This window comes from Pectinophora gossypiella, chromosome Z (genome assembly GCF_024362695.1).
Source record: "Pectinophora gossypiella chromosome Z, ilPecGoss1.1, whole genome shotgun sequence".
Taxonomy (NCBI): Eukaryota; Metazoa; Arthropoda; class Insecta; order Lepidoptera; family Gelechiidae; genus Pectinophora; species Pectinophora gossypiella.
In genome coordinates, this window is record NC_065433.1 from 8,226,247 (window position 1) to 8,343,581 (window position 117,335).

Consider the following 117,335-nt stretch of genomic DNA (forward strand, 5'->3'; position numbering starts at 1 on the left):
ACACACACATAGTGTTGAATGTAATGAACGTTCACTAGTTATTCATATTGGTTTGATAGCTCTGGGCTCTGACCCAGTATATTTAACTACCTTTTGCCCACGGCTTCGCTCGCGTTAAATTCGGGGTAACACGGGTCCTCCTTCCTAATGTACTTACCGATTTTATTGTTAGTCACAAATAGTCCGCATAATTTTTAGCTTTCTATCTTGCGGAATGCTCCATACAAACTTCCACCCCCCATTTTAGGGAAGTAGGGAGGGGGCTGGGTTTTGCCGTGAATGCAGACAGACACATATACACTTTCGCATTTATAATATTAGCACACATTTCAACTTCAACGTGTTCTGTTTCCATTGATTTCAAACATTGGTTTGCCTCCGGCGGATCGGAAATTTCGATTCAATGTGGGACTTTCCAGGCTACGTTCCCCAAAAATAATACAGATGGCGCTGTCGATATTTAACGTGTTAAGTACCTATTTTCTCATTACTCGAGTACTTACTTACATAATTATTCAAAAATAAATTGTATTGGCAGAAGCATATATAAAAATAATTACTGCTTGATATTTGGATCACATTATATTGTATAGAATTATGTTGCTAGCTATATTGCTTCTCTTTATTTTGATCTGAATAATAATGCGTGGAAGATGTAATTGTGCCTGGGTGTAAAAAAGGGTAATCATTTATACACAAAAACAAAGATAAAAGATGCATAAAATATGTCTGTTATCCAAGGAAAATCTTTACAGCGCCATCTATATTGTTTGTAAGGAACGTAGTCTGGAAAGTCCCTCATTTAATACGAGTCAAAAGAGAAACAAGATTGCTAGATTTTTTACAAATTAATTTATTATTGAAAATTATATTCTAACAAAATCTTACGACTACAAAAATTATTTAACTAAATTATCCATAAAGAAAATAATCAATTATTTATAATTAACATCTAAAAAGTAAAGAAAATCACAGATTTTTGTGCAAATGATAAAATTTGAATAATAAAATTTAAAATAGATCAGGTAGATTAATTATTTGGAACACGTTGCAGTCGGCAATACATTTCCTCCATAGCTATAAATAAAACGGATATTTTCACTATTATTTATGTAAGTTCCTCCAAAATGTTCCATTATACCGATATTGATTTTAGAAATACCGTTTGAATTGCTTAGTTCCAAAATCTATTAAACCCTGATTATTAATCGGATGTCACCCGCAGATTTCGTTCATTTAGAACATTGGAAATGGGAATCATTCCACCACATTTCTATAGGAGCCTATTAATTGAAAGTCAGAGGTAAGTACCTAATGGAAGTTTAGACGTACGTAACGTTGAAATTACTGGATCCATCATTATTTTTTTTTATAATTATTGTTTTTCTTTTTTCAGAAAACGTGCAGAAATTTGCTTTTCAAAGCAAATCACACCGCTCGAGCGCTCGTTCGCCAGTAAGTACTTACTTAGAATCCAGTTTGTCATTTCGATAAAGCACTGGACATACTTCCAGAAATATGATCTATGATGTATATTGGCACAGTTCTATTATAGCAGTGAGCTAATATTGGTTATATTAGGGTCGCTTCTTTAGCAGGCTGCGAATTATGTACTTAAACGTATTTTAGATAAAGTAAGTATTAGCTTTGTAAGCTAGCTTTTGTGGTGACACATATCTCAGCTCATGCATGAACTATTGCGTTTCTCTGGTAAAAACAAATAGGAATGGGTAAATGTGAAAATTGGAATATTGGTTTTTGGACCCTTTGCAATACGGTGACGTCCCGAGACGAGCGGACAACAGTAGTTGTGGGTGTCATTCCTGAGCCAGCGTGGTGGCACGTCGTTCCTCGGTGCTGGGCGTGGCGAGGTGGACGCACGCCCGTTGCGGCCAGGCGGCCGTCCTGGCTCGCTCCATCAGGCCCAGGCAGGACGCACCGCTGTCCACCACGCTGCCGCTGCACAGGCGAGTGCTCGTGGCCGTCAGCGAATGCACTGATATCACCTGCGCAGGCGCACGTCATTAACCCTTCAAGGAAGTTCACGAGTATTATGCGATTTATGTGATAATGTGTGAGTAAGGAAGCGGAATATAATATCAATAAACTTCTAGTATTTTTTTATCTTAGGACCCCGAGACCGACCCCGCCGGCGTGGTCGAAGATTTTCCTCAATTAACGCTTATTGCTATCGCCCGATTAATTCTTTCAAATATTTTTCCTCTCAGACGACGCCCTGAGCCGAGCGCTCCCCATTTGTCCGGCCAAGTAGATAATGCCAACTACTGAAAGAAATGTTGGTGGCAGAGTCCTCTCAAATCAGACGTGGCAAATTTTACACGTTTCAATGAATTTATTCACTAACGTGCATTGAGAGGTGTAATTAAAAATAAGTTTCCTATTTAGTATTTTGCTTTTTCAAGAACAAATTAATTACCATATTTTCATAAAATAAATTTCGTTGTTCATGTTTCATTAATACCTAATCATAATCCAGAGTGTGGAATAATAATCCAAATAAAACATCCTGTCTTCGAGCCAATGTGATAATGATGATGACGATGGTGGCATGGCTTTCTGGGTCAATTTTTAAAATATCTCTATAAGTAGGTAATGCAAAAATATGTTTCTCTTCTTTTGTTGATCGCATCTGTGAGTCCCTACCTGTAACCAATACTTTCGAATTCAATACTCCCCCCAAATTTACATATATACAGGGGGAAAATACACGTACTTACAACAAAATGAGTATTAAGGTAATCAATCGCATTATTTACTTTCGTTATTGAATGAAAGCGGTCTTACTCCGTTTACCTTGGACCTGTGGTGCAGCAGCGGCCGGCTCTCCGATGAGGAGGCGTCGCCTTCCATGCTGCGAGTCTGGTAGCCCCAAGACATGCGCAGAAAAAGCAGCATCGACAGCGCCAGCACCAACGCATACACGAAGAACTCCATTGCCTGAGTGCCATGGAAAAGACATTTTAATAACTAAAACCCGACTATTGAAATCGCGACCTAAAGTGTATGAAACCACGGAACGGTCTTCGAATAAAGACACACGCATAGGCGTGACAGACCTAGGCTCGTATTTTTTTATCGTTCGTCCCCAACTCACGTGCGAAAATAAACCAGACTGTTCTTGCTAATCACAAGTCCTGATATGCTATTTGAAACAGCTATGGGTATTTTCGCACGCGAATCGAAAACGAACGATTGCAAAATACGGGTCCTAGGCGGCCATAGCGCGATGAACTGGACTGGAGAGTCCTGGTTGATATGGAGGAAGGCATTTTCCCAGTAGTGGGACACTTCAGACTACATAAGACAAGTAATTATGTGACTCACACGGGACTCGAATATCTTAGTCTGCGCCACCAGGATGACAATCAAGTTTCCGAACGCAACGGACACGTACCACGCGGCGATTGTGATCGTTTTCATGCTCTTTGGTGCCTGAAGAAGAATAAGCCATCATCATTATCATTGTTGTCAGCCTCTAGCATTTCCACTGAAGCGGAGCGGTGAAGAGCGTGAGAAGTGCGAAATTGGCCAATCACAGCGGGCGAGTGAGCGAGATGGAAGACTTTCTATCACGTTTTGGCTCGTTGTGATTCTTGCACGTTTCCATTGCGCTCGTTTCCACTAACCTAACCTAACATAAAGGCTAGCCTAAAGAATAATCTGGGTTACAATAAGCAATTTTTATAGTACGTATTATGTTTATTCAGTCCGAAATCCCCTTGAAAAATATCAGTCAGGTATACAGAAATCCTGAATGCATTTGCACCGCCGCGCCAATAACATTTTAACAATATCCAATTTGAATACCTATCTACAGAAAAACGTATTTCGATGTCAGAGTTTAAAAATACCACAATATTCACTACACGTGCTAATAACCCAGTCAAATTTTATATAAAACAGAAATCGTGATCTAAAACTGCATTTTCGGTATGTTGTTTGCCTCTTTTGGAGTAGCTAAGGTAACTTTTCAGGCAAAAGAGTTTGGTACCTGCGTAATACGTGAAAAACTGCATAATTTTCGGTAATATTTAAATTTTCGATCTTTCTTACTACCAAGGAATTATTTTACAATAAAAAACACTGTACTTATTAATAGACTACAATATTTGAAACAAATTTAGAATAATTCGATCTTCATAGACCTAATAGATTCTTTCTAAGAATACAACTTCAAAAAAGGAGGCTAACAATTCGCTAATACCTGTGGTACCTCCTACTTACCAAACGAAATCTACACAGACAGGTCAAGGGAACAGCAAATACTCATCGTCGCCGTGAAAACCACGTAATTAAGGGCCTTTTCGAAAAATCACAATCAAAATCACAATGACATTCACAAAACCTCGCAATAAACAAGCTAACTTCAATCTAGGTAATTTTTGGGCTCAATTTCTAACAGGATTTAAATGAATAGGAATATGTTTCCAACTAACAAATCAGTTACTTTTTACTAAACGTCGACACGAAATTACTATGGAATTTGTATGAAAAAGTAACCTGTGACCCTACGAATAAATAATAATGTGACCTCATAGATAAATGTGACAAAATGTCGCACTTATTATAATATTTTTCTTTATTAAAATTAATAAACAAGTTAAACAAAAAAAAGGAAACGTTTATCGTCTCCTCAAAATAGATACATCTGTCTTTATTCAGAATTATATAATGAATTAATGACCTGGGAAACTACCCAATTGTAAAAAAACGGGGTTTTATCGAAAAAAATCACATTAGAATGTGATTTTTCATAAAGGCGTTTTCGTGGTTTTCCCTATAAGGCGACGTTATACAGGGTGTTAGTGACACCGTAACAAATACTGACGGGGATGGTTCAGACCATGATTCTGAGTTGATATCAAGTGGAATGTCCTGTCAGAAAATCCATACTTTTGCGACGGAAAATTCCACTTGACATCAACTCAGAATCATGGTCTGAACCATCCTTCAAAGCTTTCGTTACCATTTCACTAAGACCCTGTATACGTAATGTTTACCTGTGTAAAGGCAAACTCCAGCCCGGAGACAGCAAACATGATCTCAGCGACGGAGACCAGCAGGTACTGCGGCACGATCCAGGCCAAGTGAAGCTCGTTGGGAGGGTTGGGGGCGTGCAGTACGGCCGCGTCCAGCCTGCCCAGCCTCTCGCGGAGACAGAGCACGTACACGCCGCCCATGCGCAGGTTAGCCTCGCCTGACCCATCCACTTCCCCGTTTGCGCTCTGTGCGCGCCATTTGAACCTAAATAAAAATCATCCCCCTAACATTATCCCGTTTTTCACAGGGTCCGCTTACCTAACCTGAAGATTTAACAAGTCCGGTAAACCTAAATCAAATAAAAAAATAAAATTTATTAATTCTTGAAAAATAACAATACGTCACAAATACAAACATAAAAACTAGTCATTAAATAACCCGCCCCTCACTGTTCCCTGAGCAAAGGTGCCCACATCACTAGCCGCATTACCGCGCTGAATGGCAATGGCCAGCCTTTTGCAGCGGGAGTCACCTCTTTGAAATAGGTAAAATAAAATAGGTAAGTACATAGTTTATTATCAATATAGTATCAGAGAACTTTGAAACATAACTTTCTAGTTTAGTACTAGTATCCAATAATATTATAATCTTCCACCACACTGTAATGTGTTAATATGGCTAAGAAGAAGCGGCGCAAGAAACTTTCGCAACATAATTTACATCTTGTGATCACGCTTATGTCCCACCGGGGTAGGCAGATAAAATAGTTACTCAGGCAGAGATCACGGAATTTCAATTAATACAATATAGTCACTATGGACATATACATATATTGGTGCTGAATCTTGTACACACCATCTAATTTTATTTTGTTATAGCTGTCATTTTCTTCTCCGCTGAAAAAGAAAAGGACGGGTAATCGGCAGGCATAAAATGTACGTTACACACGTTAATTTTACGCAGAAATTAAAAAAAATAAGTGGACAGCACACGCCAATCGGGTTACATATTAAGCGAGATGCCTATTTTATTCCCCCGAGCTATTCATTCATTTTAAAATTAACTGTAGTCAATCATCCATTTTCACTCACGAAAAAGAAAATGACAGGTATTAAAATAAAATTAAGATGTATCTGCACGGGGCCATTGACTACTAAGATCAATGTAAGTACTGTGTTCATGCAAATAAATTGTATATCTACTTTTCTATTTTGTTTACCAACAAAGCAGTCTTACGGGAACAAGCTCGTTATAAAAATGATTTTCCTTAACGAGGCAACAAAGGCTACAATGCATTAATCGAAGTAAACATCAACTCTTTGAATACAAACATCTTATTAGTTAGTTGTGATCATTAGTGAGCGTAGTAATTCTATACAAACGCTAATAGAAGCTATACATTGTGCCTTATGGCCTGCGTAGACGTCTCCAATAACGTAGGTAAATACACAAATATTCTACATAGCATCAATGTACTTAATGTCTTATTTATCTTGAGGTCTGGGTTCGATACCCTATGGGGACATTTCCAAAATAAAAAGTAATATATATTCTTCCTTTACAAAATTATGCTCTTAAAGCTGCCTGTTCCAGGAGACCCCGCTATTCTATATAAAGGTGGTAAATTATATTTAATTTATTTTTTTCTAATTATATCTAATCTAATTTACATGCCCAATAAACAGTAACCATAACTAAAACAAAAGAAATTGTGTAGATTTTTGAGTAGATGTATGACATGTGTAAATGTAAGTGTGTGTATGTGTGTGCGCGTGTGTACGTCAAGAAGGGTAATACTAATAATTGAGTGATTTTGTAGAATGTGTAGTTATGTGCAGTTAAAAATCACCTTGTTTGGTTAGAACATCGCCCACAGGACGCGCCTGTACCTAAATGTTTCTCTCCCTCTTGTTCTCGCCTTCAGCGGGTTTGAGAACATACCTATTTTGCGCCTACATAATAGTGGGTAATCTAAATATTTTGTGTTTTAAGTTATGACAGCCTCCGTGGTCTAGTGGTTAGAGCGTTAGGCTCACAATCTGGAGGTCCGGGTTCGATTCCCGATGGGGACATTGTCGAAATCACTTTGTGAGACTGTCCTTTGTTTGGTAAGGACTTTTCAGGCTTGAATCACCTGATTGTCCGAAAAAGTAAGATGATTCCGTGCTTCGGAGGGCACGTTAAACCGTTGGTCCCGGCTATTAGCCGTAAAAACACCTCCACCGACCCGCAGTGGAGCAGCGTGGTGGAGTATGCTCCATACCCCCTCTGGTTGATTGAGGGGAGGCCTGTGCCCAGCAGTGGGACGTATATAGGCAGTTTATGTTTATTAAGTTACGATAGAATTATCCGTTGGGCTTACCTCCCAGGCTGCAGGCACATGTACGCCGACTCCCCAATGTGGTCTATTGGCGCGTCGGACACGTAGTAGATATCGCTCAGCCGTTTATCTGTCTCTATCACTATGGACACGTTCTTGTTGGGTCCCGTCTCGCCAAGGTACACCACTCTAACAGGAAAAATTGAATACAATCACCCCGGGCAGCAAACAGAAGTAGTAAAGAAGCGACAGTTGGTCCTTATAGGTACAGTCCTATGAAAAACAGAACATCTAGGTAGGTAGAAAGATTTTTATTTGATTTCTTTTTCTTTTTTTTTTGGGTGAGAAGGAATATATACAGGGTGTTAGTGACATCGTTACGAAAATTTTGAGGGATGATTCATAGCCATGATTCTGAGCTAATATCAAGTGGATTTTTTTTCACTTAATATCAACTCAGAATCATCGTCTGAATCATCCCTCAAAATTTTCGTAACGATGTCACTAACATCCTGTATAATAGACTTTTCCACACAGGTAGTTAATTTTTAGTTAAATCTTTCTGAGTAAGTATTCGAAGTAAAAATTAAAAAAACTACCGCTGGCAATCAAACCGGCGGTGTAACTAGGTAACTCGTAATAACTTGATTCAACTCAACTCAACTTGACTTGTTCAACTCAAACAAACATACTTATCAAACGAAAATTTCACGCCGCTACACAAATCTAGGGGGAAAAGTGTAGGTAGTTATAAACTCACTTCAGCTTCGGCTTTCCAGTTAGCGATTTGGTGAACGTGTTTGGGTCCATGAAGTAAAACGATATCTGGTCGTCGGAGTTCTGTCCAACTATGACCGGCATGAACTGTGGATGAATAAATATCCACATTAAAAATAAAATAAATAAATAACAAAAAACATAGAATAAATATTGCATAAAATTGCGACGGAAAATTCTACTTGATATGAAATCAGAATCATGGTCAGAACCACCCCTCAAAGTTTTCGTTACGATGACACTAACATCCTGTATAGAATAAACATAGCAATAATTTATTAATCATTTTATCTAAGGTTAGGATAGGTATAATTACCTACCGCCTTACCAACAAATAAACAAGCGGTGAACGTGTGAATAAGTATTTGACATACAAGCAAAATTGAATCCAATGATGAAATAATTCGATTGAACATTGTTTGTCAAATACTTAGGTATAAGTACTCATCAAATGTTCACTGTAAATGGCTGTAAGTAGTCAGTGTAAATTGTGAGTTATTTATATATTTTATATCTTATTACTTTCATAATAAGGTAAGTAAGTGAGTTTATGTAAAACTAGCTTTTGCCCGCGACTTCGTCCGCGTAGCGTGTTATAAAAGAGAGATCTTTGTGTGTGTGGGAGAACAAATCAAATTTCAAGCATCTAACTTATGCAGTTTAGATTTATTCATACAATTTTTTTTTCCCGCTAACTCCCGTTTCCGTGGGAATTTTGCAATATCCTGTTGCAACTAAGCTTTAAGTTAACTAAGGTACCTGCATGCCAAATTTCAAGCGTCTAACTTAAGCGGTTTATATTTTTCATACAAAAGGATTTTCCCGATAATTTCCGTTCCCGTGGGAATTTCGGGAATTCCTTTCTTAGTGCACCTCTACGATACCTAAGCTACGTCCCATCCAAATTTCAAGTGCCTACGTTTAGCCGATTAGGGTGTGCGTTGATATGTCAGTCAGTCAGTTTCTCCTTTTATATATTTAGATATCTTATTACTTTCATAATAAGGTAAGTAATTGAGTTTATGTAAAATGACAATGACCAAAGTGTTCCTATTTATGTTTTATTAAAAGCTTTAGTATGAAATTAATTTTCCTCTAAGATAATTGCCAGTGGATTAATGCGTTGATATCGGGCAGGTATTGCCTGCAGCTAACTCAGGTTAATTAATTAAATAATCTGCGGTGGCGCTTGTTAAACTGTCGAGAGCCATTGAAGTCTCGTCTGAACACTGCCCCATAATACCTAGACAATAGGATATAATATTCCAAACCTGATTTAATTTCCCCACCTCGCTTTCAAAGGTATTGACATCCACGCCAGTAATCCCTAATTGGGCTAGACAGACATAAGACGTGAAAGCCACAAGACAGTAATTGACGTCAGACGATATAGGTTTACTAGCCCATTACCCACAATAGCCTAGTTTACAACTAATCCAATCGCTTACTTTTTACTAAACGTCAAAACACGAAATTCTTATGGAATTTAAGTAAGAAAAAGCACACTGTGACGTCATAGAAAAACGTGATAAAATGTCGGACTTATTACGTTTTTCTTTATTCAAATTCATAAATAAGTTAAATAGAAAAAAGAAAATGTTTTTCGTTAGTTTTAGATATGTCTTTATTTTTCGTGAACCTAGTACTGGACCCAATTAGTTCGTTATGTTAGAAAACATAATTTGTGATGATCTGTTAATAAGAGGAATCGGAGAATACTTACCTACATAGAAGAAACACTCCATACATGCATAGGAACATTCAAAAATTTTGCTGAGCTGATGTCCTTTTTAGAGAGATGTAAGGTTTAAATTAATTATCACTACTTTGTGCTTTGTACCTACAGGTAAGTATACTTATGTCTAAATTCAACGATTTCCCTTCTTTCATTCATTATAAGTCCGTATTAATTTGCAAGTAAGAAGAAGGGCAAACATCTCTCAGTCTTCTTTTTTCCATTGGAATAAAAAAGAGTGTCTGCTCAATCTATTTACTCACCGAGTTGGCTTTGGACGTGAATGTAGCTAGCAGTTATATTTAGATGTAACTACTTCTTCTATCGTGTGGGTTGTGAGGTGAATTACCAATCTCATTAACCCTGGTGTCAGGGTTATTATTGAGCCGCCAAAGGCCCCTGACATGGCTCATGTAACGACTACTTACATCAGTAAGTAGTAACCGGGACCAACGGCTTAACGTGCCTTCCGAAGCACGGATCATCTTACTTTTTGGACAATCAGGTGATCAGCCTGTAATGCCCTAACCAAACTAGGGATCACAAAGTTATTTCTGTTATATGTCCCCACCGGGATTCGAACCCGGGACCTCCGGATCGTGAGCCCAACGCTCAACCACTGGACCACGGAGGTCGTTACTGTAACTGTACCACAGTTTTCTACTATCACGCAACGTAACTTGTCAAACAAATACAGAACTTGGTGAAATTTTAATGTGACTTCGTGACTACTACCGTTCGTTTGAGTTCTTCAAGACCTTACGTCAACACAAATTAACTTAGTTTACAAAAAACAAACAACTGCAAAATCCAATTAAATCAACAAAATTACGGCTTTTCGACGTAGTAGGTACGTGTGGGCATGGTCTGTAGGAGTTTTCAAACACTTTAGACAGTTTCGTAAGTGCTTTTGTAAGCGTCAGTACCGTACTGATGTCGTGCAGCATTTTTACCCCTATTGTTTGTACTTGAGTTGAAAAATGATTAACAATCAATACACAGCGCCGCGCTGGTTTGAACCCCGGCACCAGATTTACCTTAGCAGTATTGTAACACAGTTGACTCGACCATTATAGACGGCGATACGGCCCACCACCTATCACTTTGGCCTAATTGAAAACTCGGCGAGGTGGGGGTAGTTCATCTTACGATGGACGTACCTCTGACTACCTCGTGAGCTTATGTTGTGTGTCCCAATACAGCAGAGAGAAAAAAAAGAAAAAAATGTTGAAAAACACTTCTCTGCTGCATTGGGAAAAGAGAAACAACTAAAAAAATGCTGTCAGCTGGTTATTACCCAGCTTCTTATTATTTCATACGTCGAAGAGTCGATTATTGTGTCTGCGTCAACATGATAAACTATTGTAGGGCGAAAATCATCTGTGACCATAAGTTTTTGAGATTTCCGATTACTGGTCGTAGGAAAAAAGAAAACTTTCTAAAACCAGACGTCTCCTAGATCTAATATACCTACTTATACTTACTATCTCTCTTTCTCTCTTGGTATTCAGGAAGAGATATACTTACTTAGTATGGAAAAAACTACTTCTTTATTAATATTCGTGTTTCGTTTTCATATCTTGGGCCTATGAAGTCTTGGACTTTTGGAAGGAGTGCGTAGGGCCAAATATTTGTTTTTTTTTGTATTTCCTATGTAGCAGAAGCAGAAGCTGTCGTCTTTTATTTGTGTGCAATAAAGTTTTTATTATTATTAATACCTTACCTGCGTGTAAACTGTCAAATAAATAAATAGATATTACCATGCCATCGACGGTCCGGAGTTCATGTTTGAGCGTGTGCCGGTTCATGATCCTGCCGGCGCAGTTGACGGGGCATCGCGCGGTGATAGTGTACGGGCGGTGCGGCAGCGGCGTCATCAGCACCGTACCGTACATGTCCACGAGCGCCAGGCCTTCGCCCCCCACGCCCACCTCGATGCCGCACCCCAATGTGTTCAGAAGAACAAGACCCGTCTGATGGTGGCGAGGTAATTGCAGTGTCGATCGCTGTGTACAGTCGACTACGTCATTAGCTTTAAGAACTTAATAAATTAACAAGCTCTTATCCCCCAACTTAGTTCGCGTCAAACCCTACTAATAAAACTATAGAAGATTCATAAAAATACTGCCACCCCTATTTACGCCTTTAGGAGTGGAATTTCTCAAAATCCCTTCTGAGTGAGTGTCTACGTCCTAAAAGGAACCTCCATGCAAAATTTGAGACTCCTAGCATTTATAGTTTCTAAGATTTCGTGATAAGTGAGTCAGTCATTGCTTGAGTGACCTTTCGCTTTTATATATAAGTATATAGATAAAACCGATAGATATATTCTTTACTTAAAGTTAAGTTGTTAACCTTAAAGAACGAAAATCATTGGAGAAGTAAAATTGGCATCATGACACATGAGAGCCACACATAATGAAATATGTTAATTAAAGTTTACTAATAAAAATATAATGTTAGATAGGCTATAGAGAAGGGCGGAAGGCAAGAGGGAAACCACTGCCCTATTTTTCCCTAAAAAAGCAGCATGGAAAATGCTTCACCGACAAGACCGTAGTTCTTAAATTGATGATGATGATGAGGCTATAGGGAATCGCTAGCAATTCTATATATAGTCTCTACTCTACGCAATTTTATTACGCCTAAACCAAGACACGCGTTAGCAAGCTAGACATAGCTTTCTGCATTCTAAAGCCATTATTTCTAGTCCTTTGACGTTCTCTTCTGTATCAGACTTCTTAACAAGATTGTCGGACAATCTCATATTGCAACTTATAAAACACGTTAAGACGTTTCTTACAAAGTAAAAAGGTCGTAAAATGAGGAAAACATTGTAGACTTCATGTTTAAAATTGCACGGGGCGCACGGGCTGCGGCGAGGTCGGCGTATTGTCAGCGGGCCTGGTAAAATGCTAGAATATGCAGCAGAATCCACGCCTCAAAGACGTATCGCATAAAACCCACCCTCGGGAACAATGATAAACTTTGTTACACAATCCTTCGCAGTTTACGCTAAAGCTCGCTGATGCTACACGAAGGACGAATTTCAAATTTCGAATTCATGTTTGGATAATAAATGATTATCACGTGTTCAGCGGTGAAGGAAAATATCGTGAGGAAACCCACATTCCCGAGAAATGCATTTTCGGAGGTATGTAACCTAACTTGTATAGGGCTGGCTTTCCCTTCGCGGGTTGGAAAGTCAGACAGGCAGTCGCTTCTGTAAAAAACCGGACCTGTCAAATCTTCAGGTTAGGTAATCGGATCCTGTAAAAAACAAGATTGTGCTAGGGAGATGATGGTGATGACAGAAAACATACAATACACACACACATACATATTTTAAGTAATATCTAGGTAAGTACCTATTTTAATACATTTAGAAATGACTTCGGTGTAGTATATATTATGGAACAGCTAATCTGAACGGATCATACTCGACTCGACTGCTCCACTGCGTTTTGTGCTAGCCAACCCATTCACCACAATTCAATTAACCATAAATACCTATTATGGGGTAAGATTTTACCTCGATGCCAATTTGTAGGATTCCAGCAGATACAAATGCCATGGAGGCGAGCATGCCACCGATGAACATCTTCTGCAGCGGGGGGAGGTCGGGCAGAAGTGGCCACGCGCCGCCGGGGCACAGTGGGATCATCAGCAGCACCATTGCCGGGTTCATTACCTGCAAGCATAGCCTTATTCAGGTCCTAGCCAACATCAACCCACAATACGTCCCACTGCGGGTCACAGGCCCTATGTCAATCAACCGGAGGAAATATAGAGAGCATACAACACGCTGGTCCACTGTATAACACGCCCGAATTTAAACACGTTACGTCAAGGACGACGCGTAAGTACCTCTGAGGCGTCTCGATCGAATCTCGATTCGCACGAGTTATATCTACGTTATGTCAGTGAGTCGCAAAATAGGAGCATTTCCAACTTGGCTAGGTGTAATGGCTACAGTGTTCGGCTCACAATCTGGAGGACAGGGTTTGATTCCTGAAGGATTGACGGTTTTGTAAGACTGTTCTTTGTTTGGTTAGGACATTGCAGGTTTGGGCAGATGATTATCCGAAGGTCCGAGAAGTATGAGCCCGAAGCGCAAGGGTACATCGGCCGATAGGAGAGTGAAGGCGTTGATCGGTACTATTTATTTACTTACAGTAAGTACTAATCGTTACATGACTCATGTCAAGTTTCCTCGGTGGCTCAATAACAAAGAACCCTGGCACCAGAGTAATGAGGTCGATAGATCTTAAAAACCAGTATATCACCTGCAGCTGGTCCGGTAGGAGGGTCACGCCGAACACTTCACTGCGCAGGCGCGACGCTTGGAAAGTCCAACGCGAACCCTTGGTGGATGATCAAAAGACAACACTTAGAAGACTGATCTTTCGTTTTGTAATATAATACAAGTGTATTGTAATGACCAATTTTCACGCGTTTTATAATTATTATGTTTTCAACACATTTGGGAAGAAAAATTCAATACTATTTCCAAAGTTTTATGTACCTAAAAGCGATGCAATAAGAGCCATGTCAGGGGCATTTGGCGGCTCAATAGACGGCTGACACCAGGGTTGATGGGGTTTATAATCCACCTCTCAATCCACACGATACAAGAAGAAGAGGTACTTTACGAGCTAGTGTGTTGAAAAATTATATTAGTACACGCACTTACCTGTTGATCGAAGAGCGACCAGAATATAGGCACGGGCAGGTACATGTAGAGGATGGAGCACACGACCTTCATGTCGGAGACCAGCTTCTCGCCGTACTGCTCCGTGGAGTAGTCCAGCCAGTGCTCCCGCGGCGCGCCTTCCACCGCCGGGTCGTACCGCATCTTCCTCTTCAGCGCAGACTGGCGACCAACGAGTTATTACAAGTTGAAACCTTGATGGTTTTCTGAGTGAACAGAACGTACCCCTTCCCTGTACGACATACAGGGTATTAGTGACTTCGTAACGAATACTCAGGAGAGTGATTCAGACCATGATTCTGGGTTAATATCAAGTGGTATTTTCCGTCGCAAAATTCATGATTTTTTTTGTTACGATGGTGACATCGTAAGGGTGTAAGTGATTACACCCCGTACAAGTAGCTATACAAGTAGGTATGGGTGTTAGTGATACCGTAACGAATACTGAGAGAGATTATTCAGACCATGATTCACTTGATATCAACTCAGAATTATGGTCTGAATCATCCCTCAAAGTTTTCGTTACGATGTCACTAACACCCTGTATAGTACTGCCGACTTAGTCATAAGTTTGAATGAGTGTCCTTTTGCTAGTATTTAACCGACTTCAAAAAAGAGGTTATTTCATTGACTGATTTTTAGGCTTCCGTGACCAAACGGTAAAAAAATGGTCTCTATTACTAAGACTCCGCTGTCCGTCCTTCCGTCCGTCTGTCACCCGGCTGTATCTCATGAACCGTGATAGTCAGATAGTTGAAATGTTCACAGATGATGTTTTTCTGTTGCCGCTATAACAACAAATACTAAATAACAGAATAAAATAAATCTTTTTTTTTTATTTTTGCCCTTTTTGCTTTGGCACTTGGCCGTCTTTTTTAATCTTGGTTGCTTCAGAACTATCGTTTTTTATAAACCGATTTGAAAAAATGATTTTGACGTGACGTGTTGGAAATTTGCTTTGGATAGTCTGGACAAACGGGACGAAAGAGAACATGCCTTTGACTGCCCAGGTGAGCGCGAGCTTAGAATGGTAGAGTATTTGTTTTCAGCGAATACCTAGGTATATATACCTACCTATCTATTTCTTACTTCCCATTCCCTTAGTACTGGGTGAGAGCCCTTAGCGCTGCCCGTTTCTCCGGCCAAGTGGTTAATACCAACCCACACTAGGTCACGTCAATAAAAATAATTCCCTTAGCACTTACCCACCTTACCTACAAATTCCGTTACAAAGAAAATCACTGTGTAACTTGTACATTGCCGAGCACACAACGCCGGGAGAGAACTGTCGCACAGGCTCAGGGTGTGCTAGATTCCTTTAACTAACTAGGAATTCGCTTTTCATCACTTGCCAGGCTTGCCACCCTCGCTAGCTAGGTACGTACCTAACTGCAATTTAGTACGGGTACCTAACAAAGGACCGTACAGGACGCTTGTTTTATGTTTAATTGAAATATAAATTGTTTCATAAGTAGGGAATCGCTTGTTTTTGGGGCGCGTAGACGTGAAATGTTTAGAGCCAAAATGTTTCCACATCCTTCAGTACTAACACTAAAGAAATTAATAAAAATGTAGATATAGGATTAACATAACCCAATCATGTGACATTTGGTTACTCATGTTGAATTGTCACAGTTTCACTAGTGTTGGCGCAGCATTAGCGTAACGGCAGCGTAGAGCCACCATAGCATACGCGTAGCATTAACAACTCTATTTTTTACTAGGACTTGGCTAAATTCTCAGGCGATTTTTCATGAGAAAGTCGATGTCTTCTTACATATTATCTTTCTTGACATTGTCGATGTTTCTCCATCGTCCAACGACGCGACACCTGTACATGCCATGGTTTCTCCCATGTTCGTCAGACAAAGGCTTTCCTTTGTATTCGCATGTAAACAGTAGGCGGATTCAAGGTTCGGACGAACTCGTACAATGACCACACCAACGAATAACTACTCTCTCGGCTACACGAATGAAATACAGTTCACAATTACATTGGATTGGTTAAGAATAGCATGTTCCTTGGACTGGTTGAATGGGTTCTATCTGTAAAACGTCAGGTTTAAAATTCGAACTACAATCCAGCACACACCATCGTAGTCATACCTGTCGGTATCTACTCGTATCATATCTAGACGGTACCTATCCGATATCCCCGTCTAAGTATAACAGAATGTTACAACTAGATTTCTCGTATATATATTTCCAATAGACTTTGTATATAATACATACTTAAATCCATTTTCTACTAATTTATCTTTTTTTATCCATTGTCTATTAGTCTAGCGGTTAAAACATGCGAATAGACAGTGTGTTCCACTTACAATACTTTTTATCGCGCTCCACGACTACTATGGATCGAGCAATGATGAGTGGCCAAGTAGTGAGTGTCGTCCGACATACTTTATCAATATAAAATACTTTGTTTTCGAATTTGTGTATCACGTATTTCAAAGAGAAAATTTAAATCGAAAGAAATTCCAACTCGGACGGCGCTTGAACCCGCAGCTCTTGTCAAGCCGGGACGAGCGTGTTAACCATTACACCACCGGGTCCTCCCCCTGTCCACGCGAAATTCTTTCGATCTATCGATCTTCATTAAGCCGACGACGGCGCCATCTATCTAGAATATTGGCCTTTATTCTTATTGGCCTTTGATAGACTGGAATGGAAAATACTACACCGACAAGAGCGTGGCTCTTAAATTGATGATGATGAATATTACTTTAGACCGACAAGTCTACAGTTACTTATAGATTTAACCTTATCGTAAAGATGACACCTTAGCTATTTTTAAATGACTTTTTCTGTTTAAATTTTCTCTTTGTGAATTTCCCTAAGCAGGGGTAAGTGCTACAAAAACAAAAATCACGTTTTTCATGTTTTTTGTATACTAGTAAAATTCAGAACCAAAAATAATGTGCCGAATTTTATAAACTGTGGCAGCCCAAGTGTCAGCTAACGCTAATGACGACACGTCTTAGAAGGGGCACAGAAGAAACATCAATCATTGAGATAGTTTTTCGGGCATTAGTTGCACAAAAACCAGCGTATGAAAGGACACGCATGGTAATGTGAAATAGATTGATTCCTCCGCGCCCGTAATCGTGAGGTTATTCATGACGTATGATCCCGCCTTCCAGGGTCACGGAATTTTCTATGATGATGATAAACTGGATGTGAATGGTCATTTATAAATTGGCAATCTAATATTGAACGATAATCTTCTTCTATCGTGTGGGTTGTGAGGTGAAGTACCTCATCAACACTGGTGTCAGGGTTACTATTGAGCCGCCAAAAGCCCCTGACATGGCTCATGTAACGACTACTTACTTACATCAGTAAGTAGTAACCAACGGGTTAACGTGCCTACCGAAGCACGGATCATCTAACTTTCGGACAATCAGGTGATCAGCCTATAATGTCCTAACCAAACTAGGGACCACAAAGTAATTTTTGTGATATATCCCCACCGGGAATCGAACCCGGGACCTCCGGATCGTGAGCCCAACACTCAACCACTGGACCACGGAGGTCGTGAACGATAATAATGTTAAATTATAGGTACCCAATTTCCTATTCCGAGAGATACAGAGTAATGTTTGATAAGTAAGACGATGCTACTTAGGTAGGTTTCTGCTCCGCACCACCTAAATCCCCTGGTAGTTGCAGCTTCCGAACTCAACCCGATTTGGAACAGTACTGAAAAATATTGGCGCCTTAAGGACGAAATATACGTAATATACGATCAAAGACCCTGACAACCCGACTACTCTAGCCATATAGGCGGTCAATCAGCTTGCGACAACAAACACTTCAGGACAGCTAATATGCGCAACGTGATAAAATTTTGTCACGGTCATTTTATCCATTCTAACGATATACTTATGTCGTTTTGTCGATTGGTGCTAACATGTGAACCCAAGTGTAAGCAATGTTGTTCTGTCAAAATATGAACAAACTTATCGATTTCGACAAAATTCATTGAATCAATCGATAATTTTATCACGTTGTGCATGTTAACCATGCTTCTTCTTATCGTGTGGGTTGTGGGGTGGAATACCAGCCTCATCAACCCTGGTGTCAGGGTTATTATTGGGCCCCCAAAGGCCCCTGACATGGCTCATGTAACGATTACCCCTGCAGGACCCCGATACCGACCCTGCGGGCGTGGACGACGGTTTCCCTCATTCAACGCTTATCTTATTCTTTTAAATATATAATCCACTCAGACGACGCCCGCAGCCGAGGTTCGCACAAGTGGGCATTTTCAGGCCAGTTGTCTTAATTTTTGTACCGGTTGGGAGCCCTAGCTCTCCAATTACATAACTAAGACAAAGTTCTGACAAATTAGGAAAAAATATTTTCTTGCATCTTTAAAGATTTGATTTGTAAACTAATGTTGTGTAATGTTTACCCCGAAAGAGCATCGTCAGACTTATCGTGTATTTTACTTAACTAGTGCTTCTCAGAAAATAAGATTGACAATCCAATTAATAGTTTAATTAATACAGGGTGTTAGTGACACCATAACGAAAACTTTAGGGAATGATTCAGACCATGATTCTGAGTCGGTATCAAGTGGAATTTCCTGTCGGAAAAGTTATAACAATTTTAGTGTTTTTTAAATTATTTTCAGTTACATACTTTTGGGACGGAAAATTCCACTTGTTATCAACTCATCCCTCAAACTTTTCGTTACGATGTTACTAACATCCTGTAGAGCAGACAAGCTTTATAAGATGTAAATCAAATAGCTGTAAAAAAAAATTGTTTTTTATCAAGTATTAAGTAAATACCTGATAGTTTAAAAAAATAAGATGATTCCGTACTGCGTAGGGCACGTTACGCCGTTAGTCCCGGCTATTAGCCGACTATTAACCCGCAGTGGAGCAGCGGGCAGCTTGGTGGAATATGCTCCATACCCCCTCCGGTTGATTGAGGGGAGGTCATTGCCCAGCAGTGGGGCCTACTCGTACATAGGCTTATTATAACTAAGCTGTGTTAAGTACTTGAAATGTTCATTTTATGAAGAGATCCTCTTATTACTTACTTAATACAGTATTGTTCAGCACTTACCCAAGCACACGAAACGAATTTTAAGGTAGTGTTATCGCGCGGCTGTTTAATCCGGTACCAAGGCTTCCCCGCGACGAATATAACTGCAATCAATACAAATTGTGAGCTTGACTACGTACACATATCTGTCAGAAATGGCTCGAGGCAATATACAACGTAAACAACCTATATACGTCCCACTGCTGGGCACAGGCCTCCCCTCAATCAACCGAAGGGGGCGCAATATACAAATTAGAGGTAAATATATTGAAGAAAAAAATTTCCAATATAAGCTCATGTCTATCCAATTGGTGTAGTCAAAGGTACAATCAAAGAGCAAAAGTGCAGTCACTTCTTCTTCTTCTATCGTGTGTGTTGTAAGGTGGATTACCAACCTCATCAACCCTGGTGTCAGGGTTACTACTGAGCTGCCAAAGGCACTTGCCATGACTCATGTAACGACTACGTATACTTACATCAGTAAGTAGTAACCGGGACCAGCGGCTTAACGTACCTTCCGAATCACGGATCGTCTTACTTTCGGACAATCAGATGATCAGCCTGCAATGTCTTAACCAAAAAAGGGGACACAAAGTGTTTTTTTTTTAATGATTAAGTCCCCACCGGGATTCCAACCCAGAACCTCCAGATCTAGAGCCCAATGCTCAACCACTGGACCACGGAGTCAAACTTACTGATAGATAAGAGCACAAGCAACGCCGGGAATCCGAAGCCGAGCGCGTAGCAGGCGTCGTCCCCGAAACACATGACACTCCTGCGCAGGGCCGGCGTCACCACCATGCCCATGAACCCGCCCAGGTTCACCGTGCAGTAGAACGTCGAGAAGAAGCGCTGCAGGCGCTGGTTGTCCTCAGGCAGGCGAAACTTCAACAATAATGTTCCCTTTACATTTCATACACATATATAACTGCTTTGTTTGAAAGTGGAAGAAGCGACAGTGTTGTGTCAGGTTCGTAGAAAGCGGAATAGGTACCGTGTGTATGTGTGTGTTTTTTCTTTCTTTCTTTATTTCAAATTCCGTGGTTCCCCTTTTCCAACGGGAAATAGGCGTATGTACATAATATATGTATAACTTCATAATGTGCATTTATTTTACAACTATTCTAAAAAAAATATTACTAAACAATTACAAATAGGGCCTGTTTATTTCATTCTGCTTTGCTTTCTTGCCTCTAGCTCTTAGAAAACAATTGTGTTCAGTGGTCATAGTAAGAGATGCAAGTTGCTTTCTAGCCACTCGCAACTATGTATAACTTCTCTAGCAACTTTTCTAGCAACTATGTATAACTGTTTAAGTTTTGTTGGAATCTGAATAACACTTTGTTTCTTCGGCGTAAAGATTTATTTAGTTTCAAAGAAATATCAGTAGCAATAATTTACTTAACTAGCAATATATTTAATAATAGATAAAAAGAGTGGAAAAAGCGAAAATGGTGCTTCATGACTCTAGAAAGTGGAATATTTCGATTGTCTGCCTACCCCAATGGGAAATAGATGTGACTTTGATTGTTACTTTTTCAAAATCTGTTTTCGTATGGGTTGTGTGATCAATGGCAAACCTAACCCTAGTGTCAGGATTAGGTACTATTGAGCCACCAAAGGCCCTGACATGCCTCATATAACGGCTACTTGCTGACATGTAAATAATATAGGTACTTATTTAGGTTTTATAATTTGCAATACTTATCCGTATCTGATTTTTTTATATCCTACCTGGTCACCTCCGAAGGCTGCAACACATGGTTTAATGCCTCCAGTGCCAGTGGCTATCAGTATAAGACCGAGCATCGAAGTAGACCTGGGGGTTAAAAAGGCCACATTGAAGCAATTTATCTAAAAAATCAATGATATTTCAAGAATATAAGAGTAAGTGTGCAATGCACGTAAGTCGTATATGTTAGTCTAGGTGAGTTTGTTGTCGTATTTCTGAGAAACGTTTCATAAAAATAGGTTTAGAGAGTTTCAAGTTAAAAATGAAAACGTTATGCTGATATTCTTATTATTAGGAATCTTGCGTTTCGATATAATATATATTATAATACGTAGAGGCTCAGATTAGGTCATTTTATATAAAATATCTAAGTAAGTATCATTGGTAAAGGTTTGAGCGTCCGGACGTACATTAAACGAAGCATAAGGCCGAGTTATATTCGAGTCTTACGATAGCGTAGGACCAAGTTTTTTTTCTTACTAGTCTGGATTGTCCCACTGCTGGGATTAGGCCTCCCCTCTGAGCTTCCACTTCTCCCTGTCCTCAGCAACCCCTGCCCAATCCGTCTCGAACGCGTCCAGGTCATCTTTCAATCGCTTCCTGGATCTGCCTCTTCGTGACAGCTTTTGCACACCTATCATATTCCATTCTGCAAACATGACCGACCCTCTCCCACTTTATCAAGTAGCACCAGGTTACTTACGTAATCATATTTTCAATATTACCTCATCATCACTAATTCAAGAGCCACGCTCTTGTCGGTGTAGTATTCTCCGTGCTCCTTTTTAGGGAAAAATAGGGCAGTGGTTCTGACGTGAGTGGGTGGCAATATCACTTACTCGAGTTTAAAGTAGGTATTTAATTAAGTAATACCTAAGTTAGTATTTTGTTGAATACAATGAAAAAAGAATCTTAAATAGAATCCTAAATAGTACTACCTAACTTAATATATTGTTGAATGCAATGAAAAAATAATCTTAACTCTGAAGTCGGCGCAAATAGAATAAAAATACGGTCGAACTGCGATGGAGCATTGGGAAAATAGTAAGTGCACTTTTTATTTTATCTTTCCATAGGTAAGTATTATCGGCAACAGAAAAAATCTACAATGCCGACCATATTTATATCATTATCATCAGCCCATTAACGTCCCCACTGCTGGGGCACGGGCCTTCCCTATCCATCCGGATAGGGAGATCGGGCCTTAAACCATCACGCGGGCCCGGTGCGGATTGGTGGTTATTAACGACTGCTAATGCAATCGGGACCAACGGCTTAACGTGCCTTCCGAAGCACGGAGGAGCTCGAGATGAAAACTTTTTTTTGTGGTCACCCATCCTATGACCGACCTTTGCGAAAGTTGCTTAACTTCAACAATCGCAAACCGAGCGCGTTTACCGCTGCGCCACCGAGCTCCTCCTATAAGTCTCATATTTGTATACTTACCTATAAAGCAAGTCCAGCTACCTAAGTTAATTGTATTACTTTCAGTCTAGGCGCTAATTATAGCTGGTGCGCTACCGGGGCACTTTCAGGAAGCTTGTTAATTTATTATGTTACTCGTCGAGTGTACCTCGTCGGGAGCATTATTGAAAATGTGGCAATTTTCTCTCATAACATATGTTATTACGTTGCCACCTTTATTTATGCGATTTATTATTTAGGTACACAAGGCAGGAATACTCGTAGATGCATATATACTTACTTACAGGTGATATTTTTAAATAAAAAAAAATAAACAGCCTACACCTACACTTTGTTCTACTTTGTTCCGCTACGGGCCAAAGGACTCCTGGAAATTAAAGACGGCTCTTTAAGAGTTGCCTTCGCTTAACGTTCCAATTTCGTGGATAACAGACAGAGTGTGGCGGTTGACGGTTATGAATCTGAAGCATATTTTGCTAAATCAGGAGTTCCCGAAAGCTCCCATATTGGACCAATACTATTCTTGGTCTTCATCAATGATACTTATTACTGATCATATCAAAAATTCCAAATTTTCTCTATTTGCAGATGACCTAAAAATTTATAATACTATACATTCCAATGCCGATGCTTTCCTCATGCAGAATGACTTGAATGCGATTAAAACCTGGTGCGAGCAAAATTGTATGTCCCTCAATGTTAACAAATGTTTTCATATTAAATACACTAGAAAGAAAAAAACACTTGTTACTATGGACGAGATTGGCGGCGTAGCTGTAAAGGAGGTGAAGGAAGTACGCGACCTGGGCGTTATTATGGATAGTCAACTGACATTCACATCTCATGTTGATAAGACAGTTAAAAAAAAGCTGCCCAAATCCTTGGTTTTCTTAAGCGAAATACGGTTAGTTTTAAACGCCTCGAAACCAAGATCCTCCTCTATAATGCTCTTGTGCGTAGCCATTTTGAATATGCCAGTACGTCATGAAGTCCCCTCTATGCAATTCATTCACAACGTGTTGAGGGCATACAAAGAGCTTTTACGAGACATTTGGCTTACTGTAGCAGAGATTTTTCCCATCGGCAACCTTACGGACAGCGTCTCGATAAGTTTGACATGCTTACTCTGGCCAACAGAAGATTTCTGCTGGACATGAAATTCCTACACAAGTTAATCAACGGACATATTCACTGCGATCACCTACTTAACAGAGTTTCACTCAGAATTCCCTATAAATATCCTCGATATAAAATTAAAAACATTTTTTACACCCCTCCGTCTAAAACAAACTTGAGTTTGCAATCACCGATGACTAGAATTTTCAACCAATACAATTTCGCCAATGGTCGCGCTGAAAACCTTGATGTGTTCCATGACACTCATTCAAGTTTTGTGAGAAATGTCCTAAAAATACTTAAGACCCAATTCTAAACTATCTAGTAAGTAATAAGTAAATTCATATTTTTGTTATTTTTATTTTATTCTACTTTAATTTCATATTTTATTCATATTTGTCAGTTAAGGGTAAATAGAGACTGCTTTGTTAATTTAATTAAGTACTAATTTGTAGATGCTATGTACACTGTAATTGTCATAAATGTGTAGGAACGGAACGACATCAGAACGAAGTATGAGCATGTGCGAAAGAGTAAGAGGATAAAAGCGTGAAGTATGAAAGAGACAGAGGATATTAGGGTAGGGTAATTTTTAAGATGGCGATAAGACGTTATACGGTGTAAAGGTCATTTGGAGAAAAATAAAAGAAGATATTGAAAAAGCCTGTTTAATTTCGATCATCACCCCACAATAATTTTGGGGGCTCGTCCGGGATCGAATGTGCGAGTTTTTCAAGTACATTCATCGGGGTGTGATCGGAATACACGACGACGAACAGTAACAGCACGCGGTGCGCACACGACACACGAGGCCATTGTGCGGGCATATCTTTTTTTCACGACGACTACGTGGTGCAGTGGCGTCCCGTCACGCTGTGAAAGTGGCGAATAAGGTGTTTGGATCTTTACTCCGGCAACATACGACGGAGGTTACCGACGACGACGAAGAACACGACTTGGACACCGGCTCCAAACAACGTGAGGAAGGAGGTGACGTGTCCCACGACGACTACGACGACGCAACGATGACTGGCGATGCAGGTGCAGGCCCCACGACGGGAACGTCATGTACAGGTCCACGACAACACGTCGATCTCATGTTTGTTCAAGAAGCTATACCTAAGTTCACCGGCACGGACAAAATTTACCCTGTGTCTAGGTGGGCACAAGAAATTGAAGACAACTCGGAAATTTTCGGCCTGTCCCCAACGCAGCAGTTACTTGTAGCACGAAGATCTTTAATTTCTACAGCGGCGACATGGCTTCGGTCGGAAAAAACCTTTAAGACTTATGAAGAATTGAAGACGGCATTATCTAAAGAATTCCCCGACCGGGTCGACGCAAAAGAAGTACATGAAATTATGAGTAATCGTAAGAAACGGAAGGATGAAAGCTGTTATGATTATATGCTTGAGATGAAAGCTATGGCAAAACGCGGTAAGCTAAAGGATTACGTGGCAATCCAGTACATAATTGACGGTATTGTGGATAGTGAATCTAACAAGATATTATTATACGGCGTCACATCGTATCCAGAGTTAAAAGAAAAACTGAAGTTGTACGAAACCTACAAAGAAAAAACAAAGAAAAGTTCGACTTTTATGCATAACGAAGATCGGAATAAACAGAGAAATATGCATACAAAAAGTGTACGGTGCTTTAATTGTGGACAACTGGAACATACATCGAATAATTGTCCACATCGAAATAAAGGCTTGAAATGTTTTCGTTGTAACGAGTTCGGCCATATCGGAGCGAAATGCAAAAACGAAACGTCACGAAGTTTGTCAAGAACGGAGAAAGGAGATATCGCTAACGGCGGCAATAGCGGCTACAGCAAATATGGCCCGTCAGCGAAGCAGATGTACGTAACAACCAATGTCGAGAAGCAAGCTGATGGATTCGACCAATCACAGAGCGTAGAATTCAACATGGCGGCGGAGATGACGGCGCAGATGACGGCTGGAGGTCAATCGGATCAATCTGTCAAACAAAACGTAAACAACTTGAAGAACGTGATTATACCTTTCACAACCCGAGAATCGCGGCTCGGAAACCGTCAAAACCCGGCCGTTTTTCGCGTCTTTCGAGGTGGCTCCCTGGGGAGCCACTGGGGAGTTCAGGATTTCATGTACAGGTTGATTCTTTTTTACAAAATCAGACGATTATAATAATTTTATTAGCTAGATGCACCTATTGTATCCAATTCATTATACTATTTTCAGTAATAAATCTTAATATTTTTTATTTTATAACTACTTCTTATTAGATAACTGTCAATATGCTGTTTTTCAATTGTTATTATGTAATGTAAATAATTGGAAGTAGGTATATAATACTTAGTAAAATTACGTGTCTGTGTGTAAACATATATTTACTTTTTTATTTATTTTATTTATAATTAAAAAATATATTTATAAAGCATGCTTTTATAAAAATGCTCGTCAAGACAAACAGATGAACCTAAATTCAATAAGTTTACGTTGTTCCTTCATCAAGTTCCAGTGATCACCTTCCGATTACGTCATTCATCAGATCAGCTCACTGCCACCAAAATATTGCATTGTCATCTAACGTACATATCTCGGCAAAATTTTAGCGCAATCGGATATCTTCTCGGGGCAGGGGATGCTGTCCTTGGCGTAACCACTGTTGGCGTCGTGGGTGGTACCCAGGTCTAAAAAGGCAAATAACATATTTAGTTATTGATGACATACCTAGGTATGATTGAGGTCTGGAAATGATTATCTGTTTTCACATAATTACTTTTCACAATAAAGTCTAAAATGAAACTAAGGTAAGGTATGGGGCAAGACCCACCGGGAGTTACCGATACTGGGTAGGCGAGGGATAATGGTACCGGATTTATCCGAGATTGTACCGGGTCTTCTTCCGAATCACTCATTTCAATCCCTAAAATGATAACATCGCACGTGTTAAAAATACATACATATATTTAGTACGTGGCTCCCTGGGGAGCCGACGGATTTTCTGACATTAGTTCTAAAAAATAACAGCCTGTATAAACCAAAATGGCGGCGTCAGTTATTCCGTGGTTGATTTATCAACTAAAATAAAATTTATACGTACATATTTTCATGAACTAATTACATAATTCGATTCCTGGATAAATTTTAGATAAAAAGAAGCTAGAATGATATAAGAATTTCATTGAAAATACGCAATAAACACTTTGCGAAAACGCGATGCCCAATCGCCGATTTTACTGAGTTATTTTTTGGTAATTCCTTTGAAATTTCAGGTTTCTTTTGATAAATAAACTATAATTATAATAAATACTTACCTTTTTTACCCGAGGAAATCCAAAAAACACAATATTATTCACAAGATATGCAAAAATGTGCACCACGCGCAGCACGACTTTTCGATTCCAATTTTTTTGCAGTAGAGTTGAAAAGTTCTTCGTATTTGGTAGCATTATGTTGCTCACTTCATTACCTTGTCAAATATATATAATACAAGCCAATATCTGCTATAATAACTGAGAAATAAGCGCGAAATCGGAGCGCAGTAGGGTTGGCTCTTTGGGGAGCCGGCGGGAGTTAGTTGTTTTTGACGCTGGCTCTTTCAGGAGCCATCGGGTTGCGAAAGGTTAATGGAAAAAATGTTAAATGTTTAGTAGATAGTGGTAGTGATTTAAATTTAATTACGTCAGGGCTGTTCTTTAGTTTAAATATAACTAGTTTTATGAAGGAAAGTATTACACTGACTGGACTAGGAGAAAAACAAGTAAGTTCACTCGGAAAGTTTATAACCTCAATTCAGATCGACAATCAAGTTTTGGAAAGCACTTTTCACATAGTATCAGACGATGTAATACCCTGTGAACTAATTTTAGGTCACGAATTTTTGAAAAATGTTGTGGTAGTTATTGATAAAGGATCAGTCATGGTAATTCCACAGAATAATTGTTGGTTACAAAAAGTTTGTTGTGTTGTTAGTGAGGAGACCCCATGTTGTGTGTCTGACCCACAGATTAAGCGAAAGGTAGAAGAATTGGTGAGTAACTACGTTCCTGAGAGGACTAAGGTGGCTCCCATCGAGATGAAGATTGTCTTGACTGACGAGATCCCAGTTTCCCAACGGCCAAGGAGGTTATCACTAGTCGAGGAGAAAGAAGTTAAAAACCAAATAGGTGAGTGGTTGAACAGTGGTATTATAAGGCCTAGCTTTTCGGAGTATTCCAGCCCACTAGTTCTGGTGAAAAAGAAAGACGGTGGTATACGAGTATGCGTGGATTATCGTAAGATAAATTGTAAAATGGTGAAAGATGAGTTCCCTCTCCCCGTCATAGAGGATCACATAGATAAGTTGACTCAGGTTAAGGTTTTTAGTAAATTAGACTTGAAAAATGCATTTTTTCACCTGAATGTGAGCGAGGAGTCCATTAAATATACTTCTTTTGTGACACCCTCGGGGCAGTATGAATTTTTAAAAGCCCCATTTGGCTTGTCAATTTGCCCCAAATACTTCACTCGTTACATCAATATAATTTTTAGAGACTTAGTTGAGAAGGGTATTCTTTTAATTTTTATAGATGACTTATTAATTTTATCTAAAGACTATAATGAAGGACTGGAACGTTTACAAGAGGTTTTAAGGACCGCTAGTGAGTACGGTCTGGAAATCAACTGGAAGAAATGCGAGTTATTAACTACAAAGGTGGAATATCTGGGCCATGTGATTGAGAATGGAACTATAACGCCTTCCGATGACAAAATTAAAGCCGTAGCAAACTTCCCTGAACCAAAGACGCTTAAACAACTTCATTCGTTCATAGGACTTACATCTTATTTCAGGAAGTACATCGAGGACTTTGCATCAATCGCTGGACCACTGACAAAATTATTGCGGAAAAACCAGAATTTCCAGTTCAACGAAGACGAACAAAATGCATTCCAGATTCTGAAACAAAAACTATGTGAGAAACCGGTTCTGAAGATTTATAATCCAGACTTACCTACAGAGCTGCATACGGACGCGTCAATGCATGCATACGCCGCTATCCTCATGCAACGAAGTCCCGACGACGGTGAGATGCATCCAGTGTATTACTCCAGCTGTAAGACGACTGAGAGCGAGAAGAAGTATACCAGCTACGAATTGGAAGCGTTAGCAGTCATTTCAGGTGTGAAGAAATTCCGTAAATATTTGTATGGAATACCATTCAAGATTGTGACTGATTGTGCGGCCTTTGAGATGACTCTACGGAAAAAAGAAATTAGTACAAGAGTGGCACGATGGGTATTACTTTTGCAAGACTTTGACTACACTGTAGAGCACCGATCAGGATCAAAGATGAGGCACGTAGACGCTTTAAGTAGAGTTCAGTATTTCACAGGACTCATAACGAGACAGCTGCATGAAAGAGTCAAAAGAGCTCAGGAAAACGATGAAGAACTGAAAGCTATTATGGAATTACTCCAGGAAAAAACTTATTTAGACTATTTTGTGGAAAATGGACTGCTATACAAAACCCCCCAGAAGCTACTGGTAATACCAAAAGGGATGGAAACTGAAATTATACGTAGAACTCACAGCATTGGACATTTCGGGAAAAGGAAAATGATAGACCTGATAACCAAAGACTATTATATAAAAGATTTACTTAAGAAAATAGAAGACTTCATTCTAACATGTATACCATGTATACTTGCTACCAAGAAGGAGGGGAAACAGGAAGGTTTCCTAAACCCCATTGATAAGAAGGGAGTGCCATTATCAACACTACATCTAGACCATGTTGGGCCGCTCACTGAAACAAAGAAGCTCTACAATCACATTCTAACTGTCATTGATGGTTTTACGAAGTTTGTATGGATTTATCCAACTAAGAGCACGACTACAAAGGAAACTTTAGACAAACTTAAACTTCATCAGCAATGTTTTGGTAATCCTTCAAGATTTATAACCGACAGGGGTACCGCTTTCACAAGCAACGACTTCAAGGAGTACTGTAAGAATGAAAATATAGAACATGTGACAATAACAACAGGTGTTCCACGAGGGAATGGCCAGGTGGAAAGAGTACACAGGATCATTATATCAGTACTTACAAAGATGTGTATTGAAGAACCAGGGAACTGGTACAAACATGTAAACAAGCTACAAAGGGCTATAAATTCCACTTACCAGAGAAGTATTGCAACAAGTCCATTTGAACTATTAATAGGAACAAGGATGAATATGAAGGAGGAAGCACACATTCTGGAACTACTAGAGAGAGAAAGCAGTGAAGACTACATGGCAGAGAGAGAGCAATTGAGAGAGGCTGCAAAAATACAAATTTTAAAGGTGCAAGAAGAGAACTGTCGTACTTATAATAGAAAGAGAAAGCCAGCGCGGGAGTATGAGGTAGGTGATTTGGTTTCTATAAAGAAAACTCAATTTGCTGCAAATTCTAAATTGAAGCCTAAGTTTCTAGGACCCTATCGAATCGTAAGTGTCAAAGGTAGAGACCGTTATGATGTGGCAAAGGTAGACAATATGGGGGATGGTCCTAACAAAACTTGTAGCTCAGCAGATTTCATGAAACCGTGGCCTCAACCGTGACTGATCTTATTATCAAATATAATTATTTTTTATTGCAGTGTTTTACATTTGTGTGTATTTTATTGACTGTCGTGCGAACTCGCATAGAATGAAGTTAGTTTTTCCAACGTAAATAAGTGCTCAAGGTACTGTTAAAATTAAGAAAAGTGTTAGTTTTCATATTGGTTTCACTGTAAGTGTTTTAGGTACTTAATGCTATAATTAAGAATCTAAGTGTTAAAGATTTTTTGTTTTATTCTAATTCGTCTTAAGTAGTGTCATGATTAAGAATTTAAGCGTTAGTTTTTCATATTTGTTTCATTCTAATTGTTTATGTAAGGTTAAAATGAATAATTTAGGTGTTAAGTTTTCCCATGTTCATGTTTCAACCTAAGCTGCTATATAAAGGTTTTGTTTGTATTGTTGAAAAGTTTAAAATGTTAAAAATATAAAAAAGAATAGAATTAAGAAGTTGGTAATGTTATTGGTATCTAGGATAATTTAGAATAGATTAAAGATTTTGTTTGTATGTAATCTCAGTATATAAGAGTAGCATGACTGGGGTCAGTCATGGAGAGGATGGCCGAATGTGTAGGAACGGAACGACATCAGAACGAAGTATGAGCATGTGCGAAAGAGTAAGAGGATAAAAGCGTGAAGTATGAAAGAGACAGAGGATATTAGGGTAGGGTAATTTTTAAGATGGCGATAAGACGTTATACGGTGTAAAGGTCATTTGGAGAAAAATAAAAGAAGATATTGAAAAAGCCTGTTTAATTTCGATCATCACCCCACATATATAAGTCTTCATTTTAGTAATTGTCTTAGTTGTTAATGTTTTATATATATGATGTAGTAGTACTTAATAAATACATAAATAAACAGATATAATATGCATCTTGTATCTTTGTTTTTGGGTATAAATAATAGCAAATCTGTAAAGAGCCATTTGTATTGTTTTTGACGAACGTAGCCTGGAAAATCCCTCATTGAAAACTTGTGACCGGAAACACAATACGCCTATTTAAAGGCGCTCTTACCAAAGATTTTAACATTAATACATAACATAAACAGCCTATATACGTCCCACTGCTGGGTACAGGCCTCCGCTCAATCAACCGGAGGGGGTATGGAGCATACTCCACCACGCTGCTCCAATGCGGGTTGGTGGAGGTGTTTTTACGACTAATAGCCATTATCATTAATATTTATTTATTTAAGATAACAAGATCCATTTGTTGTTAGTATTTGCTTAAGACTATGTTAGTAGAGAAACTATTTTTTTATGTCTTACTAGCACTAATTAGCACTAATCAACATGAAAAATACTCAAAATGGATAATAAGTAAAATTAGAACTTACGTAGGCGGCAGCATTAGCGGAGGTATCGCTGAAGCGCAAGTCAGAAGCATCCCGATCAGGTAAATGATTGAAAAATACAATATCACTCTGAAAATATAATTAGAATTGTAACTCATAATGAGTAAATACTTAAGTATACTCATCAATCAAGTCTTCTCCTATTGTGTAAGTATTTATGTGAGAAGACAGTCAAAACAATCCCTAAACAAAATAACGTTAGCTACGTATCGTTTTGTTATACTAATCACAACAGACACTCCATACAAAAATGACAACCTTACAGTGCGCCGGACTAATAATGTATAAGTGTGAGCGAGAGAAAATTCCCGCGCTCTCCCCCTTACGGCCACTTCAGACTTAAGTAAGACCCAGGGAGGGGTGAGGTCGGCGCCCCATAGGAAATGGTGGAGGGCAGAAAGTTACCGTTCTTTACATCGTTACTCCGATAGACCGTACCTGTATCTGCCAATGAAGTTATCAGCCAAGATGGCGCCCATCAGAGGCATGGTGTAGCACATCATAATAAATATATGGTACACAACAGTCGCCGCATTCTCGTGGAAACAGAGAACGTTCCGTAAGTACAGCGACAGTATTGCTAAAACATTAATTTATTAAGTTCTTAGGTAGTCTGACTAGTTCATCAACGCTCAGCCGAAACCCTTTACCCTGTGTGGAACAAGGCAGACAATAAATAAGTAAGTACGTTGAAATTCATTACCACCATCATCCATTACCCTTAAATATAGATGTAAAACAACCGATTTAAAACGTTTTAAACCAAACATTGCCGTTTTAAACCGTTGAAAACTCGCCTACAACAATAAAAGAACTGTGTTTTAAACTTAATTGTGGGCAATTTTTGGTCACTTGACGTCATGTTTCGTATTATTAGTTTATAAATAGAATATCAATAAAAATACCTATAGAACTAAACACGCTAAGTAAATTATTATTAATAACAGTATATTTATTACACATTCAAAATTCTTTACACAATTTATGGTACTTACTCTGTTATATCCCTACCTCGGTAAAATCAAAAAAAATGTAGTTATAATTAACAAAAATAGGTCATCAACAGCAGCCGATTTCGGTTTTAAACGTTTTTTTTCGTTTTAAACGGATTAGTTTAAATGGTTTTAACTCCGGTTGTGATTAAAATAAATAAAGTCAAATTCACGCACTCGGTTAAATACAATCTCCCTTTATCCCAACGATCCCGATGCCAGCGTAAGAGCTTAAAATAAAAATGTACTTACAATACACGTCAGGAATAATTATATTTAAAGACCTATGTTCAGTATTTATTCTATAGACATCCTTTCTATCCTGGTCTCCAGACAACTACTTGCCTGACCCAAGAGTCGCGCCCTCTTTGTTTACAAGGGTGACTTCCTTATTTATTACTTACTTACTAGAACAGTGACCATAATAACGATAAGCTCTGCTTAACATAAAAATGTGAACAATATAGTAATTTAAATCCATTGTGCATGTGCAGTGCACTTATCCCTCTTTAAGTGTTTATTAACTGGAAACGGCCAAAGATGGGTAAAGAACGTACCTATCTCGCATTCAAGTATTGTATCATAACATACTTACTCTGATTAAGACCAACAGACGAGTCAAAATTCGCAATCGAAAAGGAGTTCTAAGGTTATGCCAGTGTTATGTTGGTACTAGGTAAGTACCTGTGCTTTTTTCCCTTTTTCCCGTAAACTGTCATTAAAGCACACTCTTTCTTCTCATGATCTATACTTACAGCTTCTATCCCCACTGGTGGGTGGATACCCACTGCTTATAATAGACCTCCCCTTTTACACTTCACTCTTTCCGACCCTGAGCAAGTCTCATTGATCCTCTTTTAAGGACTAATAAATTAGATTGTATTGTTAGCTAATTATAAAGGAAGGAATAAACTTCCGAGAAACATATTTGCTTACTTCTTAATCCACAGAATGAAAACCTTTCGCAGAACTCAGTTGCTATTATACAAAATATTGACGTTGGATGTCTGAAAAACACAAACAATTATTACAAAAACTGAACATAAAAGGAGGAAACGGGTGAAAAGGGAAGGTTTGTCTTTGAAGTACTTTAAGACAAAAACAGAATTTAATTAACGTTGTCTGTAAGTACTTGAATAAGAAATTTGAGGGTGATCAGCGCGAATAAAGACACCTAGCCTCGCGGGTATATTTATCCTAGACACAAGCAAGGTGTTCATTCAATACATCTGCCACTCTTATCTACCACTTGGCTAGCCCGTCAGAATGGATAAAATGACTTATATCTTCACACTTCGTCTTCTTCTCTCTTCTAACCCCGGTGTCAGGGTTACCATTGAACCGCCAAAGGCCCATGATATGGTCTAACGACTACACCCGGGTTCGGTCTCGGGGTTAATTTAGTTACTTATATTTTTTTGTATTTTTCCCAGACGACGTCATTGGGTATTTAATTTAAAATATTGTGTTACAGGTTAAATACATTATGTATTGTATATTATGTTGTTTATAATGTATATATGATTTATTGACATTACTATAGGTATTTTTTTATTTTTTTTTTGTTTGCTTAGTGTATGTGTAGGTGTATATCATATAGGGTTAGGTATGTGTTTATGGCCGTGCACCGCCCGATTATTATTGTTTATTACTTAGCTTCCTTCATCCCTGGAAGAAGTTGCTGTTTAACAACAAGGCCGACTATTCTACTTCTTTTGTCTTATCTGCAATTGTTATTTCTTTTGTGTAAGTATTTATAAATAGTTTTGTAATACTGTATTGTGTACATTGACATTTATGAGAATTTTTGCGCATATTTATGTCGACCTGTGGCCAATTAATAAATCAGCAATTATTCATTTGTTTGAACATCTCGATATCAAAGCTTGATTGCATTTCAATTCCATCAAGTGAATATGAATATTCAGTAGTGCAATATAATTGACTTGCATTCACAAAGGTACGAATCCCTTTGAGGCGGTTCAATTTAATTGAGACGGGTGGAAGTAGGTACTTGCCTGCCTGACCAGCAGCCGTGACACGGCAGCCACATGCCGCGCATGTTGCGTCAAATGAACCAACCTTATTGGCTACGCGATAAATAAATCTATTCTGTTGGCTCATATATCGCGCTGCGCGCGGTATGTTGGAATATAAAACTGCGTGACGTTGCGAAAAACCAATAAGTAGAACTAATTTCCCCATTATGAACAGACAAATTCACAAACTTTAGGTAAGTACCTTTTTTATATTTAACTATATATATTATTAAATGAGGAGATCCGCAGGAGAACTAAAGTCACCGACATAGCTCGGAGAATTGCAAAGCTGAAGTGGCAGTGGGCAGGACACATAGCGAGGAGAACCGATGGCCGCTGGGGCGGAAGGGTTCTGTGGAATGGCGACCACGTGTCGGACGACGCTCAGTGGATAGGCCCGCTACAAGGTGGACCGACGATCTGGTGAAGGTCGCGGGAAGCCGCTGGATGCGGGCAGCGCAGGACCGATCGTCGTGGAGATCCTTGGGGGGGCCTATGCCCAGCAGTGGGCGTCGTACGGCTGATGATGATGATGATATATATTATGATTGCCCATAAGTGGCTGCAAGTTTTCCGTTTACTAGGCTCTGCCCACTCCATTAAGTATTACGGGCGATAGTTTTAACTTTAATAACACACATAGTAAAGAAAATATTAAACCACAAACCAATTCACATAGGCACGACTATTCTTAGTAATGAAATACGCAAATGTTAGGTACGTTGCCTTAAATCCGATATTTCACAATGAGCGACTTTCCAGGAAACATTCGGTACGATCCCCAAAAGTAATATAGATGGCGCTGTCGAAGTTAAACGTGATAATTACATATTTTCTCATTACTCGAGTACATAATTATTCAAAAATACAATGTAATGGCAGAAGCATTATATAATTGTAGCATCATGTTTATTTGGATCACATTACGTATAGAATTATGTCGCTACCTATTATATTGCTTCTCTTTACTTTGATCTGAATAATAATGGATGGAAGATGCATTGTGCCTGGGTGTAATAACAGGGTAAGGGGACGAGTACTGACTGGCACTAATCCCACTTTCTTTTGTCAACGATTACTTCCGTAGTAGGTACAGGGTTGTTCGTTGTAAATCACACACACGAGTTCGGTACGACAACAATATAATAAACAAACACCATCACAATTACATATTAGTCACGTTAAACTAATTAAGAACGATCACAAGGGTATTAAGATAAAATACGAATAATAAAATAGAAAAAGCAACACTCCGGTCTAGTTGTTGAGCGCCATATTGTGAATTTTCCGACCCCGCGCGGGCGGGGGAAAGGTCCCTTATTGGCCGTGCAATAGGGTAGGCGGGAAATTTGAACTGCCACAAGGGTTAACTGCATAATGTCGCACTGTAATACTGCGCCGCTGCGGCGGCTCTACCGTCAAGTGCGCGCAATACAATTTAAAACTGTTGAGTACAGAATTACAGTGCGACATTATGCCGCTGCTTTTTTCTGTCGCGCGGCGAAAAACACGTAGTGCGCGCCTGGCCTAAGTACATCATTTATAGTCGAAAACAAAGATAAAATATGTATAATACTTATATAAGTATATGTATAAAATATGTATAATGTTAGCCATGAAATTAGAAGGGTAAACGAAGGAAAATCTTTATATACTATTGTTTTTGAGGAACGTAGCCTGGAAAGTCCCTGGTCAGAATTCTGGTCAGTCTACCAATATTCGTTCGTTCGGTTTCTTGAACAAGCATTTTTGGATAATGTAAATACTACTCTTAATTAAAAATAATGATTAATGCTTATTCGAATGTAAGTATAGCAATGTAAGTTGTATGCAGAGGGACGAAATTTACCAAAATTATTAGCAGAAAAAAACTTACTCAAACATTTGGTAGCTACTTAGACACAATATCAACTATGTATATTATTATAGGGTTCCTCACACAATAAGTATCTGTGTAGTGTAGAATCTAGTTCATTAGATGATATTTTTTGATATTATGAATTCTGACATAACCTGCCAATTTCAAGGGTGACTTTAAAACGTAGTGAATTATATTCTCTTTAGGCAGAGCTGCTGCCGTGTACTCCGTCTTTGGGTCACTTGATACTTTGACTCGGCGTAAAGGGCCTGTTCACACTAGCGATTTTTCAGCAATTTCATGGCGAGGCGAAATCGCGGCGTGCACGCGGCGAGCACACCGTGATCTTGCCGTCGTCACCGTGACGGGCTTTCTTCATTGTAAATGGGAGGATCCCGCATGGAGTAACCGTTCAGCTGAAAGTGACTATTTTTGCACACAAATAATGTGTGTAATGTCATTTTCGAAATAAATTAATAAGTACATAAAAGACTGCAGAACGGTTACGAAATGTGGGTAGTAGCTTGCTACTAAAAAATAATCGAGGCGATATCGTGGCGATGTAGCCGCGACGTAGCCGCGATCTCGCCTCGCCGTTAAATCGCTAAAAAATCGCCAGATAAATCGCTAGTGTGAACAGGCCCTAAGAGCAACTCATCGCACCGTAGACGTTGCTCTATGCATCTTTCTCTTTTATCAAAGAATATGGTAGAGTTGTTTTGTGGAGGCTATAGGAGAATTTCTCCCGACAGATGGCGAAGAAAATGCTACTTTTTCATTGTAGTGAAGTTAGGAGCAACGATTAGAGCCAATATAGTATAGCTTTGCATTCGCCTCTAAATTCGCCTAAAGTCTAACAGAAAGTCGTACATCAAACTTAGAAACCCTGAATGGTTGGTTTAATCATTTTATAAGATGAACCTCGGATGAACTATATGAGCCTTAATCAATTATTCAATAAAACAAAACGTGTGGAATCAGAGTATATTTATTAACGAAAAGAACGTACAGGAATACAGAATTGATCTGCCTTAATATTTTTTTCATAATGGTTTTCATAGTGGTATACCCTAAAGATAAATATATTATAAACCTTATCTTTTTAGGACATTTATTAACCGTTTATAAATAATATGCGGCTCTGAGCCGCTAAATTACTTTTATAATATACATATACGTGTCGCTTAATTCACTGGTCAATTAACCGCGTAGTTATTAGTTTGATGATTAATATATCTTAGAACGTATAGTTTTACAATCGGGTTAAACGCAATGGCGATTAGACCTCCGCCTCACGTAACTTGAAAGTCAAACGGTGTCCGTCTAACGGTTAATTAGCCAGCGCTCTAAGCTGAAAATATCGATTCTTACAACTATACAAGAAGCAGATGGTACCTAAAATTAGAAATAATTTCGATTCTTTAAATACACAAAGAAAGCGGGGATTTTAATAGAAACATGTGACATTAATTGTAACATCAATACAATGGTAATTTATATATCTTTTTTAACTTTGCCGGTTGTAGACCACGAGCTAAGCATCTTTAGATTGGCTCGCATATCTGACTCAGTTTTCCATAGTGATTGTGTAGTTTGCACTATGCACAAAACTATGGAACGTAAATGACGCGTCGACGAATGTATTACTAACAATCGCATAGTATAGTAGAATGCTCAAATCAGCCGGTGGCCGCTTCGTGTACAAGAGCCCTTAGGTATGCACGCTACTTAGCCTAGCTAGCGGTCTATTTCTCATTACAAAATAAATACGTGGTCCGTAAAGAAACGCATAGTGATACAGTGTTAGGCAAAGGAAATTTACTTTTAACATCATAGGAACATACACGTGAATCAGTTTCTATAACTTTTCGCAGAAAAAACATGTAGCAAATTTTCGTTTCACAAACAATTATTCGTATAATTTTATTTCCCAAATAGTTCACTTGCCAAAATCATAAATCCGCGTAACTTAGTTTGGCATACTTTAATTATGTAAAGAATCCACTTGCTTAGTTATTACTTTGCAAATTATTGTAGAATTAAAAACACAGATACCAGCAGAGCGCATGTTAACAGCAGCGAAAGCCAGCTTTCGATCTCGTTATGAAGTTATACTATGCTCGCGAGTCCATCTGCGGACGATGCACACACACGGTGTAAATATTTTCACTGGTTGCGTATTCATACAAACGCCAAATGACAAATGATTCATGGGAAGTCGTGGAATCCCCTAAGGGTAGGGTAAACAAATAAAATATGTACATAATTGGACGTTTTGTATTGGTTTGGTAGTAATATGGTTTTGATAACATAATCAATTTATTTGGAAAATGAAACAGATGGCAAACATTTTAGGGAAACTATTTTGGGTAATGAAAATTTGCGTATAATTGTCCACCGAAAAGGTGGTACACCCTTGACATAATATACACTATACAAAATAAATATCAAAATATCTGAGTCTTGGAACACGTTACAAATGAAATTTAAAAAGAAATGAAAAGTTTAAAACTTTCTTAATTTAATAATCTAAACATCCATTTATGGTGTTTTTTAAAACACCTTTATATTTTTAGAACCTAGTTCTAAATAGACGACAATTAGACAACAACTTTATCAGCGGGGCTGGATGGAACTGGAACTGACTGGTTATTTTGAATCCACCACACTTTCGAAATAATGTCTGTTCTTTCCCGTTCAATTACATTCGTCGATAAACAATTTAGACCCTGTTTTTTATTTATTATTATTTTTGCCTTAAAAACGTCGGACGATACCTTCTCCGCCTGGTGACGGGTTAGGTTAGGGTTAGGTGCATAATGTGACCAGTAGTAGAATTAATTAGTTTTATTTAAAATTTAGTCCCGTTTTAAAATGTGTCATATTAAGTTTATTGACCTTAAGAAATGCTATCACTTCTTTGTATTAAGTACTGGACTGTAAGTATAGTATATATTTGGATATTATATATCAATTTCAGTCATGATAGGATCCTTACAAGGAAACCTAATTATGTAATTAACAGTAAAAACATAATTCAAATATAATTTAATACATACGGTGACCGTACTAATCGTTAATTTCTATAGTCTGTCAGGTCAGTAAAAAAAAAATGCTGCAATTTTAGCTATAATTTTCAGTGCCGTCTATAAAAAAAGTACAAGCTTTGTACACATTAAAAGAGTTTTAGTAGATTAGCTGTAAGAAGATGGTATGTATACACAAGAGCAATTCACTATATTTTATGATTATTAAAACTGTTGTGTTATATGCACCCGTTTAAACTTCATCTTGCCTATGCCTAAACCACTCATCAAGGTTATCATCTGAGTCTGGATCCAGATCTGGGACAGGACTGTCCGAGTCTAAGCTCTGGCCCATTATTGAGCTTTCTGGCTCCTGTGTGTGTTCCTCCTGTGTGTTGTCTCCAGCGGGGTCGTTGCCAGTCTCGTACACGTCCATGAAGCGGCGCACGGCGTCGGTGAGTGCGCCGACCGAGCGGACGAAGTTGCCTCTGGCCGCGTTTTCTTCTCCGTCTGAAGGCGGGTCGTACCCCAGCTCGGGCTCCGGCGCCGCCGCCTCCCCGTTGTTCCCCACTCTCACCTCCGGCAAGTCTTCCGCCAACGCGCCGTCGCGACGCCCTTCCATCACTCGCCTGACAAGTAAAATTTTCCATTTTGATATCCTTCAATCTCAAAAATTACCCTAATCTTAATTGAAACTAGTTTTTTTTAGTTAACAATTCAGACTGTCATTTTGAGATGCAATATACAAAAGTAAAGCTTAGCGTACACTAAGAGCAGCAGCGAGCCGTACATTCCCTGATAAGATTCGAAAATTAACTTTCAGAGTGTTTTTTTAATACATGCTCACGACTATATTCCCAATAAGGGTGTCGGAGGTACAGCCAACGCATGATGAACTTGATGTGTTACACGAACATGATAGGCGGTGAGCAGATAGTCGACTTAATAGGTGCTCGTCGTAATCAAACAATAGGCTAGTTTCCAACTAGTCAAATCAGTTACTTTTTACTAAACGTCAAAACACGAAATTACTATGGAATTTGTATGAAAAAGCACTCTGTGACGTCATAGAAAAACGTGACAAAATGTCGGACTTATTATTACGTTTTTCTTGATTAAAATTCATAAATAAGTTTAATAGAAAAAAGAAAATGTTTTTCGTTAGTTTTAGATGTGTCTTTATTTAGTAATCAGAATTTCATAATTTATCTTGAACCTAGTACACGACCCAATTCAGCATTTCTCTCGAATAATGTTATATTTTCATAAACGATGTTAACTCTCCAACTCTTCATAACAGATTTCCGCAACCCAACAAAATTCCCGTCACCGCCTTTTTAAAAAGGCTTAAGTGGCATCATATCAGAAACTGCTCGCCTCGTAGGTTTTAGTGTTAGGTGGTCGTGATCTTACTCGAGCTCCTGTGGGGTAGGCAGGTCATACAGCGGCATGATGGAGGAGAAGAGATCGTAGAGCGAGGAGATGTGGCCGGTGGCGACGGGCCTCACGTCCACCAGGTCGTAGTGGTAGCGGCTGATGCTGTCTGGCGGCGGCACCGGATCGAAGGAGCGCGTGCGCGACACGCGGGGCACCGCCTGCAGCAATAGCCCACAATGACAACCTAGCCAAACGAACTACTTACATCGAATTAAAAAAAACAAGAGTTGTTTATTGTCAAAATAGTGTGATGGCCACAGAACACCGCTTATCGTGTTAGGCCTGAGAAGAAGAAAATGCGGACGAAACTTCTTAACAACACGATTTTATTACAATTCAAAAGCAATAAATACTACATAGAAACAGTACATTTTTACGTATAGAATTTGTATGGAAATATGGAGACTTGACGGTATGGTAACATAAACGTAGTCAAACGTTTATTTATATTGCACCCCGTTAAAACCGCATTGAATTTATAGTATATTATGTATGAGTGATAAATATCACCTGCACCAACTCGCAGTGGAGCAACGTGGTGGAGTATGCTCCATACCCCCCTGGTTGATTGAGGGGGGCCTGTGCAGTAGGACCAAGTGGCATGTATATAGGCTGTTTATGTATGTATGTATGTGTGTGTCTTACCCCGTCGACGAGCAAAGCCGACATTGGCTTGATGACGCAGAGATGCCGCTGCACCTCTTCTGGCCAGCCGCGGAACAAGCTCATCCTCCTGAACGCAGCCAGGTCCGCACGCTCCTACAAAATTAAAACATAATATATTTAAACTACTCTTATTTTCGGCGACAGTAACCAACATTCGTCTATGTCAAGAACTGGACACAAGAATCAACAGTTTGCTTTTTAATAAATAAGCCCAGACTATCAACACGGACATGCACAGCTGAGCGGTCGATGCGTGTCATGACGTGTCAATAACAAAATTTCAAGGGTTATCTATAGACAAGCATTTCATAACAAGGAGTGCATATTCAAAGCCCAGCGGGCTTAGCACCGTAAGCGCGCGACTCTTTCTCGCCTCGACATACGTCACCCGTCACTCTCTCACAGTACTGCACAGAAAGAGACAGACGATCTCTGTTGCGGCGAGAAAGAGTCGCGTGCTTACGGTGCTAGGCCCGCAGATAGCTAAAGCAATCAGAAAACAATGCATCAAAACTATAGCCCCTTATGGATGTGAAACTTGGTCACTGACACAGAAAGACACAGAGAGACTCGAAGCCTTTGAAATAATATGGTGTTGGAGGAGGATAGAAAGAATAAGTTTAATATGGACATAAAGGGTTATTAATGAAGAAGTGCTAGTATGAATAAGGGAAAGGATACAAATATTGAGAGTTATTGAGAACTGAAGATTGAACACTTAATAAGACACGACGAATTGATTAAAAACGTCATAGAAGGGAAGATAGAAGGAAAGAGAGAAAGGGGAAGACCAAGAAGAGTTTACATGGAACAAATTAAAGGGAAGGCGAACGTCGTATCTTAAAAGGACGTTAAAGATTTGGCCCTTGATGGACAAGAACGCAGAATGCTACACCGACAAGAGCGTGGCTCTTAAATTGATGATGATGATCTATAAACACCTCAGTACAGCTCAACATTGGTGAAATCTGCGCCTTACACATGTGTGTCTCCATGTGGAGAGTCTACTAAGGCCGGTCGCACTTTGTATGCGTTTTCGTATGAATTCTACTCGTAAATATACGTACGAACACGCACGAATAATCTTTTTTTTTACGTGACTTATTGTAGATTTGCCGCAAACTACGTGGCCGAACAAAACACGAACAATCCCAACCTTCCAAGACTAGCAGAGTGCACAAACTCACTGCGAGTTGGTTGTCACGTGCAATGTATTCGTAGGAGTCGAGTTCGTACGAAAACGCGTCCACGTTCGCGTGTGAGTACGAACGTAAAGTTTTTTTTTTAGGTTTTGACTTCGCGCGGCTTGCGCATGTGCCACAGACTAAGATAGGGAAACGGATTCATGGGAAAAACAAGGATCAGAATTTGGTGGTGGTTTGGTAAAATTTAATTCAATGGCGGTGTGGCCATGCTTTCTTATCAATTATTATTCACAGTTCGCTCTGTCCAGTTATACATATAAAAACATAAAAACCAGCGACTCGCATGACTTCGCCTGTGTCAGCTTAGTCTTCTTAGAAGAATGCATATCATAACAGTAAATACCGCATGCAAATTCATTTCGTCTTACGTATACACAGGAATCTTCCTTTTTTCTATTAAACAAGCACCTCTTTTTGAAACCGTGTCACAAAATAAAAAAACACGACAAATGCTGTTATTATTAGTTTTTTGACATTATCGGAACAGCAACAATAGGCAAGATTATGATAACTTACACTTTTTGTAAATATTTCCTTTTATTTTGGTGCAATAAAGTATATTTGTATTGTATTGTATGAATGAATGACTACTTCAAAGAAAAGACTGACTCCGCTGAAAGTCAGTCCGTGTCATATATACCCAACTCATCTGCTTATAGTCAGATGCTCAAGCACTTTCGTCTCAGCCGCGTAAGAAAGAACGATCACAAGATACAATCGCAAACTAAAAAAAAGATAACGATACATTTCTATGGAATTTGTATGAAAACACTGAGGTGTGACGTCATATTTATTTTTTAAGTATGTCAAAAACAAAAATTTTGATGAAATATATGATCACCTTAAACTGGCTTCTATTTGTAGATTAGCAAGCCTTTGATTTACGCCCATTATTATAATTTTCATATAGATCATCTATAGGGACCCACCGCGTCGCCAAGTACAACAAACGATTGCGAACCATCGAATCATGCATACGGCACAACAGGAAATAGAAATCCTATAACAAAGCCGAAAGAAATTAAAAACGTACTTAATAAAGTCGTACTGAATACAGTTTTGGATAGAACCGTAAACTGAGAGCCATGCCAATCTCAGCACGGATAGAGCAAACTAATAATAACGAACTAGCATTCACACATCCATGTAGACTTCATGGTATACTTACATTATAGGTAACATATAAGAGCTGCATTGAAAATAAAATTTCATCATCAATATTATGGGCCATTTTCAGATTATGTTTATATTTAAAAAAGGAGGGAACGAGCATCATCGTCACCCATAGATATTTGCAACACCGTTTAATTTTCTTGTAAGAAGTTCATAAGTTACTTAGAGCTCCGTTCACTCATTAAAGTAAAAACATAAAAAAATAGATGTGTCATTCTTCCTTCATACTAATGTACGAGTTACGTTACATTCATAATAGGCTTTAATATATATTCGTCTGTCCTAGCTCTGCCCACGCCGACAGCTGCCTATACATTGATGCGTTATGTGAATGCGTTGTAGCAAGCTATGATTAAGTGACAGCGAGAGGGAAAACTTCTTCTCTCTCACTTTCGCGGTGTTATTCGTCAATTCTGCAAGTTATCGCCGATTCAATGGGAACGCACTTATGAGTATGGGAAACCTACTACACAGGGTGTTAGTGACATCGTAACGAATACTGAGGGGGATGATTCAGACCCTGATTCTGAGTTAATATCAAGAGGAATTTCCTGTCGGAAAATTCATGAAAATTTTAATGTGTTTTTAAATTATTTTTCCGTTCCATACTTTTGCGACGGAAAATTCCACTTGATATCAACTCGGAATCATGGCTTGAATCATCACTCGAAAGTTTCGTTACGATGTCACTAACACCCTGTATGAGTCTTCAAATTGAGCGCTTAGCGATATATCCCCCATAATATAATCTAATATCGTTGCCCACGAGCTATTGGAGTGCGGAATCGCCAAGCACGACCTGACGAGATCACTGAACTAAGCAAAACAGACGCTAGCATCGACACTCAACCATAGCGTCGCTTACATGAAATACAAGCGGCGTTTACCCACATTACTAGGGCTATCTTACCCGCGTATCCGGGTTCGCTTCGTACTGCTCGGCGAGCTCGCTAATGTTCCGGTTGAACCACTCGAACACGTCAGGCTCGCGCCACTTTGACCATGTGAACTTGGAGTGAAGGTAGATGAGGTCCTTAAAGTTCTTCCCGGTTCTACAACAAATAAAGTACTTTTGTTCTCACCATAGAGACACATCCCAAACACTCCATAAGAGAACAAAGAAATTCTCTTTTATACCGTGTGCCACGTAACGCGTAAGTGCGAGCGAGACAAAGTCCCCCCCCCTTACTCATTGGCAGCGGCCATTTTAGACTAAAGTAAGACCCAGAAGGGGTGAGGTTGGCGCCCGACGCGAAATGGTGCGGGGCGGAGTGTTACCATTTTATTATTTACTCATCATCAGCCCATTAACGTCCCCACTGCTGGGGCACGGGCCTTACTTATGGATGGATAGGGAGATCGGGCCTTAAACCGTCACGCGGGCCCAGTGCGGATTGATGGTTATTAACGACTGCTAATGCAGCCGGGACCAACGGCTTATCGTGCCTTCCGAAGCACGGAGGAGCTGGAGATGAGGTCACCCATCCTATGACCGGCATTTGCGAAAGTTGCTTAACTTCAACAATCGCAGACCGAGCGCGTTAACCGCTGCGCCACCGAGCTCCTCGTTATTATTTACTATTATTTATTTATATCAAGTGATATGACTCATAACTAAAATAATACATTAATTATTGGGACATGTAGTCCGCAACAATAGCGCATATACGGGCAGTCAAGCCTGTACCCTATAGCCTTCAAGATGATGTTGGGGCTGGCCCGCACCCTGCGCACCAGAGACGCGCACCGCTTGCGCATGGTACTGTAGAAACAGACGACACGAGCATCGGCGATCATCCACGACGCGCTGCTTTTATACGTAGTATTAGTCTTTATTCTATTATTTATATATTGCTTCTATGCTCGACTAGGAACGAATGTAAATCAGAATGCGTTCAACTAATCTTCCCGAGTTTGTCATAAAAACTGACATGATGGACCATTTTCATTGACGATGGGCTGATGACGAGCTCGCCATACGCGTTACGAGGCACACGGTACAAATGAGACTTTCTTTCTTTTCTTATGGAGTGTTAGGGGTGTATCTCTATGTTATCCACCTTAGGAGTTGATATCAAAAGTTAAAAAGCTACAAGTTATCTTCTGGCTGGTAGTGGTTGTGGCTCATCCCATTAGGGACTACGGGGGTGAGTTTATGGTTTCAGGCCTCGAGTGGCATTCACTCATTGGCTGGGTAAATGGGGAGCGTTGAGGGTACGGTGCAAAATTTTGCCACCAGCCTGACGGTGGCCAGCAGTAAGCACGAGCCTCGATTATCTATTTTTTTTATTATTATTTATTTATTCAATATCAGAAAAAACAATTCAATCCTTAAAAAATAAGACGCCCGTCTAAACAGAAAACCCGTACAGGTTTATGCGAGAATTACTAGGACGTATATACTAACATTTCATCAGCCTTCTTGAACAGTGAGCAGTTCTGGACTTTAGTGTTGTTGGTGACTCCGGCGCACTCTAGCAGCATCGGCACCACCAGCGGGAAGCTCATGATCGCCTCCTTCAGCATATAGTCGGCGTGGCTCACGTCAACTGCACGCAAACAAATATAATTAATTACTAGAAACACAAGTAATTACTACTATAGCATGGTACGTAGGACAGCTGCCAAACTAATCATTTTCTTTGCATGTCTCTTCCGCACTAAGTTATGCCACACCCCAGACACTTCATACAAACAACCTATTTTTACATAGACTCCACACATTGACGTTATCGTACACACGCATCTGTGTGTGTGACATCTGACGCCTTACGATTTAAGTCTAAACTGTGTTCGAGGAGGGGTGAGGTAAACCTAGCACAGACGTTAGTGGGGAGCGGAGAGTTGCCGTTCTATACGTAGTATTATTTCTTATTCTATGGTTACGCTCTACCTTTCTATCTTCGTATCATACTCACTGTGGTAGAGCTCCAAATAGAGCTGTTATGGTTTTCAAAAGTGTGTAAGAACAAATGAATAACATCAACAACAAAAGTACTTGTAATTTTTTTTTCTCAACACTTTGTAACCGGGGGTCGTCGGTCTATCAGAAAGACAGAGCGTAGTATGCGAACGCACGTTTCTGTTTGATAGAACCCTAAAAGTTTGATATCTTTTTTGTGAATATCATGCCTGACTTCGCTAACTGACGTGTCTGTAATTTTTTTCTATAAAACAATGTGTCTTATTGGCAATTGTAAATGGTGCAAATCATTTTCGCCAAAAAAAAAAAAAATGCAGATATGTCAGTTCACGACATCAGCGACGACATGTGTCAGTTACTTCACAAACAAAAGCTTCATCCAACTACAAATAAAAATCCACCTACTCTTCTTCTTCATAGCCACGTGAAAGTGAGCCATGGCGACGGAGTATTGGATATTAAAGAGGAACCCGGCGTCTCTCTCTTTGGTCCAGAATTCGGCGGCGTCTATGAGCCACTGGTGCTGTCTGGCTCGTAAAGCCAGGGTATCTATGATGAAGATGATGGCGAGGGGGTCTGACGGGTCCAGGTTCATCAGCAACTTGGCCAATTCCAGTGCCGTGCGGTGGCAAGCCCTATTCGTCAACAAGTGCAAGTACTTCAGTACCGCTATGTGGAACGGACGGTTCTCCGCATACCTGTACTCCAAACGCACTTTTCTCTGCAATAAATTAAAACAAATTATATAAAAATAGGCTTTAATCACCGACACTACCATCCTACATAGTTTCATTTTCTTAATCTATTTATTATATTTTTAATTCGAAAATATTGCAACAGGATTGTTTTTGTGTGCCGAATAACTAGTGGAGCGACAGCGGCAACCATATTTGTTGCCAGTACCGCGGGGCCGCACAAACCTAGTTAATAAATTGCCTTTTATCCGCGCAATGCACACACTCAATGAAGTTGCAACCAGGATCGACTCATTTGTTTGTAGTCTGAGCGAATTTGAAAAAGCTAACTTATATGTATTGTGTTATTTGTCATAAGTTAATATAAGTGCTACACTATCGTATTAGGATGGTCTTGTGATGATAGTTGTAAGTTTTGATAAATAAATAAATGTTATGCCTTAGTAGATCAGAGGCATTAAAAAGGCCACGTAGAAGCAATTCATCTAAAAAACCAATATTGCAATTTGACATTTGCGCATATAAAACCAAGTGCGCAATGCAAACAACTGTCACAAATCGTAAAAATTCAAAATAGCAATATTGTTTTTTTAGATGAATTGCTTTGATGTGGCCTTTTTAAGTTTTTAATCCCCCAGTAATACTTACATCAGTGAGCTTGAAAAATGGATGCGCAACATATTGCATGTATGCTATGACTTGCTCAATGATACTGTTGGCCGGGGAGTACGCTTCAAATCGGAACATTGAATCGGCGCACTGTAAAACAAAACCTTCATAAGTATAATCAGCTTTTACTAGTGGCTGTCGCTCTGCATGAATATTACAGTTTATGTCAAGAACTATCGCACAGAAACCATTAATTTCTCCAGGATACAAATAAACAAAAAGAGATCCTTAAACTATCTATGTGAACTATGCTACAAAAATCTCATCAAGACGCTTTGTTGATGAGTGAAAAGTCAAACCTCCAAGCACACTTCATGTTTTTAACCGACTTCAAATAAGAGGGAGGTTCTCAATTCGTCTGTATGTACAATATTTTTTTATGTATGTTCACCGATATTTCCGTCAATTAGAGGGATTTCAATTTTTTTTTTTGTTGAATAGGGTTTACTTCCGAGGCGGTCCCATTTTTTTCTTATTCTACTTCTTAAATAGATTGGCACTTGTATAGAAACATGATGCTGCATTAACATTAGCACTGGATAAATTTAAAATTGAATACACTGTAAATACATATTTTTTTATTGTAATCCATACCTCTAGCATTCCCTCTACATGCATGTTCCTTTGCGCCTCTTCCACCGACACTGCGATGTCTCCAGTCCTGTTGTATTTGGAGAGGTGGAGGAAGGCTTTGTGTACCCTCTGGTACTCCCTGTTGTGGTCGAATGTGAAGTACAGCAACCCATCCTCTTTGCGGTTCACAGACATTGACAGTCCTGAAACATTCCGTATGATTTAGTTTGCATTTCTGACGATATCCTACCTATTTATATTTACACTTGTGCAAACATATGAGTATATATTTGTACGTATGTATATAAGTTTTCTTTTCGTTTTTTGGTACACTTTGTGCTTCCCACCTTTTTTACCTATTTTTGGTTTTTGTCATTAATCATGTGTACAGTAAACAGAAAATATAGAATAGTTTATTTGAAATTATTGTTTTATATAGGTAGATGACATAATATATTAGGTAATCGCTTTATCGCTGTATTCACACTTATTCAGGATCCGGAAGTCCCGTTAGATTCCCAGTGGGGACACATCTAACAAAAATTCACTGATTTGGTCAGGACTATAGATGTAAGGTCGGTTTAAAACCATTTAGCCCAATCCGTTTAAAAAAACCGTTTAAAATCAACCATTTATTTCGGTTTAAAACGGCTGCTGTTAATTACGATGTTTTTCTTAATTATATCTACATTTTCTTGATTTTACCGAGGTAGGGATATAAAGGAGTACCTATATATGCTGTCCTTATATCTGTTGTTTGTGTCCATTGTGCTCAGTAAAGTATTTTATCTATCTATCTACAAATTGTGTAAAGAATTTTTGAATGTGTCATAAGTATACTGTTATTGATAATAATATAATTACCGTGTTTAATTCTATAGGTACTTTTTATTGATATTCTATAAACTAATAATACGAAGCATGACGGTTGGTGACCGAAATTTGCCCATAATGAAGTTTAAACACAGTTCTTTTATTGTCGTAGGCGAGTTCTCAACGGTTTAAAATTATTTATTTGGGGTTTAAAACGTTTTAAATCGGTTGTTTAACATCTATAGTCAGGACATAGCAGACTGTAATCACCTTATTGTCCGATAAATAAAATGGTTCTGTGTTCGGAGGTCACATTAAACTAATATTTACTTAAGTATATAGGCATTACTGAAACTAAGACCTTTGGCGATTCAATAGTGACAATGACACCAGGGCTGATGATTCAACAAACCATACAAGAGAAGAAGATTACCTTATCATTATGTCACATCAAATTATTTTTATTTACATTTTAGCACAAAATCGTTCTTTATATTACTTACCAACTTTCTTGAAATTCAGTATACTGTCAGTGATTGGTACTATGATCGTCTTCCTAAGTAGCTGATGTAGGTTTGGCTGGCGACCACGCCTGTAAGATATAAAATTATCCATGATCACGGAGATATTGTGGATAAAACTTAGCAATATGTATATGTGTTCAGCGGTGAAGGAAAACATCGTAAGAAAACCCACATTCCCGAGAAATGCATATTCGGAGGTATGTGACCTAACCTATATTGGGCTGGATTTCCCTTCGCGGGTTGGAAGGTCAGACAGGCAGTCGCTTCTGTAAAGAACTGGACCTGTCAATTCTTCAGGTTAGGTAAGCGGACCCTGTGAAAAACAGGATAATGCTAGGGTGATGATGATGAAAGAGCAATATGTACATGGAAGCCGAAAATCTATCATTTGCAAGTCGTCTTATTTTAAGTGGAAGCGTCTGAGGGTGGTTTGGATTGAGCGGCAGAATTAACACTGATCCAAGGGAGCCAATCAAGGAAGAAAAAGAAAAAGACAGAGCGTACCTCCTAGTGCCTTGTTCGTCAGGATCAGGGCCGAACAGTTTGTTGAGTTCGTAGGCGACGTTGAGGTGCTTCTGTTGTAGGGTGAGCAGCGCCGCGGCCGGGTCCACTGGCGGCTTATCCTTGGGCGGCGGTGGCGGCGGAGGAGCCCCCAGCAACGCGTTCACTTCCAACACAGACCTATCTATCTCGTCCAAATTCTATAGCGAGACAAACAAAATCATTAGATTTATCTTACACAAGCTCATAATTTGTCAGACAAACGAGTCATTAAAATATTTATTTATAATTACATAACTATCATTATCTAAACCGCCATAGTTTTCAAAATAAAAGTAGGCAAATAGTAAATGCAACAGTACAAACGCGTTTGTATTTGTTGTTTGTTTGTAAGTCGCGACTTACATTCAAATTTTCCACAGGCTGTGGTTTTGTCTTCCCTTGCTTCTTCTTCTTCTTTTTTTTCTTCTTGGTAACTATTGCAGGTTGTGCGTTCTCTGCAGAATCATGTTCTGAATCATGTTCAGATTCATTTTCGGAATGTGAACTGAGAACCAGCTGTAATAATAATTTGTATCTTTAGATGTGTATGCCACAGTCGCAATCACAATATTATGGAAATGGGTGTCGCCCTTGCTTCGCACAGCTACGCCTTGCTTTACGACAATCGCATTTTGAAATGAGTTATTATCGCAAACAAAAAGTCCATATTGCTTAACCACAAAGATCAAGATAAGATCTTAAAAGGACTATAATATGCTGAATGCCAATTCGTTCGCTTTGTTTGCACAGCACCCAGAAAGACATGAGGTGTACTATAATCAGTGGTTGGGATAGCTGAATGTTGTGGTTATATGGTTTTAAACATGAGATATTTAAGATTATGTTACACTGTAATATTGTATTCTTTATGCATTAATTAAAAGTTTGAGATATAATAAGTTCAGCAGAGCCCTACTAATATTATAAATGTAAAAATTGTTGATCCAGAACAGTTAAGACAAAAACACACAAATAAATAACAATTAACAAAAACAAACATGTAACATACAAATTATTTAAATAATTCACAAAATAAATATAAATGTTTAATAAAAAACCGAATAATGTTTTTCGAGATTTTAGATTTGGGTGGCATATCCATGTTAAGACAAATCTCGCAAATGGCACTACCTAACCCGATCACTGATAACGATCCTCTCGCACCATTGCTTGTTGTGAATTCACCAGCAAACAGCAGTCTATTAAAATCGCTAGAAGTATACTGACATGTCACTAACTGCAGTGCTCACTCCTCAGAAATCAATATTCACAATACAGATGAAGCAGGTATACAGACTTTCACAGAGCAGGTTACTACAAGACTACATTTCTTACAAACTTTGAAACATAATATACATAAACTCAATCTCTAATCCCTGAACACGGTCCACCCCGGCAGAGCTGCAAGCTATCACAAAACTCGCTGAAACTTTGATACTAAGTGAGACGTAAGATAGATACGATGAACCATGAGTGACCAGGCTATTGCCTTTACTATGGGATTTGCAATATGTTGCGTAACCTAAGTAACATGAGACAGTTTCTCTGACAGTTTATACAACAGCTGAAAAAACAAATTCTATGTTTATTATTTACTCCCAATCCAGCATAAAACTAACATAAGAACCTATGAAACAAGAAAACAACCAACCAACCAAGCAAGAGGAACTAATAAAGAAAATGGTTCCGTAAATCAATATATTTGCCAAGAGAAATATTTGCCACATACTGCAGGTGAAGTAGCACTGTATGGGGGATCAACTTTTTAGCAGCTTTCATTATTGACAATAGTATCTGGGTCTAGTGAAGTGAGAATGGTGTTTGATAAGTTAATAGTGTCTGAGGCAGGTTGGAGACCTTTGAACAGCTGGAAATCTCAGGTTGACCCAAACACCAACACCAAAGCAGTGTGGTGGAGTATGCACCATGACCTCTCCTGTTAATTGAGCGGACACTTGTGTCAAGCAATGAGACATAAATAGGCTGTTCATGTAATTACCTAAATAAAAATACTATATGTAGATAAATATGTACTACTAAAGACTGACTGACTTATAAAAGAAATGAATGTTAAATAGAATATAAATTCATCATTCACAATGCCTTATGTAAATATGTAGCAGTAACACCCAGGTAGAACTTCCTGCAGCATAAGGTGTGCCTTTTGAGTGGTCCTACAGTGGCTTTACAAACATGTCTCTTGACTTTTGTAAAAAAAAAATAATCATTCCGTCTATGACAAATCTACGTTCAATAAATCATTTACAAAACAATAATGTAATGTTATAGATTGTCACATTAGAAACATAGATAGACACATAACCTTTTAAATGAATTTTGTTTTTCTATATCCAATCCAGTAAAAGGACATTGTATACTGTAATACTATATTTATTTTACTTTATTTTCAATATATGTTGAAATATGTACTTACTCCTTGATATTTGTATTTCGAAGGGGAATTTTTGGCATATAGTGGCTCGTATTCTTCGTCTGAGTTACCCTCGGGCGGTGGGAGCGTGTTGCTGCCATACACCTTCCGAACGTGGCGGACCGACATCGTTCTGCAACAATCAAATATTGATTGACGTCCTCTAATACAATAACATAGTAAATCGAACTGATGGCGACCTTCAACGTATACAATAATAAAACTACGAAAAATCAATACATTTTTGCTATGATTGCACAAGCTTTTTAATACATAACAGTATAGCTATTTACCTACACCACATAAGAAACAGTAAAACAGTCTATCACGATCAAGTTATTATTAATATATAGGTAAAATCAAGCACAATACATACATTTTTCCCTGATTTGCTTAGACACAAAACACGCAATCATTCACTGCTATCTGCATTTTGCCTTCCACCAAATTTTCTACCTACTTCCACAATTTTGTGATGTGACAGAACCTTGACAGAACACACGGAACGGAACGAACTGAGTGGAACTGAACTGTGAGAAACCGTGGCTGAGTGAGAACTAAAACTGACGTGAGTTGACTCACTTTAGGAATTGGGTGTTGCCACATATAATAATAAAGACCAGGGTTTTTTATGGTTTTTTTCTCAATTTTTTTTCCTGTCAAGAATTTTTTTTTGAAAGGGTTTAACGGGTCTGTCCTAGTAGCCTTTTAAGCCTAATTTGTTTTTGTTGTAAAATTGCAATGTTACCAGACCATCTGAAAACGAACTGTTTTATTTATTTGTACACTTCATGTTTGTTTATGTAGTTGAAATAGAATAAAATGTATGATGAATTGTTAAATGTTGGAATATTACCATTAAATACTCGCATACTCATTTGAACTGCAGTAGTTTTGGTGAGATAGGTACTTAAATTTCCTTTTAAAAAGTATACCGTGATGCTTCCACACCAATTTTAATGAATGAGTGTCTATCGATCGATTCGAACCGTCACATGGTTATAGGCTAGGTGCATCATTTTGTTTCCCTCTTTTTAGTTAGCTGTTAGCGCAGTCGGGTTTTGAATTTTTGGTAGGTAGGTGCCTATTAGAAAATCAAATCGTTAGTGGCACGGGTATCCGAGTATTCCATAAAATATGAGTACTACGCAAGTGATATTTTCATTAGCAAAACAACTTTACACGAAACATTCCGGTCATTGCGGTCCCAATGAAGGACTTTCCAGGCCTCGTTCCCTAATAACAATATAGATGGCGTTGTACAACGTTTCCTTCATTCAATTTTCCAATTTCATGGATTTCATACATTATGAATCTTTATTTTTCAGTATAGAATGATTCAATAGACGTCCATTATCGTCATTATTGCTATTGCATGTATACACTCCACCCTCTATAGGTGCCATCGTTCAGCTATAAATCAATTGATGTATAGCGCCCTGGACCTTAAGCGTATTTATCCGGATATGGATAACAACATAAGGTTAACCATCTTTACACTTTTTTTGGTAATCAATCACTTAGTGAACTTTGTCCACTCGGAAAAACTATCAACAGCGACTCTTTTTGATAACACGCCTTTTAGCGATGGGTCGTTATCGGTTTTTGAGATAACGTAACGTAAGCGTTATGTGATTTCCAATAACTAGTTTCTTAACTAGTGATTTTTATAACTAGTTATTTTCACAACGTTCTGAAGCAAACGTGATAATTGTAACGTAAAATCGTTTGGTTAGGTAGCAGTTAAAACGTCGTTTTCATCTTGTCATTACGAATATTGTAAAACCAGTGATTTTGCGTGAGTAGTGAAAGTAGCCAAACATCGACGCTATGCCTTAAACATAAGAGTGAATTCGATTTAACTTTATGGCGTTGTGATTAAAAGAGTTATTGAAGACTGATGCCTATTTCGATCGTTTAAATGGCGTTATGAATATCACTAGTTTTTGTTGTAGTGGAAAACGAGTGATCACTGTTCGAGCTCGTAACTGCATATATAACCAGTTATCGTTAATAACGCCCATCGCTAACGCCTTTCCTTACTGCTGGTAACACTGATTGATTGTGAGCGATTGTGAGTGAATGTTCTCAGGCTTGTCTCAGGCCATAACCTTTATAATAAAAAGTGAATGTTCAATGTGACGTTTCTTCAAGTGTCTATAGAAATAACCGATACAAATTCTAAATTCGTGATTACTTTATAAGTTGGTGTGACGTATTGGATTTACCACGCTTGAAATGATATTAAAAGTTCAACCTTTTAAGAGTTAGTCGGAAGCTATCGGTAGTGGTTGCTAGCCTCGCCACTAAACAAAATATTTACTTACGTGCATAAACTTTTTACACGATGGGCTGCTGGCAATTTTTAGCATTATTTGTTTCACTAAGTGTTACGATAATATATGGTGCTGTAATATCTGACGATGGCGACGTCGCCGAACAAGGACTGTACAGTAAGTCAGATCACGTAATTATTCTAACTGGACGCAATTTCGGAAGGAAGATATATGCCAAACCATATGCCCAAGTGGTGCAATTTTATAGCAGTGGATGCGGCCATTGCAGAGCTTTTTCACCCAAATTCAAAACCCTAGCAAGTGAAGTGATACCCTGGCAGAAAGTGGTCAGATTAGCCGTAATTGACTGTGCCAATGAAGATAATCTTGATGCTTGCAGAGATTTCCAAGTTATGGCTTACCCTACGATTCGTTTTTTGCATGAACAGTTTCTCCAAGGGCCCAATAATATTGGCCAGAAAATACAAATACCTGACACTGTTGAAAAGCTAAAGGGCAACATAATTAGCAATTTGCAAGCTGAACAGCAAAGTGGACGTCTAGCTACAGCCCCCTCCCTGGCCATTGGTTATTATAACAATTATGCTGAAGCATTTCGTGATGTGCCAAATAACATTTTACACTATTTTCTAATATTTGAAAATGCAAATTCAACTGTGGGTTCTGAACTTATTTTGGACATGATTGATTATAAGGATGTTCATGTAAAACGAGTGTATGATAACTGTGACCTAGCATCTATAGCACAAATAACACACTCACCTGGCCTCGTGGTTGTTTCCAAGCCTACTTTACAACCCTCTAACCTTACACCAAATGTTGCTTCAAAACAAAATGTGGTAAAAGCTATTACAAGATATTTGATTTCTAAAAACTATGTTTTCCCTGTTGTTATTCAAGACCTAGATCCAAATACCCATGATTACCATGACAAAAAGAGGCCTGCTGTAGATGCAGATATAGTATACTATGCTGATATAGAAAAAGCTCTAAAAACTATACTTACCACTGAAATTCCAAGATACAATTCTTACAGTCTGGAACAACTTGAAGCTATGTCTAAATTTCTGGAGGTTGTAAGAGATAATTACCCATACAGAGGCAATGATGCACTGCGATCCTACTTGGTGGAGTTACTTGGTACAATTAGATATAATTCCAACTGGAATGGAAAAGACCTACACAGTTTAGTTAGGAATCTCGAGGCAAAACATAGGCCTTTCAGGTCAAATGATTCTGATTACATTGGATGTAAAGGAAGCCAACAATCATACCGAGGATTCACTTGTGGAGTTTGGACATTATTCCACACATTAACAGTGGGAGCTACATCCAAATCTGTGGCAGAAGGTCCTAAAGTGTTAAAAGCTATGCATGGATATGTGAAACATTTCTTTGGTTGCACTGAATGCTCACAACATTTCCAAGAAATGGCTGCAAAGAATAGATTGTTTGATGTCAAAGACAATGATAAAGCTGTTCTATGGCTGTGGATATCACACAATGAAGTGAACTTGAGACTAGCTGGTGATGTCACAGAAGATCCAGAATATCCCAAAATACAGTTCCCAAGTACAACTCGCTGCCCGGCATGCAGGCTGGCTCGTGGTGCCTGGAACCTCCCTGTAGTGTATGAATATTTGCTGAGGATTTATGGCAGCAACAACATACAAGATTTGAAGTTAAACTACAATGGCATCTCGTCATCCAGCCCGCTCTCCAACCTGGACATTGGAATGCTAAGCGTCCTGTACATATTATCTTTCATTATTCTTATTCTAGTCATAAAGTTTTTCCTAACCAGACGTTTTTACAGGAAACGTATTTACAAGCATGGAAGGGGTAAAGTATAACACTAGAGGTTCATAATGACCATGATTGGCTTTAGTAGTTTGTTAATGTGTGTAGTTTACTCAGTGTGTGAGTCGGTTTTTGTCCTATTATAAAGGGGTTAATAATTTATGATACTTGGAATGTTTTAGGTATGAAACCAAATGTGTGTTTATGAGGTGGCCTAACTTGTTGATTCAAGAGTTTGATTTCTGCATGTACCTATTCAACTTGTTCATCCTTTATGCCTCAGAATCAGCTAACTCACAGACATGCCATTATCCAATTCAGCACAATTGGTACAAGTGTTGATGTAAAGACCTGTACTTTGACCAGCCCCTAGCTGCCTTGGAGTCATTGTGTAATTTCAATCAAAAGACAAATATAATTCTAATTGGGATCATAATACTGGGTATTAGCCCAGTACCTCAGTAGTAACAGTCATCACCATTATGTTGACCTTAATAATTCATTAAATGTGTTTGATCAGTAATTTCAAAAATGAGGAACAAGGTTTTACAAGAATCAGGGTGGTGCTTTAACATTTCCATTATTTATTATGTTTAAAATAAAAATGACTGTGATCCTAACGTAGTTCATAACACCAAGTCAAGAATGTATAATATTCAATTAAACTTTAAAGTAAATTTTGTGTAAAATAAAATTTTTAGAGTGATTTATGTATGATGAAAAATTTGACACTTGACGCACATTTCTTGTCGAATTTAGCTATTATTTCTGCTTTTAAAAATAAGCTACGCATCTTGTTTAAACTAACGAACATCGCAATCGCAAACTATGGGATTCTTCATTCCAGTTTTCTTAGTAATGGGGTAAAGTTTCCTGAAACATATTCTATTTTTATACTTACTAATTTAAATCTGTGTATTAATATTGCTCCATTGCCTTACGGTATATATAAGGATAGAATAAACGTAGTTCCGTTTAACTCATAATTTCTAATTAATGTACCTATGATACAGTAGAGGTATAATATGGTATACCAGGAGAATATATGGATACAACCTAATAGTGTAAGATGTATCGGATATTTACTCATTTGAGATTTCAATGAGTATTTGACCTGACTGCAGACAAAGCTTAATAATACTCAAGAAATTGGACTATTTGTAAATGATTTTGTTGACTGTCCGCCATTTCAAGCAAAAAAGCGAATTAATATTATTTTCGGCTTATTTTTGACGTTCCTTAATTTCGATCTGAGAACATCAGCCTCCGTAGGATGCTGTACACATACCGTGCGCGATAATGGCTACGCGTTATATAAACCAATTCTTTTGGATCAATTGTCGCGCTGCGAGCGCTATACGTTTGCCATGTTACGGCTGCAGCAGATCTCATTCATAGTATTTAACTGGTGCTGGTGGTATTCTACACACATTTTTAGTCGCGTAACGGAATAAAGGGTTCTTATAATCATTTAATATATCAGTTTGCGAGTTTCGCGACACAATGCTCAGTCATCGCAAAGTATACAAATTGTCGGTCTATTGTTTCTGTGCTGCCCCCCGTTTGCGCAATTGGTACACGCATGCCTACGCGCGATGGTGTTTATGTTCTAGAAAAACGTAATTTCATATTTACTTATAGCAGTTTCGCCATCTATGGGTATTAAAATATTAAAATATAATCTAAATATATGTTAAGTTACAAATTTAAAATCTTTAAACTTGGTTTTAAAGAGAGATAAAAAGGACTTACGCGTGGTGTATTTAAAAAAATAAATAAGCATTTGTTACCCGGCATTGAAACGTATTGCCGTACCGGAAGTGATACCCTGAGTATGGGTACGTTACTTGGATTCGTAATTAACAAGATACTTTTTTCAATGTTTTACAATGTCAAAAGATATTTAGGTACATTTTCTATTTACACTAGACTTAATAATTATTAGGTTTTATAATTAATATTTTACTTTCGTTGAGTTTTTCTTTATATGGTTTGCTAATTTTAAGCACTTGTAACATATCATACATAACATCCCTAGGAGAAAGAGAAGTAGACTAGGTACTGGTAAACTTTTATAAAGGTCGCATGTTTATTGCGAGATATATGTTACCTTAGTTTATACTTATAGTGTATGGAAAATGTGTTACTTCTACTGATGTACCTACCGACCGTCACAAAAGTTTTGAATATTTCGAGTACAAGTCTTCTTATGTCTTCCAAAATGATTAAAAGAGACGTAACAGCAGTGACTTGTTTCAATTATGTGATCTGTGTTACCTTGCTAAACAAAAGCTAACGTGATATTTTTATTCGAACAGTTTATTGCATCGCCTCTGGGTGGAAATGGCAGTATAAGACTAGGCTAAGGTTAGTAGTGGACAGATATGAAACATTTTTTTAATTCGGTGGTGGTGTCCTACGTTTATGTAGATGGAAGTCATTGTATATAAACATTATCAGGCACGGAATTAAACAAAGTGAATGATTATTATATTGTAACAATTAGGATAATATAGGTGATGGCTTATTATGTTTGTATTGTAATATCAGTGTTATCTTATAAACTTCCTTAGCGATGTTTGTTTGAGATTTATAATCAATAAGTTGAGAACTTGCTTTCTGGTGCAATGAGGATGAAAACTAGAAGCTCAAATGTAGGCGGCAGCACTGTTGAGTGTTCATGAATTTTGTCAGTTCTCCATATTGTTCAGGTAAAATTCGTAAAATCCTATATAATGTGGAGCAACGTGGAGTACATCCCGTCTGAAGGACGAGTTACGAAAAAGATAAGAAACCAGTGGGAAAAAAGCAGTTTTGATTCAAAATAAGATTTTCTGTTTCCGATCCTTAGGGAATTGCAGTTAATGCAGTTAATCACTGCGCAAAATATAAACAATGTGTTTGTTTACTCAAATCTTAGTAGGTATTAGAGATGGGACGGGTACCCGGTTTGGATCCGGTACCCGGCGGATCCGGCATTTTTTTTTTTGGATCCGACCGGGTGCCGGTTACCCGGACGGATCCGGTACCCTGTGGCCGGGTACCCAGCAAAAGTAGGATCCGGTGCATCACTAGTAGGTATGAACTGTCAAAATTTAAGAAAACTAAACAGTAGCGACACCTCATTTTTAAAAAACTTCGTATTATTTTCTCAGAGAAGAATCACCTTTATAGGTGATTCATCTCTGAGAAAATAAACTGAGAAATGTGGTTATCCACATTTCTGTATCTCACCTATTGTTCTATACAATTCCGGAACTTGCTTATTCATTAGCGCTTTCATTAAACATATTGACAACAATGAACATAATAATATGCTACATCTACTTCATCAAACCACACTGCCTACATCTACTCCCTGTACTAACAGGGTGACACAAAAGTCCTTTCTGCTGCATCCAAGCTACAATATCTCAGTGATTGTATATGCTTTCGCGCCATCTTATACTCAGGTATAATACCATAAGAATAAGTATGACGCAAAGTATTTCTTATTCTTATGATAATGCCTACTGTTTGCATACCCCGGGCTACTTTGAAATGACTTCCTGAAACTTATATAATATGTTAATTTCTCATGAAATATTTATAGATTGTGTCGTTCAAAAGAAAATGTTAGCACTACTTAGTCCTACTTTCCTACTTAAGTAGGTACTAAGTATGTCAGATGAGTTTTTATAAACAGCGATTTCAACGAGTGGTATAATAAAAAATGTACTTTTAACGTAACAGGTACCTACCTACTGGGCTCTCGTAAATAGAATCAATATACCTACTTGAGAAAGAGGTTAACAGCGGGGTCATGACTCATGACATGACCAATCAGAATCACAAACTTCTCTCTCTAAAAACCCTGTAAAATCCCCACGGTTATTGAGATATTCCACTACGTTTGTTTCTGCAAATTAGCTTGCTTTTTGGTTTTTTTTTTTGCTTAACACTTCTGAATATTTGCACTTCTGTACCAATTTCCAAGTAGCCCAATATAACAAAACAATAAACACGATGCTTCTAAGACTTACTAATATTAATTCGGTCTGAACTCAAAAAGGGTAAGGGCATTATATTTACTTGTAAGCTCCATACCAGCTATTTCAATTGCGTGAATTTTTTGCAAACTTAAAAGGCACTACGTATGTCATATGAAGCTGCTTTCGTGTAGGATGATCATAGGCTTCCTCAGGACAATAATTTGAACGAGTTCGACTCTCGCCGGCTATGTACCTATATCTATTGATAAATGTTCTGCTAAAAACCTGCCTTTCCTACCAGGCATTCTCTTATAATTTTTTTTAAAGCCATCAATGAAAACTGAAAAATAGGCATTTATCATATACTACCATACCTATGTAGATAACATGGGTCGATAACGTTTGATGAACTACCTATACGATTTTTAATATTGATTTCAGTAATGTAATAAAGCAGTTATCTCAGTTGGCAGTGGCTCCTCTTTCATATACTTCATCGATAACTTACTGTACACTAAATCAGTTGTGTTCACTTGCAGGTTACATATGGCAGCTTAGATTTGTCGGTGATGAAGTGACGTAGAACAAGACCTTTCTCTTCAGCCAGTTTTTACCACAGACGCGACAAGTGTTTCGACAGAGTCCGCGCCACACCGCCGACAGGTTCGTGTTGGAAAGTCTGCGTGCGACAGACGGATTGTTTTCTTAAACTTGTTTGCCGACGATCGAGGCATGTGGAGCGGACGACTGTTGTTGCCACATAATCATATATTCTACGTGCCATGAGTTACCATCCGAGTAGTATGCTAACTTCAGTAAGGCAGGACCGAGTCTAGTTACATCATAATATCTACTTTACGTTCCTTTATTACACGCCTCGTAAATACAATTGAATCATTTGTTTAGCATTATTTCCATTAAACTGTTTAGTTACGTATGTATTTCTATGTTCAATTAATAATTATTCACCGACATCAAAGTATGTAATTAACTTTGATGCATGCCTACCTGACTTTATTGGTTAAACGTAACGGCTCGGCAAATACTTTTTTATATCAAAGTTTTTGTAATTTGTTATTAAGTTTCCAGTGAAATTAATTTAAACCTATGCTAACATCACAAAAATATGTTTAATATAATGCATGTCTATTCAAATCGATCTCACCGCGGGATACCTGTACCAGTGTCATTTAAGTTTATATAATCAATGAACTGAATTCATTTTAAATTAAATTTTGTTCGGATTCAATATTATGTAATATCCTAGTGATGTAAGTTATGTTTTCTAATTAATTCTACCCAGAGGTCTGTAGCGATATGTTTTTTGTTTAAGTAGGAGTAACAGAACAAAGGTAGCAGTTCGCAACCCAACCACGAGGGTGTATCGGGTTGTGAATTGGTATCTTCAAAGGTACAATATGATATTATTATGGCATAGTGTTAGCGGCGTCCGTGCCTCCATGGGGTGTTGCAAGCGAACGTGCTCCCAGTTGCACAGTCCAATACGGTATGCTCGCGGAAGGACATAAATAATATACCTAGGTAGTAGTTGTTAAATAAAAAAAAAGATGAGCACGCGACAGCACAAATACATAAAAATAGTTTGTTGTAGGTATCTTGACGTGCATTCTATTTTTTCTACTAATTACTGTTCTTGGAATCTTTAAAACTTATCAGTAGATACTACATTTTCTTGTTTGTAAAAAATGTTTATGGCAATTTGACGTGCGGATAACAACTAAAATACAAACTACGCTGTTCTTATCTCTACCGTCCGCATTATTCGAATTGCGTGTTGTTCGCAAAAGACAGCATGTAAGACCATTTTTAACAACGGTGTTTAAAACTATCCTCCAAATATTTCTTGGAAATTATTTATATTTTTGTATAATTTATCTTTTTTATTACTTTTTAAATATGTGAGTAATTATATAAGAATTAGTAGACAAGGGGACAATTAGGTAATAATAATATGTAAAATCTGTAAATAAGTTTGTGTTTGGTAACGATAACGACATACCTACCTACAAGCGGCACGTATCTATTCTTCAGTTTATAAATGTAAATAAGAATAAAATAATACCTATTAAACATAAGTGCATTTACGCCAATAGTATCAAAATAAACTCGTAATTTGAGTGGCTGTTTGTTTAGAAGTCGTTGTCAATACCGTTAAGTAGGTACCTGCCGATCTCTATACGTGTGAGCATAAATATACCTATTAACTCCAAATGCAAACTTGTTATATTATAGAAATCGTTGTAAATATAATGTAAACCGATTAGTTGACTATTTTATTTTTCGTAAATATATTATTAGACTATCAAATACTACTTCATTTTTAATTGTCATAAACAGCCTATATACGTCCCACGCTGGCACAGGCCTCCCCTCAATCAACCGGAGGGGACATGGAGCATACTCCACCACGCTGCTCCAATACGGGTTGGTGGTGGTGTTTTTACGGGTAATAGCCGGGACCAACAGCTTAACGTGCCCTCCGAAGCACGGAATCATCTTACTTTTTCAGACAATCAGGTGATTCAAGCCTGAAAAGTCCTTACCAAACAAAGGACAGTCTCACAAAGTGATTTTGACCATGTCCCCATCGGGAATCGAACCCGGACCTCCAGATCGTGAGCTTGACGATCTAACTACTAGACCACGGAGGCTGTTACTTCATTTTTAATTACCTATTTGCATTTAATCCGATGAGGGACTTTCCAGGCTACGTTCCCCAAAAAATGTAGATTTAGCTATACAGTTCACGTGTATCTTTTGTTTTTGGGTATAAATGATGACTTCTTATTACACCCAGGCACAAAACATCTTCCTCCCATTATTATTCTGATTAAAATGAAGAGAAGCAATATATCAAGCAACAATTATTTTTACCTCTGCCATTATATTTCTGAATAATTATATAAGTAAATGATTATTTTTTACATATTTTCTGTTTCATTGTACAGGTAATATTTTGAGAATATAATATTTTGCGAACGTAATGTTTTGCGAATGTAATATTTTGAGAATATAATATTATGAGAACGAAGGCCAATTTTCCATATTAACGTTGGAACATAACGTAAGTACCTATCTGTTACGTAGTTTCGAAGAAGGAAACGTTATTTCTCAAACAGCGTATGCTATGACCTTACTCATTAACACACATTTCTAAAATACGCGGTTTATGAGGTCACATATCCATCAAAGTTCACTGGTTTCTTTTTCTCAGCCATAGCACGAACACGTCACCACGATACGTGCGAGTTTCTCGATCTGATCGATTCCTGTAAGGCGATATGCACTGTTTATTATATACCTACTATGTACTTTGACTACATCCAGAATAATCTGTTAAAACTGATTTGTCCGTGAATAGGGGTGGTCAACCATAACATGACACAACAGCTTTCAGCCAACTAATTACTTACTAAATAAACCAATAGAAGTACGACTGCCTTGTATGTCATGTTTTTGAATTTAAGTAAAAAAAAGTGAAGAGGAACAACGCAGCGCCCCCCGGACGTAAACAGTTTTTATAAAAAGAAACAATATAATACTTATGATAGCAATCATCTTTAAGAGCCACACTCTTGTCGGTGCAGCATTTTCCATGCTACTTTTTAGGGAAGAAAAATAGGGCAGTGGTTTCCCTCTTGCCTTCCGCCCCGCAGTACTCTGTCTGACGCGAGTGGGATGGCGCCCAGAGTAGTATATTACAAAGCCATACTAGGACTCCTGTCCTCCGCCTCTGAATAGTACTGACAGTTACTGCTTCCCTCTGTCAGGTTCCAGGTTACAGTCCCTGTGACTTGCCCTCTCCGTCCAATAGATAGCAATATATTTTGCGAAACCCGATGTAATTGGGTGCAGTCGAATTTAGACCACGTTCTTATAGGTATAATTGGCTACCTGCACTCTTGACATTAATTCAAATGTACCATTAGTGCCAAAATGTATATTGCCAAATAATTTTTTTATCATCCGTTTAATGGCAAAACAACAAGAAAGGGTTAATCTTAAAGAAAACGGCAACGTATTCTGTAATTTTTATTGAATATACATGAATAAAAACCACGTCAATACACATACATTGTTCAAAATTGTGATTCACACAGAATATAAAGAAATAGTTGTGCCACTCTCAGTGCATCAATCTCCTATCATATTATGCCATTTCCTTATTCACGATTCATAAGATTTAGTAGCCTAGGATCCAACCTTGAAAAACCTTCCGTCAACAATGAAAGACTTTTAACCATATTCTAAGATTCATGTCGCATCAAGTTAGTAAGTATCTACTCTACGTAAAAAAGTTTAATATGGTCGGATTCTATGCTATGATCTCCACTACAGATAATAACACATCACCCTTACACTTAAAGAAAGAGGCGGTCACCACATTACATATTAATAAGCTAGTATTTGCGCTTTAAATGCAACATTGAAAAATAGTTATTTCATGGACTGATACAATCACAACTACGCCTTTTTTAACACGCTTTTTATTGCCTCTCGTTAAACTAACGACCCATTTTATCCATGTCTGCCGTACAATTATCCTTTAATATTTGTGCATAAGCCAAGCACTACGCACATTGAATATACAAGCTAATTAGAACTTCAAATATATCTAAGGTAGGTATCATAACATTTTCGCATGGAATGTAGTGACCTCCACGTAGCACAGTATTTGAAAAATAATTGTTTTAAAGCTAAACATGCAGTATTTTTAATGTTTGTGCTGACAGAGAAGCAAACTTTTCACACAATTATTATGAAAACAAGCTAAGTAAATAAACTTAGAAAATCCTAAGTTATATCTCTTTTGTACTCCTATAATAAGATGCTTTATTTAACCTTATTAACTCTATCTACGCTAGATGAACAATAAAATTCAAAAACATAAAATGAAAAATAAAAACATCGTACCAGAGCCAACAAGAACTGGCCGAGATAAATGTATATGCCATAAGAACTGAATATACATAAGCATCATAGTGATAACGTGGCCACTACAAAAATAAATGACCCTCTACATATTAGAGATTCACATCATATATTTTAGTGAAATACATATAGAATGAATATCTCGCGAATTTCATCAATTAGTCTATATCTTCAAATAAGTACATGTTCTGCATTGTAAAACATTGAAATAGAAACGTAAAGGCATGTTCATGAAGAATCATGTACCAACTAAAGCAGATGAGTAAACATGATACAGAATTAAATATTTTGACAAACGCGGTTGGCCTGTACTACGTCACAATTGCAGAGAAGCCATTATACATTCGACTAAAATTTAATTTTCATTAAATGCAAACGCATTACTATAATTACATTATAGATGCGCAATCCAAATACACTGAAATAAATAGTGTTTTATGTAAATATAGATAAACATAACAATAACATTTTATATTTCAAAGCAATTGACTAGGTGACGAATGAACTGCTTCACTAAACCACTAACCCTCATACAAATGTACGTCAAAACCACTAATAGTATATGAATTTTAGAAAAGACGCCAATGGTGTACTACGAATGCGCTACATTACAATTATAATTTCTAAACTGTACTTTTCTGAACACCAAATATTTTCATTTACCCTAATGACAGTTTAGCTAAATAAAAAAATATAGGTATTATTTTTGTATAACAGTCGTTAGTAATCTTCTACTTTGGAAAAGAATTTAGGCAATTGGTCAATTTTCACATTTATGATCAACATACGCTATACGAAACTAAAATCAATGGCGCTATTTAATTCAGAATGTTCTGCTATCGTTGTACGCACGAGATTCCGTGCAGAAGGCCTTAATCAGATCTAGTAGTGACTGTTCTTAGATCAAACCGCAAATAGACGACACAACAATGGTAATTTGTTTTTAAACTAAAATAAACCTAATTGAATGAGGTATGGAGGCTCTAATAGGGTATACTGTTAATAATTGATGGTATCCGTCGGGGCGTGTACTGATTTTGGTAGTGTTTAGGAGATAATACAAACTACAAAACTCCTACATTTTAATGGGTGGCTTTTTAGAAAGATTCAATAAAGGTATATTTCGGTGACCGTAAACTAATCGAAAAAATCTATTTTGAAATGCGCCAATGTGAGATATCGCAGCACCTAAATATTTTGCTAGGGCCGCCCCTGTGACTTAACGAACACGGGGCCTGTGTGTCTATTTGCTCTTTGACCTGCATTACAGATTTGAATACAAATGGCGATCCAGACCATTTAGTTTTCTAAAGTCACCACAAGAGAAGATCTATTAGTCACCCTGGATATACGAATCAAAACAATCCCCCGCTACGAGGATCTAACCTTAAACAATTGTAAATTGAGTTAACACTAACCACGTTCAATTACAAAGTAGAATTATATATTTTCTTATAGATTTTTACTCTTTATAGCGAATACTGATTTTAAAGATCTCTTATCTGAAACTTTTAGAGCATTACTGAAAATATGTACAATTAGTAGGATCGTCTTCTAAAAAATATAATATAATATTGTACTTATTATATTTAGTCATGAATAATAGAATTTAAGTTTTGATCGATGTTTTAATTTTTTGATTTCAACATTATACATTCAAATCGCCTGCAAAAACGAAAGTCTTTTTAAATACAATTTAGCTTTGGTATAATTTTGTTTTTGTTACTTTAATATTCCAAAGTGGCACTTAGGTTGAACAAATTATCACTTACCTTTTAATAGTAGATAATATATAAATTCGAATTAAAAAATAAAGTGGGTAAATGACTACGTAAATAACATTTAAGTCCTGTTATCTCTACGTAGAATGCTGGATTAGAGGGCGCGAGCCTGTGGAAAAGAAAAAATATATTTTAGTCATCTTCAACCGACGCTATACTGAAAGATATGTGATTTCGAGCGATAATTATTATTTTACAGAAAATTACTGTTTTTATTTATAGTTGCTAACCGATAACAGAAGCGTAACGATCAATGAAATTAAAAATAACCGCACAATAATGTTTTATAGTTGAAGTGTTGTTTGCTTATGCTAATTTAACTTTGCGTTTCATGTTATTTACCTGATCGAAACAACAAAGGCGTGAACAAAGGCCTGTAGTTTTATTACTAATCTATCTTTAAGATTTAATTCCACTTTTAAAGATACGCCAGTCATTATTTTTATCAAAACTTGATTGTCAAAGAATCATTTACGTTGGCTGCACTGAAATAGCCAAAGGGTTTAATCCGGTATTGTTTTGAAACAGTTGCATCGTATGTGGTAGAACTGACCCGCTATGCAAAACAATCTACATTAGCTGGTTTAACGCACGGTTGCAAGTTGAATTAATCACCGTGAGAAACAATTCTCTACACCGTTTTCTTAGCAAATCATAACATCGTCCAAAACAATCTAGCTTATAAAGTATAATAACTTTGTTCTTCCTATAACATAAAGCGCTGCAGCACAACAGTTACAGCAGTGAAAAGTATAAATAACAAACCATTAGCTGACTAGTCTTCATAAAATTTCGGACTATTTCCGGTACAAGAACAATTAGCATATTACTAATTACTAGTGTTTCCATATTTATCGACAGGCTTTTGAAATTATGACCTCATCCATAGCTTCGCCACAAGGTTCGTATTGTACCGAAAGATTAAGTTAGATTGGTTGGTGGTAAAAACAATAATAATAAAAAAATATATAATGTAGATAAAACATTTTCTCGTGCGTAGGTTTTATCTAAAATCGTTTTTGTAGAATAAATAATTAACGTACTTCGAGTGGTGCCGCATCTGCTCGACGCTAACGTAATTTTAATTCTGATATTTCCAAAACAGTCTCTGTTTCTTTGCACGCACGCCCTTACAGTTAGTGAAAAATGGCACTATTTTTAGAACTGTCAGTTAAGATTAATTCTGTGTCTACTAGAATCGGCACAATTATGAGATATTTACATCGTTATCCGAAGGTTTTATTTAGTACCTACAGTTACCTTCTTGGCGAAATATGAAATAAAGTAGAAACTATATGAATCTTTTAGTTGAATACACCCTGGGTGTGAAGTTATTGGCTACTTCCTATTTAAATGTTCTATTTACTACTTATTATTAGAAACTACAAATAAAAAATATATAAAGATTTATATACGTTTTTTGTAACCAAAATACAGAAATTTAGTAAATACTTTTGTATGGGAATGTATATTTTATCAATAATTTAAATAAAGTACATTATCATTTTACCTCTTGTGGCACATATAAAATGAAGACTCAGAAATAATGGTAAATGTGAAAAAGACTATATTATTTACATTTGTACGCCATCTGGGTAACGGATAGGAACTAGATTAGGGTCCCTATACCCTTAAGAGCAACGTGTTGCATTAGCGTTGTTATTGAAGTATAAGTGGGAATGTTTTCAAGGCCAACTTTACACGCGCTTTTCCGTTTGTCATGGCACCTATTAGACCATTATGTAGAAGAGCAATTGTGTCGTAACGAATTTCGCGGATACAGCAATACTGCAAATATCAAATAACAAACTAAGTTACTTAAGTCCCAGTGAAATAATTGTTTTTAGTGTTGTGTTTATATGTGCAATAAAGCGTTTTTGTATTGTAAATAAGGATTCAACCTCGAAAATTCGCTGAAATGTACCTACGCGATCGTTTTGTCAGTTCATTTAGCGCCTTATCTCACCTGATTTGGTGTGCCTAAGTACCACGTTACACCGCGGAGGATAAGGACCTCCGAGTTTAGAAATTGCTGTCAGCAACGGGATCAAACATATGAAATCACTGTTATCAAATAGAACATGGCTTTCATACAAGTACCTTGAAATGTTAAAACAATATTACAATATTGTTATACCGCTATAGTGTAGCGCAAGTATTACATAATAAGAGAATGAAACAATGGATCAGAAATTACACAATGTATTGCACGTAAAATTAAATACTGTAGCAATCTAAAAACAGACTTTCCAGTAAAGGTGATTTGAAAGTTTGCAGTGTACCCATTCTTCTACGATTGTAATTATCCTATGTTGCACTGAAAAAGAAATTACTAGTTGATTGTTACAGTATTGGATTTCATGTGCTATATAAAGACATTCGTTATTCTAATAGGCTGTACATAGTTGCTACAACATACACAACAACAATAGACAAACAATGTACATTACATTCAGAAGGAAGGAATCATTTTAGATTTTTACGTCGTTTGGTAAGCCACGGAAATTGAATGCGGACTGTCTAGAACTTTTCACATTAAACATAAAGCAATAAAGTCGCTGTTTGATTGCATATTCGTCTTTTACGAACGTGACACAACGATAAAGGCGTCAATGTGGTGTTCTGGAGTCGGCAATCATTTTCTGCGATGGATAGGGAATATGAGGGTGCGCTTCAGGCTGGCCGCACTTTAGACGTGTTTTTATACGAATTTGTCTCGTAAGTACACGCAGAAACTCCCAACCACCCGGTTACTACGGCAGCACACAAACCGGGTGCGAAATGGAAGTACTCGTACGAACAAATTCGTATACAAAATGCGACCAGTCTTATTTTGTTTCTTACCTCGGTGAGCATGGAGTGGTCTAGAGCAGTGCGGCAGTTATCGCGCTTTTCTGGCGGAGTCCCCGCGTGCCGTGGGCGTGGGCACCGGCGCCGGCTCCGACACCGCCTGCCGCCACCAATGTTAGACAAGCCAAGCGTCACACGAGACAAACGATACGAACTCTGATTAGTTGCCACAAGCGAGACACTTTTACGTGTCGTAATTATTGTTATGTTAGAATGAGTCACTTCATATCGTTTGCTCTACACATATTAAAGCAGACATTAATGTACATTATACGGAAAGTGATAAGAAATAGGAAAATATTGTAAACAAAGGTGCATACGTGCCACCGCTATTGTTGGTGTTATGATTGGAATGTTAAAAGTTATTTAAAATCATTCTAATGATACATCTTCCAGCTACCGTCCACTATAAACATAAACAATTGTGTTAGAATGAGAGAACGAATTTAATTGTCAATTGTTCTCAGAGATAAACAAAAGTGAAACGTGTAGAGTTGATAGATAGCCTAATAGTTAGCGGGTAGAATGGGTTTCTCGAAATCGAATATCATGAGAGGTCGAAGGTGATTGATAACAGTTGATGCAGCTCGACCTAGCGACTTATATTGATAACCATATTCACCAATGCTGACATTTTATAGATACAACAGGCATATTATATTATTAAATTGTTAAATAATGTTAGTCGAAGTAAGTGTTATGTAAGTGTTAGTTTTGATACAACGACACATTAAGAGGGCGTAAACAACACAACATTAATATATTATATTGGTTAACAAGTCAGTACTACTGTCTCAGCTCGGGGTCGAGGTCATCACGTCGCGTTCCTTGAAGCTGTCCCTGTCCTGATTATGATTATGACCAGTGCGAAAACAAATGCAGCAATTTGACGATCATCAAATTGATAAAAAAGCCATGATTAAATATTCCGAGCCGTTCTCAAGGCGTACGACTATAGTAGTGTTAGGGTAATTGTCTATTATTAAATTAAAATTAAAATTAAAATTTCTTTATTTCAGATAACAATGATCCATAATTTACATAATAAAACATTCAAATATCTTAAAATAATAAATATAATAAAATTGAATTACATAAAACAAATAAAATCAATTAAAATATAAAACAACAATGATCACGGAATATCAACAATACCTTCTCACCGGCATCGATACAGGCACATATTTTATTGCATTTTTATTAGCTATTAAACAAAACAATAGTTTTAGTTGGTTTAACTTATTCTATACAATTTCGTGTCAAATTGCAACTGTCTTCACACAGGTCACGAGAACGACATACCATTTTCTTTGACGGTCCTTGACTCTGCTACATTTTGTGGGCCATTATCTATGTTCATATTTACACTTGACGTTCTATAGCTTAAGTATGGGTTGCAGGCACAGTGAAGAAACCATCATAATATATATTCATTACATTATCATATATACGAAATACGCATAAGGATAAGAAAGAACTGTGATATTCTACGACGCACTGGTGCGTATTTTATTAAGATAAAATATTATGATAATATTTTCACTGTTTGTACTCACTAGATGATCCGTCTGTGCGGATCCGTGTTGTGATTTCGTCATAATTATATTTTGATATATATTTGAGGGAGTTCGTGGGATTTCTGAAATTACGTCATGTTTTGACAGCGCGTTTGTTGTAACGGAAGACCTCTGGCCAAAGAGGCGCCAACTAGTGATGTGAAATTTCCAAAAACTTTCTTCATTTGACATTATTCATAGTTGTGTAGATCACGCGCCTACGTAGCGATACCTTTTGATAGCCGTGTTGGCGAGACTTACTTTACTTTATGCCTAGTATCCTAAGGGCAACGCGAAATTGGTGCGATGTTTCCGAGCAGCTGGACCGATACGTGTCATTGAGAACATCAGCCGGTTGACCTTGGTCTGTATCTAAGTAATGCTTCAGATTTGGCGCTCCTTTCCTCCTGGCGTCTAGAGACTGCTCTTCTCATTCTATCCCACTCGCATAACGCACACAATGCGATAAATGATGGGTCATTAACCTTTAGTCTGTGGCAGCGCTGTCAAAAAATTACCCCCCTGTCTGTGGAAGCCATTCCAAAATTTTTACGAGTTTCGCCAGCATTCAGTTTATGATGTAAATTTCACTTTTTGTGCATGGAACGTTATAATAAAGCGATTGATTACTAAAGCTAGATATATTTCCTTGTTTATGAACAATAACACAAGCCTCGAAATTATTTGTAAATAAAATACGAGCTGCTTGAATACGAAGTTTGATCAAAAATTCACTTGCACCAATATTATGCAGTCAATTATTGTTTGTGCCAAAAGTCATAGTCAAAATCAAAGGATATGACCATAAACTAGAAAAATAGAGCTTTGTAAAGACATATCACACTACATACTTTTATCGCTTTATATTGATCAATTTTATGAAAACAATATGACAAAAAATTTTGGAATGGCAAAAAAATCGGTCAGTAATATCTGCGCTTGTGTGAGTGTATTTCGTCATTCAGTCGTCTGTGTACGATAAGGATCCTGACTCGGTTCTTGAACAGTCGTCTGTGTATGATACGGATCCTGACTCGGTTGTTGAACAGTCGTCTGTGTATGATACGGATCCTGACTCGTTTGTTGAACGGTACTCTGTGTATGATTAGGATCCTGACACATACATAGGATGTTTTATTTTTGTTCAGGTAAGGTGTGAAAATGAAATATGTCTAATAGGTATTTTTTTTATTATTTAGATATCACTTTAGTTAGATTGAGAGATAGATATCTACATGTTAAATCATTTATTCATATACAATCAAAAACAACTGTTCTTATTATGGTTTATATGACCAAAATATTATTCTTATAAGAGCCGTATTATCACTAATAAGGGTGCAGTGATCCTTGTGGCGTCGCCTGGAAAGATAAGAGGTCGTGAAGTTGACGGAGCTGAAGGATTTGTTAAATCCATTTTATCTAAAAAAAAAAACAATAAGTTAGTAAAAGATCATCCTGTAAGTTGTATTTCAGAAATAACGGTTTTGCCATAGTAAATTTGAAACATGTGTACGTACACAGTGTCGGCCATTTTTACTTGCGTGTGTGTGTGTGCACTTTTTAGTAATGGTTTCAATAATTTACGTTTTGGTAAATATTTATGAATTATTCATACAAAGCAATTTGATATTCAGAATCTCCATAAAATTTCCTTCAAAATAATATAAAATATGAGGTATATAAACAAGGCGTAAGTTTAGAATAACTCAAAGAAAAACACGAAAAGTTATTTGAGATCTGTAGGTTACTTTTGAACTAATATAATTCGTAAGTGAATCACTTTGAGAACTTATAATTTATAAAAATTGACACTACAATACATATAAAATAATAAAATTGAACATTTACTTACCTTTTTTAACAATTTTCAGCTTATTTTTCACTTTTAGTATTCACTTTTGGTAGTTGAAGTATCACTGGTCGAGACGGAATTTCAACCGATTTTTCTAGCGGAACTATTGAACATTTCATCCGAATGATGATTGTCTATGATAGATCATTTATTCAATTTTGTTCAAAACACAACATTATACCTTTTGCGATAGAATTAGAGTGGATAATTACGTAAAAATAGGTACCAGTCCTATGGGTCAGGATCCTAATCACACACATACGAGAGGGGTAGTCAGGATCCTTATCACACACAGATCAAAGGTTAAATCAATAGTGTTGGCATACCATTGGCAAACCTCGGTGATAAAAAAAAAACTCATAACCCAGCTAGTCAATTGAGATAACTTTTACGACACAGCAAAACGATAATTTCTACAGAATTAGTGCACGCTATGACGTCATAGAAAACCATGACAAAATATCGAACTGATCATTGAGATTTTCTTAATTAAAATTCGTAAATAAGTTACAGGTAAAAAAATTGTCGTTAGTTTCAGACCAGTCATCATTTAGTAATTAGGTTTTTATAAATAATTTTCTTTTGACTTAGGAAACTACACAATTCTCTTAGCTCATAATCGGTTCGAACGCGTTATGTACAGTTATGAGCAATATCATGTACCCACTGTAGTCCCCTGTCGCACTACATATTTGGCCTTACGATTTAACTTATCAAAAAAGTTAATATGACATGGTTCCAAAGTGTATGCATATACTCGTGACTGTACTACGGCTACTGTTGTGGTTGTGTGGTAGGTTGCCTTGCAGCAACTACCTCCATACTCCCTGCGATTGATTTAGGGGAGGCAGTTTATGTCGTATCACACCCTCGACAGTCCATACAAAAAATTGAACTTACACAGACACAGATGTTGTCTTTGAACACGCGTAACTGGAAGTGTCGCCTTACCCTGTTCGTGCGAGTGGGACAGACAGTCCGCGCGCGCTCCGTACATCTTACGCCTTACGGACTGAAGTGGGTACGCAAATCCGGCGTGGGAAATCAGCTCGTATCGGTGCGGGGCCGAGTGTCCCTTAATACGTATTATTATCGTTTGTTGTATGGTTTTACCTTGGAGATGTCGACCCCGGTGACGCCCTTGACGAGCTCGGGGATGCACTGCACGATGCTGAGCACCTCGCCGGTGAGCTTGGCCGCGCCCACCTCGCCGCCGCCGCACGACACCATCGTCACCTTGCGCGCCTGCGACAGCGGCGCCGCCACTTCCGCTGCCACCTACAAGGAATGTCCAGCGTTAAATTCTCCATCAGTTTGGCATCATGGGCGAAACGGTGCGTCCTCGAGACTATCTACTCTGCTGGGTATAAGCCTCCTCTCTTTCACGCCTTCCTTTCCGGTTCTGTGCAAGTCTCATCCATTGCGTTCCGGCGTACCTCACAATGTCATCCGGCCATCGGGCTGCTTGCCTGGCTCGAGTCTCACACATCATAATTACTACGAAGCCAAATTCAGATGTTATATCATGCCGTTATGACGTTACAACATCTTGATGTTTGACAAATATTGTACAATACAAATACACTTTATTGCACCAAAATAAAAAGAAAAAAAATACAAAAAGTCTCTTAACTAAGTATGGCAAATGGCGGCCTTATCGCTTAAAGCGATTTCTTCCTAACAACCGTAAGGTTGTATTAGCTTATTTATAGATATTTCTCAGACTGCATTCAATGTTTGCCCAAAAACGGGGAGTGGAGTTGACAATAATTAAGTATTTATTAGAATATATAAAGATGAGTGAAATACCTTAGGCAGAGTCTCTAGCATCATGTCGACCATGGCGGCAGACCCGTACTCCTTCCATGCCTCGGCCTTCTTGGCCATCTGCTCGGCATCCGCAACAGCCTTCGCCTTGATAGCGTACGCCTCCGCCTAGTAAAATAAGCAACATATTATTACAATGCTAATCCTGCGAATCAAATTGACACCTCATAATATAACAGCCTATATATGCTCCCACTGCTGGGGTAAGGCCTCCCCTCAAGCGCGAGGGGTATGGTATAGAGCATAGTCCTCCACGCTGCTCCACTGCAGGACGATGGAGGCAATCGGGCTAGTAACGAATTATTCGCCAGTTTTCAAGCCGCCAGAATCTACTTGTTACCACACCTTCTTAGGTTATGATGCTATCGCCTTGACGCAAGTCTAGTTAATTCGTACGGATATACCAACAAGTATACTTTATAGCACACACAGCCGTTCAATGTAATCCACACATACGACATAAACCAAATGAACATTTACGAAATCCTGCGCATTTATGTAATTATTATACAATTTGTTCCCTTTTGTTCTGGAAGCTGACAAACAACGGAGAACACGTTTAACTGCTTGTCATTTATTTATTTAATGGATCACCTACAGCTATCCCATTATAACATTTAGTTAAGACATAATTAAAATAAAACAGTTCTAATGTGTAAGCCAATTACAAGTGAACACAACATTAATTATAAAGAACGACATAAGATAAGATATTGCACAAGTTGGTACAAAAAAAAAGATAGCCATCCCGGGGATATCGTAAAATCGGTTTAGGCGCATAATGACAAAAACGCAAAATGACAGATTCACAAAATGTCAGAAACGCAAAATGTCAGATGGCGTAAAATGCCGGTTTCGCAGAATGATAGATTCGCAAAAAGACGGTTTCTTAAAAAGACAGTTTCTGAAAAACGACAGAAATGCAAAATGTCAGATTCGAAAACTGATATGAATTCAGTTTCAAGGGGGACTCATTAGACTCATTATAATGACAGAGCGTTAGTGTTATGTGCGATAGGCTGATGCCTTGTCGCCATAAGGTTCATCATATCCATCTTGTGACTTCGTATCGACAATAGCTGCAAGTTGTCTTTGGTTACTTGTGGTTCTGCCCACGCGTTTATGTATGTGTGTACTATTAAACAAGTTGCTTTATAAGCTAGTCTAACTGTCAGTAAGATTAATAGGATATCAGCATCATTTACATTGTGTAAAGAAGTAAAAAATATTTAATTTGCTTCGCTATACACAGGGCGTAAAGTAGTCAAAATAACTTCAAGTCATTTTCTACATTGCTTTTATTATAAAGTCACACATATATATTACACGTGATGTTATTAGTCTCAGGTGTAACGTCGGTAGCAGACCGCGAGCTAAATTAGTTTAGCTGGGCTCGCATAGTTGACGCAGTTTTCCATCGCGTTGCAACAGTATAACTTAGCTCTTGGGCTGCAAAGCGCGTATCTTCAGGGATATGAAGCGGTTTCCAGCACCGCGGATCTTTTGAGAAACTTCGTACTCCACATAAGTTTGCTCAAGATGTTTTTCTTAACCGAAGCATGTGAATCCGTGATAGCCTTGTTTGGAGAACGCAACCCGGCTCTGGCTTGAATTCATAGATAATTGATATCTCGTGGTGTCCAAGACTTGTGCCCAGTTAATGGCAATAGACACGCCTTCTATTTTGCAACGAACTTTAACATAGCTGGCTAGGAGACGGTGTATATGTTACGGCTAATATCCGAAGTGCGGCTACACCTAGTTTTAGCCGGTTAGAACTAGGTGTAGCCACTTACTCTTGGCTGGACCTAGTTGTAGCCGGCATGATGAAGGCTAGACCAAGTTTTACTCAAAAACCATCGGCTCGTATATACTATACATCTCTGCATCTGGACGGCAGAAGGGGTAGGAAAGGGCAGGGGGTGTTATGTGAGGCACGTGATGTCAATTTATGATACACATGTGAATATGACAATAAAGTCAAAGGTGGATCTACACTGACTCGACCGATTTAAGCTGGTACCTCAGAGTGCAGGGCATGCATTCTATCACTGGATTACGGATATCTTCTGAGATACGTGTATAAGTTATGCTAGTATAGCAAAGACTTTACTTAAAACAGGCTTACGACGCATTCGTACGTCACTCTTTGATTGGGGAAATCATTGCTAATCGCTTAATAAGGATAAAAAAACTGCCTATTTCGCCCATCAGGCGTCGCTACTGTTGAGTGTTCTTTAAACAAATTAATTGTTTTCGTTATATTTTTACACTATAATCCTTTGCGCAGCGTTTAATTGCAAAATTGTAGTGTTATATTTATTCCCTAAAGATCGCAAAGATGAAAACTTAGAAAAACTTATTTTCAATCAAAACTGCCTTTTTCGTCGCAACTCATCCTTTAGATAGGATATATATATATTCCACGCTGCTCCACATTTTATAGTAATTTATCACGAATTTTAGCTGGACAGTATGGAGAACTATCAAAATTTAGGAATACTCAACAGTGCTACCACCTACATTTGAGCTTCTAGTTTTTATCCTCATTAAAATAGTACTATAATGTAAAAAGCGTTCACTGGCCTCACTATGAACAGCTGCTATATAACGTGAACCGTAACAAATTCGTGTGACGATATTTTTGATTATAAGATTCCTTAACGTGCATGACAGACTTCGACTATACTATTTTATATTTTACATTGCAAATAGCCTGTACGAATTACACTTCGCGTCAAATGCATTATGTGCTTCTGTAATGCATTTAAAAATTAAAATAACTCTTATGTATTATTCCTTTAACCATATTTCCAAACTTTAAAATATGATGTGTTGTGGTCATTTGTTGTCCTGATTATGTTAGTTGGTACTTATTAAGTTAATAATGTAATATCATTTCTGTAATAAAATTATGATATAAAATAAATATAAATAATGATTACGCCCATAATCATTATGCTCCATAACCCTCCGGTTATCGAGGGTATGTCTGTGAACAACAGGGGCGTATATGTAGGCTGTTTATACTCAGTTATACCTATTGCAGTAAAATTATCATCATGACAGTAAAATAGTATTTCGAATGCGACCATTACGTCATTTACAATGTGTCATACAGCATATGTATTATGCCGTACCGTATTAATTAAATGGTGTGCCTAATAGCAGGAACTAATTTCTCTTTGATAAAGCATAATGTTTGGTTTTACATGTGACGTCAAATCAGGCATTAGGCGCACTTAATGATGGGTTCTAATCGAAATGTTCGTAATCACGTACTTTGCAATCCGATAACGACTCGAGATCGCAAATTTGAGTTCCCGCGGGATTGGAAATATTAAATCCGGAACTCCGGATCTTAAGTAAGTCTATGCAGTTCGTCTAAGTAAGTTTACTTTCTTCTGCTAATGATTTGTATTCTCTACTTATGACCAAAAAGGACAATACTTAAAACTATGATATCAAAAACACCAATATCTGTACGCATTTATCACAAAAATACCTAAGACTAATATACTAGTTGTGAATTACATCAGGGTAAATCAGTTAAATCTATGGGGGTAGGGCACTGACATTATATAATCAAATAGACTCACTTTCGCGAGAGATCTTCAAAAAATAAAGTGTCTAAACCTTGTAAATAGTAGAAGTTCTGAAATTAAGATGTTATGGCTATGAAAGTAAAGTGCAATATCGGTTGTCCAGTGTCGTTAAACGTCGTCTTTTGTGATAAGATGCGTCGCGGACACTTTTCACGGAGATTGGTTGTCTATTCGTTATTCGAGGGCTATGGGATTGGGAATTAAACAAGTATAGAAAGTGTCTCACCTCCCCGCGAACTTTGACGGCCTCTGCCTCGGCCTCAGCCTCGAGCACGGTCTTCAGCCTGTGCGCCTCCGCCAGTTTCTCCAGCTTGAACTTTTCCGCTTCCGCAGGCCTGGAAATATTTACTACTTTGAATATGTCCGTTTACAACCATGTCAAATACAATACTTTTCACGTAATGAGAAAACGGAATTTTCTATCAAAGTATGCAATTTAGGGTTTTGACGTCACCAATAAACGTGGTTAAACGCCGTCATTGTTACGTAATTCATAATGAAAATTCGTAATTAAGTGAAAAAGGCTGAAGTGGCAGTAGGCAGGACACATAGCGAGGAGAACCGACGGCCGCTGGGGCGGAAAGGTTCTCGAATGGCGACCACGTGTCGGACGACGCTCAGTGGGTAAGCCCGCTACGAAAAAATAATTATTTTTATCATCTAAGCTTCTCTATTATTACGAAATTAGCAATCATCTTTGACTCAGTCATCATTTCTGACGTGTAAAGGTCCCATAATATAGGACGAAAAGAAAAACGTATTTTCCTTGATTATTATGCCGACCATGTCGACCAATTAAAGGATCATGATACGACATACCATAACCATACCATTGTCTCGTCATGGTAGCGCCCGTAACATTACCATAAAGAACAATAAGGATATCATAAAGTCGAAGTTTAAGTTACAGAATAGTTAGTTCGGTGTATCTGCGAACTGTCGCCAAAAGCAAGGAGTCCAGTTTATGGGCGGCGATTTCCTGCGTCCGCTCCACCACCGCAATCTGTTCCACCTTGTTACGCTGCTGCGTCTTGAAACGAAAGAAATCTGTGAGAAATACCTGCGAACTGTGGCCTCTAGCTCTTTGTCCCGGCGCTGTACCTCCCATTTCTGAACGGAGATCTCCTGCGTCCGCGCCGTCACAGCAATCTACCTCAAGTATTTGTTCCACCTTTTACTCTGCTTCGTCTTAAAATGAAAGAAATAAATACCTGCGAACTGTGGCCTCTTAGTTTCTTTTCCCAGCGTTCGACCTCCTGTTTCTGGACGGCGATCTTTTGCATCCGCGCCGTCACATCAATCTATCTGTAGTATCTGTTCCACCTTTTACTCTGCTTTGTTTTAAAATGAAAGAAATCAGTGAGAAATACCTGCGGACTGTGGCCTCTAGCTCTTTCTCCCGGCGCTGTACTTCCCATTTCTGGACGGCGATCTCCTGCGTCCGCTCCACTACCATAATCTGCATCTGTTCCTCCTTGATGCGTTGCTTCGTCTTGGCCGCTTGTAACTCGTAGGCCATCTCCGCTTCCGCCTACACACAAATAATACTGTTTCTCAAACATGTCCGAATAACACAATAACATAGCATAAACAGCCACCTCCAACTCTTTGCTGGGCCTCTCCTTAATCAATCGGAGGCGATACGGGGAATATTTCACCACGATGCTCCTCTGCGAGTGGACCTGGTTGGGCCAATAAGTAGATGATCCATAAAGTTGGAGAAGTCATTTACACCATACCATAAGGCGAAAATAAGCGTTGATTATAACGCCAACTTACATACCTTTTTCGTTTGCACTTCGACATCATAAGCTGCCTTTTTAAGTTCGAAATCTCTTTGCGCTTTAGCAATTTCAGTGTCGTTGAGGAACCTAGAGGCCATTCGCTGCTCCTCTGCCATCGCCTCTTTGATTTTCGCTTCAGCTTGTGCCTCCGCTTCGCCTATGCGTGCGTCCCGCTTGACCTCCGCCGTACGCGCCATACCCAAAGCTTTTAGGTATCCCTGTCAGAATATTATATTATAGACGGGGTAACAGACAGTGGTGCCGATTTTGGTGGACAAAACTTCATTTCAAGTTAGCTTGACAGCTCTAAAAATAGTGCCATCTTTCACTTATGATAAGTGCAAGATAGAGATAGAGCTGGTTTAGAACTTACTGTTCTAATATTACATTAAGCTTGTGTCTACTAGAGTCGGCACCCGTAATTAATATAGAGTGTTAACCATAAATACTGTCTGCCAGCGTATCATAACTGAAATAAGTAACAAAAAGTATCAGATATTATCAGATAATTGACTTAGAGAATAGCTAGATGTGTACGTAGTAATGTTCAAAGTCCTCCCATTTTACTAGATGTTTTAATATAAACTACAGTCACACAAGGTACAGGTACACCTGTCGCCATTTTTAATATTTTCAAAATAGCATTAGCAACGGAATCCTTATGCTCAGTCTTTATAATTTACCATCAAAGCTATACTAAACTACTTATAACGCCAATGCCGGTGCAATATATTTAAACAAATATTTCCTAGATTATATTATAATACGCATACATTATAATTGCCATAAGCGATGCCGCCAATCATCATAAATAAACTATAATCTGTAACCATAACTTTTAATATAGAGGGTGTTAGTAACATCGTAACGAAAATTTTGAGAGATGATTGAGCTCATGATTCTGAGTTGATATCAAGTGGAATTTTCCGTCGCAAAAGTATGGAACTGAAAATAATTTAAAGAAACAAACAATTTCATGAATTTTCCGATAGGACATTCCGCTTGATATCAACTCAGAATCGTGGGCTGATTCATCACCTTCAGTATTCGTTACGGTGTCAATAACACCCATACGTATTTAATTTATATGGCTACATGTACGTACTTGTACGGGGTGTGAGTGCCATCGTAATGAAAACTAAGGGGCATGAAACAGCCCATTATTCTGAGTTAATATCAAGCGAAAGTTTCTTCTATACTTTTGCGACGGAATATTCCACTTGATATCAACTCAGAATCATGATCTGAATCATCCCCCTCAGTATTCGTTACGATGCCACTAACACTCTGTATATTTAAAAAGCACAATATATTTTTGAAATCATATTTTTAGTAATATATAGCACTGATTTAGGCCAATTTCATACCATATTAGATATATTTAGGTACATAATTATATAATATATACTAATGATTTTGGCATTATTATTGCACACTGTAATTTTGAAACCAACGTACCTTGGCTCCCTGTAGCCATGTTGGAAGAAAAAACGTTCCACTAAAATGTTTTTTTGTGTATCGTCCTAGGAAGGCACGGTCATCATTAACTTTAAAAAAACAAGTTTACTTGATTACTTTATTGTCCACACTAGTTCTTGCGAAGCAGATAAAATATTTTCGAAGTCACATCAACTCAAACAAATACATAGTATAACAAACATACTAACGTGGAAAATATTCAAACAGCTTGTACTGTTTTCTACAATAATTATGACAATCGTAATTATAAAATTATAATGATGACTGTGACTATGTAAACAGTAGCAAAGTTACATGGAATGTGTTGGAACTATAACATAACATGAGATGTCTACTATATTCCCAAAGAAGCCAGATGAATTAAATTTAGAAGCCACGCTTCAACGAGCTCTCTGTTAGACCTACGTGATAGATGGTGAGTCGTAATGTTCGAGCCAAATTTTTTATTGCAAATTACATTTGTGATCGTTAGTACAAGGCCGGAACCGGGGATCGAACCGGTGCTCCCCGTTTGAAGCAAGCCGGTGACACACAAAACCACAGTGATTGATATAATTTAAATACATATTAAAAATGCATCTTACCTCCTCATCTCGGATATCTTTCAATGTGTAGGACACTACAGTGATCCCCATGTTGATGAGATCGCTCGAAGCCACTTCGAACACCTGCCATAAACAATAAATATTTAATTTATACTTCATTTATAACTATTTCCACAGAATAAGGAATAATACTTCGTATAGAACGGCAAGAGGGAAACCACTACTCTGCTTTTCGGTACAAAAGTAGCAAGGAGAATGCTACACTGACAAGAGTGTGGCTCGTAAATTAGTGATGTGATAGAACAGCAACTCTATGCTCCCCACCAGCGGCTGAGCTAGGTTTACCTAACCCCCCCTCGGTCTTACTTTAGTCTTCAATCGTATGGAGAAGTCACACACACAGATGCGCCTGTACGATAACGTCAATGTGTAGTGTGTTATTTCCATACTTTAATAGTTGGGAACAGAGCCACAAAAAACTTGCACACTTTTGCGCAAAAGATTAACTGTGCTTGTAATGAATAACCCCACTTTAATAACTGTGTCTCAGTCAGAATAGCTTTCCCTAAAGCTGGTTTGTTTCGTCTCTGGTCATCCTTGGCACTGCGCATACCATAAACAATGGCTAATTTCCAATATTGACACAGACCTATCTCAAACCGAACATATAGTTTTTTTTTACAGAATTCAACGCTTTCTACTGCTTTCTATGCGATGGCCAGCCTTCCGCTGTATAAAAATAAAGCTAGGAGCGCATAATGCACTTGCCCTTATGATGGTAGGCTTAGTTTGATCAGCCCTTCAGAAATAACGACAATGCATTGCTATAAATACACAGCGTAGCCATACATGCCCGTAATTAAACAATGAAGTCCAACTCCAATGTTTTCCCTTATCCTATGGCCACGTAAGATTGCTTAGTAATGTATACTATGATAAATGCAAAAGTACCTTTTTGGAGAATATCTTCCGGTCCTTGTATATCTCCTCGACGGTCATGGAGCCCATAATAGCTCGCTGGTGACCTTCGAGGGTTACCAGCGCTATGTGTTGGATCTCCTGCTCCGACTTGCCTAGGAACTGCTCGCACGCGGAGAGCAGCATCTCGGCGTTCTGACCTTGGATTTTGACCTGCAATTCCAACGATATAAAGCTTATTTATATTTGGCGTCACCAACATTATATTCTTATCTTTAAGTAAACTTACTACTTAATGCTTACATTGGACACAAGACGCAAACAAACGAGTAGACCGGCTCAGGCGCAAGAATTGAAAATAAATCAAAAAGACTAAAAAAGACACGAATTTTGCGACGGAAAATTCCACTTGATATAAACTCAGAATCATGGTCTGAATCATCCCTCAGTATACGGTACGATATCACTAACACCCGTATTTAAGTTCCGCCAAACTATAAAATAGTTTGTTGGCAGAGCAACATAACTCCCAGTTTTAAATTTATGTGTTAATATTTATATCTACTAAGATAACAACGAATTAATATTACAATAAGTATAGACTTGTGTAGGTACTTGCTGCCTAGCCTTATAAAATCGTGCCCAGTCCACTAACAAAAATCAATCAACCTACTAATATCATAAATGCGAAAGTAACTTGCCTGTCGGTTACGCTTCCACGACATAACTATTAAACCGATTTTAATGAAATTTGATACATTGATAGATTAGACCTTCGGAAAGAACATAGGATAGCTTTTATATTATTTAGGAGGGAAATAAGAATGGCGCGCGTGATAAATGAACGCGCGGTTGAGAGCTAGTATTTTTATAGCGGTGGGAACGATACACGTAGTCGATTAAAACAATATATGTCCCATTAAACAATAAACATAACGATTAACGATTATGATACTGATCAAAGAAAGGCTGTAGGAACGACAAACCCTTGTGTACCGACGCCACGCCTTGTGAAAGTGCTCTTACTCGATAAATGTAACATTGAGTATGACATAGTGATGGGAATTATGTGTATGAATGGACCAAGGACCTTTTAAGGAATTATTGACCCGGTGAGACATGACGAAAATAACATTATAATTCCTTAGGACATTGCTGATGATTAGTGTATCGGAGGACACGTTAAGCAGGCGGTACTTAACCCTTTCACGGGCAGATACCATGGGTCATTGATGGTTCATAATAGATAGTATGACACCTTGTAATCGGAACGTCATTAGACGTTCTGTCCTTGAAAGTGTCAAGTAAGTACGGCAGGGGGCTTTGGCGGCTCACCCTGACACTAAGATCCGACTATACCTAGGTAATTCTTTTTACCCCTCAGTCGACTTAGACAAATGTAGATATAGTTTTTACTGTTAAAACTATAATCCATTTTCATACACTCCATTCACGAGATTGTCCGGACATGCAGAAAAGTACCATAGAGTTCACGTTGATTAATGTAATGACATGATGTTCATTGATATCTTGTTCCACAGAATAGAGCTACACATTAGTGTAATAGAGCATGTTCTAGTTAAATAAATCGATATTGAACGTGAACGAGGAACTTTCCAGGCTACGTTCCTCAATGACCACATAGATGGCGCAGTTCAGATTTTTAACAGATATTATGCATCTTTCACCTTTGTTTTTGGGTATAAATGATGACCCTTTTTATTACATCCAGGCACAATCACGTCATCTACCCATTATTATTCTGATCAAAATAAAGAGAATCAATATAGAAGAATAATATTACATTGTATTTAGGAATAATTATGTAACCGAGGGAGGAGCTCGGTGGCGCAGCGGTAAACGCGCTCGGTCTGCGATTATTGAAGTTAAGCAACTTTCGCAAAGGCCGGTCATAGGATGGGTGACCACAAAAAAAAAAAAAGTTTTCATCTCGAGCTCCTCCGTGCTTCGGAAGGCACGTTAAGCCGTTGGTCCCGGCTGCATTAGCAGTCGTTAATAACCATCAATCCGCACTGGGCCCGCGTGATGGTTTAAGGCCCGATCTCCCTATCCATCCATAGGGAAGGCCCGTGCCCCAGCAGTGGGGACGTTTATGGGCTGATGATAATGATGATGATGTAACCGAGTAATGAGAAAAGAGGTAAGGTACAATGCCATCTATAGTAACGTAGCCTGGAAAGTCTACGTTCACTATTGGGGCCAAAAAGGCAATAACTTTCAGCTCATCAGCCTGTCAGCAAAAACAATTACCATAAAACAGGTCGAGCATTACGTTAATCAAGTTCCCGCCTAAACTAATGAAAAGGCCGTGTAACACGCGTTAATTTCACAAAGAGCCGTTTACTCGTTTAAGTGGTCCGACCTTCATGAGACGCCATACTGAAATAAGTCAGACGGATAATAGTTTACTCAAGAAAACTATGGTATTTTTATAGCGGTAGGTACTTGACTCTCGACGCAATAACATGAATATTAATAGACTTAGATTTTGGTACATCATAATGGAACGTCGAATTTATATTATACTGTATTGGGTAGCAACTGCGGTGTACTGTGAAATACTACCCCTGGACGCCTAATGGGGTGGGCCAGTAATCAGAAGACATATATTATGAACCGTATGCTGACAGGGCAGCCCATCGTGCCCATATAACGGTTTATCATGTTATAAGGACATAATTGTTATCTGTTTTAAGGTGCCGCACCTAACCGTAACGGAACTCATGTTTGGATCATAAATGATTATCACGTGCTCAGCGGTGAAGGAATCCATCGTGAGGAAACACACACACATTACCGAGAAATGTTTTTCGGAGATATGTGACCTAACCTGTATTGGTCTGGTTTTTCCTTCGCTGGTTGGAAGGTCAGACAGGCGCTTCTGTAAAAAACCGGCCCTGTCAAATCTTCAGGTTAGGTAAGTAGACCTGTACCTAAACGTAACGGGACCCTATTACTTAGCCTACTCTGCCCGTTCGTCCATCCTAACCACATCCTAATTTAAAGGGCTGTATCTATTGAACCGTATTAGGTAGCCTTGAAATTCTCACTAACAGTTTTCATTTATTTGTATTATGGCAGATCTACCAACATACAGGGTGTTAGTGACATCGTAACGAAAAAAAATTAGAACGTCTATTTGATTGTACTAAAAACGATGGTAGGTGTTTTATTGACGCAAATTATTAATTAATTAAGTATTATTAATTTTGAGCTTTTACTGCGCCGCAATGTGAATCGAACAACGCAAACAGCGACTACGCCGAAATAATTGCAATTAATAACCACATACGATCCGGACTTGATATCAATTTCATTTATTAGACGTCATAGTTGTATCCTGTTTGATAGAGCTATATATATTTGATGCAAGCAATATTAAAGTACATAATTATAAGGAGACGAAATGGGTAGGATCAATGTTAGGAATTACGAACCTGCGCAATACCAGTAACGGAGATGGGCACCCCCTGGCTGGTGTAGACGGTGGGAGACTCCACTTGTAGGGTCATGGTGTTGAGGGATATCCGCTGCACGCGCTGCACGGCCGGCCACACGAACGCTCGTCCGCCCGGCACCAGCAGCGGCTTTGAGTAGCAGCATCCTGGAAACGTATGTGGTATGTCAGATACAGCCTTGGTTGAGCTAGTGAAGACATGACCTAGTGCTGCCCTTGTTGTCTCTATCTTTCTGTCCTGCTGTCAAACGCACCATGCTAGAGTACAAGAACGATACGATAGTGGTATAAGTTGGTCTCTCGGCAGAAGAAAAAAGGGATAATCACCTTTACATGTAAACTACGGAACGCACGACATTGAGCGCAAGCGATAAAGAAGCAATAGAGAGGGATACCGTTTTATTTCGGTGCTAACGTAGTGGTACAGCACAGATGGAGATATTTTCGTCTGCCGTAAAAACAGACTTAGTGAATAAGTTTCGTCGTAGTGAATTAAAAATTTTAACACACGGTGAATTGAACAGGAAATCGGGCATATCGGGGAACAGAACTCTTTCCTTATATTAAGTAAGCCCCATGTGATTAAAAATAAAACATAGAAGGAAGAACCGTGTAATTGATATGCTGGAAGACTTTGGTAATCCAGTGTAGGTATGTTTCTCGATCCGTTTGGGTTTTAGTACACCTGAAACTCGGCACAGCATACACCATAAACAGCCTGTATACATATACGTCCCATTGCTGAGCACAGCAAAAATCATCATTTTGAAAATAGGAACATTTTGCGCTAATAGCAAACATTTACGACCTATACAAATAAACAAAATATATTGAAAAACTTCGGTCTTTCCGATTAGCAGATTTGTGATAAAAAACCAACCATTATTTTTCCCCTTCTCTCATAAAAAAACAGTTTTCTCGTGGTCCGCCAGGTGAACTGAATAGGTGGACCTCGGGAAAGAAGGGTATTTTTCGTTGGTTTCTAATTTTCTATAACATTTTTGTACCGATTACAGTAAATCTAAATTGTTTCTTGTCGTGGAGTCTCAATAGAACAAAGCAGACCAGTTTGAAGTCGTTAAGTATTGGAACATTAAGATAATATTATCGCGCAGCTTATCGTTGGTTATAATACGTCAACACTACTTTACAGGTACATAGGTAAACTCATGCCGTGATCACTAATAGGGTGCACAGAGCCTTGAACAGGCTGTAAACAGTATACAACTTGCAGCCACTTTACAGAAGTAATAACATTTGAAGAAGAACCACATGACGCTGCTCGCGTTTCTTTATAAAATACATACCACTTGCAGACACTTTTGATACAAAATCCTAGGATGGACATAATGAATATTGACAGTGAATCTGATCATTGCCTATTATGTGAGAAAGGGATACCTCTGCCTGGGAAGATAAGCAGCTGAACATGTTCTTCAGTATTTATTTATGAGCTTCACTTCATAAAATTGTTGCCTTATTAGTATTACAGATTTTAAGCAGGCTTGCATAATTCCTGGCTCCCAAGCTCAGTCCCAGCTGCCAGACACTCGAAATGAAAGATCAAGCAAACCCAATTAGCTGCTAGCTAAGAATGTCATCTAAGAAACTAGTAAATTACATACCTTCTTAAACTCATTCGCGTAATTTTGTCTCTAGTTATGGATAACTAGACACAAAATTCGTAAGTAATGAATGATAACCGAGATAGATAATACTTGTTTGTCATTAGATGTTGTAATCTAAAAAAATGTTATTTAAGTAAGTGTTAAGTAATACCTGCTGTTGTCCCAAATAAATAACTTGCAGTCGCTTTTGGATATTATGTCCTAGAAGGATATGAGCCATATAATCAGTGATCACAAAATGGATCCATCAAGTTGGAAAGAACACAAATACTAGTCAGATAAACCCTTCTCTTTTCATATTGTTTATTTCAAAAGTGTTATATTTATTGTTTAATTATTTACTGAATATTTCTTTATATAATTTGTGCAGTTTGAATACTTTAAAACGATATGTTAATACTTATAGTAGGTATGTAATAAAGATAAAATCTGTAAATCACAAATAAAATTTTTTTGTTATCTTATCATGTATTGTGATGTTTAACATGTCTGTTTATAAATATTCTTCGTTTTTGATCGTAACCCTTTATCTAAGCCTATCTGTATCTGATGTGTATGAATAATGCTATTGGAATTGTGGGATTCCCTCACAAGTAAGTATGAATCATAATTACTCATAAACACTGAAACATTGCTACTTAGTAATAAGGCCACTTATTACACTCTTTCTATTTCTCTTTTGTTTTGTATTTTCTTCTGTGCGTGCAATAAACACACACAGAAGAAACTCCAAAAAAGTTATGTTAAATGTGAAATATATTTTAAAGATATTTTTGGTTTTGAGCTTAATAAGGTTAAAGAATTTATAAAAACTGTTTTATTGAAATAGAATAATAAGAATAAAAGAAACTTATAGCTCAATAACAATTAATTACATATTTTTCTTAATCTTAAATTATAGGTAAAGGCAAAAGGAAATGGGTCACTCTGTGGCATGCTATGGCACCATGCAGTTTCATCAATTTATCAAACCCATGCTTTTTGTGAAAATAGTTGTACACAGAGGTAGAGGACATTAATTGGTGTATTATTAGAGTGTTATTTAATTTCAAAAACATACTTTAACCTATAAGTGACATTTCACTTTTCTATGTAGGTGTAATACTATTAATGGTAATGGCTTAATATACTTTTAAAGCATTCAGAATTATAGTTACTTAACATTAGGTAACTACCTATGTTATATTTCTATTTAAAACCTAGATTTTGTTGTCATTTCTCCTCCTCAGCTAAGAACCTTGCAAAATTCGATAGTTTCAAATTAATTTCAAATTTACCTTCAATATGCTTTTCCTTGATAATTATGTTCAATAATTGGTAATGGATAGATGAAGGATACTATCTAAGCTAAAATTACCCAGAATATTAATAAGTGTATTATGAAAAAATATCAACATTTCTTGAGTGGATCTTTTCTCTGTGCAACTCATCAAATGGATATTTTTGGTTTGATTTTGGTAACTGGTAAGATGTAGCACGAACATTTTGGCCACTCTAAACAAATATGATAATACTATCTACATGGGTTACAGACACTAGTAACATGTCGTAACTTACACACCACTTCCACTGTATGTAGTATTTTCTTAGAGATTGGAATATGACTACACCTACCTACCCCAAATAAATGTAAGAAATTGAGAATTGTGAATAAAAATTCTAATAGGATTAACATATAACAGGAAAAGTAATCCAGGGTTTACTTTAACATTTTAATTTATAGTTTAATCTATATTTATTATTATAATCCACAATTTAAACCAGTATAATCATAGAAAGATAATGTTGTGAAATTTGTGAATGGCTTGAAGAGCATAAACATACATAATTATTTAAATTACAAAAACACATGTATTTGCTCAATAGAAATATTTGACACACCCTTATTAAAAAAAAACCTTATTAAAAAATTGAATAAATAAACGCATTCGCATAGCTAATTAGTAATTTATAAAATATTGGGCTTTTTGGCGGGAGGCGGGAACGGGACAGTTGCTTTCTTCATTGAGTAATCTAAATAATTAATACGAAGTGGTGTTTTGTGGTTAATGATCGCATTAAGTTAGTCGGAAGACATTCGCGAGTGTTATTATATTGGAGTATTCAATGAACAAAGTGTATCTGCCTATTTTCGCTTCGTGTCAGGAAGCCGCTTCATAACTCAAAAGTTTATGCGGACTTTTGAGTTAATTCGTTTGGGGTTCGGAGTAGGAGTCTACTCCGAGGGTGGGGGCTTAGGTTTCATCATCATCACCTTTCATCATTTCATTAATCATCAAGAAAAAAAATACGTCAGACATGGCTGTATGGGCATAGTTCCCTTTGCCTTACCCTTCGGGGAAAACCAAATCAAAAAAATTATAAAATATTGTAGGTCTAAACGATATTTGGCGCCAGCACAAAATTTGGCTAGTACCTATCGAGTTACCATATTCACTTTACACGAAAGATTTAAATATTTCATAAAGCTTATGACGCACAAGAAAGACAAACAATTAAATCCCAAATGGTCCCGAACGCAAATGATATATTTCATGTATTTGATCAAGGTTTACTCACCTGACACTACAAGCGCCTCATTCGGACCACAAGTAACAAAACCCCAGGTCATGGCTGTCGACACGAATAATAAACTAAGTCTGAACTAAATAAACTGCGTAAATAAAATAAAACCATAAAATATCGAGTAATATTATATCAAAACACAAATCGGCTTCAACAGAAATGGAGGGGCGAGCGCCGCGCGAAGGAAGACATTTATGACGCGCTTTTTTAGTACGATAAAAGCACTTTTTAGGCTATGATCATAAGACCATGCTGCCAAGTCGCTCCTATTGTTCTAAAATTGTACAGAAGGCAAAATCGACCGCTTTCTGCCCGTGAACGTCTTAATTTTATTTTAGTTTGAAAGACAGTTTTAAAACTGCCGCTTTCTATTTCTTGCACTTTCTTGGTCTCACACGGGGAAATTCAGGAAACCTAGGACTTTCGGATCGTTAGTGGACCACATTGGGACCACATCAAAACATTTCTTCTTTAACATTTACTAAGGCTCAGTGGTAAAACCAGGTGCTTACCGTTAAAGGTCCAAACTGAACGATTATATTATCATTATTGAAAATCTTACTTACTTTTCTTTCGGCGTTTACAGTGACATATTTATATACCCCACTACTTACCTTTATGCACGAGGGAGATGGACGGATGCGCTTAACCGCCCTGCGCCCCAATTACTTAGTTTTATGCCCTTATTAAGGGTACTGTTTTTGGATGTTTCTAAAAGCCTATTAAATGGAGCAGTTTTTAAAAATACTTTCAGGGTCCATGACTATATCATGCGTTTATTAATCTTCGGCGAAGTTTTAATAACTATAACAATTTTGGTCGAATTCTCACTTCGATATCCAATAACTTTTTTTTTATCTTTGATTTGACTCTGATTTATCTTTGATTGAGGGGTACACAGCCTTAGGCATAGTTGTGAAGTAAAATAAAATAATGATTAAGAAAGGGATAGCGACAAAATGATTATTTCTGAAGTAAGGTGGAAAATCTAGAAAAAGGTACAAATGGGTTATATCTCCTAAACCGTAAATAATTGCTGAACACACATGGGGGTGTTTCTGGTAGCTAATGAGCCCCTCTATCTAATTTTTCATTTTGAACGTGAACTTCTGGACCACTCTGTATAGCAAGGACCAAGTTTGTATTTTACTGGTTATCGGTATCTTAGTAGTGGTAAAAAAAGTAATAGGTACTACATTTTGATTTGTCAACGAGAGTCAGCCACTGCCACACTGTGACTACTTACCGATAATTTTTTTGTGTTTTTTTCGCTAATAACAACGAGTCAGAAAGAGTGACTCTAATTTTATGAAAGATTTAATTTTATGTAAGTTCAACCCTATTTCCTCTGACGTTTGAGTTCATAGATATTTTATATAAAATGCTAACTTGGATAGGCGTAGTAATTGATGTGTGTCTAAGTCAAGAATGTTGAAATATACAAGTTTCAGTGCCTCCTCCTTTAAAAATAATTATTAGGATGCCAGCATAACAGAAAAATAGCATGTAGCCTAATGTCGAAGATACATTTCCTTCAAATTAACTTATTATCATAATTTTAAAAATATGGTAAGGTGGTGAAGCCAACACAGTCCCTTATAACATTTTAATTTAAACTTTAAAGGTAACCAGCGATTTTCCTTAAGTACTATGGGAGTACACTTAACACATCTTTTACTACTACGCTCCACTCTGGATGACCAATGAAGGCAAGCTAGAGGTAAGGAACCTGTGGCCTCCACTGGGGTCATCTCCAGAGAACCATTGAAGGTCAGCTGGAGACGGGGGGGGGGGGGGGGCTGACTAAATCTTGGGGAACGCGAGGCGTCATTACTCACCAACAGCTCGCCACATATGCTAAAGCACATTTCGCAATGGTTAAAACCCGTAAGTCCGTATTATTATAAATACGATATGGAAACGACATAATGTAGACGACAGGTCGACATAGCAATTCTCTAGTGACGTGACGTTTTTATCGATATATTTTTATTATGTATGTAACAAAATGTGAATAAAATAATACCACGTTTTCATTTAAGTTAATATTTATTCATCTGAATCATCTAACGTTAATTTTATTTCTAAAATATTATTCTTAGTTTTCAATAATTTTATTTATATAATTTTGATTGACCATAAATATTTAGATTAGATTTCTTTTAAATCTATTGTTTTTCTTTTGTGTTAATGTTAATTTCTAATTCAATAAATTATGTGAGCGAGATTATAATCGATAAACGCAGTCGATACGGACTCGTGCGACACTAAGACTAAGACGCCGCGGGGACTGTGCGGGGCGACCCCGCCTCCGCGGCTCACCTCATGCCCCGATTGCCATGTCGACCTGTCGTCAACAGTACAAATATTAATAATATAATATCTTTATTTTATCTTTACACTGAAAACCCCTTTTATCGTGCCGTTAAGATAGTATGCGTGAGCATACACCTTGCATCTTGAAGGTGTCTCATAATAATAAAAAAATCAAAATTATAATATATATAGCTACAAACCCACTGACTGACTCACTCACTGACTCACTGACAGGGTTGTTCTCCCAGAAGGAGCGTCGGGGGGTGAAAATAATGTATGGAAGGTGTGATCAAGATCTTTCGGTGAGTGTGGGAAAACTTCCAGATCTTGGAAAACTGCTCCGCATCAGGGAGACACCCTACGGCCTGGCGCAACTATCGCACCTAGAACGATTCTTTTTTCACAATACCTATTTAAATCTTAGTCAAATCCAATCCCCGGTGAAAAAAAAACAAAATGGCGGAAAAACAAGATGGCCGCCATACAAAATTTCGTTTTTCCAGAAAATGTCTCGGAGGTAAAAATGATGTATGGAAGGTGTGATCGGAACGTCAAGCTTAATATGAAACAACTGCTTGATCTTGAAAAACTGCTCCGCATCAGGGAGACACCCTACGGCCTGGCCAAACTATCGCACCTAGAACATTATTTTTTCCACCAAGCCTATTATAATCTTGGTCAAATTTAATTGCAGTTGAAAAAAAATCAAAATGGCGGAAATTCAAGATGGCCGCCATACAAATTTTTCTTTTTTCCTGAAAATGCCTCGGACGTGAAAATGATGTATAGGAATGTGATCGGATCGTCATTTTGAGTATTTCAATACTGCTCCATCTTGAAAAACTTCTCCGCATCAGGGAGATACTCTACGGCCTGGAAAAACTATCACACCTGGAACTATTCTTTTTCCACTAGACCTATCTAAATCTTGGTCAAATTTTATCGCCGATGAAAAAAAAACAAAATGGTGGAAAAACAAGATGGCCGCTATACAAAATTTTGTTTTTCCAGAAAATGTCTCGGGGGTAAAAATTATGTATAGGGATGTGATCGGATCGTCATGTTGAGTATTTCAATACTGCTCGATCTTGAAAAACTGCTCCGCATCAGGGAGACACCCAACGGCCTGGCAAAACTATAATACCTGGAGCAATATTTTTTTCACGAAACCTATTTAAATCTTGGTCAAATTTTATCGCCGGTGAAAAAAAAACAAAATGGCGGAAAAACAAGATGGCCGCCATACAAAATTTTCGTTTATCCCGAAAATGCCTCGTGGGTAAAAATTATGAATAGGGATGTGATCGGATTGTCATGTTGAGTATTTCAATACTGCTCGATCTTGAAAAACTGCTCCGCATCAGGGAGACACCCTACGGCCTGGTAAAACTATAGCACCTAGAACTTTTTTGATTTCACGAAAACAAGATGGCCGCCATACAAAGCTTCGAACTAATACAGGACACGCGAGCAGCTTGCTGCGAGCGAACCACGCGACATCTAGTTATATTATATATAGCTGCAAACCCACTGACTGACTGACTGACTCACTGACTCACTGACAGGGTTGTTCTCCCAGAAGGAGCGTCGGGGGGTCAAAATGATGTATGGGGGGTGTGATCGGGACCTCCCGGTGAGTATGGGAAAACTTCCAGATCTTGGAAAACTGCTCCGCATCAGGGAGACACCCTACAGTCTGGCGAAACTATCGCACCTGGAACGATTCTTTTTTCACAAAACCTATTTAATTCTTGGTCAAATCCTATGGCCGGTGAAAAAAAATCAAAATGGCGGAAAAACAAGATGGCCGCCATACAAAATTTTGTTTTTTCAGAAAATGCATCGGGAGTAAAAACTGTGTATGGGGGTGTAATTGAAATGTCTTGCTGAGTGTGGAGATACTTCTCTTTCTTCAAATCTGCTCCGCATCAGGGAGACAACCTACGGCCTTGCAAAACTATAGCACCTAGAACTTTTTGGTTTTCACGAGACATATTTAAACCTTGGTCAAATTCAATCGCCGGTGAAAAAAAATCAAAATGGCGGAAAAAAAAGATGGCTGCCATACAAATTTTTCGTTTTTCATTAAAATGCCTCGGGGGTGAAAATGATGTATAGGAATGTGATCGGAACGTCATGTCGAGTATGAAAATATGTCTGCGTTTTCGATAGCTGCTCCGCATCAGGGAAACACTCTACGGCCAGGCAAAACTATCGCACCTGGAACTTTTTTGTTTTCACGAAACCTATTTAAATCTTGGTCAAATTTTATCACCGGTGAAAAAAAAACAAAATGGCGGAAAAACAAGATGGCCGCCATACAAAATTTTCGTTTTTCTCGAAAATGCCTCGGGGTGAATATGATGTAAGAGGGATGAGATCAAAATGTCATATTGAGTATGGAAATACTTCCCGACCTTCAAAAACTGCTCCGCATCAGGGCGGCACCCTACGGCCTGGGAAAACTATCGCACCTAGAACATTTTTGTTTTCACGATACCTATTTAAATCTTTGTCAAATTTTATCGCTGGTCAAAAAAAAACAAAATGGCCGAAAATCAAGATGGCCGCCATACAAAAAATAAAAAAAAAAAATTATGTATAAAGGTTTTGATCGGAACGTCATGTAGAGTACGAGTATACTTCAAGGTTTTCGAAAACTGCTCCGCATCAGGCAGACACCCTACGGCCTGGCGAAACTATAGCACCTAGAACTTTTTTGATTTCACGAGACCTATTCAAGTCTTGGTCAAATTTTATCGCGGTAAAAAAATGGCGGGAAAACAAGACACGCGAGCAGCTTGCTGCGAGCGAACCACGCGACATCTAGTTATATTATATATAGCTACAAACCCATGTATTGACTGACTGACTGACTGACATAGTTGTTCTCCCAGAAGGAGCGTCGGGGGGTCAAAATGATGTATGGGGGATGTGATCCAAATCTTCCGGTGAGTATGGGAAAACTTCCAGATCTTGGAAAACTGCTCCGCATCAGGGAGACACCCCACGGCCTGGCAAGACTATCGCCCCTGGAACGATTCTTTTTTCACAAAACCTATTTAAATCTTGGTCAAATTCTATCGTGTGTGAAAAAAAATCAAAATGGCGGAAAAACAAGATGGCCGCCATACAAATTTTTGTTTTTCCAGAAAAAAGCCTCAGGGGTAAAAATTATGTATTGGGGTGTGACCGGAACGTCATCTTGGAAAACTGCTCCGCATCAGGGGTCACCCTACGGCCTGGCAAAACTATAGCACCTAGAACTTTTTTGATTTCACGAAAACAAGATGGCCGCCATACAAAGCTTCGAACTAATACAGGACACGCGAGCAGCTTGCTGCGAGCGAACCACGCGAAATCTAGTCTGTCTAATAAAAATAATATTATCGAAGTCTGTGCAAAAAGCAACCATCGTTAACTGCAAACCTTGCAAATGCTCCACTGTGGTTACTTTATTTATGACAACGGCTGGAACACGCAGTCCGAACGCATTTTCTTATTATTAAACAGATTTCGAAGTTGCTTTTTTATTTTTACATTTTTAACATACATACTTAATCCCAGAACTGTAAAAGAATTACTAATTACGATTTGTAGTTTCCGAGATACGGGTGGACAATCATACATGATACATTCACCTATGAAATTTAGCACACGTGTTAAGGAACCCACATAGACTAACACATAAGAATATTATGCAATTCCGACAATATTACACATATACGGGTCAAGTTAAACTTCTTCTTTTTGAAATCGGTTAAAAGTTCTTGAATCTGCATATCCATAAGTAGAGATCATCTGACATTTCTTATTTTTTTAAAGATTATGCCCTGGATTCAAGTCTTTTGAGCCATGACTTCGTATCATACAGGAATTTTGTTGCCAATAGTTGCCATGCAACAAAAATATTTAAAGTAAAATGTATTTATCGTATTTATGATTAGAAATTAGAAACAGAATTTTGATTTTGGTTGTTTCTTCGGTTTATAGGTAGGTAATTGACATTGCTTTGTTGATTTCATAAATAACCGTCCGTCTATAATTACTATTTTTTTACTGTTACGTATATCACATCACATACCTTATGTTTACTTTTTATTTAGGTACGTTTTTATCCCAATACATTAATGAAATTAAGTATTTTTATTACTCTATTGTTCTTCATTATTTATATAAAACGTTCAGGTGTAACAATGAAATGAAAACAACCTAAAAGATTGACTATGGACATAGTTCTTCGGCTCTTCGTAAGAAGGCGACTTCGCGGCTTGAATTTAGGTATGATATTTTTTGTGAACCTACCTACTTATGTAGCAAATATTGGCTTTCGTAGGCTTTATGGGATAAAACTGCTTTAAATAGGCTATTAGGTATTCTTAATTCCAAGAATAATAGCGACGTAACTCTTTTAAAATGTACCTACGTATTTTAAGATAACAAATTCCTACATAAACTCATGCACGTGTAGCCTATTGGGGTGGAGTGGACTGGATAGGGCAACAAGTAATCACAAGGCAACTTGCGTCCACTTTGGTTCAAAGTTTAATAAGATTTATAATGATTAAATGTATGGTGATGAGCTACTGATTGTGATCATTCATCATGTTGGAGTGTGCAATATCCCTTAGTTTATACAACTTGATAAGTGGATAGCTGGGTAAATTCGAAACTTTTGTTTTGACTTCCACCTCATCATAGCTCATGGAGATATGTGTGAAGCACACCTGTTATTGTTATTTATAAATAGGTACCTAGTACCTAAATAACTAAGAAAGAAAGACACAGTAGATACCTATATTATTTTAGAACACCACAGACACGGTTAACAGTTACATAACAATAACATCACATCACAAAACAAAGAGCACACACATATTATATATTTTCTTCAACATCCATATGAACTCAGGCTGAGAGTTATTATTAATAAGATTAATAAGACATATTCCTAAACTTGATATTAGTCAATAACATAGAGTTGATATTTTGTGATATTGCTGTTCACCACCTTACCTGACCTTTTAGAATAGCAATAATATGATTTATTTTTTGCTAACATACTTTCGTAATGCACTTAAATACATTTTAATGGGTATACATTTAAATTCTTACCTACCTATTTCGAATCTATATAGCAGCAATAAGTTTGAGTAAGATTGAATTAATGATTTTATATTTGGAATAGCTATATTATTTATTGTTTTGATCATTAATAAAATTATTGCTATTTTAAAAAGTCAGGTAAGGCGGTGAACAGTAATATAAACTCTGTTGTGAACTACCATTTGTCAAGTTTACCACCAAATTTCCAACCTTATAGTCTGTTATTTGTCATTCATTAATAATGATAAATTATTTTTGTTCATTATAGGTTTATAATGTAAAAATTAAAGTAACTTTTGCCACTTCTGTCATACTACTTACCCGTCATCCCCTCACTGCTGAGGGTCATGACTGTACATAATCTTCTTCGATTGGGCCTGGTCCTGTGCCATTTAGAGGGTCACCTGCCATCTATGTATAATTGGCGCTCTTCATGTGCCATGTTTACCCTGGCCTAGAATAATGAGTTTCTCCAGGATTCTAGTATGTGGTGACCTTCAGAACATTGAGAAATTTTTACTTTGGTTCTCATAGCTGTCCAAAGAATGCTTAGTATTTTTTAGAGCTTCGATCTTGTCGCGTTCCTTTTTTCTGAGGCACCATGTTTCATTTCTACATCTTACATGAACTAGTGCTCAAGTAATTTGGCGGATATTACCATCTTTCTAAATTATATCAATGGTGAACATGGCGATATTAGCCATACCGACACGGCGAACGATTTATTATTTCTTACAGTTCCCATTACTCAGATCAGAGCAATCGTCCACTTTTTCATAATCATTGAGGTCTTTTGAAGGGTTTACCTTTTCCTTAAATGCTTTGGTGTGGTCTACAAAGTATAACACGAGAGTTTTGTTAAATTCTCAGAATTCTTTAATAAGACGTCGCACATTCAATTACTACTGACCTGTTTCTTTTTCTTGCACAAACCCCGACTGTGGTATCTGGTATCTTTTGTTCAGAATGTGAAGCGTGAGATATAAGTAAGATAGTGAGTCATGGGTGCCCAAAGTTTGTCTATCAACCCGCCAATGGAGATGAAAATTCATCCTCACCGTTCTAAAATAGGGGTAACTTAGGAATAGTTAGATCTAGAATAGTTAGAACCTGGGTAGTAGGTAGCACAAAAACTACTTATTATTAAATACTTATTTATTTTATTAATAAGTTCATAAATACCGAATATACGTAGTAAGACATTGTCGAATATAGTAACAGTACATGACAATAGCTTCCCTGAATCCGCTTCTGGCGCTAACGGACACGGAGAGTAGAAACTACTTGAATATGGAAGGCATCTTACTTCATATTTACTTCGCTTTTGGAGAGATGGCACCACTAGTCCAATCTGGCCGACTATACACCCACAACAGATAATGTCGTCCATTTTTCTGGCAATACCCTAATAACTAATATCATTGATTTTTTTTATTAATAAAATACAAATTAATTATCCTTAAAAATTTTAAAAACAAATTTTCATTATATGTCATAAGACTTGAAGTCGATAGGGGTGTACCGTTCCCTTATAATTATAAATGAGGTTAATACTTCTTATTTTCCGCTACCAGGTGCTTAATTGATTCTTCAGAGTCACTCTTTTAATATTGGAGAGGCCTTTCTTAAATTGCTTAAATTCCATTGATGCACGTCGACCACAGTTAATTACCTAAATAATAGCGTTTGACTAACAATTTCCATAAGATGTACCTACTACTAAATATGTTCTTTTCATAGCTACCACGTAATTTCTTGACTGTTCTGGCGTATTAATTTGAATATGAAAAAAAAAAGATATCTGATTATAAATAAAACGGCCGTGATGTACAAAAAAAATACTTTACCATGATTAAGAAATTCCTTACAGCTAAGAGACTACCTAGTTACTTAACGACGGCGAGCATTCTTCACCAGCGCGAGATGATAAATTTTCGCAACAAGCTCTTAATAATTATCAAGCGCGCGAATCGATGTGAGTCGTCGTCGAGGGGGCTCCAAGACGAGAGGGGTGTTGTTGCGGGGGCGCGAGGGACGCCGCGGCAACGCGCAAGTCGCCGCCCGTATCGACCGCCCCGGATGTGCATTGCAATGCCGTAGGAGAGATCAGCCGACCCACCTACTCACGGAACACCACGGCCGCGTTTGGATCGAACGCTCGAATCGAATACACTGTCATCCGGCAACCTTGCTGTTCACAGCCCTGGTCAAGCCCTACTTGCGGTCGACGCCTCGCTTCACCTATAAGCCGATTGATGCTTCTAATCTGACACTGTTGCTGGGTTACTCATAAATCTGAATGTTTTCAGTAGACTCCATCAAAAATCTGTAAATTACTTAAAATTGATAAAGAATCCGAACGTTGACGCTACTGTTTATTCCATTTTTCAATTTCGTAAGTCGTACTTTCTGAAATAGGTAGGTATATAATTCTATATATAAGAATATAGATATAAAATTATACTACGTTTCAAATACTTGTAACTACGTAATATACAGCATAAACAAATATTACTTTGGTTAACTAACTCCCAGTTAACTAAAGTTAGTTTATCTACAAACAATTGGCAACAGGCACTGCGCAGTTAAATTCTATAATGTTATTTCAAAGCGTCCTTATAATTATGTAAGTATATATTTTATTTACATGTTCATTTTTTACCTATGGAGAAAATTGCGAAGATGGATTCGTCTCGAGGTACTAGTCGATATTAATTTCGCGACGTTATCTTTTATCCAGCATTCTTAAGATGGGGGCCTGTATGGTACAGTAATTAGTCACAATGTATGTATGTGAAATTCCCGGCCGGAAGCATCGAGGGGAGTATCTATTTCCGACAGCGGTGGTCGGTCAATGACACTGATCCGGAACCATAGTTCAGCGATTAGGTGGGTTGCATGCAGCCTTTAACAATTGGCACTCATCGTCTAAGAGAGGCCACACATTCTAAACGGGATGAGGTTCAACATAATACTTCTTCATTTTATAAAATTGTTTTTCTTACATAACTTTTGTTCCAAGCTTTTGTTCCTACTCGTATAGAAACGTATAAGTAATAACATCAACCCATTCGAAAGCGAATTTTTATAAAATGAAATAATTTTCAACACACTCTTTATTTTGAAGAATGTTCTTGTTGTCTTCTTGTATGCGGACGCGTTACCAGCAATATAAATTATTGTGCGCAAGAATTTGGCGCGTAAAAAGCTTGCCGCTGTTCTTAGAAAACCGTGCGCAAGACAAGACTTCCGAGAAGGGCGAACGGCGCCACGTATCTTTCTCTCTCTTATCTTTCTGAATGCGAAATGCGCCTGCGACCGCACACGCCGTCTATAAGCACGGATACACTCAGGAGTCGGACGATACCCCTCTCTTAGCACGTAAAATCGCGACGGTGGTTTGTGAAATGGTGTAAATAATAGCCTCAGAGTTCCCATGATTGTGCGTGATTATCTCACGCCGACTGGTGTGCCATTTCATAATGAACGTTATAAGATGTAAAAAGATTCAGTTTCTTCCCGTGCCACTGTACCGTATCTGATGTCTAAGTACTCTTAAGAAGGGTAGTTTGTAATCGTCGTGCCAAACAATTATTGTACTTTTCATACAGTCGAAGGCTGAAGGTCTTTAATCAACCCAATAACATTTTTATGTATAATAAATATAGCTATTTGGGCTAAGGCCGTTGCCCAGCAGTGGGATCGAGTAGGCTAGATAAGTAGATAAGATATATTTGTAGAATTTACAGCAGATACAGTACCGATGTACGTACCTACTTAAATCTACATACATACATAAACTCACGCATATTTCTTACCGAGGTAAGCAGAGACTATGGAATTCCATCTGCTTCGAACCGATCTTAAAACTAGTAGTTAGTTATTTAGAAGTCTAAACTCAGACCTACTTAGGTATCCGTGTAGGTATTAAAATTGCACTTCATACTGTCAACTGCATACTAAAACGCACTGTAGGTACGTGTACATCCTGTTAAAGTAGGTATATAGTCCATTTGCCTTTAGTCAATAACTAAAAGATAGATGGACTTACATTGACCAAATGGAGATGTTCTTAAAAAAGATCTACCTTGAAAAAGATCTACTCCGATCTACTCTGAACAGGCGGCGTGCGTTTATGTAGCTATTGATGAATGTGGAGGAAGCAAGAGAAGTGTGTCACAATCGAAGCAAATGGAATTCAGTCTCTGCTTTGCTGTATGTATGTATGTAATAGATAGATAATAATCTGTTAGACCAAAGTAGGGATTAAAATTATTCGCGAATACCTACATACCTACTTAGTCACGTGAGTTTTTAACTGATTTCATTCGAGATTTATCATTTTCATTCATCGTTTTTTATCTTAAAGTACCTACCTACCTAATAATAATTATATTCAACATTTGTTTAACGTACCTATACACCTTGTTACGATAATTCGTGTATTGTAACTACAGTATAAAAGGGCTCGATCATAATGAAGAGCAATAATAATTAACTCTATATAATATAATTTGAAATAGAGTTACGAATAGAGATTAAACCGAATACCAAATATTATTCGTTGTTGTTCAACCGAACTATTCCTGGTGTGCGTCAAGCTAGCGGCCTCAAAAAAAAAATGGGCACGAAAAAATAATTTGACCATACCAAAAATTAGTACTTTTATTGAAAAAAAATAGTACCTGTTGTAAAAAAATTAGTACCATCACGGTTCTGGATTTATAGCCATGTTTTATTGCACTTGCTAGCTTGACGGTGAGCGAAATTTGGCGAGAGTTAATGACAAGGTCGCTTTGATTTAAACGCCAAAAAATAGTACCGAAATAGTACTCACCCCTGCAAAATACCGAAATTAGTACTTCAACGGTTCCAAAGTTATAAAGGCAGTTCTTTGATCCCGCTAGCTTGACGTTTTGAAAATACCTATTATCTGAGGAATGCTTGCATACTTCAGTTTGTAACTAATGTCAATAAACTCGTATGAAATAGTACTCCCTACCATCATAATTTGGACCTGATTCTCTTTGTAGAAATATGTCAAAAATTAATTATAACCTATGTCCGAATTTCGGTATTTTGCAGGGGGTGAGTACTATTTCGGTACTATTTTTTGGCGTTTAAATCAAAGCAAAAGACCTTGTCGTTAACTCTCGCCAAATTTCGCTCACCGTCAAGCTAGCAAGTGCAATAAAACATGGCTATAAATCCAGAACCGTGATGGTACTATTTTTTTTACAACAGGTACTATTTTTTTCAATAAGAGTACAAATTTTTGATATGGTCAAATTATTTTTTCGTGCCCATTTTTTTTTGAGGCCGCTAGCTTGACGCACACCTATTCCTGCTACGTTTATGGTAAATCGTCAAATAGTGCGTAGTTTTACTGAAACCATCCGAAGGACTAATATACGATCCCGACGTCCCGATTACTCTAGCCATAGAGGCGGCTAATCACCTCGCGACACCAAACACTTCAGGACGATATACCGACCCCACCAGCGTGGTCGACGATTTCCCTCAATCAAAGTTTATCGCTATCGACCCACTAGAGTCGATTAATTCTTTCAAATATTTTTCCTCTCAAACGACGCCCTGAGCCGAGATTCGCGCCCAACTGGGCACCCTCAGGCCTGTTGTCTTAAACGTTGTACTGGGTGAGAGCCTTCAGCGCTGCCCATTTGTCCGGCCAAGTAGTTAATGCTATCTGCGACAAATCTAAATAAGTCACGTCAAAATCTGAAACCATCTAAGGAAATAAGTAACCGAAATATAACTAGTTCTATACTTTTCATACACAATGGATTTTTTCATTGAAACAGTTTTAAGATTCCAAGATTTCAATGCTTCCCTGAAATATGTTACTTTTATTTCTCTCTTCTTCTTCTATCGTGTGAGTTGTGTTGTAACCCACACCACGGCCGTGGACTTCATCATCCACCGAGTCACCATACCTACCAAGTTTGACGCAAGTTGACGTTTGAAGTATTATAAATATATTACCGTTTGTTAGAATAAAAACTGTGTCAAACTCGATTTTTTACAAGTCCATTTATATCATTTTGGGTGTGTTTGGGGCCAGACTCAAAAAATAAATAAACAGGCATTCTAAAATGCTCTGATGCATTTTAATAATGTCTTTACTAATTACTCTAATTGCGACAGTCGTAGGTTCATTACGTATACATTCATGATTCTAAATTCAAAGTTTGCTTATTGATTCGGAGAGCCAAATTCTGCCGTTTAGCGCTGAGTTTGGGTGCCTAGCCTACTAGTTACGAGCAAAATTACAACTGGATCGGGTGTATAGGTCTACCTAACTAGGTTATCAAAAATAGATGGTGCTAGTTTATAACATAGAAAAAAACTACTCGTATCACGATGAACGTACCAACGTGCGTCACTTTTTTGCCACTATAGCAAAGTGTAACGACCTATTGTAAAAATAAGTTAGTAATTTTTTATTGAAATTAAATATACATATATCTTCGTTTTTTTTAGAGCTTTGCTGGATGTGACACGAATATATGCCTATCAACCATAATTTAGCATATTATTACAGTTCTGTCTCATTCCATAAATTTGTATGGCAGAGTAACACTGTTGTTTTGCCTGGTACCATAGACAAAATCGCGTTTCGCATTTATGGAGATGGCATTGTAGCGCCGTTTAAAGACGCTCCTGCGGTTGATACGGCAAGTAAGTAAGAGACGTGTTGATTGGGCCTCGACGTTGCTTAGTAGTCGAGACGCGCGCCCGCCGAGCGACGCGGGCGCGTTTCTTTTTTGTCCCCCACGGATTCCAATGCCCCATGTCCAACCTGTAAGTCAGGCAGTTTACCGTGCGTTGACCGCGCGCCTTGCCACGAAGCAAAGCTGTCCAACGACTACAGTGGACGCTTTCAATAGCTCTCGTATAAGTTAAAGTTTAACCGATATAATAATTACGCTCTCATTGCGACCATTTCTGCTTCAGTTTTTTAACGAACACGTCAATGCTGTTGACGCTCTTATTTGCTGAGGTGTTAAAGCTGATTGGTAAATTGTATACCTGCATTTAAAATTACTTATTGTAACTCTATTCGAAATCTTAATTATTTATTTAAATATAAAAAGTACCTAGGTACCTACTCTTCTCGTATTTGAATCATCGCTATTACCTAATTTCTTAAAATTTACTAGTTTCAGTAGTTATGCCTACGGTATGGTGAATTTAATTGACACTACTCGAATGGGCCATTCAAAATTTGGTGCTTCATCAAAGGAGGCAAGCTCTACAATAAAACGTGTTTATCGCTTACAAGATCAAACACACCATGTAGGTACATAGGTAGGTAGTAAAGCAGTTACAGTTAACATTAATGGTAAGTAATGAATTTATTAGTGTAAGTAAATCAGATTTTAACACATATTTAGTTTGAAATATCCAGCATCATGATAGAAACAGGTCTCATTGGAAGAAAAGCATTTCAAGTGTAGTTTTTCAGCACAACTCTTAAAGTTAGTCCTAATGTCTCCAGTCAGTTATAATGGATAATAATGGTCGATGATAGATCAACCCGTATACACATGACGGGGAAGCAATAGAGCTATCAGTATATTTAAGCAGATAAGATGGCGTTGAAGCAGGAGAGGAATAGGCTGAAGTAGCGGTGGAACGAGACGGGACGAGCGGACGCGGCCGCGGAGGCGGTTGCGCGCGCGCCGTTCATTGATGGCCAGGCGCTGTGAGGGCCGGGGGAGGGCGTGAGGTATGCGGCCGCGGCGAGCAATGACCGCGCCAGGGTCGCTTCCTTTACGAGAAGCGCGGGCCGACGTACTACAGTCGGATCCCCCTCCGCTCCTCGCCCATACTATACGGCCCTCTAGGCTGCGACGACGCGCGCTTTTCGACCCATAGTCCGTTACAAAAATTAAGTGCGCCGCATTCCGCGACCACTTAGCTGTCTCTTTCACACTTGAACGATTATATGGTTATTTTAGTGCTATACGATATTAGCATCCTTCATGTATTAAATTAGAATGTGCCAAAACGCGAATTTATTTGAGGCCAATTGGTTTCTGCTGAGCGTCACGTTACCACGAGTTGGCGCGAAAATCGTGGGCAGGGCGTCTTAATATTTAGTCGCAATGTAGTTACAAATACGTTATTTCTATATTCAGTTTTTGAACTAATAAGAATTTCCAGTTATCTTATAGCGTCTCAGGTCAATAACTGTTTCAGTGCTAAAACTTTTCTATAAGTGGTACTACCCACCTACTAGTAGTTCATTGATGCCGATTGTAGGAAAATACTTATCGTTCGGCCTACTCTGAAAGCATTGCTCGTTATAAACTAGGACTCGCGGTAACTGTATTGTTACTCACGTTACAATGATATTGTGGCGCAAACGAATACACTCGATAGTCACCATTCCAATTAAAATATTCTGTTTCAGAGAGGGTATTCTGCACGAACATCTCAATATTTTAACTTTCAATAGCTATTTCGAACTCAAAACTACTTCCTTAAAAGAATATCGCTTTTACGTTTATTATATACAAATTAGCAATACTTGTAAAAAATAACTTCTTGACCCATTATTTTGGAAAGCAACAAAGAAACCGTTATACTCCTTAAGCGCTTTTTGGAAAACGCCGCAGTTGGTTGGAAACTCGGCGAGGCTAACCGGACGCGGGCGGCGGCGCGCGGCGTCCTGCATACTCGAGCTACTATGTAGATAGAAGTGCATTAGTTATGTAGGTAGGTATGTAGGTTGTTTGTGTCCCAGCGCAGTGCAACGCGCGGCCCTGACGCCCTGCGCTCGCGACCGATGCTCGATCAACGTAAACACCAAGCAAGGTCAATCGCCACGCGATCCACGCATCCCTACATCGCATTTTATTTTTTAATGAAACCGCTTTTATGCGTTTTGAAAATGGCAATAAACTCCAATAATCCGGCCGCGGCGACGAGTATAAGAGTCCCAAAGAGTCTCAAAAAGCTCTGGTTAAAACTGCCAGAGTCATTTCGTTAGAGATGCTTTTTTGTTTAAAGTTTGCAGCTTTTGTGGAATTGTCTGCAAGAAACAAAGCTCATAGAACGACAGTTGTGCACGTAACATGCAACATCAAACATGCAGGATTCCACGGCTTCAGAACTTTATGGTCCGCACGTAAATTTCGAGAACTGTATTTTTTGAATATTTTATCTTAAAATCGTGTTCAATACAAGTCGTGATTACTTGTAACCGGGTGTAAATTGGCACAGAGCCAATATCTACTAGAAGTCACAGCAACAAACATTGTCTGCATACACCTCGTGAATGATAACAATTTCGACTATTCTGTTTGAAAAGTTGATTTCAAAATATTTTATTCGCCTAGTCTCCAAGTGTGCTTACACAGAATATCACTACTAGTTCGTTGGTCTGACAAAATTTCTATTTTTAGGAACCTATGCGCCAATTCGCATTAATATTTTATAGCGTTACATAGGTGATCCTACTTAAAGTTTGATTGCAATTCTGAAACCGTATAATTAGATAAATAATAGGTACGATATCAATACTCGTCAATAAGGGCCCCGTTGTCATTTTATATTTATACCAAAAGATGCGTTTGCAGCTTCTCTCGGTGTTAACGGCCTCCGATGTTGTTTTCAAGCCTGCAACTCTTTAATAAAACATACGCGATTTTGTTTTTTAACGCGGGCCGTCGCGTCGCGGCCACGTCTGCTTCACAGCCATCGCTGCAATGAAGTCCACTCCATAATTATAATGTTTTTTTTTGTAACCAATTTATAGGCAGGTACGATACGCAGAAGCACTTCTGCATTAAATATTAATTTATTTGCATATAATTTTCAGTCTTCAGTGACCTTATTAATTTAGTTTGCTTCAAGAACTGTATCATCGAATGATTAACAAATAAAAAAATAAATAGTAATTTATCAACTGAACAAACAACAGAAATTTTACTGAATTCTCGTTTTAAGAGAGCAATCAGATTCAAAAGATGTAAGCGAATAAAAGACTTATAGTCAATTAAATGATATGCAGAATTATATTTGACTTTAACAAAGTCGCGGTTTTGGAACGCCGTTGGCGATAGGTATACATAATTATAATAATGGAGATACTTTTGTACGTAAAAGGAGTCCGTTATTTTCGCAAGCGTTTCGAAAGTCATGACAGAGTGCACGGACGGCTTTTTTCCAACAACTTGTTGCCTGAATTGCCTCGGGCTCAAATGCAGTCATACCTCGTATATGTTGAAGTGTTCCCACGCTTGATTTGGTCGTCTCGCTCTTACAATCAGCCTCCCTCTCGCATATTATCTCGCTTCGATGTAAACATTCATTGCATTGCATCTAGACTGTACGCAAACATCGAACCCGCAAATATGTGCCGACTGTGCCGCCAAACCGCCAAACGCGCGCCATCAACTATTCGTTTTGTTACCGTCCACCCTCCCTATTCTCTACATTATCTCATTTGGGTCAGTTTGTACGTCTGTAATGTTTTCGTTTAAGAGTCCTATATTAAATTGCTTTAGTAAAGTTATTAGGGTACTTATCGATCGCAGCTTCTGACCAAGAGCCCTCGTAATTTGTTCGACCAATCAGTGAATCCGGTATAAAACAATAAGTTACTTACTTAAAAAATCGGACAGCCATTTTATTTATTTTTGTACTTGGGACCAATACACTTTAATTTTCATATATTTTTGCAATTCTATAATTTCCATATTTTTTGTATGTTGCATTGCAAAGAAATTTTATTCATGACTGTTATCCTTAACTCTGTGTATTATAAGTTCGTTCAATGCCTCATCACAAGGAGTACGGTAAAAGTGTACGTTGGTAGGGTTGGTGTACTGTGGTAGCGGTCGAGAATGCCGTAGGACCAGTCCGCCGATGCTCAGTGCAAAAATATTCACAGGCCGTTCCCGTAACTGCTTGGCCGCATTTGTACAGTCTCGCTTGCTACTCGCTTATTGCTGCTACTTACCATTGTACTTTATTTAGTACTTAACTTTATGTCCGTTTAAAATACGTTTGTACCGCCACAACGCTTTACCAGCGCATTACGATTTTGGTCTGTAGTAGGTACTTCTAGTTAGCAGCGGTTCTCATTGTAACAGCACGCTTTCTTTCAGCAGTCAACTCGGGTAAATCATGCACAACGATATTTTATGAATACCTCTACGCTCAAACTTAATTAGGTCAGAAAGTCAAATTTACGTGAAATTGATTTGTCTATATATTGTAGCTAAAAAGTTCGGTGAGGTGTAGGTACTTTGTTCAACATGCGATGGATGTACCTCTGTCTACCCAAATTCAGAATACAGTTGTGAGCTTATGTTAATGTTATATTATGTAGTATGGGTATCATTCTATGGTCCTTCGAACCTCAGGAAAGACGACAGGTTGCGACGAGTATTTTGGCTGCAATAAATCCTCGCCGGAACGCAAAACTTCGCCAAGGGGCTTGCGGGCCCGCTACATTGGCTTCCTTTCTTCGAAGGCTACACCGTTACTGATTGACGGCCTTTGTCGCCCCAACGCCCTGTTAAAGTGCCGTAGTTAAATTAATATGTGTCCGGCGTAATGATTAGCATCACATTAGTATGTGCCACATGCATGTTTGCCGAGCACTCGACCTAAGAATTATTTGAGTAACCGCACTCGCCTGCGCTAAAATAGTGACTCGACACGACACCGGGGATCATTTGAGACATCCACCTTCAGGAGTAACGGAAGCAGTTAAAAGCTGTTCATCCTCCACTGAATAGTACGGTTTCCATGGTATTATGATTTTCGCCATTGACATTATATCCGTAAAGAATTAATAATATTGACGAGAGTTTAACGAACTCTGTCACGGCCAATGTACACTTTTACCAGTTTTCTTTGAAAATATCCCGCTTGGATTAAAGGTATTCTTATTTTCAAAAAACCGTCTTATGGAGTGGACGACGCTTTAAACCAGTTTAGATTATCTCAGGCATTCTCAAGCTCTTTATCCGCGGGCCGCTTGAAAGCTCTTATTAAATGCGAGCCGAGCCGCAGTTGCATTGTTTTATGTTAGTTTTATGTCCTTAGTGGTCATCAGCTGGAACCCCTTCAAGGAGAAAAGAGTTCTCTGGAAATGATTTAGGTAGGTAAGAAAATTTTGTCACTTCTAAAAACGTAATACAGGGAAGTAGAAGAACCTATTAATTTAAATTGCAAGGGGCCATTTAAAAAATAAGATAAATATAGTAAAAGACAATCAGTATAAAAATGATAAAATTTTAAATAAAAACAAAGCGGGCCTCGGTTGGAGCCAGCAAATATTATATCTAGTAGAAGTAGAGTTTTGGCGGCCAGGCCGATATTTCCATATAAATGCCTTGTGTGTGCAGTTGAGTACTAAGACCGGTCTTTGTTTATTAAATTTTCATTCCGACATCGGCATCTGAAGGTTTGTGGGACCGCGCGCCTGTGTATTTACTTAATATACAAGTACTCACTCCCAATTCTTGCCTGCGTAGGCACGGGTGTGTCTCTATAGCACGGAACATTTTACATTATTCAGTATATACTTAATTTGAAATGCCCTTTATTGTCACCGTTTATTTTACTATAACTAGTGTTCCGCGACTTTATCCTTGTAGACTTAGGTTATATCACGCGCTAAGTCCGTCCTTGGAAAGTACCTACACTTACTACACTTTGCCCTTCCCTAATACATAGAAGGAGAAATATCCTTATAAAGTTAATCTCAGATTTTCTAGATGGAAATAAGTATATGGGCAATAAGTGTCATTTTGCAACGAGGACTTATCGTATAGTGTCTTTATATTTGATGGGGTTTGGTTCAGTGAATTACTTTCATCTCACAGGAATAAATCATCTACTTAATACCTACAAAAGGTAGTGTATGATCGCTGTAGCATACAAAGTTCGCCAATAAATGACAAAGATGAAAAAATCATGCAAACTAAATAGAAACACGTAAAATTATTCAAAAACAAATGAATGTGTTCAACGGCGGAGTTTTACCAACGTGATGGACCACACGAGAGATACATCCATCACATGAACTAAGTACCCACGCATCATCGAACTTTTTATTAGGTCAACGTGATAGGTGATGACCCGTATCACCGTCTATAATGGTCAATAGCGAACTGCGTTAGTGAAATGTTTGTTTTAGATATGTTTGATACTTGTGTTGAAAATCCTTTGGTTTGAGAACCGTCGTGAATGGCGCGATCATAGTTATGTTAGGTTAGGTACGTTAGGTGATTAGAGCACAATTTTGTCTCCTCGGCGTGTGCGCAATGCAATTTGCAACATAACGATGACGCGTTGATAGAGGCGAAAGCCGTCGCAGGAGCAGGCGGGGACGCAGCCATTGTCTGCGCTGAGTCACGGGCGGCGCGCGCAGCTATTTCTGTGCGCGTTGCGTAGGCGGCTGTGCGCCTATCTCTGATACAGACAATTCAGAGACACTCAGATACGCTAACCAACATTTATATATAAGCACACTCGCCGTTTTCTTTTTAAAATCGAGAAATCTAATCCTCGACGTTCAAGTTAGCGCAATATTTTCAGTCTTAATTACAGCTGCAATGAGTAGATTCTACTTTGACGTTATACGCTCAGCTGGAAAACTCACATCTTATCCGACCTCTCGTTAGTCTAACTACAGGTTACTTAACTCCTCCGCCCCTGCCTCCCCTTATTCAATCGAAGGGGGTATGGAGCATATACCACCGCGCTGCTCCACTGCGGCATGCTGGAGGTATTTTATCAGAATAAATAACTAATCTTACATAAAAATATTGCCTACCGCTATTTCTTACAGGCGATCAGTGGCAGGAAGTAGATTATATTTTGAAGATAGTCTGTAAACAAAGGTAACTATATCTCATCATCACTAATTTAAAAGTTAGGCACGCTTTTATCGGTGTAGCATTCTCCAGGCTACTTTTTAGGGAAAAATAGGGCAATGGTTTCCTTCTTCCCTTCCGCCCCGTAGTACTCTGTCTGAAGCGATTGGGTGGCGTCCAGAGTAGTCTATTTCAAAGCCGTAGTAGGAGTCCAGCACAGAATCATGGTCTGCCGTAACGGATTACGGTGTCACTATCACCCATACTTCTTCTTCTTTGCGAGTCGATGGCGATCAAAACTAAATTTTTGCTGACCAATAATTGGCCAGCCATACTTAATTGTACATACTTGTTATTATTTTACATACCTACTTGTATGGCTACCTGTACATAGTTGTTAATTCCACTTGCTATTAACTTAGAATCATGGTCTGAATCATCCCCTTAGTACTCGTTACGGTGTCACTGACACCCTGTATAACCACATAAACACACTCGGCACAATTCCTCCAACAGTCACTTCCGTCCGTCCAGCGAGCATGAGGATGTCTGGGGAGACTTCCAGTCTTCTCAAACTTGATTGGCCATGTCTTGTTGTGATGCTGGTGGGTTCTCATACCACAATATACTTATGTTATCGAATACTTACTCCCCCTTCAGTGGCCACGGAAGGCACGCAAACTCGACGGATTTTCACACGCCAATAGTCGCACTTTTCCTAAGACCTAAATCACATTCACACTTAATTTACAAATTCAGTTTAAATTAAAATAAGTATTATTTTCTTCTCTCGTGTGTGTTGTGAGGTGGATTACCAAACTCATCAACCCTGGTGTCAGGGTTGCTATTGAGCCGCCAAAGGCCCCTGACATGACTCATGTAACGAGTACTTACATCAGTAAGTAGTAAAATGGACCGTGCCTTCCGAAGCACGGATCGTCTTACTTTCGGACAATCAGGTGATCAGCCTGTAATGTCCAAACACCACACCTACTAAAATACCAAACTGGGATCACAAACAAATATTTGTGATAGGTCCCCACCGGGATTCGAACCCAGGACCTCCGGATCGTGAGCCTAACGCTCAACCACTGGACCACGCAGGCCGTTCCATGTTGTATTATTTTTAAAAACAATGATGTATAGATTTCTGTTTGATTACTTACATAGCCAATTATAAAATATGTATATATTGTAAATATAAGTCATCGTAATATACATAGAAAAGACATCAACGCGTTCAGGCTTTCATTTTATCGACGACTCTACCACCAGTCAAAGAACAATGAAAGTCAGAGAGTTCAAGAAGTAGTATAATTAGTACTTGGTATTATTTAGTAGTAGTACCTACCTACTACTAAAATACCCAGTAAGTACTTCTCATACACACGACGAGAGATGAGTCTATATACCTACTACGTGGTGCTGCTATAATTATCTAGAGTTTACACTATAATAACCTAACCTAACCATATGATAATTCCAGCGTGTCGAAATAATAGATAAATTACTACTGGGAAATATGGAATGCGTAATATTTTTTAGTCGTCACAGCACCGTCTTCTAATGAAGGCTCATATTCTAAATGTGGCACAACCACTATACCTTACAGGGTGTTCATTCGTTAGTGACAACGTAACGAATACTGAAGGGGTGATTCAGACTATGACTTGGGAGTTAATATCAAGTGGAATTCTTCGTCTGAGGAATATTTCGCACGTCCAGTAAAAAAATATGAAAATATGGAATAACACACATGGCTCGACCATTCATTACAGATGGGGATACGGCTCACCACATATCACGTTGGTCTAACAGAAAGCTCGGTTAGGTGTGGGTGTGTAGTTCATCTTTTGATGGATGTGCCTCTCGACTACCCCAATTGGGATATAGCCGTGAGCTTATGTTATGTTGAATAACTTTTTAGAGTTTGTCTTTGTGAACATGGAGAAATAACCCATTTATCGTTTTGAAAGACATTAGTTAGTGAGGCATAGTCATTAGCATGAGCGTTCAAGAATAAAATTGTTTTCCAAAATTCTAGATTAAGTAAATTAAATTCATCTTTTTTAGGGTTATGTATACGTTTTTACAATAAAATACCAGACAATATTCTAATTTGTCAGTAAATAAATTCAAAGCTCGTGTTAAGCTTACCTTATGTAAAAATCTTATTAGTACTTAAGTCAATGATAAAAATGCCTGGTATTAAATGACCGGGTGAGAGCCTTCAGCGCTCCCCATTTGTCCGGCCAAGTAGTTAATGCCATCTGCGGCAAATCTAGAATAAGTTACGTCAAAAAAAAAACCTGGTAAAAAATGTGTTCCTCCTGTATACCTAAATTGATTTAAAAGATGTACTGCTTATGCAGTTTCTTGTAATTTCTTCTCTTCAACCTTAACATAACTTAAGAACATCTTGCGAAATGACATAGGCTCAAAAATGATAATTTTTCCTTCAATAAGTTTATTTATAATAATTACGTGGAATAAATTACACTGATTTCTGATTTCAGCTGTACTTAGCGTAGTGCGAAGCAAAAGAATTAGCAAAATGCTTTTAGAGGTAGCAGTAACAAAAGGGGTAGAAGCTCACTGAACCTAGATAGGTATTCGATAACGGAATTTAGGTGAAGGAATCAGATCGCAAAATTCCTGAGTAGGTAAATTCTCCGAAGTGACTGCGAATATAACTACATAATCCATTCCTACCGAGTATAAGCCTCGTTACTTTCTTTCATATTACTCTTTCCGGTCTTGTGAAAATTTCATATTGCTTTCCGCCATATTGATGAAGTTCATGTAAGAAAGCAATATTGCTATTTGTATTTTTTTGAGATTGCGCACTTAATTAAAAAATACTTAATTAAAGCGCAAATGTCAAATTGCAATATTGCTTTTTAGATGGAATTGTTTCATTGCGGGCTTTTTAACCCCGCTGACGCCCTGACTTATTGACCACTATTTCTTTTAACCACTGTCTTGATCCATCTGTTACCGTCGCCAGTCCAGTCAATTAAACATTATTGTACCTAGCACCTCATCATTTTTTGCACACATTTCTACAGTCCTCTAAACCGGCCGTTTGCTGAGCCATCTCACAGTTGATGTGACAAACATGGCTACAACACTAATGGTTTCCCCTGGCTTTAGAACCTATACGTAATTCAGATATCCTGGTATTTACTGACGTAAATAATAACCCTGTCCCTATTGGCGAGGTCGGTCATCCGCCAGAAAAACAATACTTATTTATGTAAAATAGCGCTTTACCAAATACAAAGCTTTTGTGTGAGTCAAGCTAGCGGCCTCAAAAAAAAAATGGGCACGACAAAATAATTTGACCATACCAAAAAATAGTACTCTTATTGAAAAAAATAGTACCTGTTGTAAAAAAATTAGTACCATCACGGTTCTGGATTTATAGCCATGTTTTATTGCACTTGCTAGCTTGACGGTGAGCGAAATTTGGCGAGAGTTAACGACAAGGTCTTTCGCTTTGATTTAAACGCCAAAAAATAGTATCGAAATAGTACTCACCCCCTGCAAAATACCGAAAGTAGTACTTCAACGGTTCCAAAGTTATAAAGGTAGTTCTTTGATCCCGCTAGCTTGACGTTTTGAAAATACCTATTATCTGGGGAATGCTTGCATACTTCAGTTTGTAACTAATGTCAATAAACTCGTATGAAATAGTACTCCCTACCATCATAATTTGGACCTGATTCTCTTTGTAGAAATATGTCAAAAAGTCATTATAACCTATGTCATACATTTATCAAGACGAG

The 117,335-nt window shown here is 38.1% G+C and overlaps 3 protein-coding genes and 1 long non-coding RNA gene across 5 annotated transcripts; 1 reads left to right on the forward strand and 3 right to left on the reverse strand.

Moving 5' to 3' along the window:
• Window positions 1-919: 919 nt before the first annotated feature.
• Window positions 920-53,910, reverse strand: LOC126380255 (uncharacterized). The gene is made up of 30 exons (XM_050029533.1): window positions 53,751-53,910; window positions 53,378-53,507; window positions 51,307-51,459; window positions 50,896-51,101; window positions 50,380-50,468; window positions 49,085-49,266; window positions 48,470-48,580; window positions 47,532-47,847; window positions 46,611-46,752; window positions 45,114-45,255; window positions 41,805-41,918; window positions 41,136-41,317; window positions 39,979-40,351; window positions 37,057-37,112; window positions 33,736-33,806; window positions 32,246-32,387; window positions 31,790-31,876; window positions 21,337-21,421; window positions 20,298-20,487; window positions 19,624-19,706; window positions 14,527-14,706; window positions 14,120-14,197; window positions 13,366-13,524; window positions 11,594-11,839; window positions 8,082-8,185; window positions 7,364-7,510; window positions 5,022-5,265; window positions 3,346-3,453; window positions 2,815-2,958; window positions 920-2,006 (listed from the first exon to the last, which is right to left on the reverse strand). The coding sequence occupies exons 2-30, from the start codon at window positions 53,501-53,503 to the stop codon at window positions 1,818-1,820; spliced, it is 4,449 nt and encodes a 1,482-aa protein (XP_049885490.1). The 5' UTR covers window positions 53,504-53,507; window positions 53,751-53,910; the 3' UTR covers window positions 920-1,817.
• Window positions 53,911-55,477: 1,567 nt separating this feature from the next.
• On the forward strand, window positions 55,478-63,443 carry LOC126380512 (sulfhydryl oxidase 2-like). The gene is made up of 2 exons (XM_050029973.1): window positions 55,478-57,421; window positions 61,982-63,443. Exons 1-2 carry the CDS (start codon window positions 55,722-55,724, stop codon window positions 61,998-62,000), a joined length of 1,719 nt encoding a protein of 572 aa, XP_049885930.1. The 5' UTR covers window positions 55,478-55,721; the 3' UTR covers window positions 62,001-63,443.
• Window positions 63,444-65,482: 2,039 nt separating this feature from the next.
• On the reverse strand, window positions 65,483-92,471 carry LOC126380520 (flotillin-1). 2 transcript variants are annotated; one of them, XM_050029983.1, is made up of 10 exons: window positions 92,261-92,470; window positions 88,054-88,220; window positions 84,629-84,808; window positions 83,717-83,800; window positions 81,653-81,871; window positions 81,240-81,400; window positions 80,096-80,204; window positions 76,247-76,372; window positions 75,551-75,715; window positions 65,483-68,285 (listed from the first exon to the last, which is right to left on the reverse strand). In XM_050029983.1, exons 1-10 carry the CDS (start codon window positions 92,310-92,312, stop codon window positions 68,271-68,273), a joined length of 1,278 nt encoding a protein of 425 aa, XP_049885940.1. In that variant the 5' UTR covers window positions 92,313-92,470; the 3' UTR covers window positions 65,483-68,270. The 2 variants fall into 2 exon arrangements, with proteins under 2 accessions (XP_049885940.1, XP_049885941.1); XM_050029984.1 differs by lacking the exon at window positions 65,483-68,285 and adding an exon at window positions 71,026-71,113 and having other exon boundaries at window positions 75,535-75,715; window positions 92,261-92,471.
• On the reverse strand, window positions 73,756-74,745 carry LOC126380540 (uncharacterized). Its single transcript, XR_007568486.1, has 2 exons — window positions 74,438-74,745; window positions 73,756-74,004 (listed from the first exon to the last, which is right to left on the reverse strand). It is a non-coding gene; the product is annotated as an uncharacterized LOC126380540 (long non-coding RNA).
• Window positions 92,472-117,335: the final 24,864 nt, after the last annotated feature.

What these genes read in the sequence shown, in the direction of transcription:
- LOC126380520 (XM_050029984.1), bottom strand. Translation starts at nt 92,312, where the DNA reads ATGACCTGGGGTTTTGTTACTTGTGGTCCGAATGAGGCGCTTGTAGTG. An exon ending in GGAAGATATTCTCCAAAAAG is followed by an intron (nt 83,801 to 84,628) that starts GTACTTTTGCAT and finishes TGTTTATGGCAG; the next exon opens with GTGTTCGAAGTGGCTTCGAG. An exon ending in AAGATATCCGAGATGAGGAG is followed by an intron (nt 81,872 to 83,716) that starts GTAAGATGCATT and finishes ATATTCTGACAG; the next exon opens with GGATACCTAAAAGCTTTGGG.
- LOC126380512 (XM_050029973.1), top strand. Translation starts at nt 55,722, where the DNA reads ATGGGCTGCTGGCAATTTTTAGCATTATTTGTTTCACTAAGTGTTACG.
- LOC126380255 (XM_050029533.1), bottom strand. Translation starts at nt 53,503, where the DNA reads ATGTCGGTCCGCCACGTTCGGAAGGTGTATGGCAGCAACACGCTCCCA. An exon ending in AAGCGAACCCGGATACGCGG is followed by an intron (nt 41,919 to 45,113) that starts GTAAGATAGCCC and finishes TTAATTTTGTAG; the next exon opens with GAGCGTGCGGACCTGGCTGC. An exon ending in TCCTACCGGACCAGCTGCAG is followed by an intron (nt 13,525 to 14,119) that starts GTGATATACTGG and finishes CTATGCTTGCAG; the next exon opens with GTAATGAACCCGGCAATGGT.